The sequence below is a fragment of the Adiantum capillus-veneris genome, chromosome 21 (assembly GCF_014529385.1).
Source record: "Adiantum capillus-veneris isolate H3 chromosome 21, ASM1452938v2, whole genome shotgun sequence".
In the NCBI taxonomy this organism is placed as follows: Eukaryota; Viridiplantae; Streptophyta; class Polypodiopsida; order Polypodiales; family Pteridaceae; genus Adiantum; species Adiantum capillus-veneris.
The window spans coordinates 105,745,036-105,889,214 of NC_140951.1; the positions used below are offsets into that span (position 1 = coordinate 105,745,036).

The following is a 144,179-nucleotide window of genomic DNA, read 5'->3' on the forward strand; positions in this document are numbered from 1 at the left end:
GAGTAAAAGTGTATCTAACAAAGTGTTTCTCATAAATAAGCTTATAAAGCTCAACTTGGATGCTTGAATGAGTTCAACTCCTTGTTTAGTCAGGACATCTCAGGGCTTTAGTGAATTTGATAACAAACTGAAGTCTATTTTCTTGCTATGCTCTATATCTAGTTCATGGGACATAATCTGCACAGTCATTAGCAATTCAGCTACAATGGCAAGTTAGTGTTCAATGACGTCACAAATGCATTGCTTACTGAAGAGATTCGATGAAAATCTGTTGATGATGCTAGTCATGGGGTTGCATATATGGCTGGCAGTTCATAGAAATAAAGATGTCGTGATAATTAAAAGAACAAAAGCAAGAGTAGAGAGTGGAATCCTTGTTGTCCGAGAAAAAACAAGAACCTAGTAGAGAGCGCAGTGCCAAAAATATCGAGTGTTATTGTTTCCATAAGAAGGACCATTACAAAAAGGATTGTTGCAGTTTCTAGGAGACCAAAAAACTATGCAAAAGGACAAGTCTGACAAAGGAAAAAGTATTGTAAAGATTGAGGAGATCAACGTGATTGAGTCTCCCAAACCTTCCACTACAATAGAGGACGCTACTCCTCTAGTGATGCATGTTATGCAAGCAGTGATTCACACAAAGGTGACAGAAAAATCCTTAGATGTCCTCATCTTCACTGTAGATATCACTCCATATGCTTTGGTTGCACAGGATCAGGGTTATGCGTAGAATTGGATTCTAGATTCTAGCGCTAGCTTTCATGTTACACTGCATAGAAATTGTTTTCGTTCTTATGCGTCCATGCAAGGTATAGTCATGATCGGTAACTCCTATGAGCTTGAGGTCATTGGCATAGGTGATGTGCTTCAAGAGCATAGCGGAACTACTTTTGTGTTGCAAAATGTCAGACATGTGCGTAATCTTATGCAGGCTTATTTTCAACGGCCAGTTGGATGAACTTGGTTACATGACAATGTTTGGTAATGGTTATTGGCTGATTTGCAAGAACAACCTTGTCATTATGAAAGGTCATAAAAACGGATCACTATACTCTGTGTTTGTTTTGAGTGTCAACAAACACTTTATCTATGTTGCCGACTTGCTTTCTACTCAGTTGTGGCATAGCTGGCTAGGGCATATTAGCCAGTAAGGAATGACACTTCAGCATTTTGGCTACTTACCTCTTTTAGATTACACAATTTTCCCATTGTGTGAGCAATGTCTACACAACAAACAGACTAGGTTGAAATTTTTGCCATTAAAGAAGAAACTCGGTGAAACCCTAGACTTAGTGCACAGTGGTCTAATGCCACATAAAACTCTGGGGGGGCAAACTACCTTTTCACTTTCATAGATAATTCTACCAAAAAGGTGTGGGCATATCTCCTTAAGCGTAAAAGAGAAGTCTTTTCTACATTCCAAAAATTCCTTGCCATGGTTAAGAACCAGTTAGGGAAAAAGCTTAAAGCTTTTTGCACGGACAATCATGGAGAATATGTCTCCACGGAGTTCAAGGATTTTTGCAACCGAAGAGGCATTCGTAGGCAGTTTAGTGCTCCATACACACCTGCTCAGAATGGGATAGCTAAGAGAATGAATTGCACAATTCAAGAGCGAGTTATATCTATGAAGAAGCTTACTCCAAAGTTTTGGGAGAAAGATGTCTCGTACATGTTATCAATCGTCACCTAGATCTCCTTTGAATTTCAAGATAACTCAATGCCAAGCTATGAGCATTTATCTGTGTTTGGATGTAAGATATATACACATAAGTCCAAACAACTTCGTTGCAAGTAAGATCCCAAGTCACACAAATGCATCTTTATTGGCTATGGTGCAGATGGAGAGATGGGCTATCGTCTCTGGCACCCTAAATCCCACAAAGCCATTCGTAGCTCACATGTCATTTTCAATGAGTAAAAAATGCACAAGCATCCCATTAAGGAAATTGAGTAAAAACGCCTTCGATTTGAGGATGTAGTCTCCGAACAAACTCAATCTAGTAGTGATACACCTATTTCTCAAGTGCAAGATACTACTATTGCTCCAGAGAGAGTGGAGTCCAGAAATCAAGCATTGAGATACTCTATGAGAGTATCATGTGCACCTGAGTGATTTTAGTTGGGTATACACCAAATTTTGTCACTGATTGTGGAGAGACAACCTGCTACAAGGAAGCTATACAGATGGATGATAGCGTTAAGTGGGAGCAGGCTATGCAATCAAAATACAATTCGATTGTGGCTAATGAGACATGGGATTTAATTAAACTACCACAAGGAAAAAATGCTTTACCTTGCAAGTGGGTATACAAGAAGAAGTATAAATCGGAAGATCCTGAGCTTAAGTACAAGGTTTGCCTAATTTCCAAGGATTTTGAAAGAGCAAAAGGGTGTGATTTTTTATGAGATTTTCTTTGCAGTAGTCAAGATGACTACACTTCATGTCGTGCTTGGCTTGCTTGCTATCCAAGACATGGAACTTGTCCAAGGATGTGAAAATTGCATTTCTTCACGGGGATATTGATGAATATGTCTACATGAAACAAACAGAGGGTTTCGTATGTGAACCTCGCAAGACAACGAGGGCAGAACTAGTTTGTAGAATTAGAAAGGCAATCTATGGCCTCAAGCAAAGTTCAAGGCAGTGGTACCAAAAGTTCGACAAATTCATGCAGTCTCAGGCTATACAAGGAGCCAAGAGGATCATTGCTTATACACAAGAAAGTTGAACAATGGATCTTGATCTTGTATGTAGACGAGATGCTTATCAGCAGGGAAGTCAATTGATGAGATTAATTACTTGAAAAAGATACTAAGCACTCAATTTTTCATGAAAGACTTGGGAGATGCAAACCACTTTCTTGACATGCGCATCAAGCGAGACAAGAAACGTGGAGTTCTTGAATTATATCAAGAAAATTATATCCACAAGGTCTTGCAACGTTTTAGTATGCAAGGGGGAAAGTCATTGAGTATCCCAATGCAAGAATACTCAAAACTTGGCAAGGAATTTTCTCCCAAGGCAGATGCTGAGAAAGAGGAAATAGCAAAAGTGCCATATTCTTTCATGGTTGGCAGTTTGATGTACCCTATGGTAGCCACAAGACCCAACATTGCACATGCAATGGAAGTGGTTAGTAGGTACATGTCAAACCCCAGCAAGAAGCATTGGGAAGCAGTAAAGAAAATCCTTAGATACTTGAAGGGTACAACTAGCAAGTGTCTACGCTTCGAGAACAATGATGCATAAATTGTGGGCTACATGGATGTGGATAATGCGAGTTGTGTGGACACTAAAAGATCCACATCTGGCTGGGTGTTTATGTTTGTTGGAGTGGCTATCCCTTGGAGATCATGTCTCCAAGATTGCATGTTTTCATCTAGCACACTGAGGCAGAGTATGTTGCCGCGTTTGATGCCAGCAAGGAAGCCATATGGTTAGTTAGTCTAGTGAGAGATTTGGACATTGACGAGGTTCCAATACTAATTTAGAGTGTCATTGCTTTGGCAAAGAATCCAATGTTTCACTCAACATCAAAACACGTAGAGGTTAGATACCATGTCATACGAGATGTATTGGCTAGCAAGCATATCGAGCTTGTCAAGGTTCACACTGACGACAACCCTACATATGCTCTCACGAAGAGCCTAGCCTCGAAGCGGTTTACACATTGCATAGAGCTTATGGGTGTAGAATGAAGCTTAGATGATGCTTAATTGACTTTGTATAGACTAACTATATTGACACCACTATTGGCCACCCTGACCTTCAAGTGGGAGGTTGTTGGGTTGTAGGCTAGGTGGCCATGGGAACCACCCTTAACCTTGTACATTTTCCCCTAATGATATTTATAGGGAGAGAAAGTGAAAGTTGACTCTCTCTCACTTTTTTCCCCACTAAGCTAAACATGTGTGCTCACCTTCTTCCCCAATCCCCCTCACACACTCCCTACTCTCTTTCTCGTGCACACATACGTGCACCCACATACGCGTATCGCACTGCACTGGGCAACCACACTGCATTGCACTGCCCTTTTATGAGACACATACATGGAATACAAAGTTTTGTGCTTTTGACCTCTAAGGACCACAAGGTTGCCTTTTTGAAGCATCCACGATCCATTTCCAAAGGTAGTAGTAAAATTCAAATCATCGAGCTGACCAGCAGATATCAAACTCTTTGTCAACTTGGATACAAGCCTGGCATTGTTCAGCATAAACTACGCGCCATTTCACATCACTAGCTTAATGTTTCCAACACCATGAATATCTAGTTGATAAGCATAACCAAACTTCATAGTGCAACGAGTTTGTACATACGTAGAGAAACATTCTCTCTGGGGTGTCACATGGAAACTAGCACCAAAATTAATGATCAATTTTGTGCATAATTGGCATCCTTTAGCAACAACAACTGATGCACTAAGATCTACTATGAAAATCAATACACCAAAGGGAGGTGGTAGTTTAGCATCCATAAGAGCCTTAACCATAGAAGCGTTGAGAGACTCAATCACATTGATTTCCTCTATCTTTGCCTTGGTCTTGGTATCACTGTTAGACTTCTCATTAGACTACTACTTACTCTTTTGCCGTGCACTATAGTCCTTCAAATGCCCTTTCTTATGTAATGATAGCACTCTACACTATGCAAAGATTGTTTGGATCTACTGTCAGAATGACCATGATTTTCTTTTGGCACGACTTTCAGTGCAACCTCTTTGTCTTTGGAATCACCAACAACATGTGCATCACCATCTTTGGTAGCATCAAAATCCTTTTTGCATATCTCTTCAGTAAGTAGGCTACCAATCACATCGTTGTACGCTAGACTTGTACTAGGTGTGAAGTTGTTTATTGCAATATAAAAGGTATCCCTAGACATTGCAAGAAAATACATCTAACCTCTTCTTCAAATTTTGAAACCTTGTGTTCATAATTGTGTAAAGATGATGTTGAACTCGTTCAAATAGTTAGACATAGTGTCGCTTTTTGTCAAACCATTTATTCATAAGAAACACTTTGTTGCTGGCACTTATTCTCATAATTTGAACATAACTTCTCCTTTGTCATCTTCTCACCAACAATAGTGAAGTAAAATGATTCTGCCAAGTGTAAACAAATGGTGGATCTAGCCTTCACATCAAGTTATTTCCACTTATCATCTAAATACTCATCTATTTTACGTTCCTCTATGAGATCTAGCTAACCTTTTTGAATCAAGACATCCTATATTTGGTCGTTCCAAATGGAGAAGTCAGTATTGTCAAACTTCTTGATGTTATAAACAGCCTTCTCACGAAAGGAAGCCATCACCATTGCAAATCAAGTCTATGGCAAGAGAAATAAAATATGGCAAAGTCCCTATGAGAATTTTTATAGTCTCCCCTATTTTGTGTGCAGAATCTTAATTGAAAAACTGATAAAAGTATGCTCTCAATGCATAAACATGCGCATAAGACTCACCAAAGAAGTCCGATAGAGTCTCCTCTATACGGAGAGCAAAATCTTAACCCAAATAAAGCATAAAAAGAATAAAATAAAAAATAAAAATTGAAAGGAATACAACTGTGCATAACCAAGTCACCACTTATCATAAACGATTGCCATATATGGTGTCAAGCACCTATCCCTCTCTATACATAGCCTATGGCGAGGACATGATAAGGAGAATTTTTAGCCACTTATATCATCGAAGATACCTCAACATTCAAGAGTATCTGAGCTCAATGAAAACTTCACCAACGACCCTCTAGAGGCTCAACAATTGACATGACTATAGTCAAATCTCAAAAATGTCTATCTTTTGAACAAAGTCTTAGAAATGGCCGGTTAACTATCATAAATGCTAGCAAGTGACTCCACAATGGTGTACAAGAGATAATATCCGTAACATAGCATACATCAAATACATATGCCGTAGCATACATCACTACTAAATAGTAGGACTACGCACAACAGACACCAAGTTTAAGCAAGTAATGAACAAAATCTTTAAGGAGATATTGCTCTCAAAAGAGCACAATAGCACTAAAAGTGCACAATATGCATAAAATACATAATGTCCCATGGAAACTATGAACTGATATAAGAACCCACTACCAAAGTACCTGTAACCTATAGTCAATCGTTATCTCAAACCACTATGGCATACATCAAGCCAAAATGAATATGGCTACCAAGAAACCTCTCTGGTAACAATAAGTGTCTATTGTAAACGTGGGAGTATATTTGTAAGATGAAGACCTAAACACCACCTGATGTTGATGTCGTCATCTACACCTCAGCCAAAATGATGTTTGTTGGCCAGTAAGCACTCCACTTGTATTTTTATCGCCGAGAACTACGTCTTCGATCAGTCGTATGGGCGGGAAGAATGAGACCGTCTCTCAAGAGATTGTAGCTCAAAGTAGTTGTGTGTGTGTATGTGTGTCATAGTCAATGTTGTCAAAGCCAAAAATAAACATGTGTGTGTGTGTGTGTGTGTGTGTGTGTGTGTCATAGTCAATGTTGTCAAGCCAAAAATAAACATGTGTGTGTTTGTGTGTATATCTCAGACCCACTCTCTCTCTCTCTCTCTCTCTCTCTCTCTCTCTCTCTCTCTCTCTCTCTCTCTCTCTCTGTGCTTGCACCTAGTGCACAACAATTTTTGCTTCATTTCGCTTAGCACTTGTGTAGCACTCTATGAAAGGTTATGATGGATACACCAAAGTTGCATTCATAATTAATTAAGCATAATTACAATGATAAATCCACTTGAATCAAGATTAGTACATAATGCAAAAAAATAGAATAGCTTGCAATCATTCAAAGAGAGATGAAAATGTGTACAGTGGGCCCTTGATATAGGAGTAGAAGTGATAGGAATGATCCACACAACTTAGTAGGTGGCATGCAATGTGGCATTCACAGGTGATGAGGGGTGGCAACCCAAGTGGCATGCAAGATGTAAGAGCCTTTTTCCACAAGAATGTGTGAGAATGGCACTAGCCAATCGTTTATGGTGCACACAAGAGCACTGGATGTTCCCCTTCATGCTTGCAGATTATCAAGTTGAGATTTCATGGGCAGCTTTGATCAATGCACACAAGTTTTGCACACTTGCACATCCTTGTGTCGATTGCACAACGCTATAGCAGCTTCATGCTACTATGTTCTAACACACTTGTGGGAACTTGAACTCCCATGTGCTGAATTTTGCATCTATGATATCGAGGGCTAAATGAGGATCCTTAGCAAAATCACAATGGACCTAGTCAATCCCCTCTTTTTGAGTATGCTTGTTGTTAAGCACAATTATGAGTTCAAAAGTAAGGTATTGTTGCCAAATTTTTTTTGTATATTTAATTGGCTTTTTTTCACTAGAATTGGCCATTCTAGAGACAAAAGTTAAACAATAGTAAAAGGGGCTAAGACTTACAAATATGGCAGAGAAGATAAGGCCGAATCATGTCAGAATAACGATGTTACCTTTAAAAGTTCCTGAGGATTTTATTCAAGATTTCACTGTGTTTTTATAGGATCAAAATAGGAAATAAATGGGTCCTAAATGCCTTCAAAAGTGAGTGCAATGGCCTGTAAGCATGGGTGGTGGTGCGGACCAGATGGAGTGCCTTAAGGAGCATAGCAAGGCTTGTGGTTTTGTCACATGTATACATGGTCGAAAGGGGGAGTGCATGGATTTCTTGCACCATTAGAAACAGAAGACATTCATGCTGCCTAGTTTACATGCCTCAATTCAGGCCCATAAACTAGGCAACACGAATGTCTTCTGTTTCTTGTGGTGCAGTAAATCCATGAGATAGAGTTTGCATGTAGAGGTGCTTATTTTTAGACCTTGTCTCATAGAAAAGCTCACCTTAGAACTCTTCACATGCTTTTTCTCTCCCATGCACGTCTCCATAGCTATCAAGCTCCAATATGCTTGTTACACTTATACAAGTTCTTTTGTTCTATCTGGTGCATACTTTTTCTTCTTTGGATGTATGCTCGATCTACATGGGTGGAGAAATCCCAAAATACGAGCAAATATCTCCAAGCAACCTATTATTTGAGCGAGCTCAAACAAAATTCATTTCTAAATAATTTGACATATTAAATGAGGTGACTTAGGCAATGTTGAGCAATTTCACTTCTTTGATCACCCCAAAACATAAAAAACAAGGAACTACTCGAAATCAACAATAATTTGAGCTTCCCCAGACAAAAATGTTGATGGATAATTTTCACTATGTTCTGCTGATATAATATGAAATGAGTTGACTTAGGCAACTCTGAGCACATTGACATATAAAGGTGCCCCTAAACACCAAAAGTATGGAAGCAACATCCTCACATAAACTTAACTACATTATGTTATTATTGTACTAAATGTCTTGAGCCAAGCAATGTTGAGCACCGACCTTTTCACAACTCTTCATCTAAGCATCATGTGATTATATACATATGGAGTGACTTATGATAGCTTTCACTTAGTGTTGTGCCAAAGAGAAGCTCACTCTAGCATGCATAAAGCTTGAGAGCTTTGCATTGAGCATAACTCACAAAGGCTTTGGCACACAAAGGTTAAGCTTGGCACAAGGCAATTGGAGTTAAGCATTTTTGTTTCTAGTAATACCCAATTGTTATAGGTGATTGGAGGTGATTATGATTGCATATTTGAGCTTAATTGCAAGATATGTCTTGAGAAGTAAGGTGAAAGAGGGTGGGAACTAGACTTTGATCTAGTAGGTCAGTAAAATTAGTAACGTATTTTCATAAAAAGGGTATCTAGAGATGATCCATATAGAGATTTATAAATGGTGGATAATGAGGGTGAAAATCTCAACAAGATAGACTTATTTTTTGGTCCATTCTTAAAAAACATGATGATTTGGTTCTTCCATTGTTTGCATGTCAAGACTCCCTTCCCTTTTCCTCATAAATTCAAGTAGACATGCTTTTCCTTTGGATTAGACTCTTCCCAAAGCTATTTGGTGTTCATTTTTCATACTATTTATAATGGCAATTATAGCTAGAAGCGCATTTAAATAAATAGGATAGTAAAACTTGAAAGAACGCAACAAATTTTAGAGAAAATACACATTTAGGCAATGAAAGAACGCATCAAATTTTAGAGAAAATATGCATTCCTCTCATAGTTGAGCCAGAAGTGGTTCCCTTGGCGAACGAAGCACATGGATTGCATGTTTCTAGAGTATCAAGGAGGCATGTTTAGTGTCAAGGTGCTTGGAACACTCAGATGTTGGTCAAAGAAGGACAGATGGAGTGCGTTTTAAAGAGAGTTGAGTGAGGTTGCGTCGGCCTATACAAAGAGCTGGTCTTGAGTGAGTAGCACACAACAATGATCTAGCTACGTTTGGGTCACCTTAGATAAAAGATTTGATGGCGATGAGAAAATGCAACGGATTTAAGAGGAAATGCGAATTCCTCTTATAGTTGATCCAGGAGTGATTCCCTTGGCAAACGAAGCACATGGATTGCATGTTTCCAGAGTATTGAGGAGGCATATTTAGTGTCAAAGTGCTCGGAAGCTCGGAACACTCAGATGTTGGTCAAAGAGGGATAGATGGAGTGTGTTTCAGAGAGAGTTGAATGAGGCTGCGTCGGCCTATACAAAGAACCGGTTTCAAGTGAGTAGCACACAACAATGATCTAGATGCATTTGGGTCAGCTTAGCTACAAGATTTGACGGCGACAAGAAAACGCAGCGGATTTCAGAGGAAATGTGAATTCCTCTCATAGTCAAGCCAGAAGTGATTCCCTTGGCAAACGAAGCACATGGATTGCATGTTTCTAGAGTATTGAGGAGGCATGTTTAGTGTCAAGGTGGTCGGACGCGAGGAACACTCAGATGTTGGTCAAAGAGGGACAGATGGAGTGCGTTTCAAAGGGAGTTGAGTAACGTTGCGTTGGCCTATACAGAGAACCGATCTTGTCAATTGGGTTTGGATCCCGTATACCCATGGAGTGAGTAGCACACAACAAAAATTTGGCTGCGTTTTGGGTCGCCTTTGCTACAAGATTGGCGGCCGCGACGAGAAAACACAGTGGATTTAAGAGAAAATGCACATTCCTCTTATAGTTGAGCCAGGAGTGGTTCTCTTGGCAAGCAAAGCACATGGCTTGCACGTTTCTAGAGTATCAAGGAGGCATGTTTAGTGTCAAGGTGGTCGGACACTCAGATGTTGGTCAAAGAGGGTCAGATGGAGTGCATTTCAGAGATAGTTGAGTGATGTTGCGTCGGCCTATACGGAGAGCCGGTCTTGGCAAGTGGGTTTGGATCCCATATACCCATGGAGTGAGTAGCACACAACAATGATTTAGCTGCATTTGGGTCACCTTAACTACAAGATTTGACAACGGCGATGAGAAAATGCAGGGCTTCATAGGAAATGCGAATTCCTTTCATAGTCAAGCCAGGAGTGATTACCTTGGCAAATGAAGCACATGGATTGCATGTTTCTAGAGTATTGAGGAGGCATGTTTAGTGTCAATGTGGTCAGACGCTCGGAACACTCAGATGTTGGTCAAAGAGGGACAAATGGATTGTGTTTCAGAGGGAGCTGAGTGAGGCTACGTCGGCCTATACAGAGCGCCGGTCTTGGCAAGTGGGTTTGGATCCCGTATACCCATGGAGTGAGTAGCACACAACAATGATCTGGCTACGTTTGGGTCGCCTTCGCTACAAGATTTGGTGGCAATGAAAAAATGAAACGGATTTCAGAGAGAATGTGCATTCCTCTCAGAGTCGAGCAAGTGCGGAGTGGTTTTCTTGGCAAACAAAACACATGCATTACATGTTTCATGAGTGTTCAAGAGGCATGCTTAGTGTCTAGTTGTTTGGACGCTTGAAACACTCATCATATGTTGTTAAAAGAGGGACATATGTAGTGTGTTTCAAAGGGAGTTGAATGAGGCTGCGTTGGCCTATACAGAGAGTCGGTATTGTCAAGTGAGTTTGGATCCCATATACCCATGGCGTGAGCATCACACACCAATGATCTGGTCGCATTTGGGTCGATATGGCTACAAGATTCCACATGTTACTGTTTCAAAGAAATTATGCAATCCTCTCAGAGTCGAGGATGGAGTGGTTTTGATGGCAAACAAAACCCATGGATAGCTTGTTTCCAGAGTATTGAGGAGGCATGTTTAGTGTAAAGGTGGTCAGATTCCTGGAACCCTCAGATGGTTGTCAAAGAGGGACTGATGGAGTGCGTTTCAAAGGGAGTTGAGTGCGGGTACATCGGCCTATAAGGAGAGCCGATCTTGCAAATTGAGTTTGGATCCCGCCTACCCATGGCACGAGCAGCACACATCGATCATCTGGCTGCGTTTGGGTCAGCGTGGCTCCAAGAGTCAGTGGCGACGAAAAAACACAACGGATTCCAGAGAAAATACGCATTCCTCTCGAGGAATAATTCCCTTGGCAAACAAAGATAATGGATTGCATGTTTCAAGAGTGTTGAGGAGACGTGTTTAGTGTCAAGGTTGAGATGCCTAGAACCCTGAGATGTTGGTCAAAGAGGGACAAATGGAGTGCGTTTCAGACGGAGTTAAGCGAGGTTGCGTCAGCCTACAGGGAGAATCGGTCTTGGCAAGTGGATCTAGATCCCGTATACCCATGGTGTGAGCAATACACACCAATGATGTGGCTGCGCTTGGGTCATCATAGCTCTAGGAGGGACATATACAATGTGTTTTAGATAAAGTTGAGCACCGATGCGTCGGGCTATAAGGAGAACCGATCTTGGCAGGTGGGTTTGAATCCTGTCTATCCGATGATGGGAATACGTATCAAATTTTTGAGACAATGCGCATTCCTTTCAGAGACGAGCGAGGAGTGGTTCCCTTGGCGAATGAAGCCCATGGATTGCATGTTTTCAGAGTGTTGGGTTGGTCAAAGAGAGAATACATAGAAAATAACTCGCTCAATGGACAAAGAGCTCAAGAAAAATGCTAGCCAAGCGAGCTATTTTTGTGAAGCCATAGAAAGAAGTTCGCTCCATGGACAAAAAGCTCACTCAAAAATCTCGCTTTGTACCCTTCCCCAGTTGCAAAGAGGGTGTTGGAGATTGTGCATCTCATAGTAATTGTTCACATTATTTATTATATATATCTTTATCTTGTAAGGAAAAACTATTTCACTGCATAACTAATTGTTGAGTAAGAGGAGAATTTTCAAAATTAGATTATTGAGATGCATTGGAGTTTTTTATACAAAGCTAGAAGGGTAAAGTCTTGTTCTATCAAGAAGCGATTAGAAAGTTGCAAAGAGTTTGTTCGCATTTGGGTGAGACATGTGAAAAAAAGTCTATTTGGGATGAGAGTAGCAGTGATGGCATTGGGGAGTGGATTCACCCAATATGAGTGTGGAGATTGAGAAAAGGGGAGTAGAAATGGGTGTGAGCCAAAGAAGGCACTAAAGTCTTGTTCAGACCCTTAAACCGACATCAACTCTGCTATTGCTAGCCCAAAACTGGTATCTCTTCAACCTCGTGACCTTGTTGTAATACATGGTCCATGCAATGCATGTGTCAATATTCACTACATCAAAGCATATTACAAACAAAGATTAAGCTAAATTTTCAAATTGTGCTTTTGATTGCTATGATATCCAAAAATCATTTCTAAATAATTTGACATATTAAATGAGCTGACTTAGGCAATGTTGAGCAAATTCACTTCTTTGATCACCCCAAGACATAAAAAACAAGGAACTACTCGAAATCAACAATAATTTGAGCTTCCCCAGACAAAAATGTTGATGGATAATTTTCCTATGTTCTGCTGATATAATATGAAATGAGTTGACTTAGGCAACTCTGAGCACATTGACATATAAAGGTGCCCCTAAACACCAAAAGTATGGAAGCAACACCCTCAGATAAATTTATTTTACAATCATGAATTCAACTACATTCTGTTATTATTGTACTAAATGTCTTGAGCCAGGCAATGTTGAGAACATTTACATATATGATCACCCCAAAATGTTGAAAGAGAGAACCACCTCAAATTAGCAATAATTTGGTCCATCTCACAAAAAAATATTAATGAAAATTTGACAGAGGTGCCTCAAAACATTGAAAAGAAGATATAACACAAAACCAACCATTTGGTACATAGTATTACCTTGTGATCCCTTGACAAAAATAACAACTATTAAAAGTATCATAAAATAGCTTGCACTGACAAACATCAAAGTTGCATCACCGTTCTTATTTCTTAATTTTGGATATTTACTCGTGCACCCCCCAAAGCCTGAAAGAGTTCCACTTTGCTCAAAGCTGCCTGATGGATAAACTCATGGGCCATTGCATCTAGCCCAGCACCACCTGAAGAAACACATAATATATATGCTTGCACGGTATATATCCAAGCTTCTTACTCTCACACTTCTGAAAATCCTCACATGTGTATCGTGGGAAATCAGACAGTGTGACAGAATAAGACACCCCTTTAGCCAATGACCCATCCGTATTAATGTAGAATATGTTCGACTCATTACAAACAATTATTACTTCTCTGACTAGTTCTACTAACATGGTCCTTCCGAGGTCAATCTTGCATTGGAACTCTTTAGTCAACTTGGAGCTCTACTTAACAACCTTGCCCTCTCTGTATTTTGGGCAAAAAGCACTTGGCATGAGGCCTAGAGCTTGAGCGCACTTGTATTTTTTTATGGCCTCTATAGTGTCATGAAGCACAAATCCACTAGATTGAAGATGCTTCACTTTGTATAAACTCAATGTTGTTCCCTGCGCCACAAGCCATACTCCGGGAGCCGGTCCAGGAGGTCCCACACCCATGTCATGAACATTTCATGTGTGCAGATTACTGGGATTTCAAAACCAAATATATCCTTCTCTAACTCCACCTGCATATGAGTTGGAGCCGGGGTATTGCCACCGTCCCCAAAAGAAAGGGGCTGGTGTTACATTTCTAATATAAAAGAATCCTCATTTATGAATCGACCGCATCGATTACTTTGTCCACCAACCACTCCAAAGCATGTGACCTTGGACCCTGGCTCTGTTTGTCTGATTGCCCACATACTCTTGGCAACTGTCACCTCAGGCCAAGAATTGGTCACATCATGAGCTCCATCTCTTTTTTGACGAGAACCACCAATGTCAATGGTTTCTGTGACAAATTCTGGCCTATGGTTGTTCTCATCAAGTTGCACTTTTGCATCAACAAAGATAGGTCTTTTTTTCCTAATGCTCTTTTCTCTTGTGGGAATTCTATTCATTTCAAGACTATTGAAACCCATTTCCTCCATAGAACCATTAGCATAATCAGCTAGTTTTTTTGCGGTTGATACACCAGAAGTACAATGCATGAAGCACTCCGCCAGGTTTTCCAACCCTGGACCCACAAAGGTACAAACACCTTTAAGATATGGATTATACTTTAAACTTTGCAGCATTGCCATGGCCATGTCTGCACCAGCTGCCTCATACAAGTTTAGATTTTCCTTATATCCAATAAATGCTCGCATGCTTACATGCTTTGTCTCTGAAAGATGTGTATTAGGCACAAACATATCGGACTCATCTTGGGACACAAATCTGCTACCCCAATGAAAAACTCTAACATCCCACCAAGCCAGCCAAGTTTCTAAACAAGGAATCTCATCATGGATTGCATGACCAGTGGTCCAAAATCAACGTAGTTCCCCTTTGCAAATGTCAGCTTGAGTCTTTGAAGGGGTATTTGTCCACTTGAGGCATAAGATTTTGTGCTCTTCTTGAGAAGAAGGATGTATACATTTGGTTGTGTGTCATGTCATGGACTGCTCCCGGTGAAAAGCACAAGATCTTTCTTTACCAGGTGTGACTTTTTTTGCACCTCCAAAATACAATGTACAAACTGCAATCCAGTTAGCATTTGCTTCATCAGCCCCCATAAAGCCTTTGAACTCTGGCTTGTCAAAGCCTGCATCCTCAACAACCTTATTAAGCATTTTCCAGAATTCAATCTGAGAAAACTTAGTAGCAATGGCCATTAATTCACGAACAAATGGGTTGTACACATGTGCATACATTTTTGGCCATCCATTTACACGATGAACGTGATCAAAATGGACCCCACATATTTTCAAGGTTGCCACCTGGTTTCATTCAATTAACCAAGTCAAGCCCACTTCTAGGACCTTTCATTGACATCTTGAAAACATGTGGCTGTTGATCTTTCCCAAGCTGTCTTGGAAATAGTACACTTTGAATGTATACCTACTTTTACTTTTAAGCTGAAGAACAACCTCCAAACCTTTTAGAGTAATGTTCTTTGATTTTTTTGCAATTTCCAATGTTCTTTCAGTCCTTCGTTTATTGGATAATGGAGTAATTGTATCCAAGAAGGAAGCAAACTCATCATCACCCATGGCATCTGAGACAGGGTCACCTTCCACAACTACTTATCCATAATAATGTCTTGTGTTGTCATGCGCTCTAACTGCTTTGCAGTTGTGAATGGTTCAATAGTAGAACATTTCTTCATTAGTGCATCATTTTCAATCACTGAAGCTCTGCATTTCCCTTCTCTACAAGGATGTTTGTGTTCCCCTAAATGAAGAACACACCTTGTGGAATTCAATTTATCTCTTGGCAAGCAGTAGTAGATCACGGCAGGACAAATAGAAACACACTTTGGCACCTGAGAGCAATGCATACAACTCAAAGTGCCATATTCTTGGGATACTAGTCCACATGGTGGAGATTTTAATAATCGGCCTTTCCAATGAACTTCATTACTTATCTTGAATCTCGTGTAGTATGGGTAGTCCACATTAACACATTTGAGATGTCGAGAACATCTGCTGAATCGCACAACACCCATAAATGAATCCGAACTACAAGTGACATACTCTTTCCACATATGGCTATCGTGTAATTGTTCCATCCCTATCATTCCAAAAGAGTCACCTACAGGTGGAAGCTCAAATGCCACATATCCATCATAATAAGTAGGTAGCTCATTTACTTTGACAATCTCTCTGATCTGATTAAGGGAGTGAAACAATTGACTCTGTCTAGATAGTGCTTGGATCATTTCTATTACACTTGTGATAGGTTTTGAGGGTTCATCTAGATTTGAATCTAGAGGGATGGGAGCCTCAGAGCTACTGACACCAAGAAATTTGTAGAACTGACAATATTCATGATCAAGAAAATACCCTTCTTCTCCAGTGCTAGTTGCAATCGCCTCTAACTTCACTTTCTCACCGGATAGGGTCAATGGATGAAGGCTAAACATTAATGTATCCAATGCAAAATGGCTTGTAATATTAGCAGTGGAAAGTTAAATATGTCTTTTATCAGATATAATGACAAGCTTTTGTGATTTAGAAGGGCCAAAAACAGTAATATGCCTAAACATTGTGATGAATACTAACAGTCCTGAGGAAAACGCCTCGCTATATTTCAAAGAAAGACTAACAAATTTACACTATTTCCAAAACCTTTATCCTTTTCGGCTTATTAAATAGCGCATTGAAGACTCGAATTTCTTGAAATGATGAGTAAAGAACGCTTTTTCAATTTCAAGAGTAGATTATCTTCTGAAGAGGATTCTCTTATTATTGAGGTTTTATTATTTATCTTTTTTGATTGCCAAAATAAGATCTTCTAGTATAGCTTGGGATTATGCACATTCTAATATACACAACTATGCAACTTGGGAAACCTTTTTGTTGACCCGGCTTTGGAACCTTTTCACACGCATATAAACTGGCTAACTCTAAATTTGAGAGGGATTATCACATTAGAAATTTCATAATATAACTAAAAACTCCATAATTTTAATCGGTTTGAGAACCTTCTTGTTTAAATTTGAGCCAACGATTTTTATGAAACATTTGCAAGAAAAAACTGGAAGAAAATGAAATTAAAGCTAGGTCTAAGTTAGTTTTGATTTCTAGTTTTTCCTCTCAAAATAAATAACAAGTTAGTTTTGATTTTGAGTGCTGGCATCGGCCACTATGGGAAGATCGAGGTTCCCATGCAAGCAGTTATTTTGTACTCATGCAGATACGTGGAAATACCCACCAGCAAAAGTACCTACTTATATTTTGCTGATGCCCAAATAGTCCTCCTGCATTGCCAGCTGCAGTTGGTGTCAAAAGCGGCCCCCTCAACTTGCATCCACTCGAATGCGTCAAATTCAAGCCAAAAAACGTGGACTTAAAATGCCCTAGCAGTTATCGTTACTGTCTAGACGGCTATGGCATTGAGAGAGAGAGTGAGAGAGTGTTGTAGAGTGGAGAGTAAGAGAGTAGGAGACTGTCGCAGAAGTGAAAAAGCTATGGTAGATCGCTCCCGAGCTCCTCCCTGGTCGCCCGTCTTTCGGCATCGTCCCATCGACCACCTCAGTCCTCGCGCCGCTCACATGGCAGGTACGCCGCTCGCAACCATGCCTTTGTATTATACACATAGTCCAAGGGATCTACGTCGACGCGGATCCCTTTGGATTGCTTCTGTGTAATCGTTGGGGCCTCATTGGGTGCTATTCCATGCAAATTCAAGCATGCGAATGCACGTCAAAAAAGGCCTTGCTTCTGAGATTGGAGCTGCACGCATCTCCCAAACCAAGAGACATAACATCCGCAACAACATGCGTACAGCTCGGGTGTCAGCACATGTGTCCAGCTCCGCTGTTGTCGCACGGGTACTGCTCGGGTGGGGCATCTGAGTCTCCAAGGAATCTGCATTGATGTAGATCCCCTCGCACGGGTACAATATCTCCGATGTTTGCACAGGTGCACACCTTGGGTCTCGGAGCACGGATACAGCTCGGGTGGGGCGCCTTAGTCTCCAAGGGATCTACGCTGTCGCATATCCCCTCGCCTTGCATTAATCCTTGTCACGGCTTAGTGTCTTATTGCATGATTTAACGACATCAATAATTTAAACACAATGTCTTACTGTCTAGCTTAGTGTTCTACTGCCTGATTAAAACACATAGTCTTACTGTCAAACTGCCGTAGTGCCTGATTTAACATCAATGGAACACAATCTACTGCCTAATTTAACAACAAGAATAATTTAAAGGATGTTGAGACCATGCGAAGACCATGCGAGACAATGTCAAGACCATGTGAGAGAATTGCATGTCCTTGGAGATTGGGCAGTAGAAATCTAAAAGGTGCCAAAGAAAGCATGCATTTCGTTATTATGCTGCGAGAAGAAATGGCTTTCAAAATCAATTGGCCCACAAATATATTTGAGAAAATATGCCTCTTATTGATGGTGTCCAAGGATCTGCGTCAACGCAGATCCCTTCGGACTGCATCATAGCTTGATACCCGTATGCTTCTCAAAGCGTGAGAAAAGATATTTAACATGCTTGGCAAATAGAGCACTGTAAAAAGTGTCTTATCATGTGCATTCTTGTTGAGACATTCCCCTTTTTTTGAGTTATTTGGATCAATTAATTGATTGATAAGGAAGTTGTGTGCAACATTGCTCTCCGCTTTAAGAGATTGTAGGTGTTTGCTTGCAGTGTTGGGTCAAGGGCTCCTTTTTGAGTCATTTGAGAGATTTTTGAGTCAGTATAAGAACCTGTCTTACTTTTGAGTTGTGATTCAGTCGAAGCTTTTCTAAATGTTTTCAATCCTCAAGTGAGGTGGATACTGAGGATCCTTATGTACTATTTGAAATTTTGTCCAATATACAAAGGAGACCATGGCCAATTTTCGTATTATTAGAGCTCACTAAAACTCTTTTGTTGGTTTTCTAAACTCTTTTGTGTCCTTGTGGCATTGTTGCAATCCAAGATCTAGAGGTCGTTGGAGCAGGAGGGCACTTGATACCTTGCCAATTGGAACACATGATTCTACAGACAAATCAGCTCTATGTCAGGCACGGAAATGGGAATGAGTCAAGATATGCTTGAGGACGATGTGATGTCACCAAAGATGGAACAAAATTCATTACATAAGGTAGATCCCATCTTAGCGGCGGCTGAAGAAAGCAATTTGTAGATAGTTCCTTGGGAGATCAGAGATGAGGTTACCGCAGCTAGTGAGCCAAAAGATGAATCCAATGCATTTATGCATAAAGGAGCAGATATTTTGGCTTCCACTAGACTCTTTAGTTGCTTTGAGTGCCCCACTATCCCTCTTTGTCGTCTTTATCCATATGCAAGAGTTTGTGGTTTAAGAGACAGTTTAAGTGGTTTGAAGTCAGCTTTTGCTAAAGAAGGCTACATGCAAGAAAAGGGGTCCTTCATTGTTTCCTTGTGGATATGTCAGAAAGAAGAAAAAACGGTCAGAGGTGAGAATTACTTTTCCTATTTTGCTTTGCAATCTACTTGGATTTTATTTTTTGTTATGCATTTGAATAGTGAATCTTACACTACAAGAGGTTGTGTGCTCTTGTGACGCTGTTAGCGACGGAAATACACTGGGTTTTTATAATCCCCGACGTCGCTAAAACCGTCGCTACGAGAGCGTCGTTATATGCGACGCTATAGGCGCTGCTATAAGCGTCGCTATATAGATGCTTATAGCGACGGTTACACAGAAGTCTATAGCGACGCTCCAGAGCCATAAATAGCGACGGTTATAACGACGCCCGAGAGAATTTTTTTTTGGTGACAGAGCATTGAATGCCCTGTCACCCATCAACCATATTGTACTTGATTCACTTTTTAAAAAAAGTGCAAGGGTAGATAATAGACCCAAAATAGTCACCCACAAGACGCATTGTTTGCAAAATTGACAAGCGTAAAATTGACAATTGTACACATCATAGGCAAAATGAATTGATTGGCAAATGTAATAATGGCAATTGTACAACATCATAAGCATAAAGAATTGATTGGCAAAATGAACTGCGGTGACAAATGTAATAATATACATGGTTCAAAAAGACGTATAAAATCCGTCTCATGATACATAAGCTATGAGAAACCTTAAACTAATGCTATCTAGTTACGGCTAAACTGACGTCGTCTAATCAAACGTCTCATCGCGTCCAAGCGGCGTATCTGTCGGTTTCTGCAAAAAAAGACAATAAGACAGCTTTTAGTAAGTATAAACATATAACGACATTTATAAAACAATACAAAAAATAGAAAAGAGTAAAACCTAATACTAAGCATGCCGTCGCGAGAACTGAGAATGTCCATCAGGACGTTTAAGTCCTTCCTGCCTGCGTACTCGTGCTCGTACGGTGTGGGATCACGTCCTGTCATCGACCACTGTCAAAACATACAAAGATTTCATTATGTTAGAATTAAAAAACTCATAAACCCTAAACTATCGAACATAAAGAGCAATGCGAAAACACTTACAAAATCGGCCTCAAATGATGCCCATCCACCGCTCCCCAAGTGGTGCGAGCTCCCTGCCTCTACTCGCGCTCTGGCTGCATTCTTTTGTTGCTTCTACTTGTTGGGATTCTCGCGCGCTGCTTTCTTCGCATTCTTCCAATCTTCTTTGGCCAGCCAATCTGGCCTGTTCCACCCATGCTTGATTGCTTTTTGCACTTCGGAACGCTTGTGTTTGTAGTATTCGCGCATTCGAATCTTCATCAGGTCTTCATTGAAGCGCTGATCCCGTGTTGGAACGGGAAACTCATCATGAAGTATGCTGATGACTCTGGCTTTTGAATCACTTGGTACTTCACTCCATTTGTTTAGTATGTAGTGTCTAAACAGCTGAGAGCAAAGACCACGCATGCGCGAGATCACCTTCTTGCCGTCATCATCCATGATGATGCCGCCGCTGAAGTCGACGGAGTAAGGCAAGTCCTCTGGCCAGTGACGCGTGAACCTGGGTGTCCCGGCAAGGGTCTCTAGCGGCGTGTCGATGGGGGCACGGACGTCAGGTGTCTCCACCGGCGTCTGGGCCCCGAAGCGAGGAGTGTCGAGTGGGGTGGCTCCTGGCGGAGTAGGTAGAGGTGTGTAGCTGCTAGGAACAGTCAGCCGCGCAAAACCTGGCGTAGATGGCGATGCTGTGGCTGGTGTGGGGGCGGGCAAAGTAGGGGAGGGTAAAGAGCCTCGTCGAACACGAGGCGGTGTGGAGGCATCGGCGGCGGAATCCCCACAACAACTGCCACCGCCACCACTAGAGCGCCAGTGTCTAGACGAGTGTGAAGATCGTCTCGTCGACACCGAAGCTTCGGAGCGCGCCGAATGCTCCGAAAGAGAGGGAGATGCGGATGGAGTAGGAACGCGCGATGATGCGCCAGAGCGATGACGTTCCACGTACCACTGTCTCTGCTGCGGTGACAAAGAAGAAAGAAACTCCTCATCATCCATACCTCCATTAAACACACGAATATTTAAACTTAATATTGAATGAATAGAGTAGACAATGACGCAAAGACCATTAAAGTTATTACGTCATTGTATTTAATGGTCTTTGCGTCATTGTCTACTCTATTCATTCAATATTAAGTTTAAATATTCGTGTGTTTAATGCAGGTATGGATGATGAGGAGTTTCTTTCTTCTTTGTCACCGCAGCAGAGACAGTGGTACGTGGAGCGTCTTCGCTCTGGCGCATCATCGCGCGTTCCTACTCCATCTGCATCTCCCTCTCTTTCGGAGCATTCGGCGCGCTTCGAAGCTTCGGTGTCGACGAGACGATCTTCACGCTCGTTTAGACACCGGCGCTCTAGTGGTGGCGGTGGTGGTTGTTGTGGGGATTCCGCCGTCGATGCCTCCACACTGCCTCGTGTTCGACGAGGCTCTTTACCCTCCCCTTCTTTGCCCGCCTCCACACCAGCCACATCATCGCCATCTACGCCAGGTTTTGCGCGGCTGACTGTTCCTAGCAGCTACATACCTCTACCTACTCCGCCAGGAGCCACCCCACTCGACACTCCTCGCTTCGGGGCCCAGACGCCGGTGGAGACACCTGACGTCCGTACCCCCATCGACACGCCGCTAAGACCCCTGCCGGGACACCCAGGTTCACGCGTCACCGGCCAGAGGGCTTGCCTTACTCCGTCGACTTCAGCGGCGGTATCATCATGGATGATGACGGCAAGAAGGTGATCTCGCGCATGCGTGGTCTTTGCTCTCAGCTGTTTAGACACTACATACTAAACAAATGGAGTGAAGTACCAAGTGATTTAAAAGCCAGAGTCATCAGCATACTTCATGATGAGTTTCCCGTTCCAACACGGGATCAGCGCTTCAATGAAGACCTGATGAAGATTCGAATGCGCGAATACTACAAACACAAGCGTTCCGAAGTGCAAAAAGCAATCAAGCATAGGTGGAACAGGTCAGATTGGGTGGCCAAAGAAGATTGGAAGAATGCGAAGAAAGCAGCACGCGAGAATCCTGACAAGTGGAAGCAACAAAAGGATGCAGCCATAGCGTGAGTAGAGGTAGGGAGCTCGCACCACTTGGGGAGCGGTGGATGGGCATCATTTGAAGTCTATTTTGTAAGTGTTTTCGCATTGCTCTTTATGTTCGATAGTTTAGGGTTTATGAGTTTTTTAATTCTAACATAATGAAATCTTTGTATGTTTTGACAGTGGTCGATGACAGGACGTGATCCCACACCGTACGAGCGCGAGTACGCAGGCAGGAAGGGCTTAAACGTCCTGATGGACATTCTCAGTTTTCGCGGCGGCATGGTTAGTATTAGGGTTTACTCTTTTCTATTTTTTTGTATTGTTTTATAAATGTCGTTATATGTTTATACTTACTGAAAGCTGTCTTATTGTCTTTTTTTGCAGAATCCGACAGATACGCCGCTTGGACGCGATGAGACGTCTGACTAGACGACGTCAGTTTAGTCGTAGCTAGATAGCATTAGTTTAGGGTTTCTCATAGCTTATGTATCATGAGACGGATTTTATACGTTTTTTTGAACCATGTATATTATTACATTTGTCACCGCAGTTCATTTTGCCAATCAATTCTTTATGCCTATGATGTTGTACAATTGTCATTATTACATTTGTCAATCAATTCATTTTGCTTATGATGTGTATAATTGTCAATTTTACGCTTGTCAATTTTGCAAACAATGCGTCTTGTGGGTGACTATTTTGGGTCTATTATCTACCCTTGCACTTTTTTTAAAAAGTGAATCAAGTACAATATGGTTGATGGATGGCAGGGCATTCAATGTCCTGTCACCAAAAAAAATTTCTCTCGGACGTCGCTATAACCGTCGCTATTTATGGCTCTGTAGCGTCGCTATGAGCGTCGCTATAGACTTCTGTGTAAACGTCGCTATAACCGTCGCTATGAGCGTCGCTAAAAGCGATGCCTATAGCGACGCATATAGCGACGCTCTCGTAGCGACGCTATTAGCGACGTCGGGGGTTATAAAAACCCAGTGTATTTTCGTCGCTAACAGCGTCACAAGAGCACACAACCTCTTGTAGTGAAAATTGATAGTAGATGTCAAAAATATTACTCTAAGGGTGAGGAATCTTGGTATCCATTGACACGAAAATACCTTGCACGTTTTGTGTATGATGTGAGTAGAATACGTTTTTCTTTAATTTTCAAGACATTCAATTTTGAAACAATTGTTAATTCCTTAAGCTTTTGATAAGTGCAAATGACCAAAGAATATAACATAAGGGTTGATCAGCTCTCTCGTGAAAGCTTGGCTAAAGAGGATTTAAAGAAAGAGGAGGAGAAAATTTTTAACGACCTCACTACAAAGTATAGTGCCAAGATTGGAAAGGTATTCTTTTATGTTGTATGTTTTGTTGTGTTCATAGTATGGTTTTTAGTTACACATATCTGATGAACATTTTCTTTTCTTTTGTAAGCTTCTGTGGGACGCATGTCTAACCTCACCATCCTATTTTATTGCAGTATTAACGAGAACCACAATTAAATTGTCAATCCATGGAAAGAAGCTAATTCGACTAGTGCATAGAGGCTACAAGAGGTTGTCAATCTCTCCAAAAACAACTAACAACTCGCATTTAACTCAAGATATACTCAAGTGAATGAAATCACTAAAAGCCAATCGCTCATCAGCAAACAAATTACATCCGTTACAGCATCAAATGATATCCAAACATAACAAAACTTCTAAAACATGTTTATAAAACCTAAGCACACATGCTTATGGATTCAAACTCCACTTTAAGTCAAGTTCCAAAATCGCGATTATTAACAACAGTGGATTTTCGACCTAGTCGTTTTCGACCCAGAATGCATCTATATGCTTAGCAATGATGCCCCAATATCCCACTTATACTTAGTTTTTGATTGAAAGTGTAAATTACTAGTTATGATGAAATAAGGCCGCGGGTCGACGACACCAAAATCTACGAAATATTGTGATGTGTTTATGTCAATGCGTAGGGCTCTTGTCCGCGGTTGCAATGCAACAAACACGACTGCAATTTGACAACCTGGAAGGGAGTAGAAAGCGCGAGAAGGAGAGGAGTAAGCATCGTTAGCTCGGGTTGTGTATTTTATTATCGAAAACTTTTCAATAACTCACAAAAATTGGCTTTTATACCTTAGCCAAGGTTTTTGGTAGTCAAAACTAATTCTGGGAGTTCTACCAAAGATGGGTAATGACAGGTTGATACAATCTAGAAGCTTGTAGTCCCGGCTCATTAATTACAGAGTTTATCCGAGAAAATAGGAGTTACAGTATTCCCGATTTATCAGAATAATAAGTGTTTTACAATGAGAACTTCGAAAAATGGTATCCGTGTTAACTTGCTGCTAACGTTTCCCCCCTCCTCGCATGTGTCGTCCCTTGACACAACTTTATGGGCTGAAGTAGTCTTCGGGTTGGCGGTTGGGGAGGCGTCTTTAAGCGTACTTAATGCCTTTTGGTATCTGATCTTCCTTTCTTTATCTGGCACTTGCAATAACTGCATAGTTACTCTGTTCTTTAGCTCCACTACCGAGTAGCCTACAAACTTTGATGTGAGGTTGATGATCACTGGTGCAAATATCTTCGTTGGCCAAGTGAATAATCCTGTGTAGAATGCTTCCTCGAACTTTAGCATATTGTGAGAAGGTAGATATATGTATCTGGTGTAAAAGCCATAGAGGACTTCTTTGGAAGGTTGGCCACTAAGATCATGGTACAAACCTTTGTTACCCTCGAGGAATGACATCCAAGGGATGTCTGCTTGCTCTGGCTCATTGAACACTTCGATGCATGTGAGCAGCATTCGACAGATCTTATATAACATAGCACATGACAAATCTGGTAGACTTTTAAAGAATGACATGGCGCCCTTTAGGGTTTTCACCATGTATTCTTCAGTTGTTGGTCCCTTTTCTGGAGCAGGCAATCTAGGGTAATTCAGCCAAGTTGGCCACTTCTTTAGTAGTGCCTCATGTGCTATCTAGGTCCTTACTCTTGGTACAGGATAGAAAGTCGGATCTTTTTGCAGGGTCACAGGTGCTCCCGTGAACAGAATCAAGTATCTTGGGTTTTTGTTCAGCGAGCTCAACCTGCACTTTGGGTGGTCTTTATCTGCGCCCTCGACTTACATGTCTGTGTAAATCCTTTCTTTTATCTGTAGCAACTCAACTTTAATCAGAGGGTAGGGCAGGGACTGTTGGTGCCATTGCACATTTATTTGATTGGGAGTGAGTTGGGTGACATTGACAGAATGAAGTACTCTCAGCTCCCAATCCATTGCTGCCTTCCACTGCTCATCTACCTCTTGTGTAACTTTTTCTTTTAGTGCATCTTCTTTAGCCTTTGAGAGTTGGACCATGGGTACTGTGTCTTCTTCTGTAATGGGTACCTGAAACTCCTCCTTGCCACTCAGCTCTACCGTGGACTGTCTCCATTTTAGCAAATGATACTGAGGGTATTTCTATCTGAGGCTGCTCCAAAGTGCCTGCCTCTTCGTGCGTTTTCAGCCTTCCTTCTCTCCGTAGCTGGTTGACTCTTTTGAGTTCAGCTATCTCCTTCAGTAGTTCATCTTCTCTTTGGACCCGCATCAAGGTCAAGTCTCTGCGCTGAGATTGCTCTAACAAGAATATCGCCTGATCATTGATTCTTTGTTCTGAGTACTGTAGAGAAGCATTGGCTACATCTAATTGTACCTGGATTTTTTGAGCTAATAGGGTGGTAGTGAGAAGTTCATTTGTAACTTCCGTCAGCTGACCATCCTTGGCTTTGCATGCATCTGACAATTTGGTAAGCAACTCACCGAGCTCCTCCATTTCTTTTTGTTGCTTATCCCTAGTGAGTTGATGTTTTTCAGCTTCTGCTCTCAGCTCCTGTGCTTGCCTTTGCAGATCGGTGATGAAATTAAGTCTGTCGTCTAACTCCCCTTGGAGTGCGTCGATCACCATCTCTAACTCTTTGGCCCGTGTGCTATGGCCAAGTGCTGCTGAGCAAAGCCTTTCTGTCATCTCCTGCATTTGCTTAGCATATTTGTTAACCTGCAGGATGACTTCATCATTGGATTGCTAGTCTTCATTGCGTGCCAACAACTGAGTTGATGTTTCTGCAGCATCTTGTGTGTCTTTTGACTGTGTCAGGATGGTTGGTTGTTGTTGTTCTTATAGCCATGGCTGTTTGTTTTCCGTGGAGGTGGAGGGTGGTTCCTCTACCTCTTGTTCTCTTGACTGCTCAAGCCTTGTGGTGTCCTCTTCTGTTGCACGACTTGCTGCCTTTTCTATCTCTAGCTCTTTCTCTATTGGTTGCTCTTGAGTAGATCTAGCTGCTTGTTGTGTAGATTCATCTGCCTTTTGCTGTTTAGGTTCTTGTGTAGGTTCAAATGCCTGAATCTGCTGTTCAGGCTCTTGTATAGCTTCAATTGCTTTCTCGTGTTCAGGCTCTGCTTCTTTTGTTGGCTCATTTGTTGTGTCTTTAACTGCCGGTGATGGTGGTGGGCTCGGCATTCATTGATCTTGGTGTTCAGAGACATGAGAAGAGATGCGGGGAGACATATTACCTTGGGCATGTTGTGCTTCTCCTTGTGCAATGGTCTCCTCTGCATGCTCTTGATGTTCTTCCGCCTCTTTGGCCTTCTTTGCCGCTTCTTCGGCTTCCTTTAGCTTTAAAGCTTCTGCTTCTTGATACATCCGTTCCAGTTCTTCAACGGGTTCTTCAGCCTGCTTCCTGGTGTGATGCTTGGTCCTTGGTCCCTTAAGTCTACTAGGCACCCATTCTTTTGGGTCCTTTTCTTGTGCTTGTCGACTGCGTTGGTATGCGTGTTTCTCTCTTTCAAACTGGGCTTGCTTTTGCACAGACTCTTCTTGGTGTGCTACCACGGCTTTTCTCTTCATTTTATCCCTACGTGCTCTCTTTTCTTCATTATCTGAGCTTTCACTACTCTGCCTTTTCCGCGAGCTTTCAGCTGATTCTTCATCAGATTTGTAGGATCTATTGGCTGATCTTGTAGCTCGAGGAGATGGTTGAGCTGACACTATCCAAGTGTTTTGGTCTAGGGCAGGTGGTAGGTTGTCGGCGATGCCGATGGCATGGTATGCAATTCTTGTCAATACCTTTGGTGCACCGAGGTAAGTAATTTTTCCTTCTTTCTTGGTGCCTTTCAAAGTGGTCAAGACATTGTGCGTGGTCCACTAGTTGCCTAGTTATTGACTTAAGGACTTGCGTGAAGGTGGTGACAACCGCATAATTGGGCGTGGTATACCTTGGTGGCTTTTTAGCAAGGAAATGAAAGGTTGGTGGTATAACCTGGCTGGCTCTTCAACTTGTTTGTGAATAAGGTCAGCAAAGGTGGCTACGGTGGTTTCTTTGGTGAAAGTACTTGCCGTTTTCCTGTTTTTTGTCCTCATTTTCATTCCTTCTATGGGCAATCTGAGTGCTTCTTCCACTATTTCCTTGGTTATCACCACTTCAACTTTATTCCCTCGAGGGTCAGAAATCCATGCAATTTCATCTTCTTTGATCGTGGATAAAAGCTCGTAATTTTTGTGAAAATCCACATTGCACGGCTCCTGTTCATAGAAATCTCTGAGGTCTCAGGCTTCGCGGCAACATCATACACTTCTTTTGGTAGGAGTTGTAACTCTACCTGATGTCCCTCCTCACTCTTGAATCTGCCGGTGAACATTGTGGTGTGATGCTCTTCGAGCTGTTCTTTTGAAAGATAGGCTGCCTTGGCGGCTTTGAATGAATCTAGATCCAATTGGTATGTGGGTAGCTCCTGCAACTTTTTTTTGGTTGAGCTTCTTCTTGGTCCTCTCTACTGCTTGCATGGCTCCTGTTCAGTGAATAGAGTGTCAAAGTTAGTAGATTTGTCGGATTTTTCTCTGAAGTGTCTTTTAGTATAAAATGCTGTCAATTTTAGACCAATTTGCTTCAAATCAATTTTTGAATAAGCATAGATGCATAAAAACATGCAAGGAACAAAATGTCAAGCTCAAACAAAAATTTGCAACCAAAGTAAATAATCGTGATTATTTGCCGCTGAGTAATTTCTCCAACTTTTTGCAAACTTTGCATTTCAGGCTTGAAGTATATACCAAATACATGCTCTGAGTGAAATATGGGCTCAATTGGATGCATAGGGTGAAAATGGTTCCAGCTTTTGGCTCTAGGTCTCTGAAACAGTAGATATAAGGGAAATTTGAGATTTTGAGCTCCAAATTGGTTCAAACTTGGCTACACATCATGTACTTTGGATGTATGATGGCAAAATATCAAAATTCCCCCATTTTGGCTGGAAAGTAAATAATCGCAAAATCAACATTTTTTGGTACAAATTGGTTCTAGGCATTGTATAGACTCTGTGTATGAGATATGAGGTGATTTAAATCAAGAAATGTGGTCCATAACCCAAAAATTGGCTTGTAAAGACTTCTTGCGTTTTCTGGCAATTTTTCAAGTTATAGGTGCTCATTTTGGCTCATATTTGATTTTTGGCATGTAATAGGTGTGTACATATGATAGGTGAGGTGATGATACAATTTCCAAGCAAAAATAGTGTAAAAGCAAATAATCGCGATTATTTACAGCAGTCACAAATTTTTTACAAAACTTAAAAATTTTGACCTAAACACATTCTATACACCTAAAACAAATCCTAAATTGAATTTAGTCAAGTTTGGTCTTGCCGGCGTCACTTTGTGATTTGTCAACTCTGAAATCTTTGATTTTTGTGACTATACTGCCTGTTGAGTTGGTTAGTTAATTTTGAGGCTTTGGACTTGTCCGCAACATAGTCGTGAAGTAACTCATCCAATTCTAGCTCATTTAGAGTCAGTTTGACCCCGTATGTCGAATTTGATGCTTTGTAGCCTTCGAGTCGTTTTCTGCTTTTTAAGGGCTTTGCTTGATTGATTTCACTAAACCAACCATATACATTGTATATGAACCTCGTAGGCAAGCTGTCTGTGGAGTCAGATCCAAATTCTGACATCTGCAAAAAACCAAGCTTTTCTACTGGGGACCTCCTTGACCCCTGTCGGACCCCTGCCGAATGGTCAACTGATGATATAGAAAGGTTCTATTATGTTAGGGCATGCTACAATTCAAATCTCACCCGATTTGGTTGAGCTGACAGGCCGCTATGGTAAGTTTTTGGTCGTAGGTCTTCGTGTACTGCTCGATTTCTAGGGGTTTAGATTAGCTACCGGCCATACAAAATGGATCATTGATGAGTAAAGAACTTACCCCTCATGTCTCGTGTGAGACGGCGTTGGAAACGTGCAACTGTAGACTCCGAAAAAGACGTGCGAAAGAGGTTGAAAAGCTCTCTCTGCAAAGGCCACAAGTGGAAATGAGGTGGTTTTAGCCTACCTTGGATATCTATACCTGGACTTCCCAAACCAGTTTTTGCCAGATTCCCTCGTTAGTCCTACTACGCCGTGAAATCTATGTTAGACTCAAAAATTTCCTTGATCGGATTTCTGTCGCTCATTCTGTAAGAATTTTGTAGAAGTAGGTCTGGCCGCCTAATTTAGGCTTCCCGCTTCCATCTTCTGATTTCATTGAAAATTTTTATGTTTGCCTGCCTTATCTTTCTGATCACCATGATGTCTTCCGTTTTTCCATATGAGCTTCTTGGCTGTTTATTATTAATTTTTGACCTGTTTATTGAAAAAATCAAAGAAATTAATAAAATGCTCCAAAAAAGTAAAGTGAAAATCCAATAATTAAGAAAATCCATTGAAAACACAACTTTATTGTTTTTTGTTGGATTTCTCTATTTTTAATTCTCATTATCAATAAAAATGATGAAAAATAACCAAAAAGGACTATTTTTTGATGATTTTCTGATAGTATATACACTATTTATACTCATCGGGAAGATATTATCAGTGACTTTTTTCTTGATGATAAATTATAAGAAAAATATTAGGTAATTTTGCAAAAATCACACGTTAACATCGAACTTTTTCCTCCCTCTTCAAACATTGCCCTTAATTACTTAGTGCCCTTCCACTCCTCCTAGATGGCATACTCCGGAACGACTGTGTGCATGGGTTGAACAATCCTGTCTATGCATAGCCGTGGTTGGATCTACCATGCTTTGAAGATCAATGCAATTCAAATCACTATGCTGTGCAAGAGCTGGGTCTTGAGTAATTAACTTAAGGGTGTCTGATGTCAAGGCTTTCTAATGTGGTCTTCCAAAGAGCAAACCTTGTAGCTTGTGTGCTCTCTGTTTGATTGTACTATCAGGATGCTTCAGCACGTTGATTGCTTGAGCTGTTGGTAGTACTTTTGACTGTTGTCGAGCTTTTTCTCACCATTGGTAGCTTGGTTTGTTTGGTGCTGTATGGTGTGGTGGAGTCTTTCGAGACTTAACTCGCCATTGCTTGATTGGTTTTACGGTTTGTAGAGAAGATAAGCACTCCTTTTTCTTCCAATCCATTTCAAGTTAGGTTCCTTGCTAGGAGATGCTCGTCTCTGTGTTTTTACCCTTGGAACCTTCTTTTGTTTTGTCCGTGATGGTTTAGGCACCCAGGTTTGAATCGTCTTATCCTTAAGCTGTGCTTTTGGTACCCAAATTTGCATGACTCCTTGCATGCTACTTGTAGCATTTGCTTGTCGAGGGGATGGAGAAGATTGATTACTTCGTGGTTTGGTTTGTTGATTGCTTCCTTTCCATTCCTCCTTGCTTGGGCAATTGGAACAATGAGTTGCCCGCCTTTAGGTAATAGCTTGAGCTGATTTGTATCCCAATCTAGTACTGCTTTGTATGTCCACATCCAGGGAATTCCAAGGATCATCGTCTCATTCATGTGTTCATCTGGTAAGCATACAAACTGATGAGGACGTGAACATCTGTGTACTATCACGTTCAAGTTGACTACTCCCAATGTTGGGGTTGGGTTCTTGTTGCATCCTTTGATTGTCGCTATTCCGACTGTCAATGCTTGACTTGTTGCCTTCTTGTACGTGGAATAACTTACTGCATTTAATTTAGCTCCTGTGTCAACCAAAGCATTGGTGCTATGATTGTCGAGCTGTACTTTGATGCACAGGTCCACTCCGTCTAACCAGTCATTATCTGTCGAAACTGCATCTTTAGGTAATTCTCATTGTCGATCATCTATTTCCAGAGTGTTGATGAGAATTGGTATCTATTGATTCCTGAGAGCAGCTTTCCGTTTGAATATCCGAGGCCGAGATTCCTCTTGGGCTTCATCAATAACCTGTTGTCGTTTAATCCTCCTTTGCGTGGCTGCATACATTCTTTCTAGAAATTCATTACTTAGCGGCAAATTGTATTTCTTTAAACGACATCCACTAATCCAATTAGACATTGGTTTAAAATCTAGGGTAGAAAATTTTACTTCTCCACTTGGAGATACATCTTTAATGATAAACGGTCTGTTTTCCTTTTTCTTAAACTTCGGAATGTGTTGCTTAAGGGAATAGACTAAAACTAAGTCCCCTTTCTTGAAGATTTTTGTGATTAAGTAGGAATCAAAAAACTGTTTTTGTCTTCGCTTTTGTGCATAGATGTGAGCTCTAGCAGTTAGCCTTTGCTCATGTAGCTTTTCCAAACCTTCAAGTCCTTCTGACAATTCATCTTCAGTCCACTCAAGATTCCTTGCTACCCTTAATATCGGCAATAGAAATTCTATTTGGAGTATGGCATCAAGACCTAAACAAGGTTAAAGGGTGTAGCATTTAAAGCTGTTTTGAATGAAACTCGATAAGCCCATAGAGAAGCATGGAGATTTATTTCCCAGTCTGTCCTTCCTGAACTAACCACTTTAGTCAGCACCGAGCTAAGAATTTTGTTCGTATGCTCAGCTTGTCCATTTGCTTGTGGGTGATAGAGAGCTGATTTTTTATGGATGACCATTAACTCATTAAGCAAATACTCGATTACCTCATTGAGGAAATGAGTTCCCCGACCACTAACAATTTCTATTGGCAGTCCATATCGCGTGAATACGTACTCATATAAGAATGCAGTAGTGGTTCTCGCATCATTCTTTTGAGTTGCTTTAGCTTGTGTGCACTTGGTCAAATAGTCCGTAGCTACAATGATAATGATAGCCGTTCCGCTCTCATAAAATCTTTTAACAAGCTACTCTACCCCACAAAAACACCCTAGTACAATGACTAGGCTCGCTTTTTTATTGTAAATAGCGTGTGTGCGATTAGGGTTTTTATCACATTTTTTTATTAAATCATTGAGCGAGTCATTGGGCTAGGAGACAAAAAAATGAATTTATAATATTACGGTTCTCTTTACATGTAGATATTATCCATCAAATAAAGGACCTAAGTATAAAAGGTTTTTTTCAAATTTTTTGTATTTATGTAAATATATATTCCTAGGTGTGCATTATCAGGCCTAAGTATGCTAGCTTCCATTGCATGTCATTCCTTATATATGTTTTACTATCATTCTATCTCTTAGACTCTACCCACACAAGCCTCGAAAAAACATTGTGTTACTTCATCGTAAAAATTCACCAATCACCTTATCAGCTCCGTCATATTTTTTCATTTCTCCCAGATAAATATTCACCAGTACATAGGTTTCATCTTCAAATAAATTCCATAAATCACTTAAACTAGAGAATAATTGAGGGTTCCTTCCCTCATGATTTTCCTCCTTTTATTTTTTCACATATATATTTTTAGTTGCCACCATGCATCCCATGTGTCCATTTCTTCATAAGATCCATGACTAGCTAACCTACTTATTGACCCACAACTATATATCATATTTGATACTTATCCTATATCATACATGTGTGTAAGCTCCATGGAAAAATTAGGTCATGGTTGATGTATGGGGGACTCACTTGGAAGCTACAAAGGAAAAAGAACCAAATAGGGACCCACTTCAAGCCTTATGAGGTGCTGTAGGGACAACTTTTTGCTCGAATTTTGGCGCTCTCTTATGCTCCGAATCTGAGGATATGTCCAAAAGAGAAAATGTAGCTCGTAAGCTAAAGTATTTTTCATAATGTTTTCAAAAATTTTGGTGTCAAGGGAGATTTTACATAAATTTTATGACCGACTTCAAAACTGCCACCTCATACACCTTAAAGTCTTCCTATTTTCTCTCATCTTTTCATACACCTACTCACTCATAAACACTTCTCCCACTCCTTCCCACACCCATACATGCACATTCCATGATTCTTATCACCTTCTTCACCATCCTCATTCCCTCTCTTCACCATAGCTTCCATGATACACACACATACTCTCATATATCTCTACACCTACTCCCATATTCACATTCCCTCTTCACCATCATGAAAATTACAAAAAAACAGCAAATTGGACATGATTTATCTCTGCAAATGAAGGATTTTCAGCAAGAGGACCTTGAAGTCTTCAAATTGACGCAACGTCACCATCAACCGCGACTCTCTCACATTGACGTTTCATCCACCGGTGTCACTAGGTGAACTTCCTCTCCGATTCCATCCATCTCCCTAATTTTCAATACCTTCTTAAGAAATTTTACCATTTTCATACACCTTGTGTGCACCTCATTGTAATCATAATCGCTAACCTACTAACACTAACCTTAATGACAAAAGCACTTCACCTCAAGGAAGTAAGGATAAGTAGTGGTAGAACTCTCTTTCTCCCTTTTTTTTTTCCCTCTCCTTTTTCATTTACCATCATTAATAATGCTCTCTCTCTTGATCCCACACGCATGTCACTCAAGGAGATAAGAAAGATCCACTCCATTTTGAAAATGCAAAAAATGCTTAGCTCAATTTGTTAGCGTGTAATTTCAAATTAACCATAATCCAAATAAGTGATCTCCAACGTATAAATAGACCCCTTCCCTTCATTGTAAACACACATAGATAGCATTCTAGCACTAGAGGCGTGATGATAGACTTGGTTGTAGACACTATAGTGTGAGATTCACACCTTAGGGCACTATAGCATTGATGCTACATTTTTTAAGTGAGAGAGTGTGAGAGTTTCACATCTAAAGCCACCATTGTACCTATTCTTACAGTCATCAATAAATTTGAGGTCTTGGTGCTCCAAAGGCTTGATTTTGTTTCCAATTCATATTCCATCCGGTTGTGCAATGTCAGTCAAAGATTTGAGGTGATGTGCATGCCGCAATTTCTCAGTTGAGCTTGTGAGATTAAGTGTTTTGGGTGCTTTTTATTGCCTAATACTAGTTCATATTAAGAGGTTTGAGTGGTGAGAGGTCTCCCACAATGATGTGTGTGTTGGCAAAGTTTTGAGCACGTGTTGGTGTATTCTCCATGCAGGCTCTTTGACACTGTAGCAAGGTGTTCTTTCACCTCTTGAATTGCAAGACAATTGTTTGAGCAACCTCACTCTCCATCTCTCTTCGTTCTCTCAATGGCTCCTTCTCTCCTCCTTCTATAGAAAATTATTGCTTGTTTGTGTGTGTTTTGCGTGTCTCTCTTAAGTCTGAGAACACTCTTTTGCGTCCTAGTTTTCATCCATAACTAGGTGGTGCCCTTTTTAAGTTGGGTTTGGCTAGGTATTTTGCTTGGTTTTGTTTGTGTTGTGCCCTAGCTTCATTGAGCAACATAGGAGCCGTGAAGGGTGTCTAGAGGCCGCTCTTCTTGTTGCCGGGCTGCCTCAATTTGGTGCCCCCATGGAGGACGAGTGATTGTGTTATCGTATACAAGGTAAGTCTCCAAAACCTAGTTGTTTTTACATCAACAATCCACCACCTCCTAATCCTTCTCATGAAATTCAATTTCATGAATTTCATTGGGTGCAAGGGATTAGGATAAATGTTCGCATTGAAAGGAAAATCTTTTCTCAACAATGTATTGTATTCCTCTTTGGTGCTAAGGCATTAGGAGATATTCTACAATCCCCAAATCCTATTATACTGTAATGGAATTTGCCTATTCAATTTGAGAATAGCGGAATTTAATGAGAGTACTTTTAAGAAATGATTTTGTGAGCATAGCGGGTATACATAATTGAAGATAGCAACATAATCATAGCAATTAGTTAACTTGGCATAGACAATACTTTTTCAAGAGAGAGAGTTTAGAGAACATGACAACAATTGAGGACCGGATTTATGTGGAGCCGGTCCCCCCTCCAATAGGCATTTGTATTATGATTTCTCCCATAAAGAGAGACTTGTTACAATACAGTCTTTGTGTTCCTTGTGACCTAGGTGATGCCATGAAGATGGAAGGCTTCATGCACCACAAACATGACATAAACTTGAAGAAAGCTTTAACTATCCCAAGCCTCAGTCCCAAGACCTCAAACACCTTCGAAGGTGGAGAGAGCTAGCAGGGAATGAGGGTAGGGAAGAGGAAGAAGAAACATTTCGTAAGAGAAAGAATTAGTTCCTCACTTATCATACTCTTGTTGCTAGCATACATAATAGCATAGTAATGAAGAAGAAGGAGATGTCAAGCTTAAGCATTGAAGCATGGCTCTTGCTTGGATTTGCACTCCATAGCCAAGAGTGTTGGTGTAGGCTCTCAACCTCTACTTGCTTGGAGAGGGAGCTCTTGCACTTTGCATATCACACAATGAGAGTGCTTGTGTGTGTGTGTGGGTGAGTATACCCCCTAGGCACCCCCCTAGCTTGCTTGGGTCGACCCCCCCTTGTAGCTCATGCCTGAAGCTCATTGGACCCCTCCAGGCCTAGCCAATCACAAGCAGGAGCCATTACAAGCAACATGGGTAGCCTTGGGACAAGTTTCCCCCTTTCCCCTTTGAGAGAGAGGACTTGATAAATGCTAAAACAATTAGATAATTCATGTAATTTATCATTGGACCCCTTTGAAGCCTAGCCAATAGGCTTCAAGCAACACATGAAGGTAACATGGGTAGGGGCCTGACATGTGTCCTTGCTGCCTCTTCAAGATGGGCTTCCCTTGTGTGTGTGAGTGGGTGTTCTCTCTCTAGGCCCTAGGAAAAGGGCTCGCCCCCCCTCTTGTAGGAATGCTTTTGACTTTTAGGTGATCAAGCACCTTACTCACCAAGCATGACAAAGCACTTGAACTAGGGGGGGTTCCCACAAGCATCTCAGGCAAGCTTCTCAAGGCACCTCAAGTACTTTAATCATGCAGCAAGTCAAGCACCTCAAGCATGGAGCCAGTCAAGCACCTCAAGCATCTTAATCAAGCACCTCAAGCATGAAAAACACCTCAAGCATGTCAAGCACCTCAAGCAGGACAAGCACCTCGAGCTTGGGCCGGGTTCCCACCTCAAGCTCAGCCCTAGCTTACTTAAGGTCAAAAGGACTTTTACACACATTTATTGGAGGTCTTCAATGAAGCTAACCCTAAGGTCTTATGCTCCATTGGTTAGCCTTGCTCTTTGATAGACCATCTCCCTTTTGGGCCCCTTTACATTGGCCCCGTGTTGAGATAGATCTAAAAGCACATACCTATATCTTAACACTTGTTCCCGTTTATTCTCCCACATTAAGTGATCAATTTAATATGAGAAAATCATTTGGGTTAGTTAGATATTAGATTTTATGACATTACCTCTCTCTTGAAATCATAGTCGTCCTCGACTATGAGGTAGAAGAGATAAAGTCTTAGTCATTAGTCAATCGTACTTAGCGGGTAAAGGATCCCTTTTTACCCTACGACATCTTTCCAAGATGGATGACTAATCCATTTGGTGCTTGGGAGACATAGCTGCCGCAAGCATGTCTGCTCTTTAGTCCATTTTATTCTCCCAAAGTAGAGTGACAAATTCTACTTGGTGTTTGAGAGACGTCGTCATCACAAACATGATTCTAAGCATGCATACTAGTTAAATTTGTGCACAATTAAAAAGAGAACTAGTCATATAAGACAAAAACATGAGTTATTTAAAAGAAATTTGTACATTTGCTTACTCTAATGTAGCATTGTAAGCATTGACAAGGTTCATACTATCCTTAAGTTGTACTCCTTGCATCCATTTAGCATCTTCAAAAGGATAATTTTTAAACTTAATAAGATACCGTCGGATAATCTTACCATGTCGTAGTACCTTGTCTTCATGCCGAAGGATAGCTTCGGGTTGTAGCACCTCTTCTTGGTCTTCAACTTCGGGAGGGTCTTCAATAATTGGTTCAATTGGTGGCTCTCCTTTGTAGGGCTTAAGTAAGCTTACATGAAAGGCATTGTGTATAAGCCAATGGTTGGGCAACTTGAGTTGATAAGCCGTCTCATTGATAGGCTTCAAGATTTAGAAAGGACCATAGTATCTTTTTGCTAGTTTAGCATAATACTTTTGATGGCCCGTAGGATTTTTGCCCGTCATTTGCCTTAATCGAGCCTTAGGAAACTTGAGTAAGACCGAATCATTTTCTTTGAACATTAAGGCTCTTTTGTGCTTATCAGCAGCAGTTTTTTGCCTTTGTTGAGAGATGGCTATAGCCTCCCTAATCTTTTGAAAAGATTCTTGTAGGTCACGGCTATACTCATCGGCGGCGAAGATCTTCCCATGTACTTTCAGTAGCAAGGGACTTTTAGGTCTTCCTTCTATGATCTCGAAAGGTGCTTTGCCCGTAGAAGTATGTACAGTATTATTGTAGGCATACTCTACTAGCGGTAAATACTTTTCCCATTGTGAGCGTTGATCTACTTCGGTAACATAAGTCTTGAGTAGATCGAGTATCGTAAGATTGGCTATCTCACTTTGGCCATCCGTTTGTGGGTGATAGGCCGAAGAGAAATTCAATCTTGTTCCTAGATTTTCAAAGAGACCTTTCCAGAAATTACTGGTCATTCTAGGATCTCTATCTGACACGATGGATGTGGGTAATCCATGGTGTTTGAAAATCTGAGATATGAAGAGAGTTGCCATTTGATGTGCCTTAATAGTCTTTTTGACAGGAATAAAATGTGCTTGCTTGCTAAACTTGTCGACTATTGTCCATATTCCTGTATTCCCATGGATAGACTTGGGTAATCCAAAGATGAAATCCATGGATATACTCTCCCATGGTGAATTTGGAATAGGCAATGGCTGGAGTAATCCAGGTTGCTTCCCTCTATCATACTTGGTCTTTTGGCATACTACACATTTTGAAACATACTCTTGTATGTCCACTTTCATGGTAGGCCAATAGAAATACGTCTCTACTCCTCGGAGAGTAGGTTGAATACCTCTATGCCCTGCATATGGAGGAGCATGGGATTCATACATAACCTTCTCACGAAGGGAATGGGTAACACATAGCCTATTGCCGTGGAGAAGATAACCATCCTGCAAGGTGAATGGTTCCTCTTTCTTCCCCAAAGCAAGGGCTGACATTATGTCTCTAAAGTCAGGGTCAGTAGCATACTCATCTATCATAGAGGATAGATCATTGTGAGTAGCTATAGACACCGCATTAACTTTTGGTCGTCGTGAAAGTGCATCGGCAACTTGATTGTGTTTACCAGCTATGTGAGCAATATGGAAAGTAAATTGCGAAAGAAAATTTGCCCACTTGATTTGTTTGTCGGAAAGCTTGGTTTGCGTCATGAAATACTTGAGACTTTGGTGGTCGGTTCGTAGGATAAATGGAGTCCCCAATAGGTAGTGCTTCCATGTGTCTAGGGCATGTAGAACAGCTAAAAGCTCTTTCTCATAAATGCCCAAGACTCGTTCATCACCATTGAGCCTTCGGCTCTCATATGCTATGGCATGCCCTTCTTGAAGCAAAACCGTTCCAAGGCAATCACCACAAGCATCACATTGGACCTCAAATGGCTTTGAGAGATCCGGAAGCACGAGGACTGGTTGGGAAGTAAGCTTCTCTTTGAGTTTTTCAAAAGCATTTTGCTCCTTAGCAGTCCATACAAACTTAACGTTCTTCTTGGTTAAGTCGTGTAGTGGTCCTGCTACTTGAGAGAATTTTGCTATGAAGCGTCTATAGTATGCACACATACCAATAAAGCTTCTTAGCTCATGTAGATTCCTTGGGTTAGGCCATGATTTTATTACCTCTAACTTTGATGGATCCATACGAATACCATCGTGAGAGATAATATGGCCTAGATATTGAATCTCTTGAAGGAAGAATTCACTTTTCTTTTGGTTGAGAACAAGTTTGTTCTCCCTCAAGGCTTGAAAAATCACTTGGAGATGTTGCTTATGTTCCTCCAAAGACTTGGAGTAGATGATGATATCATCGAAGAACACTCCAGTGAATTTTCGATATGGTCTAAAAATTTTCTCCATCAAACGATTGAACGTAGCTGGTGCATTAGTCAAGCCAAAAGGCATGACTAGATATTGATAAAGACCAAATGTTGTGCGAAACGCGGTCTTTAAGATATCCTCATCCACTATCATTATTTGATGATAGCCACTCTTAAGGTCAATCCTACTGAAGTAGGTAGAGCCTTGTATCTTATCAAACAGATCTTCTACCCGAGGTACGGGAAATCTGTTTTTGATAGTGATATGGTTTAGTGCTCGATAGTCCACACACATACGGTATGTACCATCTTTCTTTTTCACTAAAAGGACTGGAGAACAAAAGGGAGAGGAACTAGGCCTCACCATCCCTTTGTCTACCAGCTCTTGTACTTGCCTCATGATCTCCTCTTGTTGAGCTTGTGAGACTCGATAAGGAGGTTTGTTAGGCGGTGAGCTTCCTGGAAGGAGCTTAATACGATGATCATCATCCCTTCGTTTTGGAGGTAGGTCCATAGGGATATCATCGATGAACACATCTTGGAATCCTTTTAGAAAAGTAGACAAGTCTAACTCTTCTTGATTCCTATCATTTTCATTTGATGAAACATTATTAGCTTTTAGAGACTCTTTGACATAAATCATGTACGCAGAAACTGAGCTCTTCATTGATTTATCAAAAGAAAGAGGATTTACAAGTGGAATAGTGCGACCACGCTCACTAGCATCTATATACATGTTCTTTCCCCTGTAGGTGAAGTAAATTCTCCTTTCAGGGAACTTCATGTTGGCAGCCATGCGATCAAACCATGGTGCCCCTAGGATAACATCCTGATGTTGGAGGGGAGAGATGAAGAAGTCTTCTTTGTCGACATAGCTTTGGACATGAAGCCTCAACTTCCCAATCAAGGGAGTAACGGAGGCTTGTTGTCCCTTGAAAGCTGCATCAGCTGTTACTATATCTCCCATCTCAAAAGCTTGAATGCCCAACTTGGTGGCCAACTCTATTGATATGAAGTTGAGAGTAGAGCCAGGGTCAAACAAGATGAAGGCATCATGCTCTCTTACCTTTCCCCAAGCATAGGAGAGTGATGATCCTTTGCAATGAGCATCCTCTTTTGGAGTTTCGATGGTGGAAGCCCTAGGAGTCTCATTGCGAGTATTCTTCTTGGGGCAAGAACGATAGCCATGTCCTTGCTCCCCACACTTGAAACACTTATGGTCCTTGCGAAAAGCTTCAAGCTCTTCAGGAGAGAGTTTGTTTTTACCTTTGTAAACTCCCTTCTCCTTGGACCGATTGTTGTTGTTGTTGTTGGAAGTGCCTTGGGAATTATTTTGAGCATTGGATTTCCCCTTTGCATCATTTTTATCTTTGTTTTCCATGGGCTTGACATTACGTCTAGCCCCTTGATGGAAATTGATGCGTGAAGCAACCATGGTGTGGTGGATTACTTCGGTAATAGTACCGGGCCGTTGAGAGTTGATATATTCGGCCATCTCTTCAGGTAATTCCGCACAGAATTGTTGTCTTTGCTCGGCAAAGTCTATTTTTTGAAAGACAGTAGCTTTGAGATGTAAATCCCAAAACTTATCTACATACTTGTTGATAGACTCATGAGAGAGGAGCTTCAAGCCGCGCCATTCGGTAAGAACTTTATCTTTAGTATCGCTTGGAAGAAATTGCTTCATGATGGAAACTCGTAGAGTTTTCCATGTCTTTGGGGCTTCTCCATTGCCACGAAGGCTAGCCCACCATTGACGAGCTAATTTTTGGAAGTGCATAGCTACATGGCGTAGCTTGGAGGACTCTGTGAAGCCCTCGTCCCCAAAGGCCGCATCAAATTGCTGGATGAAGGCCAACACTTTGTCGGTAGCACCAAAGGTGCCATCGTAGGTGAGAAAAGAGATACTCTTTCCTCCCTCCTTGAACTTCTTTAGCTTTTGTGACCTTCGCCATGCAGGAAATGATTTGCGATGCCCTCCCCTCTTGTATTCTCTAGGAGAATAGCCATAACTTTCATCGGAAGAGAAGGAAGGTGAAGAAGAAGGAGAAGAGGGTGACCTCTTCCTAGCCCTTTTCTTCCTTTGTTTCCTCTCTTGCCTTTGAGAGTGATGAGGAGAAGGACTATGGGTTGCTATTTTCCTCTTGGGAGGAGTAGGCGATCGTCTAGACCGCCTTCTTCGTGGAGCCACATCTTCAGAAGAACTTAGACTTTCATTGCTTTATTTCTCTTTGGATTCCTCCTCTCGAATGGGAGAGAGTCTTCTTTTGGGGGTCTCTTCAAGAGGCCTCCTAAGCTCTCTCTCCTCTTGGAGAGGAAGGGAAATTCCATAGGCACGAAGTTGTTGAGTAACTTCGGCTTGCAAGGTAGGGTTGCCCATAGCTTGTTGCAACCTAGTCACAAGATAATTCACAAACATGGGAGCATCATCATTAGCACCTTCATGTGCAAAATCAAAGCTATCAATGTTCATTCTACTCTCTTGATTATTGTCAGCCATGTTAACAAAATTTTATGTATGTACTTAGTGTATGCTTTGGCAATTCAAAACCTTAGTTGCCACTCCTCTTAGCCTTTGAAAATCGGCTCTTAAGTATCTACACCCACGGCTCAAAGTGGTTAATTATAGAGAGTAGAGGAGTAGGTCTAACATAGCAGAGTTGCCAAGGGCTAGCTCCTTTCGGACTTCTTATGGCTCAATAATGGTAAAGCCGTAGGCAAGTCTAAAAAGACTCCATTATTAAGTCCAAAGCTCCCGAGGTATGCACCATCCCCCACATAGTGGGCTTAACAAAACCGGTATTAGATCCCAGTTCCACTTACTCTATTATAATTAAGAACATCAACCATTTATAGGCTACTTAAGGACCTCTCTTCTTAAGCAAGAAAAGAGAAACCAAATGCTCTGATACCAATGTAATGGAATTTGCCTATTCAATTTGAGAATAGCGGAATTTAATGAGATTACTTTTAAAAAATGATTTTGTGAGCATAGCGGGTATACATAATTGAAGATAGCAACATAATCATAGCAATTAGTTAACTTGGCATAGACAATACTTTTTCAAGAGAGAGAGTTTAGAGAACATGACAACAATTGAGGACCGGATTTATGTGGAGCCGGTCCCCCCTCCAATAGGCATTTGTATTATGATTTCTCCCATAAAGAGAGACTTGTTACAATACAGTCTTTGTGTTCCTTGTGACCTAGGTGATGCCATGAAGATGGAAGGCTTCATGCACCACAAACATGACATAAACTTGAAGAAAGCTTTAACTATCCCAAGCCTTAGTCCCAAGACCTCAAACACCTTCGAAGGTGGAGAGAGCTAGCAGGGAATGAGGGTAGGGAAGAGGAAGAAGAAACATTTCGTAAGAGAAAGAATTAGTTCCTCACTTATCATACTCTTGTTGCTAGCATACATAATAGCATAGTAATGAAGAAGAAGGAGATGTCAAGCTTAAGCATTGAAGCATGGCTCTTGCTTGGATTTGCACTCCATAGCCAAGAGTGTTGGTGTAGGCTCTCAACCTCTACTTGCTTGGAGAGGGAGCTCTTGCACTTTGCATATCACACAATGAGAGTGCTTGTGAGTGTGTGTGGGTGAGTATACCCCCTAGGCACCCCCCTAGCTTGCTTGGGTCGACCCCCCCTTGTAGCTCATGCCTGAAGCTCATTGGATCCCTCCAGGCCTAGCCAATCACAAGCAGGAGCCATTACAAGCAACATGGGTAGCCTTGGGACAAGTTTCCCCCTTTCCCCTTTGAGAGAGAGGACTTGATAAATGCTAAAACAATTAGATAATTCATGTAATTTATCATTGGACCCCTTTGAAGCCTAGCCAATAGGCTTCAAGCAACACATGAAGGTAACATGGGTAGGGGCCTGACATGTGTCCTTGCTGCCTCTTCAAGATGGGCTTCCCTTGTGTGTGTGAGTGGGTGTTCTCTCTCTAGGCCCTAGGAAAAGGGCTCGCCCCCCCTCTTGTAGGAATGCTTTTGACTTTTAGGTGATCAAGCACCTTACTCACCAAGCATGACAAAGAACTTGAACTAGGGGGGGTTCCCACAAGCATCTCAGGCAAGCTTCTCAAGGCACCTCAAGTACTTTAATCATGCAGTAAGTCAAGCACCTCAAGCATGGAGCCAGTCAAGCACCTCAAGCATCTTAATCAAGCACCTCAAGCATGAAAAACACCTCAAGCATGAAAAACACCTCAAGCATGTCAAGCACCTCAAGCAGGACAAGCACCTCGAGCTTGGGCCGGGTTCCCACCTCAAGCTCAGCCCTAGCTTACTTAAGGTCAAAAGGACTTTTACACACATTTATTGGAGGTCTTCAATGAAGCTAACCCTAAGGTCTTATGCTCCATTGGTTAGCCTTGCTCTTTGATAGACCATCTCCCTTTTGGGCCCCTTTACATTGGCCCCGTGTTGAGATAGATCTAAAAGCACATACCTATATCTTAACACTTGTTCCCGTTTATTCTCCCACATTAAGTGATCAATTTAATATGAGAAAATCATTTGGATTAGTTAGATATTAGATTTTATGACAATACTCCCAATTGTAGACTATGATGTCTCTTTTGATGTGCATGTTTTTATCTTGTTTTAGCTAGGTTAATGAATCAAGAGGACTTGTATCGTACATTCATTCCTTTGGCTAGACAAGACGTGCATGTAATAGTTGGCACAAAGCTACAATTTCAAAGTGTTTTTTGTCGTATGTTTGAACGTAGGCAAGTAGCAGCTATTATCAATGCCTTAGTCAATCCGTTCATTTTGCCATCGATTCGCTATGATCTAAGCTTTGATGGTTACATTTTCATTCTACTTTGAAATTTGATCTTGCAAAAAAAAAAAGAAAAAGAAAAAGAAAAAGAAAAAGAAATCTTTGAGTAAAATCAGCAACATGGATACAACTAGGCAAATGAGCGGGTACCCCTTGTTCTTTGGAGAGCCTGGGAAGGATGCATAATTATTCTTAGCAAATTTCAAAATGTCTTGCCGTATCAAGAGGATAGTAACTAATCAAGAACGTGTAGAAATGTTTGAGATAGTCCTTAGGAAAGATGCGAGCACTTGGTTTGACTCTTTGGCTGAGGAAGTTAAGGGAAATTATACGGAAGTTGTGACTCGTGTCAAGGGATGCTTCGTTGATCCACAAAACACTCAAAAACTATGGCAAGACATTGTCTCTCATAAACAAAAAGACTTAGATGACTACTACTTGTATAAGCAAGAGTTTCTACGTCTTTGGGCTTTATGGGTACGAAATGTTGCTAACCCAGGTGATGGTGCAGAGTTTTTAAAGAAGGAAAGATTCATAGTAGCTGGTCTCTTCCCTGATCTTCAGGTAAAGGTGGAGGTGGGTGCACCCGCTACCTATGGTGCAGCTGAAACTAAAGCTTCCAAGAAGTATAGGAAACTCAAGTACCTACGGGGAGAGGTTCCAATAGAGGGCCTTAGACCCAAAGGTAAGTTACAAACATCAATCTCTAGGGATCTTCCTGAGGTAACGGCTGAAGTCATCGAGAAGTTAAATGAATCTTTGTGCAACCTTTCAATTGACCTTGCACAAGCTGTAGGTCCAAAGGGACAAGCAAAGAAGTCAGAAGAGCGCAAGCCACGACCTAGGAGAGTCTTGCAATGTTGGAATTGTGGAGAGTCTGGACATGGGATGTATAATTTTCTTTGGCCCCGGGGGGAGCCAGAGAGACCTAACTTGAATTACCCAATGATGAATACAGGTGAAGGCACTAGTTAACAATCGGTGCTTTTGCACAGACCAAATGCTGCTCAACCTCCACCACGGCAAGTAGAGAGAATACCACCTTTGCCGAACCCAAATGTAAATGCTGTAGAAGTCACACAATCCAAAGAGGGTGACATTGAAGCAAATGGAATCAAACGTGGTTGGGGAAAAGGTAAGGAAAAGGAAGGAGTAACATCACAAAGTGACCATGGATGAGGAAAGAAAGCAAAGGAAACCAAGGAAGCCAAGAGGACCCGATGCCGCATCAACCTTCAAGACTTCCCTCTTGGACATGGTATGGCTCCCTACAACCTTATGGAGGACATGAGAGGTAAGGGTCCAAGCATATCATGACCTCAATTTCTTGCATTATGTCCACAAGTTAGGAGGGAGTTAACAAAGGCAGTTAGCACTAGGAGAAGGACAAAAGAAAATGTTCCTGTTGTTAAAATTGCACATGCACAAATGAATGAGGATATTACACCTGTGCTAGATTGCTATATCAAGGGAAAACTAGCTTGGAAGGGTCTAGTGGATGGGGGCGCACAATTTTGCATCATGACAGAGGACCTTATGCAGAGACTAGGTATGCACATTCATGAGACGCCTGAAATCAAAGTGAAAATGGAAAATAATAGCAAGTCTAGGTGCTTGGGAGTTTGTAAGAATGTTTTTGTGGAAGCTTTTGGCATTAAGAAAGGCTGTTGATTTCTATGTTATGTCTACAAAGGGAAATGACTATCCATTTATCCTAGGTAGACCGTGGCTAATGAGAATGCGAGCTTTGCAGGATTGGGAAAGTGGAAAGTTGATTTGCAGAAATGACAATCACAAGAAGGTTGTCTTTGACATGAAGGAGCAACGTCAAGAGGAGCTCCATGAGGCATCTTCTCAAAATGAAAGCGGGGATGATTGGACTGGTGACACCTCGGAAGAAGAAAGCATTGGTAGCACTACGGAGGAGTAGTCATCCATTGAAGTCATGGGTGTAAATTTTAGGCCAAATAACAAAGAGACTTGTTTAGAAGAGGTAGGCCCCCAAGAGAACCAAAGTTTGCATGATGAAGAAATGCTAGATGGTATGTTGTTAAAGACTCTTACTTGGGAGGAAAGATAGGAGTTCAAAAGTGTGCCAAGAAAGTTTCCTAGGCTTTTTGCTAAAGATTACACAGATGTACGTGGAGTGGATGCCATTCAACACAAGATCGAGATAAAGCCAGAGGCCAAACCTAAAGCACAAAAGCTACAAAGGTTAGGAGTCATCAAAGAGCAAGCACTACTCAAAGAGGTGAGGAATCCAGCAGCAGGGTTCATCTACCCCGTAGAGAATTTTGAGTGGGTCTCTCCAGTTGTGGTCACTCCAAAAAAGAATGGCAAGTGGAGGGTATGTGTTGATTATCGTCCACTCAATGAGGCAACAAAAAGGGATCACTTTCCTCTCCCATTTCAAGATGAGATTCTTAATGAGGTAGCAGGTAAAGAAAAGTACACGGTATGTGATGGCTACTCTGGTTACTTTCAAATAGGTATTGGATTGGAGGATCAATTAAAAACAACCTTCATCACCCCTTGTGGTTGTTATGCTTTTAGAGTCATGCCGTTTGGTTTGACAAATGCTCCAGCAACGTTTCAACGATTTATAAACATGGTGTTTCAAGAATTCTTTGGGAAGTCTATTTAAGTATTCGTAGATGATTTTTGCATCTATAGCTCTAAATCATTGCATCTACAAAAGGTAGAAGAAGGCTTGAAGAAGCTATATGATATGCGAGGTCAACTCAATCCTGACAAGTGCCACATAGGTGAGGATCAAGTGATCTTTCTTGGTCACAAGGTTTCTTCCAAAGGCATTGAGGTGGATCCAGTAAAGGAAAAAGCTCTCATTGAGCTACCATCACCAAAGATTCTTAAGGAGGTAATTTCATTTATTCAAAAGGTGAAGTACATGTCATGCTTCATTCACTTGGCATCATAGTTACTTCACCCCCTCCAAAAGTTGACACAACATGTAGAGTTTGCATGGTCTGATGAGCTTGAAGAGTAGTTTTCTTGTATTAGAATGGTTTTGGTGGAACTACCAATGCTCATGCCTCCACGTTGGGAGTTTACATTCTTTGTTAGCTCAAGTGTGGGTAAGGAGACATTGGGTGCAGTATTGTTGCAACAAGATCCTCATAGCACTAGGATGCGGCCGGTCTACTTTGCTAGCCGGGTCATGAATGCACTTGAAAAGGATTACACAGAAGCAAAATCTATGATGCTTTTTCTTGTCTTTGCAGTGAAGAAGTTTAGATCCTACCTGCTGCCAAAACCCTTTATCATAATCACTGCTAAAAACTTGTTTCCTTGGGTGTCATCTCAAATGACACTAAGTCCCAGGATTTCAAAATGGATCATGGAATTGCAAGAGTTCCAATACTCTTTCAGAGTAGAAGATAGTGTGCGTGCACAATTAGCAGGGATTCTCACCTATAGAGTGCATGAAAGGGATATCAAGGTGCTTGAGGTGAAAACCCTACCCTTACACCACCGAGGCATTTACCTAATGCATTCACCTTGTTCTTTGATGGAGCATTTAAGAAGGCTACAAAAAAGCAGGGGGAGCGCTTGTGTTGCTTGATTCAAATGGCGAGGTTGTTATGAAAGAGCATGTGAATTTTCCCGGTTCCACGAGCAACAAGGAAGAAGAATACGACATACTAATCCATGGTTTGCAGATGTGTGTTACTCAAAAGATACGTCATCTCATGGTAAAAGGGGATGCACTTCTCATTGTGAAGCAAATTCTAGGTATTTGGGCTTGTAAGAATGAAAGGCTAAGGCAAAAGGTTCATGCCATCCGTGGAATCTTCAATCAATTTGGAGAAATACAATTGTATCATATTCCTAGGAAACAAAATGAAGATGTTGATTTGCTTGCCCAAAAAGCAGTTGCATGTGGTGAGAGTGAAGTGCAGGTCATCATGGCAGCAGCAGTGACAAAGCAACCAAGGTACCAGGGGATGGAGTCATTGGCTCCCATTGTGTGCTACATTTAGAGGGCGAGTTTCCAGAGGGCTTCACAAAGGCTCAAAAGAGGAGGCTCATTAAGAAGGCGAGCTCGCATTTGTTTTTGGAGGTGCCCTCTACCAAAGAGGAAAATATCAAGTTTACAAGAGAATACGACAACCAAGGAGATTCCGGCCATTCTTGAAGGTTTGCATGAGGAAACGTTGGAGAGGGGGAATAGGCAACACACCCAACACACAAATATTTTCCTCTCTATAGCCCAGGGATTCCACAACACCCCTAACCTCTCAAGAAACACCTTCAAATTGGCTTATTTGCACTAACAACTCCGCTTCAGCATACAAAACAACTACCTCACACCTTGCAAAAAACACCCACAACACAAATGCACCCACACTTCTCAACTCACCCTTTCCGACTCACAAAACACTCCTAATCTGCCCTCTTGGTAGCACCCTTCGAGCTGCCGGGCAAACCCTCTGCAAGCAATGGCCAATACACGAAGAGCGAGAGAAGAGGAGGGGGATGGGGAGAAGCAACACAAGAGACGGGGGCTAACGAGTGGTATTATTGCATAGGGAGTAGTACAACCAATGTATGCAGCTTCAATGGCAAGCTTAGCAACACACAAGCTCAAAGCTTCCAATCACACACACAGGCAAAAAAGCCGACTGGTCAAAAGACCCTAAAAAATAAACAAAAAACTCCTTTTATAGGGGTGTACCTAGGAGTCCCAAAAAAGAAAAATGTGGTGTGCTTCCATGTCGTGCACTCCATTTGGAGCTTCTTTTAGAATTTTTATGCATTGCCAACACTTGGATTAGTTTATTTTGGAAAGCTTTGCATGGTGTACACATTGGGCTTTGGTCCGCCTAATTTGGTCGGCCGGACTTCCTCCTCTCTTGCCTTGCATTTGGCTTTGTTCACTTGACTGCTCTCGAACTCTCCTTGCAGTGGGACCCCTCCCCCTCGTCGAGCCAATAGCGATGTCGCTATTGGGGTGGGGGGGGGGGGGGGGGCTTCCCCTCAAAAAACATTGCTGCTTACGGGCGCGGGCACTGCCCCCTATCCACTACCACGTCATCACTGAATTCCACCGCCGTGCGGACGCCCATGGGCGCGCCTGCTTCGCCCAAAATCGCCGCCGGACTGGCCACGCAGCGCCACAATAGCGCCGACCCATGGACGCCATAGCTAGGGAGAGGGGAGCTCCCCTCACGCCTCTTGTGTACAACGGGGAGGCCTCCCTCCACTATATATACTGCGACCCTGCTCTCCCGCCTTGCGCATGTGGGTTTTAGTCTAGCCACGTGGCCGCTCCATATAATCCCAGGCCTTAAGGCTTCAAAAACCCCATTATTATTTTTTTTAACAAAATCTTGTTTGGACCTGCCTTTGCTTGGCTCCCATTCTCTGCTCCCGGGCCAGATCACCGAGCAGAAAAAACCCACTGAAACTCCACCTTTCCAGCTCCGCCGACTACCTTTACCGTCTTTGCATTCTGACATCCCGGCATCCTCGAACTAGGGCTCTCAAAAAATGGAAAAATCATCTACAATTTAATCTGGTCAAATGCTCCCAGTTTTCCGACTGCCATATCTTCTCGCTCCAGACTCCGTTTGGCATGCAGTCTCTTCCTGTTAGCTCCGTATAATGTACACTCCGCTCTAGAACTTTGTCGAGGCTCAGAAGATGCCAAATGGCGCATCCTCCAATGCGGCCAAGTTAGCTCAGACCCGGACCCCGAAAAAACTTCAACTGACCATATCTTGCAAACCATGGCTCCAATCCGCAATCCGAAAAGACGGGTAGGCCCCATGAATTGAGCTCTACACATCTATACCTCAAGTTTCACTTGGACCATCTATCCCCAACTGCCCTGTCCGGCAAGAATCTGCAAACCACTAAAGCTTCAACCTTCAGTAACTTGGGCTCCGTAGCTCAGTTTGATGAGCCGTTTGGACCTGCTCCTTCAGCACTTCAAGCTCTTCATTCCTAGACCCAAAGACTGCACTTTGCATCTCCTTCACATGCTACCCAAATTAGCTCATTATGTAGCCTTTCTTGGCCTAGAAGCCGCATCATGCATACACTTCTGCTGCCACCTGCCATCCCATGATTTTCCTAGCTTCTCCAGCCCTTTTCCATGCTTCTGCTTGCCTGTACACACCTATCCATGCCACCTTCTAGCGTCGACACACTTTGGCTGCACCATCATTGCCCACCCCCCTGTTGAGCATTCATGCTCAACCACATAAAAGCTTTATTCCACTAGAAACTGCAAAACCTGTCACACACTATGAGAAAACTAAAACCATATGTACACTGTTTTATTGCACCCTATTATCAAACCTTCAAGTGGGTTGCTGTTGAGCCAACAGAGGAAGTGTTGAGCCAGCAGAGGATCACACCCACATTTTTGCTCACACCCATCATTTTGTAACCATTGATTGTAATAAATGTCTTTCCGACATTAATTTTGATTTGAGCCATTCATTAAGTAACGGGACTCAATTGAGTTTCCAGCTTGTAATCCCGAAGTAATTTCACCTGTTGATGTAAATAATTAGAGATGTTCTCACCTCCAAGGCTAAGGTATATAAGCCAAAGTTTTGTAACCTAAGGGGGATTCAATTATTAATCAAAGTGAGTTTTTGAGCGCCGTGACTGTGTCTGAGAGAGAGAGAGAGAGAGAGAGAGAGAGAGAGAGAGAGAGAGAGAGAGAGAGAGAGAGAGTGTCTTATCTTCTTGCTACGTGAGCTACGGGACCGCCATTGGAGAAGCGACACCGCCATTGTGTTAGCAACGGTGAGAGCTACGCACAGATACCAAGAGTGCGCGCTATCGGCTTCTACGTGTGGTAAGTTCCTACGAGATTCGGTGTGAGTTTTCTTCCAACTCGTGTGTCAAGACCATATTAGGTATTTTGGTAAAAATCTCACATTATGGGAATCTCCAAATCGACCGAATTCATGTAATTTGGGAATTTTCCACTTAAAGTGGGAAAAATTGAGGTGTGTGGCTAGTAAATAAAGTGAAAATCTCATAGGATTGTGGTGTTGATAAACACCAAAAGTCAAGAGGATGTACAACACATGGATTTGAATAATAAGTATAAATTACATAAAACAAAGGAAGATACAAAAAAGATTTTGTTTACAAATTGACTAGTATAGTCACAATAGAAGCTCCACATAATTCTACTCCACATTTGATACCATATCTGAACTTTGATCCAAGTGTGGCTGATGTGCACGAGTGAGGCCTTCTTTGGCTTTTAGAGCATGTCTTTCTAGAATCTTTATTCTAGAAAATGGTCCTTCTTTGTTGGGTCTCCAGGACCAAACAATTGCATCTATAGTTTCCCACACTTGTGGGTCCTTATAGTTGATAGCCCAATAACCCTTCCAACAATTACTGTAAGCTTGAGTATCTGTCATCCCACTTTTTCTCGCGCAAGGTGCCCAATATTGAATCAAGAGTTTTCTGTAGTTTGGTGTTGTAGGCTCATTATCAATGTCAGATAAAGCCATTGCAAGCCACACTGGATAGATTTCTGTGTCACTCGGAACAAGCATAAGAAAGTCACCTTGGTGCACATCAGACATAGGGTCAAACTCTTCCCTTGGCCTATCTCGTTGAGGCCCACAAAAATGATCGTTCAACTCTTCAAGGCCTAGGAATCTTTCTGCTCCTTGTTGCAAATTCATTGTAGTGCTTTGTAGGTGAGAATATTCTTGAGTTTTTGGCCAAAACATTTCATACAAGACTCCCTCTGATATGATTGCTTTTCCAATCTCTTCAATTACCTTACTCCAATAATCTATCACGGGTCTATAATATCGCAGAATACTTGAACCATTCCCTAAATTTTTCCAAAATTTTATATAGTTCTTTAGCCCCAAAATGACTTCTTCGTGGGCCTTGACATACTCCGCCATTTGTACTAGAGGTGGATCTCCATGTGGTAACATTGGCTTGCCTTCTGTGTCTATTTTCCAAAGGCGAATACTTCCACTCCAACTTGATACACCTACATGTGCCTTATATTGCATCATTGGTGTCTCATCCTGCATAAAGAACCTGAACTGAAGCGGTTTGGAATGTCCAACAAGTATGTCTTGTCCATCACAAAGATAGCCATCACAATATTGCTTGAAATCGGGGATCTTTGTGAGAAAAAATGGAGCTGGAGATGAAGATGAGCTGTTTCGTAATGTATCCATCAAATGTGGCAAAGTATAGGTTTGTGTAACTCTCAACTTCTCTGAAAACCTACTAAACATGGCGTCTATGTCCTCATGTGTATGCCCAACCATTAAAAATCCCAGCTGGATGGTTTTGAAAACACCCCTTGCAACAAGCATTGACAAATAGGCAAATAAGTATCGATTTTTGTTTTCCCCTGCACAATTATCCAATTGTAGCAACAAGTTCTCTGGCAATTTGCGAAATGTTGACCCCAATTCCTCTTCTGCAATTTCTGACGACTGCACAATGGGCTCTTTTCCATCACTCAAGTTATGGTAGTCCAAAGCATCCCTTGAGTTCAAAGCATGTAGTAGTGAAATATTGCTCCTTTGAAGTCCATTTGTTACTAGATCACCAAGAGGATGCTTATCTATCCTCTCGAGGTTATGTAAACAATTAGCAATTGAGCCAATTGTAAGATTTGGATCAGCTGGCCACAAACCATTCAAGACAAAGTGTCCGTAATGACCTTCTCCATGTCCATGAGTGATCATGCCAATCAATGCCACCTGCAGATTATATCCTGAATCCACACCCTTGGGAACAATGCGTAATCTAGGAATGGCAGTCTTCTTTTGATCCATCTTATCGTGGATTATGCATACATATTTTTGTGGTTGAGTTTCTGAATACGTGCGCCATGCATAATATAGGCTTCTGCAACTCTTTTGTTGTGCCATGTGAACTTCTCTCTCCCTCAAGAGAAGAGCTCTCTCTTCAAGAGAAGGTTTAGCTTCTAACCTTGCCTTGATTGAGCTACAAATATTGCACTTAGAGAACTCACTCGTCTTTGTTAAAGTGACATGTGGGTACTCTTTGTTCCAAATTCTACCAAAAGAAGATTGGGATAGCTTCTTCTCATAGCCCATTTGGTCAAGTGTCGTGTTGATTTCACATAAAATATCCACTTGTTTGTATGTTGATGGAATCACCAATTGAGTCTCTCTTGAGACATCTAGCAGTGTTCTACTTCTATGTGGCATCTTCTCAGAGTCGTTTTCCACAAACTCATTTAGTAGTGCTCTTGCTAAACTAGTATGTTGAAGTCCCCTTCTCAATGTACATGTGTTCCCATGTACATATTGGCGCACACCATTTTCAAAGTTCTCCTTGTATCGATAAAATGATGTCTTTGGTATTCCATGTAGCTCATACCATGCTCTACAACAAACAATAGAGCCATTTAGCCTGAATTGGTATCGTGACTTCTCATCTTTCTGATAACATATAGAAAGAACATCATAAACATAATTAGTGCGTGATTTTTGAGACTCTCCCCAAAATTGTTGTCGTAACCTTGTCACCATATCACGATCTGTAAATTGGCAGCATTTTTGTGCACAACAATCAATGCATGATACCCTTTGAATTGATTTGTTTGAAAGGTAAAAAGTCGAAGCTGGTGCTGCTTTTGATTTTTGAGTCCTGTTCATGAAAGTGTATCGTCTCTTCCTTGACAACTGGACAACATTACTCCCATCAAGTTTTTTTCCAACATTGCCATCGTTGGATACATCCTCATATGTAGCATGCATGCCATCAACAGGAACAAAGCATTGTAATGGGCTCCCATTCAACATTGTTGTCTGCTTGATGGGCCACTTTAGCAAAGTGATGCTACCCACTTCAACCACATCATCAATGCTTGCATTTTCTCTTTCAATACCCACACCCACACAATCAGGACCAAGTACATGAAAGTTGACATAATCATGTGGAAATACATATAAGATGGTCCCTTCATTCATGGTTTGCATCATTGTGTCATCTTTTAAAAGGACCCTCCGATTTCTCCAAGACTCTCGAATCATTGCTTCAAATTCTGGGCTTGTCATAGGTATTGCATCTGTAACTAGAGGATCAGAATGATCATGTTCTTCATCACCATTGTAGCTTTCGTGTGGATCAATTAAGTTCCCATTTAATACAAAAGATTGCAAAAGAAGCTTTGACCATCGAACAACACTCCATAATGAGCCTTGGAGAGATGAAGTATCCATTGTAGGAAAAGGTAGGACCACATCCTTCAAGCATTCCTCCACTAGTATGGAGACATTTCCCAGCCCTATCTTTGTACCACCACAAGTGGAATCTGGATTTGTTCTACACACACAACCAATACCAACGATTTCATTGTAAGGTATCATATGTACTTTCTCCCCAGATTCGAAGTCCATCCTGTAAGTAAAAAGATTACATTGTTAAATCCATAGTTATAGAAAAATACTCTTCAAACAAAAAATCATGCTACAACATGAAAAAGGTTTGCATAGGTTGGACAAGTGGTGAACCTTGAGACCAAATCCTCCTTGCTATATTAATGGAAGCAAGGTTGGACAAGTGGTGGACCTTGAAACCAAAGCCTCTTTGCTATATGAGAGCATAGGTTGGACAAGTGGTGGACCTAGTTGTAATACCCACTTCCACCTATCAACTACTATAGGACTATGCTTTCCAATGTCCAAGTATCCCTTGAGTCTTTCAAGGTTGAACACGTGGTGGACCTTGAAACAAAAATCCCCTTTCTATATCAGAGCATAGCTTGGACAAGTGGTGGACCTAGTTATAATGCCCAATATCCAAGGTGAAATACCTTAGGACTTTGCTACCTTGCTTGCCAATGTTTACGTAGCCCCTCATTTCTTTAATGGAAGTAAGGTTGGACAAGTGGTGGACCTTGAAACCAAAGCCTCTTTGCTATATAAGAGCATAGGTTGGACCTAGTTTTAATACCCACTGCCACCTATCAACTACTATAGGACTATGCTTTCCAATGTCCAAGTATCCCTTGAGTCTTTCAAGGTTGAACACGTGGTGGACCTTGAAACGAAAATCCCCTTTCTATATTAGAAAGGTTGAACACATGGTGGACCTTGAAACGAAAATCCCCTTTCTTTATCAGAGCATAGCTTGGACAAGTGGTGGACCTAGTTATAATGCCCGATATCCAAGGTGAAACACCTTAGGACCTTGCTACCTTGCTTGCCAATGTTTACGTAGCCCCTCATTTCTTTAATGGAAGCAAGGTTGGACAAGTGGTGGACCTTGAAAGCAAAGCCTCTTTGCTATATGAGAGCATAGGTTGGACCTAGTTGTAATACCCACTGCCACCTATCAACTACTATAGGACTATGCTTTCCAATGTCCAAGTATCCCTTGAGTCTTGCAAGGTTGAACACGTGGTGGACCTTGAAACCAAAATCCCCTTTCTATATCAGAGCATAGCTTGGACAAGTGGTGGACCTAGTTATAAAGCCCCTCCTTTCTTTAATGGAAGAAAGGTTGGAAAAGTGGTGAATCTTGAAACCCAAACCCTTTGGCTATATATAGAGGATATCTTGGACAAGTGGTGGGCTTAGTTGTAGTATCCAATGTCCAAGGTCCAAGGTGAACTATGTAAAGACCTTACTTCCAAAAACAGAGTCGTACAAGTGGTTCTCCTTGAAACCAAAACCTCCTTAGTGTATTAGAACATAGCTTGGAGAAGTGGTGGACTTAGTTGTAATGGTGAATGTCCAAAGCAAACTATTATAGGACCTTGCTTCCCAAATCAAGTTTGGACAAGTGGTGGATCTTGAAACCAAAACCCCCTTACTCTATTAGAGCATAGCTTAGATAAGTGGTGGACCTAGCTGCCATGGAAAATGTTCAATCTGAACTGCTGCAAGACCTTGCTATTAAATGTCTAAGTAGAGCTAGCTTCTTTAATGGAATCAAGGTTGGGAAAGTGGTGCATCTTGAAACCAAAAGCCCTTTATTGTATTAGAGCATAGCTTGGACAAGTGAGGGACCTAGTTTTAATGTGTGATGTCCAAAGAAAAGTATTACAAGACCTTGCTTTCCAATATTTGAATTGGTCAAGTGGTTAAAACTAAGTATAAAACTTTGACCATTTTCTTCTCGAATTGCCAAAAAGCTAGTTTTAGACACCCCTAAATGAAAATGGTTTAGGGTGGCCTTAAACAATGTTTTTTCAAAGACTTCAACAAAAGGGTTGCCGAAGAGTAATGACAATTTATTGTGGCTTGAAGTGCCTGAGTATGTGAAAACAAGCCTAGGTTTTCCACGAGGCAAAAGGTGACATAATAAGAACATTGGAAAGTTAGGATTGACCATGTGGCATAAACTTTGGCAAGTGAAGTGGTGGCCAAGTTTTGTGGCACAGTGTGCACTTGGTCCTATATGTGTTGACCACTTGGCTAAATCTAGGACCATAAGGCCAAACCTTTGGCACCTTAAATATAGTATGGGACATAATCTAGAACTGCTATAGTAAATTAGTAGTATAGCTAATATGTTAATATTTGTATTATATTTAAGTATATGCTAATATAATTTATGTTCAAAATTTCACTAATGAAGAATGTTCCCATTTAGCACTCCAAATGCGGGGTCTTAGGGCAATGCCACAATGGGGTGACAAGACAGCGCTTCCACGTGAGGTTTGGGGGTAGCGCTCTTGATGGGGATGTGGAATATAGCGCTCTCAATGGCGGGGCTTGGGAGGTTGATTTTGGGATATTGTTCTGGGCGAGGTCCTGGGGCATGTTTTTCATATTTTCAACCATGATTTCTTTAATTTTGGCCGTGTGAATTGGTTAATTTTTTATATTGCTTTTGTTTTTTTTAATCCTATGATAAAACATGGACTTGTAGCATACGTGGCATTCTAATAAACCCTATGAAGATTAGGCACACAGAGAGCGCACGAGAAACGCACACAGAGAAAGCAGGCGAGCAGCAAACACACAGAAAGCGCACACGGATCGCACACAGTTGGAGTATACGCGCGCGTAGAGGAGCAAGCTCGGCATCGTACACAGGATTGAAAGTTCGCGCACAAGATAAAGAAACAGCAGCGTACACAACGCTTTCCAGAAGGGCAAGATCGGGCAGTCTTCTCAGGAGACATTGCACACCTCACGAATAGAGAAAAAACAGGTATTTCTCTCTCTCTCACTCTCTGTCTTTCTCCATATAGAGAAGATGGTTCTCTGTAACTCTTCTTGCACACACACTCTCTCGTCAAAAGACAGAGATACATAGTTTAAAAGTATCCCCGCACACATACACATATTCCCACACATCGTCTTCCTCTCTTCCACATACATAACCACAGTGAAATCTGTTATCTTGCTGTCTCTCTCTTGAAAATACATGCACATATTCCCACACATCGTCTTCCTCACTTCCACATATATAACCACAATGAAATCTGTTATCTTGTTGTCTCTCTCTTGAAAATACGTGCACATATTCCCATACATCGTCTTCCTCTCTTCCACATACATAAACACAGTGAAATCTGTTATCTTTCTCTCTCCTCTCTCTAAAAAACAGGTAGTTATCTCTCTCTCTCTATCTATCTATCTCTCTATCTTGCTATCTCTCTCTTGAAAATACATGCTCATGTATGTGTGCGTCTGTGTTATCTATGTGTATGTATGTATATTTGTGTTATTTCATTGTAATACTCATACATAATGCAGATACACAATTACACTTAATTACGATATGCACACATAGTATATATACATACATAAATATCACAAATAACTAACACATTGTAATACTAGTAAAATTGAATGGAAGACTTACTTGCGTGATCTGTTAAAGTCGATTCTTGTAGCGAGTTCTGGATGTATGCTGAGCTGATTTTCCTCTAATCCATTTGTAGATATGATTGTAACTTCTGTTTCTCAAAAATAGTAGTGTTGTTTAGTGATACACCTAATGGACATAAATGGTTTAAACTAGGACATGTAGACCAAAAATACGTGTATTTCTTTGGATGAATATAGACACTTTTTGGTGACCCTTACCACAAGTGGTGGACCTTGAGACCAGTGGACTATAAGGACCTCCAAACAATACCTTGTACACTCAATCCTTCTTGGTATCTAGGTTGGACAACTGGTGGACCTTGTTCAAATTCTCTAACCACTCTCTCTAACATGGTGACATAATTTAGGTGTGATAAATTCATATCTATGCAAACTAATATCAGTTTAGGCTTGTTAATTTGAATTTGTTTGAATTTATGTACAATATAATGATTTTAGGTTTGCATATTTGAATTTAGGTGGTATAATGATATCTTTTTGTGGTAAACTTGAATTTAAAATCAATTTCGCGTGGAATATTTTAAATTTAAGTAGTAAAATTTCAATTTTTACAAAAAAGTTTGAATTTTAAAATTTGGGCGGGATAGTTTAAAATTTAGGTGGGATATTTAAGATTTGGGAGGGATATTTTAAATTTAGGCGGGAAGGTTTTGAATTTATAGCGAGATCTCCCTTACATAAGAGAGTATAGGTTGGACAAGTGATGGACCTTCAAGCTAGAGCATCCATGCTACTGGACATGATAGGTAGGGAATCTAGTTGAATATTGTATGTATAATATATATGTAATAGATCTAGCTTGGACAAGTGGTGGACCTTGGAACAAAACCCCATGTAAAACATATCATGCACATTCCAAGTGGTAAAAAAAAATATCATTTAGAATATAGCCTTATAGGTTGGACAAGTGGTGGACCTTAACACCCAGATATTCTTCATATAATGACATAGAGTGGAAAACTGGTGAATCTTGAGACCAAACCATGCTACTAGCGATAATAGCTTGGACAAGTGGTGGACCTTGAAAGTAAACCCCCCATCTACGAAATATCGTGGGTTTAAGGTATTTCGATGGAGCCTAGCATCTTGGGGACATCGTGCATCTTGCTTCTCTTCATGTTTCAATGGAGCCTATCTTGGACAAATGGTGGAGCATCCTTCTCTCCATGTTTCAATGGACCCTAGCTTGGACAAGTGGTGGACCTTTGCTTCTCTCTATTATTCAATAGAGTTAGCTTGGACAAGTGGTGGACCTTGGAACCAAACCCCCATTAAAAACCTATCATGGTCACTCCAAGGAGTAAGAAAGAATAACCTTTAAGATGTAGCCTTATAGGTTGGACAAGTGGTGGACCTTAACACCCACATATTCTTAATAAAAGTGGTGAATCTTGAGACCAAACCACTCAGGCTACTAGCAATAATAGCTTGGACAAGTGGTGGACCTTGAATGTAAACCCCTCATCTACGATATATCGTGGGTTTAATGTATTTCGATGGAGCCTAGCATCTTGGAGACATGGTGCAGCTTGCTTCTCGTCATGTTTCAATGGATCCTATCTTGGACAAATGGTGGAGCATCCTTCTCTCCATGTTTCAATGGACCCTAGCTTGGACAAGTGGTGGACCTTTGTTTCTCTCTATGTTTCAATAGAGTTAGCTTGGACAAGTGGTGGACCTTGGAACCAAACCCCCATGTAAAACCTATCATGGTCACTCCAAGTGGTAATAAAGAATAACCTTTAAGATGTAGCCTTATAGGTTGGACAAGTGGTGGACCTTAACACGCGCATATTCTTAATATAATGACATAGAGTGGAAAAGTGGTGAATCTTGAGACCAAACCACTCAGGCTACTAGCAATAATAGCTTGGACAAGTGGTGGACCTTGAATGTAAACCCCTCATCTACGACATATCGTGGGTTTAATGTTTTTCGATGGAGCCTAGCATCTTGGAGACATGGTGCACCTTGCTTCTCCTCATGTTTCAATGGAGCCTATCTTGGACAAATGGTGGAGCATCCTTCTCTCCATGTTTCAATGGACCCTAGCTTAGACAAGGGGTGGACCTTTGCTTCTCTCTATGTTTCATTAGAGTTAGCTTGGACAAGTGGTGGACCTTGGAACCAAACCCCCATGTAAAACCTATCATGGTCACTCCAAGTAGTAAGAAAGAATAACCTTTAAGATGTAGCCTTATAGGTTGGACAAGTGGTGGACCTTAACACCCACATATTCTTAGTAAAAGTGGTGAATCTTGAGACCAAACCACTCAGGCTACTAGCAATAATAGCTTGGACAAGTGGTGGACCTTGAATGTAAACCCCTCATCTACGAAATATCGTGGGTTTAATGTATTTCGATGCAGCCTAGCATCTTGGAGACATGGTGCAGCTTGCTTCTCGTCATGTTTCAATGGATCCTATCTTGGACAAAGTGGAGCATCCTTCTCTCCATGTTTCAATGGACCCTAGCTTGGACAAGTGGTGGACCTTTGTTTCTCTCTTTGTTTCAATAGATTTAGCTTGGACAAGTGGTGGACCTTGGAAGCAAACCCCCATGTAAAACCTATCATGGTCACTCCAAGTGGTAATAAAGAATAATCTTTAAGATGTAGGTTGGACAAGTGGTGGACCTTAACACGCGCATATTCTTAATATAATGACATAGAGTGGAAAAGTGGTGAATCTTGAGACCAAACCACTCAGGCTACTAGCAATAATAGCTTGGACAAGTGGTGGACCTTGAATGTACACCCCTCATCTACGACATATCGTGGGTTTAATGTTTTTCGATGGAGCCTAGCATCTTGGAGACATGGTGCACCTTGCTTCTCCTCATGTTTCAATGGAGCCTACCTTGGACAAATGGTGGAGCATCTTTCTCTCCATGTTTCAATGGACCCTAGCTTAGACAAGGGGTGGACCTTTGCTTCTCTCTATGTTTCAATAGAGTTAGCTTGGACAAGTGGTGGACCTTGGAACCAAACCCCCATGTAAAACCTATCATGGTCACTCCAAGTAGTAAGAAAGAATAACCTTTAAGATGTAGCCTTATAGGTTGGACAAGTGGTGGACCTTAACACCCACATATTCTTAATAAAAGTGGTGAATCTTGAGACCAAACCACTCAGGCTACTAGCAATAATAGCTTGGACAAGTGGTGGACCTTGAATGTAAACCCCTCATCTACGAAATATCGTGGGTTTAATGTATTTCGATGGAGCCTAGCATCTTGGAGACATGGTGCAGCTTGCTTCTCGTCATGTTTCAATGGAGCCTATCTTGGACAAATGGTGGAGCATCCTTCTCTCCATGTTTCAATGGACCCTAGCTTGGACACGTGGTGGACCTTTGTTTCTCTCTATGTTTCAATAGAGTTAGCTTGGACAAGTGGTGGACCTTGGAAGCAAACCCCCATGTAAAACCTATCATGGTCACTCCAAGTGGTAATAAAGAATAACCTTTAAGATGTAGCCTTATAGGTTGGACAAGTGGTGGACCTTAACACGCGCATATTGTTAATATAATGACATAGAGTGGAAAAGTGGTGAATCTTGAGACAAAACCACTCATGCTACTAGCACTAATAGCTTGGACAAGTGGTGGACCTTGAATGTAAACCCCCCATGTTTCAATAGAGTTTGCTTCGACAAATGGTGGAGCATCCTTCTCTCCATGTTTAAATGGAGCCTAGCTTAGACAAGTGGTGGACCTTTGCTTCTCTCTATGTTTCAATAGAGTTAGCTTGGACAAGTGGTGGACCTTGGAACCAAAGCCCCATGTAAAACCTATCATGGTCACTCCAAGTGGTAATAAAGAATAACCTTTAAGATGTAGCCTTATAGGTTGGACAAGTGGTGGACCTTAACATGCGCATATTCTTAATATAATGACATAGAGTGGAAAAATGGTGAATCTTGAGACCAAACCACTAAGGCTACTAGCAATAATAGCTTGGACAAGTGGTGGACCTTGAATGTAAACCCCTCATCTACGACATATCGTGGGTTTAATGTTTTTCGATGGAGCCTAGCATCTTGGAGACATGGTGCACCTTGCTTCTCCTCATGTTTCAATGGAGCCTACCTTGGACAAATGGTGGAGCATCCTTCTCTCCATGTTTCAATGGACCCTAGCTTAGACAAGGGGTGGACCTTTGCTTCTCTCTATGTTTCAATAGAGTTAGCTTGGACAAGTGGTGGACCTTGGAACCAAACCCCCATGTAAAACCTATCATGGTCACTCCAAGTAGTAAGAAAGAATAACCTTTAAGATGTAGCCTTATAGGTTGGACAAGTGGTGGACCTTAACACCCACATATTCTTAATAAAAGTGGTGAATCTTGAGACCAAACCACTCAGGCTACTAGCAATAATAGCTTGGACAAGTGGTGGACCTTGAATGTAAACCCCTCATCTACGAAATATCGTGGGTTTAATGTATTTCGATGGAGCCTAGCATCTTGGAGACATGGTGCAGCTTGCTTCTCGTCATGTTTCAATGGAGCCTATCTTGGACAAATGGTGGAGCATCCTTCTCTCCATGTTTCAATGGACCCTAGCTTGGACAAGTGGTGGACCTTTGTTTCTCTCTATGTTTCAATAGAGTTAGCTTGGACAAGTGGTGGACCTTGGAACCAAACCCCCATGTAAAACCTATCATGGTCACTCCAAGTGGTAATAAAGAATAACCTTTAAGATGTAGCCTTATAGGTTGGACAAGTGGTGGACCTTAACACGCGCATATTCTTAATATAATGACATAGAGTGGAAAAGTGGTGAATCTTGAGACCAAACCACTCAGGCTACTAGCAATAATAGCTTGGACAAGTGGTGGACCTTGAATGTAAACCCCTCATCTACGACATATCGTGGGTTTAATGTTTTTCGATGGAGCCTAGCATCTTGGAGACATGGTGCACCTTGCTTCTCCTCATGTTTCAATGGAGCCTATCTTGGACAAATGGTGGAGCATCCTTCTCTCCATGTTTCAATGGACCCTAGCTTAGACAAGGGGTGGACCTTTGCTTCTCTCTATGTTTCAATAGAGTTAGATTGGACAAGTGGTGGACCTTGGAACCAAACCCCCATGTAAAACCTATCATGGTCACTCCAAGTAGTAAGAAAGAATAACCTTTAAGATGTAGCCTTATAGGTTGGACAAGTGGTGGACCTTAACACCCACATATTCTTAATAAAAGTGGTGAATCTTGAGACCAAACCACTCAGGCTACTAGCAATAATAGCTTGGACAAGTGGTGGACCTTGAATGTAAACCCCTCATCTACGAAATATCGTGGGTTTAATGTATTTCGATGGAGCCTAGCATCTTGGAGACATGGTGCAGCTTGCTTCTCATCATGTTTCAATGGAGCCTATCTTGGACAAATGGTGGAGCATCCTTCTCTCCATGTTTCAATGGACCCTAGCTTGGACAAGTGGTGGACCTTTGTTTCTCTCTATGTTTCAATAGAGTTAGCTTGGACAAGTGGTGGACCTTGGAAACAAACCCCCATGTAAAACCTATCATGGTCACTCCAAGTGGTAATAAAGAATAACCTTTAAGATGTAGCCTTATAGGTTGGACAAGTGGTTGACCTTAACACGCGCATATTCTTAATATAATGACATAGAGTGGAAAAGTGGTGAATCTTGAGACCAAACCACTCAGGCTACTAGCAATAATAGCTTGGACAAGTGGTGGACCTTGAATGTAAACCCCTCATCTACGACATATCGTGGGTTTAATGTTTTTCGATGGAGCCTAGCATCTTGGAGACATGGTGCACCTTGCTTCTCCTCATGTTTCAATGGAGCCTACCTTGGACAAATGGTGGAGCATCCTTCTCTCCATGTTTCAATGGACCCTAGCTTAGACAAGGGGTGGACCTTTGCTTCTCTCTATGTTTCAATAGAGTTAGCTTGGACAAGTGGTGGACCTTGGAACCAAACCCCCATGTAAAACCTATCATGGTCACTCCAAGTAGTAAGAAAGAATAACCTTTAAGATGTAGCCTTATAGGTTGGACAAGTGGTGGACCTTAACACCCACATATTCTTAATAAAAGTGGTGAATCTTGAGACCAAACCACTCAGGCTACTAGCAATAATAGCTTGGACAAGTGGTGGACCTTGAATGTAAACCCCTCATCTACGAAATATCGTGGGTTTAATGTATTTCGATGGAGCCTAGCATCTTGGAGACATGGTGCAGCTTGCTTCTCGTCATGTTTCAATGGAGCCTATCTTGGACAAATGGTGGAGCATCCTTCTCTCCATGTTTCAATGGACCCTAGCTTGGACAAGTGGTGGACCTTTGTTTCTCTCTATGTTTCAATAGAGTTAGCTTGGACAAGTGGTGGACCTTGGAACCAAACCCCCATGTAAAACCTATCATGGTCACTCCAAGTGGTAATAAAGAATAACCTTTAAGATGTAGCCTTATAGGTTGGACAAGTGGTGGACCTTAACACGCGCATATTCTTAATATAATGACATAGAGTGGAAAAGTGGTGAATCTTGAGACCAAACCACTCAGGCTACTAGCAATAATAGCTTGGACAAGTGGTGGACCTTGAATGTAAACCCCTCATCTACGACATATCGTGGGTTTAATGTTTTTCGATGGAGCCTAGCATCTTGGAGACATGGTGCACCTTGCTTCTCCTCATGTTTCAATGGAGCCTACCTTGGACAAATGGTGGAGCATCCTTCTCTCCATGTTTCAATGGACCCTAGCTTAGACAAGGGTGGACCTTTGCTTCTCTCTATGTTTCAATAGAGTTAGCTTGGACAAGTGGTGGACCTTGGAACCAAACCCCCATGTAAAACCTATCATGGTCACTCCAAGTAGTAAGAAAGAATAACCTTTAAGATGTAGCCTTATAGGTTGGACAAGTGGTGGACCTTAACACCCACATATTCTTAATAAAAGTGGTGAATCTTGAGACCAAACCACTCAGGCTACTAGCAATAATAGCTTGGACAAGTGGTGGACCTTGAATGTAAACCCCTCATCTACGAAATATCGTGGGTTTAATGTATTTCGATGGAGCCTAGCATCTTGGAGACATGGTGCAGCTTGCTTCTCGTCATGTTTCAATGGAGCCTATCTTGGACAAATGGTGGAGCATCCTTCTCTCCATGTTTCAATGGACCCTAGCTTGGACAAGTGGTGGACCTTTGTTTCTCTCTATGTTTCAATAGAGTTAGCTTGGACAAGTGGTGGACCTTGGAACCAAACCCCCATGTAAAACCTATCATGGTCACTCCAAGTGGTAATAAAGAATAACCTTTAAGATGTAGCCTTATAGGTTGGACAAGTGGTGGACCTTAACACGCGCATATTCTTAATATAATGACATAGAGTGGAAAAGTGGTGAATCTTGAGACCAAACCACTCAGGCTACTAGCAATAATAGCTTGGACAAGTGGTGGACCTTGAATGTAAACCCCTCATCTACGACATATCGTGGGTTTAATGTTTTTCGATGGAGCCTAGCATCTTGGAGACATGGTGCACCTTGCTTCTCCTCATGTTTCAATGGAGCCTACCTTGGACAAATGGTGGAGCATCCTTCTCTCCATGTTTCAATGGACCCTAGCTTAGACAAGGGGTGGACCTTTGCTTCTCTCTATGTTTCAATAGAGTTAGCTTGGACAAGTGGTGGACCTTGGAACCAAACCCCCATGTAAAACCTATCATGGTCACTCCAAGTAGTAAGAAAGAATAACCTTTAAGATGTAGCCTTATAGGTTGGACAAGTGGTGGACCTTAACACCCACATATTCTTAATAAAAGTGGTGAATCTTGAGACCAAACCACTCAGGCTACTAGCAATAATAGCTTGGACAAGTGGTGGACCTTGAATGTAAACCCCTCATCTACGAAATATCGTGGGTTTAATGTATTTCGATGGAGCCTAGCATCTTGGAGACATGGTGCAGCTTGCTTCTCGTCATGTTTCAATGGAGCCTATCTTGGACAAATGGTGGAGCATCCTTCTCTCCATGTTTCAATGGACCCTAGCTTGGACAAGTGGTGGACCTTTGTTTCTCTCTATGTTTCAATAGAGTTAGCTTGGACAAGTGGTGGACCTTGGAACCAAACCCCCATGTAAAACCTATCATGGTCACTCCAAGTGGTAATAAAGAATAACCTTTAAGATGTAGCCTTATAGGTTGGACAAGTGGTGGACCTTAACACGCGCATATTCTTAATATAATGACATAGAGTGGAAAAGTGGTGAATCTTGAGACCAAACCACTCAGGCTACTAGCAATAATAGCTTGGACAAGTGGTGGACCTTGAATGTAAACCCCTCATCTACGACATATCGTGGGTTTAATGTTTTTCGATGGAGCCTAGCATCTTGGAGACATGGTGCACCTTGCTTCTCCTCATGTTTCAATGGAGCCTATCTTGGACAAATGGTGGAGCATCCTTCTCTCCATGTTTCAATGGACCCTAGCTTAGACAAGGGGTGGACCTTTGCTTCTCTCTATGTTTCAATAGAGTTAGCTTGGACAAGTGGTGGACCTTGGAACCAAACCCCCATGTAAAACCTATCATGGTCACTCCAAGTAGTAAGAAAGAATAACCTTTAAGATGTAGCCTTATAGGTTGGACAAGTGGTGGACCTTAACACCCACATATTCTTAATAAAAGTGGTGAATCTTGAGACCAAACCACTCAGGCTACTAGCAATAATAGCTTGGACAAGTGGTGGACCTTGAATGTAAACCCCTCATCTACGAAATATCGTGGGTTTAATGTATTTCGATGGAGCCTAGCATCTTGGAGACATGGTGCAGCTTGCTTCTCGTCATGTTTCAATGGAGCCTATCTTGGACAAATGGTGGAGCATCCTTCTCTCCATGTTTCAATGGACCCTAGCTTGGACAAGTGGTGGACCTTTGTTTCTCTATATGATTCTAAAGAGGTATCTAGGACAAGTGGTGGACCTTGGAACCAAACCCCCATGTAAAACCTATCATGGTCACTCCAAGTGGTAATAAAGAATAACCTTTAAGATGTAGCCTTATAGGTTGGACAAGTGGTGGACCTTAACACGCGCATATTCTTAATATAATGACATAGAGTGAAAAAGTGGTGAATCTTGAGACCAAACCACTCAGGCTACTAGCAATAATAGCTTGGACAAGTGGTGGACCTTGAATGTAAACCCCTCATCTACGACATATCGTGGGTTTAATGTTTTTCGATGGAGCCTAGCATCTTGGAGACATGGTGCACCTTGCTTCTCCTCATGTTTCAATGGAGCCTTCCTTGGACAAATGGTGGAGCATCCTTCTCTCCATGTTTCAATGGACCCTAGCTTAGACAAGGGGTGGACCTTTGCTTCTCTCTATGTTTCAATAGAGTTAGCTTGGACAAGTGGTGGACCTTGGAACCAAACCCCCATGTAAAACCTATCATGGTCACTCCAAGTAGTAAGAAAGAATAACCTTTAAGATGTAGCCTTATAGGTTGGACAAGTGGTGGACCTTAACACCCACATATTCTTAAAAAAGTGGTGAATCTTGAGACCAAACCACTCAGGCTACTAGCAATAATAGCTTGGACAAGTGGTGGACCTTGAATGTAAACCCCTCATCTACGAAATATCGTGGGTTTAATGTATTTCGATGGAGCCTAGCATCTTGGAGACATGGTGCAGCTTGCTTCTCGTCATGTTTCAATGGAGCCTATCTTGGACAAATGGTGGAGCATCCTTCTCTCCATGTTTCAATGGACCCTAGCTTGACAAGTGGTGGACCTTTGCTTCTCTCTATGTTTCAATAGAGTTAGCTTGGACAAGTGGTGGACCTTGGAACCAAACCCCCATGTAAAACCTATCATGGTCACTCCAAGTGGTAATAAAGAATAACCTTTAAGATGTAGCCTTATAGGTTGGACAAGTGGTGGACCTTAACACGCGCATATTCTTAATATAATGACATAGAGTGGAAAAGTGGTGAATCTTGAGACCAAACCACTCAGGCTACTAGCAATAATAGCTTGGACAAGTGGTGGACCTTGAATGTAAACCCCTCATCTACGACATATCGTGGGTTTAATGTTTTTCGATGGAGCCTAGCATCTTGGAGACATGGTGCACCTTGCTTCTTCTCATGTTTCAATGGAGCCTACCTTGGACAAATGGTGGAGCATCCTTCTCTCCATGTTTCAATGGACCCTAGCTTAGACAAGGGTGGACCTTTGCTTCTCTCTATGTTTCAATAGAGTTAGCTTGGACAAGTGGTGGACCTTGGAACCAAACCCCCATGTAAAACCTATCATGGTCACTCCAAGTAGTAAGAAAGAATAACCTTTAAGATGTAGCCTTATAGGTTGGACAAGTGGTGGACCTTAACACCCACATATTCTTAATAAAAGTGGTGAATCTTGAGACCAAACCACTCAGGCTACTAGCAATAATAGCTTGGACAAGTGGTGGACCTTGAATGTAAACCCCTCATCTACGAAATATCGTGGGTTTAATGTATTTCGATGGAGCCTAGCATCTTGGAGACATGGTGCAGCTTGCTTCTCGTCATGTTTCAATGGAGCCTATCTTGGACAAATGGTGGAGCATCCTTCTCTCCATGTTTCAATGGACCCTAGCTTGGACAAGTGGTGGACCTTTGTTTCTCTCTATGTTTCAATAGAGTTAGCTTGGACAAGTGGTGGACCTTGGAACCAAACCCCCATGTAAAACCTATCATGGTCACTCCAAGTGGTAATAAAGAATAACCTTTAAGATGTAGCCTTATAGGTTGGACAAGTGGTGGACCTTAACACGCCATATTCTTAATATAATGACATAGAGTGGAAAAGTGGTGAATCTTGAGACCAAACCACTCAGGCTACTAGCAATAATAGCTTGGACAAGTGTTGGACCTTGAATGTAAACCCCTCATCTACGACATATCGTGGGTTTAATGTTTTTCGATGGAGCCTAGCATCTTGGAGACATGGTGCACCTTGATTCTCCTCATGTTTCAATGGAGCCTACCTTGGACAAATGGTGGAGCATCCTTCTCTCCATGTTTCAATGGACCCTAGCTTAGACAAGGGGTGGACCTTTGCTTCTCTCTATGTTTCAATAGAGTTAGCTTGGACAAGTGGTGGACCTTGGAACCAAACCCCCATGTAAAACCTATCATGGTCACTCCAAGTGGTAAGAAAGAATAACCTTTAAGATGTAGCCTTATAGGTTGGACAAGTGGTGGACCTTAACACCCACATATTCTTAATAAAAGTGGTGAATCTTGAGACCAAACCACTCAGCTACTAGCAATAATAGCTTGGACAAGTGTGGACCTTGAATGTAAACCCCTCATCTACGACATATCGTGGGTTTAATGTTTTTCGATGGAGCCTAGCATCTTGGAGACATGGTGCACCTTGCTTCTCCTCATGTTTCAATGGAGCCTACTTGGACAAATGGTGGAGCATCCTTCTCTCCATGTTTCAATGGACCCTAGCTTGGACAAGTGGTGGACCTTTGCTTCTCTCTATGTTTCAATAGAGTTAGCTTGGACAAGTGGTGGACCTTGGAACCAAACCCCCATGTAAAACCTATCATGGTCACTCCAAGTGGTAAGAAAGAATAACCTTTAAGATGTAGCCTTATAGGTTGGACAAGTGGTGGACCTTAACACCCACATATTCTTAGTAAAAGTGGTGAATCTTGAGACCAAACCACTCAGGCTACTAGCAATAATAGCTTGGACAAGTGGTGGACCTTGAATGTAAACCCCTCATCTACGAAATATCGTGGGTTTAATGTATTTCGATGGAGCCTAGCATCTTGGAGACATGGTGCAGCTTGCTTCTCGTCATGTTTCAATGGAGCCTATCTTGGACAAATGGTGGAGCATCCTTCTCTCCATGTTTCAATGGACCCTAGCTTGGACAAGTGGTGGACCTTTGTTCTCTCTATGTTTCAATAGAGTTAGCTTGGACAAGTGGTGGACCTTGGAACCAAACCCCCATGTAAAACCTATCATGGTCACTCCAAGTGGTAGAAAGAATAACCTTTAAGATGTAGCCTTATAGGTTGGACAAGTGGTGGACCTTAACACCGCATATTCTTAATATAATGACATAGAGTGGAAAAGTGGTGAATCTTGAGACCAAACCACTCAGGCTACTAGCAATAATAGCTTGGACAAGTGGTGGACCTTGAATGTAAACCCCTCATCTACGACATATCGTGGGTTTAATGTTTTTCGATGGAGCCTAGCATCTTGGAGACATGGTGCACTTGCTTCTCCTCATGTTTCAATGGAGCCTACCTTGGACAAATGGTGGAGCATCCTTCTCTCCATGTTTCAATGGACCCTAGCTTAGACAAGTGGTGGACCTTTGCTTCTCTCTATGTTTCAATAGAGTTAGCTTGGACAAGTGGTGGACCTTGGAACCAAACCCCCATGTAAAACCTATCATGGTCACTCCAAGTAGTAAGAAAGAATAACCTTTAAGATGTAGCCTTATAGGTTGGACAAGTGGTGGACCTTAACACCCATATTCTTAGTAAAAGTGGTGAATCTTGAGACCAAACCACTCAGCTACTAGCAATAATAGCTTGGACAAGTGGTGGACCTTGAATGTAAACCCCTCATCTACGAAATATCGTGGGTTTAATGTATTTCGATGGAGCCTAGCATCTTGGAGACATGGTGCAGCTTGCTTCTCGTCATGTTTCAATGGAGCCTATCTTGGACAAATGGTGGAGCATCCTTCTCTCCATGTTTCAATGGACCCTAGCTTGGACAAGTGGTGGACCTTTGTTTCTCTCTATGTTTCAATAGAGTTAGCTTGGACAAGTGGTGGACCTTGGAACCAAACCCCCATGTAAAACCTATCATGGTCACTCCAAGTGGTAATAAAGAATAACCTTTAAGATGTAGCCTTATAGGTTGGACAAGTGGTGGACCTTAACACGCGCATATTCTTAATATAATGACATAGAGTGGAAAAGTGGTGAATCTTGAGACCAAACCACTCAGGCTACTAGCAATAATAGCTTGGACAAGTGGTGGACCTTGAATGTAAACCCCTCATCTACGACATATCGTGGGTTTAATGTTTTTCGATGGAGCCTAGCATCTTGGAGACATGGTGCACCTTGCTTCTCCTCATGTTTCAATGGAGCCTATCTTGGACAAATGGTGGAGCATCCTTCTCTCCATGTTTCAATGGACCCTAGCTTAGACAAAGGGTGGACCTTTGCTTCTCTCTATGTTTCAATAGAGTTAGCTTGGACAAGTGGTGGACCTTGGAACCAAACCCCCATGTAAAACCTATCATGGTCACTCCAAGTGGTAAGAAAGAATAACCTTTAAGATGTAGCCTTATAGGTTGGACAAGTGGTGGACCTTAACACCCACATATTCTTAGTAAAAGTGGTGAATCTTGAGACCAAACCACTCAGGCTACTAGCAATAATAGCTTGGACAAGTGGTGGACCTTGAATGTAAACCCCTCATCTACGAAATATCGTGGGTTTAATGTATTTCGATGGAGCCTAGCATCTTGGAGACATGGTGCAGCTTGCTTCTCGTCATGTTTCAATGGAGCCTATCTTGGACAAATGGTGGAGCATCCTTCTCTCCATGTTTCAATGGACCCTAGCTTGGACAAGTGGTGGACCTTTGTTTCTCTCTATGTTTCAATAGAGTTAGCTTGGACAAGTGGTGGACCTTGGAACCAAACCCCCATGTAAAACCTATCATGGTCACTCCAAGTGGTAATAAAGAATAACCTTTAAGATGTAGCCTTATAGGTTGGACAAGTGGTGGACCTTAACAGCGCATATTCTTAATATAATGACATAGAGTGGAAAAGTGGTGAATCTTGAGACCAAACCACTCAGGCTACTAGCAATAATAGCTTGGACAAGTGGTGGACCTTGAATGTAAACCCCTCATCTACGACATATCGTGGGTTTAATGTTTTTCGATGGAGCCTAGCATCTTGGAGACATGGTGCACCTTGCTTCTCCTCATGTTTCAATGGAGCCTACCTTGGACAAATGGTGGAGCATCCTTCTCTCCATGTTTCAATGGACCCTAGCTTAGACAAAGGGTGGACCTTTGCTTCTCTCTATGTTTCAATAGAGTTAGCTTGGACAAGTGGTGGACCTTGGAACCAAACCCCCATGTAAAACCTATCATGGTCACTCCAAGTAGTAAGAAAGAATAACCTTTAAGATGTAGCCTTATAGGTTGGACAAGTGGTGGACCTTAACACCCACATATTCTTAATAAAAGTGGTGAATCTTGAGACCAAACCACTCAGGCTACTAGCAATAATAGCTTGGACAAGTGGTGGACCTTGAATGTAAACCCCTCATCTACGAAATATCGTGGGTTTAATGTATTTCGATGGAGCCTAGCATCTTGGAGACATGGTGCAGCTTGCTTCTCGTCATGTTTCAATGGAGCCTATCTTGGACAAATGGTGGAGCATCCTTCTCTCCATGTTTCAATGGACCCTAGCTTGGACAAGTGGTGGACCTTTGTTTCTCTCTATGTTTCAATAGAGTTAGCTTGGACAAGTGGTGGACCTTGGAACCAAACCCCCATGTAAAACCTATCATGGTCACTCCAAGTGGTAATAAAGAATAACCTTTAAGATGTAGCCTTATAGGTTGGACAAGTGGTGGACCTTAACACGCGCATATTCTTAATATAATGACATAGAGTGGAAAAGTGGTGAATCTTGAGACCAAACCACTCAGGCTACTACCAATAATAGCTTGGACAAGTGTTGGACCTTGAATGTAAACCCCTCATCTACGACATATCGTGGGTTTAATGTTTTTCGATGGAGCCTAGCATCTTGGAGACATGGTGCACCTTGATTCTCCTCATGTTTCAATGGAGCCTACCTTGGACAAATGGTGGAGCATCCTTCTCTCCATGTTTCAATGGACCCTAGCTTAGACAAGGGGTGGACCTTTGCTTCTCTCTATGTTTCAATAGAGTTAGCTTGGACAAGTGGTGGACCTTGGAACCAAACCCCCATGTAAAACCTATCATGGTCACTCCAAGTATAAGAAAGAATAACCTTTAAGATGTAGCCTTATAGGTGGACAAGTGGTGGACCTTAACACCCACATATTCTTAATAAAAGTGGTGAATCTTGAGACCAAACCACTCAGCTACTAGCAATAATAGCTAGGGATAACCATTAAGAAATAGTCTTTCAAGGGGTGAGAAAGAATAACCATTAACATATAGTCTTATAGGTTGGACAAGTGGTGGACCTTAACACCCAAATATTCTTAATATAATGACAGAGAGTGGAAAAGTGGTGAATCTTGAGAGCAAACCACTCATGCTACTAGCGATAATAGGTTGGACAAATTGTTGATCTTGAATGTAAACTCCCCATGTACAAAATAACGTGGGTTTAAGGTATTTCGATGGAGGCTAGCATCTTGGAGATATGGTGCAGCTTGCTTCTCTTCATGTTTCAATGGAGTCTATCTTGGACAAATGGTGGAGCATCCTTCTCTCCATGTTTCAATAGACCCTAGCTTAGACAAGTGGTGGACCTTTGCTTCTCTCTATGTTTCAATAGAGTTAGCTTGGACAAGTGGTGGACCTTGGAACCAAACCCCCATGTAAAACCTTTCATGGTCACTCCAAGTGGTCAGAAAGAATAACCATTAAGATATAGTCTTATAGGTTGGACAAGTGGTGGACCTTAATACCCAAATATTCTTAATATAATGACACAGAGTGAAAAAGTGGTGAATCTTGAGACCAAACCCCTCATGCTACTAGCGTTAATAGGTTGGACAACTGGTGGACCTTGAATGTAAACCTTCCATGTTTCAATAGAGTTAGCTTCGACAAATGGTGGAGCATCCTTCTCTCCATGTTTCAATGGAGCTTAGCTTGGACAAGTGGTGGACCTTTTGCTTCTCTCTATGAGAAGAATAAAGTTAGCTTGGATAAGGGGTGGACCTTGGAACCAAACCCCTATGTAAAACATATCATGGACATTTCAAGTGGTGAGAAAGAATACCCTTTAAGATATACCCTTATAGGTTGGACAAGTGGTTGACCTTAACACCTAGATATTCTTTATATAATGACATAGAGTGGAAAAGTGGTGAATCTTGAGACAAAACCACTCATGCTACTAGGGATAATAGCTTGGAAAAGTGACTGGCCTTGACGTTAAACCCCACATGTAAACAATATCGTGGGTTTAAGGTATTTCAATGGATCCTAGAATCTTGGAGACATGGTGCAACTTGCTTCTTTTCATGTTTCAATGAAGCCTATCTTCCACCAATGGGGGATCATCCTTCTCTAAATGTCTCAGTGGAGCCTAGCTTGAACAAGTGGTGGACCTTTGCTTCTCTCTATGTTTTCATAGAGTTATCTTGGACAAGTGGTGGACCTTGAAACCAAACCCCCATGTAAAACATATCATGGTCATTCCAAGTGGTAAGAAATGATACCCTTTAAGATCTAGCCTTATAGGTTGGACAAGTGGTCGACCTTAAAACCTAGATCTTCATAATATAACGACATAGAGTGAAAAAGTGGTAAATCTTGAGACCAAACCACTCATGCTACTAAGAATAATAGGTTGGACAAGTGGTGGACCTTGAATGTAAACCCCCATGTAACAAATATCTGGGTTTAAGGTATTTCAATGGAGCCTACATCTTGGAGACATGGTGCAGATTGCTTCCCTTCATGTTTCAATGGAGCCTATCTTGGACAAATGGTGGAGCATCCTTCTCTCCATGTTTCAATGGAGCCTAGCTTGGACAAGTGGTGGACCTTTGCTTCTCTCTATGTTTCAATAGAGTTAGCTTGGACAAGTGGTGGGCCTTGGAACCAAACTCCCATGTAAAACCTATCTTGGTAACTCCAAGTGGTGAGAAAGAATAAAGTTTAAGATATAGCCTTATAGGTTGGACAAGTGGTGGACCTTAGCACCCAGATATTCTTAATAGAATGACATAGAGTGGAAAAATGGTGAATCTTGAGACCAAACCACTCATGCTACTAGAGATAATAGGTTGGACAAGTGGTGGACCTTGAATGTAAACCCCCCATGTTCAAAATATCATGGGTTTGAGGTATTTCAATGGAGCCTAGCATCTTGGAGACATGGTGTAGCTTGCTTCTCTTCATGTTTCAATGGAGCGTATCTTGGACAAATGGTGGAGCATCCTTCTCTCCATGTTTCAATGGACCCTAGCTTGGACAAGTGGTGGACCTTTGATTCTCTCTATGTTTCAATAGAGTTAGCTTGGACAAGTGGTGGACCTTGAAACAAAACCCCATGTAAAACCTATGCTGGTCACTCCAAGTGGTGAGAAAGAATAACCCTTAAGATATAGCCTTATAGGTTGGACAAGTGGTGGACCTTAACACCCAAATATTCTTAATATAATGACATAGAGTGAAAAAGTGGTGAATCTTGAGACCAAACCACTCATGCTACTAGCGTTAATAGGTTGGACAAGTGGTGGACTTGAATGTAAACCCCCCATGTTTCAATAGAGTTAGCTTCGACAAATGGTAGAGGATCCTTCTTCTCCATGTTTCAATGGAGCCTAGCTTGGACAAGTGGTGGACCTTTGTTTCTCTCTATGTTTCAATAGAGTTAGCTTGGACAAGTGGTGGACCTTGGAGCCAAACCCCATGTAAAACATATCATGGACATTTCAAGTGGTGAGAAAGAATACCCTTTAAGATATACCCTTATAGGTTGGACAAGTGGTCGACCTTAACACCCAGATCTTCTTAACGTAATGACATAGAGTGGAAAAGTGGTGAATCTTGAGACCAAACCACTCATGCTACTAGAGATAATAGGTTGGACAAGTGGTGGACCTTGAATGTAAACTCCCCATGTACAAAATATCGTGGGTTTAAGGTATTTCAATGGATCTTAGCATCTTGGAGACATGGTGCAGCTTGCTTCTCTTCATGTTTCAATGGAGCCTATCTTGGAAAAATGGTGGAGCATCCTTCTCTCCATGTTTCAATGGACCCTAGCTTAGACAAGTGGTGGACCTTTGCTTCTCTCTATGTTTCAATAGAGTTAGCTTGGACAAGTGGTGGAACTTGGAACCAAACCCCCATGTAAAACCTATCATGGTCATTCCAAGTGGTGAGAAAGAATACCCTTTAAGATATAGCCTTATAGGTTGGACAAGTGGTGGACCTTAACACCCAGATCTTCTTAATATAATGACATAGAGTGAAAAGTGGTGAATCTTGACATCAAACCACTCATGCTACTAGTGATAATAGGTTGGACAAGTGGTGGACCTTGAATGTAAACCCCCCATGTACGAAATATCATGGGTTTAAGATATTTCAATGGAGCCTAGCATTTTGGAGACATGGTGCAGCTTGCTTCTCTTCATGTTTCAATCAAACCTGGCTTGGACAAATGGTGGAGCATCCTTCTCTCCATGTTTCAATGGAGCCTAGCTTGGACAAGTGGTGGACCTTTGATTCTCTCTATGTTTCAATAGAGTTAGCTTGGACAAGTGGTGGACCTTGGAACCATACCCCTATGTAAAACCCATCATGTGCATTCCAAGTGGTGGTAAATAATACCATTTAAGATATTGCCTTATAGGTTGGACAAGTGGTGGACCTTAACACCCAGATCTTCTTAATATAATGACATAGAGTGGAAAAGTGGTGAATCTTGAGACCAAACCACTCATGCTACTAGGGATAATAGGTTGGACAAGTGGTGGACCTTGAATTTAAACCCCACATATACAAAATATCATGGGTTTAAGGTATTTCAATGGAGCCTAGCATCTCAAAGACATGGTGCATCTTGCTTCTCTTCATGTTTCAATGGAGCCTATTTTGGACAAATGGTGGAGCATCCTTCTCTCCATGTTTCAATGGACCCTAGATTGGACAAGTGGTGGACCTTTGCTTCTCTCTATGTTTCAATATAGTTAGCCTATATTAGACAATTAGTAGACCTCGAATCTCTCCATGTTGTCTAGAGCTGAGCTTGGACAAGTGGTGGACCTTACTTCTCCCTTCCCTTAGTTTACTAGCTTAAATGATCACTATGTATACTTGCTTAGATCTAGCTTGAACAAGTGGTGGAACTTGTATTCACACAAACTTAATCCATTACAAAAAAGTATATGTTAAAATAACATTTGGTTTTTTTTGTTTCAGGAAAGATGGCTCCAAAAAAACAGGTTGCAAGGGTTGCTGTCTCAGTTGACTATACTTGCAATGATCTTAGGAAATGGTATTTGGACATACATGGTATAGAGGGTGCACAATTTCATAAGGTGCATCTATTTATTGCCAAAAAGGAGAATGACAGCTTGTTTGAAGATGTTGGACAAGTTGTGGAAGCATCTGTCTCTGTAGTTGATAGTCATCCAGAGGTGGAATGCATTGACATTCTAGTTCCAATGAATCTAGAATTTCAACTATCTCCAGGAGCATATGCATTGGAGCGCATGTCTAGAAACAAAGAAGAGACAATGTTTTCTCGAGGATGGAAGTTTGCAGAATCAAATCCAAATATCACAGCAGATCAACTTCAAAGCTCCATCATTGCCACACTACAACGAAAAAAGGTGAAAGCTTCACGACCACCATCCACAAAGAAGCAAGCAAAAGTGCAGAAAGTAGAAGCTAAGCGAACTAGTTCCATTTTGGATGTAGACAAGGCATCTTTGGCATCCTCATCAACAGAGGGTTCAATGTCAAAGATGAGAATTGTGGATCCAGATGTTTTAGAAGCTGAGGCCATGAAAGGACAAGAAAAAGATACAGGTGGAATGAATAAGTACATAAATTATTTTCCTTTCCAATATAGGGAATTTGATATCCCTATTCAAAATTGTTGGCTTGCTCCTGATCACTATAATGCACGTATTATGGATAAAAAACACGCTGAAAGTGTGTTATTTGGATTTTCACGGAGTACGACCAAGCCTGCAGCATGTGCATATTTGATGCCTGTTCGAAATGCAAAATCAAAGAAGGGGACTCCTTTGGCAGTAGAAGAGGTAGAGGAGCAAAAAATTAAAGATTATCATTATTGGATTCTTGATGGGCAGCATTCAATCTATGCTGCAAAAGTTTTGCTTCACAATGAACAAAACAACAAAGAGATCTTTGAAAGACTGATTAGCGTGTATAAATTTAGAAAGGCTCGCATTGTTGTGAATGCTCCTCCATTTGTTGCAACTGCTATATCTGCCATTGCAAATGAGGAGGCTCAGGCATTGTATGTCAAGCAACCTTACAGCCAAATATTGAGACATTTACGGAGTCAATGGATCTTCTCAGGACGACCACCAAAGGCAGCAAGTGGAATTGCAGAGGGACATGCATCTCGTGCCGGATGGGATGTAAGTTATTTTCTTTGTCTTTTTGATAGTGTTTAATTAACAAATCTTGCTCAATAGTTTAATTATTTCTCTATTTCTTTTTAGGCTTTTCTTCGATTGGCAAGAATGAGTGCAGCAGCAAGTTGGATTGCTAAACAGGCACACATGGTCACGTACTCTGATTTAGTTTATGATTGCTGGATAGAAATCATTGAAAATCTAGAAGAGGAGAATAAGAAACCCCCAACAACTGTATTTAGATACCTTTGTGGCCTTGAGGAATCAGAGGTAAAGACTATTCAAGAAGAGATTAGAGATGAGAAGATTTTACTGTCAAAGAGTGCAAAGGATGGTGATGCAACTGACATGTATGATCGAATCAAGCAGTTGAAGCAAGACAAATTGATTCAAGATGCACTTCTTGAAGGCTTCAACAATTTGAATGAGTCTTCACCATGTAAAGACTGGAGGAGGTGGTCAAAATGTATAACATCAATGATGTTGTTTATAAAACAATTTTAATGCTATGCGAGGAATGGATCAGATCTAGTTTGACGCGTGGAACAAAGAAAATGGCTTTTCCAGATGGAGCAATAAAATACATGCAATGGGCAATTCACCTTCAAAAGGAGAAAACTGAGCCTAGAGATTTGCCATGGTCAATCTATGTGGTGAGCCTACAAATGGAAGGCAATCTCTACTTGATGCGCCACTTCAATAATAAAGTGCCTATTGGCTTATGTGTTTTAGATATGACAAAAAACGTTGGAGGCAATTTGAAGTGGAGTGAGGAGACATTTAACAATGCTTTGGATGGGATCTTGGCTATTGCTGGAGGGTCAACAGATCCTGGATTTGTCTTTCTTGCATTTGTGATTTCACTAACTTCACAAAATTGCAATGTGCCTTTGACGCCATGGGAGATAATCTGAGCTACCATTGTTGTGTGCATTGCATCACTTTCCATCAGCTCCTTGCAAAGGAGCAATTCAATTCCTAACAGTTATTGCCTTCTTGGGACAAGGCAATGCATTTGAAGACCTGAGAAGAAGATCAGAGGAACATCCCATGCCAATTGATTGTTCACTTCTTCAAGTAGCAGATAACGATATGTCAGATTTGCAATATTTGGAGGCCAAAAAAAGAGCTTTGGTCAAGCACTACATTCGTACATATTGTTTTGAAGACCGCAAGCTTGTTGATGTTTTTGGTGATGGCTCCTTGGTTGCACAAGAAGGAATACAACAGAAAAAGAAGTTATCTGCTTAATTGATAGTGTGGAGGAGGCAAAAAGCGTGGAGACCATGCTGCTAGACTTTGTTAAGTCTCATGAAGATATAGAAAAATGGGCTGGACTTCAACAATCCACTTCGCAATCAGGCGACATTGTGCCTGTTACAGAGGAGTGCTCTCCACAAAGAGAAGAAGAACAACAACAACACCATCCTCTGTCAATGGAGGACTTTTTGGAAAGGAGACACGTATGTTTTGAGTTTCTTGTGCATGTTAGTGTTTCTTGTTACTGATTTGATACTCTTAATGTTAGATTTTGCTTTATATAGTATTGATTGAGTTTGTATTTTTTATCTCAAGCATTCAAGGTTTGAATGTAAATAGTAAATTACTTGAGTTTTTGAATGGTGGATCTGTAGACTAAAACATAACATTTAATACTCACAAAGACTTAATTACTTAAGAGCTTGAACTCAATAAGTTTTGGACCTTTTATCAATACCCCCTTGATATGATACATTAGATCGTAGCATGGTTAAATGGTGATGCTTCATAATTGAACCTAGCTTAGACAGGTGCTGGAGCCTAAATTTAAACTAACCTTGCTAGAAGGGAGCTTATGTTTGGACTTTGAGAGACTAGCATAAGTAATCAATTAGAGCATAGATTAGACATGTGTGTGGTGGCCGGCCTTAGAGACCAAAATCTTAATGAGCTTGGAAAGGTATTTAAGTACTGCAATTTACTTAGTTTTAGTACTCATTAAATGCATAGCTTGACAAAAGGTGGACCTTACATGGATCCTAATTTCAAGAGGTGTGGTAGACCTCAAAACAAGCTCATATAGCTTGGACATGTGGTAGACCTTGCATGAAGACTAGTTTAGTCAAGTGTGTACACCTTGTAACCAACACCCATTTGTTATATTAGCTTGGACAAGTGGTGGACCTTGCTTTTATGTTTCAATGGAGCATAATTTGGACAGGTGGTAGACCTTGTTTCTCTCCATGCTTCAATGGAGAGAAACTTTAGCTTGGACAAGTGGTGGACCTTGTTTTTATGTTATTAAAGGGCATATTTCGGACAAGTGGTAGACATAGTTTCTCTCCATGGTTCAATGGAACCCACCTTAGACAAGTGAAGTACCTTGAAACCAAACCCCCATAATACAACCTACTAAATAGGTTGGAAAATTGGGGGATATGAAACCATCCATGATAGAGCATAGTATAGGTGAAAACGTAGTGGTCCTTATATCAATTACCCATGCATAGCTTGGACAAGTGGTGGACCTTGATTCTCTCTATGTTTCAATGGATCCTATCTTGGACTAGAGATATATCTTACTTAGTTCCATGCTTCAATGGATTGTAGCTTGGATAAGGAGTGGAACTTCAAACAAAACTCCACATCATAGCATATATTAACAATTCATGGGTTTTATAGAGATTGTCTTGCCTATTTTGGAGAGTTGGTACACCTTTATTCTCCATTCTTCAATGGATCTGAGGTTGGACAAGCGGAGCTGGAGAAGTGGTCAACCTTAAAATGAAACCTCCCATGCTACAACCCATCATAGATCGTATATGTAGTGGACCTTGAAACTCTTTTATGTCCCTAGCTTAGAGAAGCATTGCACTCTTGATTATCTCCATACATGAAGGCAAGGTTGGACAAGTGGTGGACCTTCAAACCAGAATCTCTATGCAATAATAGGCAAGTGGTGGAGCTTGTTTTCTCCATGTTCCAATGGAGCCTAGCTTAGACAAACAATGGAGCTTGCTTCTCTCCATGTTTCAATGGATCCTAGCTTAGAAAAGTGGTGGAGCTTTTGCTTCTCTCCATGTTCCAATGGACCATAGCTTAGACAAGTGGTAGACCTTGAAAAACAACCCCCCGTATACAACATATTATGGGGTTTTCATGTTTCAATGGCTCCTAGCTTGGACAAATGGTAGAGCTTGCTTCTCTTTATGTTTCAATGGATCCAATCTTAGCCAAGTGGTGGACCTTGAAACAAGAATCCCCCCCCCCCCCCCATGTACAACGTATTATGGGTTTTGAAAGCACTGGGAGTAATAGCTTTGATAAGTGGTGGACCTTGCTTCTCTCCATGCTTCAATGGAGCCGAGGTTGGACACATGTTGGAGAGAAGATGGTTGCCCATGAAATAAGACCATGCATGCTATAATCAATCATATGTTTGTACACATGGTGACCTTGCAATTGTTTTATATGCCTAACTTGGACAAGTGGAGGACCCTTGATTACCTCCAGATATCAACAACAAGCCAAGTTGGACAAGTGTAGTACCACCAAACCAGAATCTATATGCTACAATAGAGTATAGGTAGGACACGCGATGAACCTTGATATCAAACCATCCATGCTACTAGAGATGATAGGTTTCACATGTGGTGGAACCTTGTATCAATGTTCTATGTGTAGTTTTTGACTAGTGATAGACCTTGAAACTAATCCCTCTAGGCTACAAGAAAAAAAGAGATGGATGAGGAGGCTAGACTACTTTTGTTGCATCAATGCATCCCATGTTACCACATATACTATAGGGTTCATGGATAAGTGTTCGATCTTGTGTCAATGCTCCATGTCTAGCTTGGACAAGTGGTGGACCTTGGTTCTCTCTATGCTTCAAATGGGCAATAGATTGGAGACACAGTGGCCTTTTTTTTCCCAATGATTTTATTTTTTGGAAACCTTGGAGGCACCATTAAGAGGCACTCAAGTCTTCCATACAATGGACCTATTGGACTATAAAATAATGATATCTTTCTTTGATATTGTCATTATTTTATGCATAATATTTTCTTCTTTTTGCAGACACAAAGGAGTTAAGTGATATAAAAACTAGATGTATTTCACACTATGATTGGCATGAAGATCCTTTTGGGACACCAACTTTTCCTATTCCCAAAGATGTAATTTTCCATATTAACGGTGTGGATTTTGAAGTGCGACTTTCATGTATTGAAGGAGCTGGTTATGGGCTATTTGTGCATACTACCCTGGAAAGTGGTTTGACTATTCTAAACTATGGAGGGCATAAGTATAGATTTCAAGACTGGAAAAAGATATGCAAAATATTTCCAAGAGCTTATAAATATTCTCTTCTAGAGGATCCAAACATAGAAGAAGAGGAAGATCAATCATACATTATTGGTTGTGTAGAAGAAGGAAACGTGTCGGGCTATATAAATAGTTCTCACAGTACAAATGTCTGTCCCAACGTACGCTATACATTTGATCCAAATTTGCCACCTTGGCATAAATGCACCTCTTCACACATCAAGTCAGAAGAATATGGCCATGTATGCATTGAGACTATTTGTCAAGTTGAAGCAGGAGAAGAGTTGTTTGCTGACTATAACTTTACTTGACATTGTAAAGTATTGTACATGGATGGAAATCTCAAGTACAATTATAACATTTGATTATTGTTTTTAGTTTATGCTCAACGAGAATCTAGAGTGCTCTTATGCTTTGTGTGTTGTCTAACATTTGACTACCTTGGCCATAGAATCTTGATTCTACTCTAGATTTTGTGATAAATCTTACCAAAATTTAATCAATGTCCTAGGTTGGACAAGTGGTGGGGCTTCAAACATTACTGTCTTAAACAAGTGGAGTTATCTTACTTGAATAGAGTGGTGGCCTTTGAATCCAAATCTAAGCCAAATCTCTAATAATTTTCTTGTAGTCTAGGTTGGACATTTGGTGGACCTTGTATCCATGTTTCCTCAACAAGGGTGGCTTTTTAGTTTTCACTTTAAGTACTCATCTTTAATAAAGTGTAGGATGGAAAATGTTGAGTTAGTAGATTGTATTTTAGACAAGTGGTGTTTGGTGTAGCAATGCTAAAATGGTTGCAAGGATTCTAACAACGACTTTACCTTAAATAAATTTCTTACTAGGAGTTCTACATAATAAATATGGTGAATAAAATTCTAGTGGTTTTGAGATACCATTTGTGTGTGTGTTTTCTTAGATTCACAAACTGAGATGGATAATGCTCCTATGGTTCAGTCAACAACTATAGAATCCATAGATTCTATGGTTTCTAAAGTGCCCAAGATGGATGATATTTCTATACTAGAGTCTAGTGTTGTGCAACTTGAGCAAGCTTCCAATAATGAGAACCAAGAAATCGATGCTTCAAAAATGCAACATACATCAAAAGAGACTGAAAAGTCCACTCACGAGCTATTGCCAATTGGTACTACGTCATGTAGCGTAGATGTTGAGAAATCCATGCTTACAATTATATTGGATTTAAATGGTCTATTGTTGAAACGTTCCCCTCAACCATCCTCACACCACAACTCAGTGCAAATGGATTCAAAAAGATATATTATACTCAGGCCAGGTTGCATCCAATTCTTGAAGACTATTTTACAAAGGTTTAATGTTGCAATTTGGTCGACAGCTACTAGGAATAATGTGTATCAAATCCTTGTAGCACTAAACAACTTAGCTGAGGGTGAAAGCATGTATTGGAGGTATCACTTTTTTACTTTTTAGTGGTATCCTTAATAAAAAGTGGGGACTGGTAAAAATCTTATAAACATGCTCAAAAATTTTTAGAGGTTATAGTTTTAGATTCTATGTTAAAAACTCTATCCAGTGATATATAGCATGGCCACTAGTTTTACATTTGAAACATGCAAATGTGGATTTTAATGTGCTACCAAGGGACTATCTAAGACACCATTTTTGGCCCCACCAATACATGCTTTGGCCCAGTTTGAGGGGAAGTTGTGTGGATATGTCATCCTTAGTAAATATTGGATTCATTATTCATTGTACTCATCTAGTCCAAACCCCAAGGGGAGGGTTGTTGGAAATTGTGCTTTGTACTAGCCTATGTGGGTGGGAGTGATTTCTAGTCTACGAGGATTGCTTAGATGGCCTAGGGCACATGTGAATGAATAGGTGGACGGTGATGTGGAGGGTTGTACTAGTCTTGTACTACACCCTAGCTCTATAAGAGCACTCTTATAAACCATTTTCAAGTTCAATTCAAGTTAGTTTATGTTTGTCTACACTCTAATCTCTAGTGTCATTAAGCGTCTGATTAGTATGCTATTATCATGAATGCCTCTCTCTTTCTCTCTCACACACACATACACCCTAACCTATCAATTAGTATCATAGCCTTAGAGAGATTAGTACCTTCTAATCGCATTAGATTCTTAGTCAAGTATGCCTAAATCAAAATTAGTGGTTCATTAGTTAATATGGGCATGTTCTTGGGTCCTTCCCCTTGAGCTACTCTCTTGACTAGTATAAGGACTAATGTTTAATCAATGGTTGTCATTAGATTCTTATTACTTTACAATTAGTGCAATTTTTGCATATTTTGATCCCTCCATTACTCTCGTCAAACCCACAATTGACTTACCACTTGCGCGTGAAAGAAGTGCGTAGCAAGACCTGTCATTTGAGCTCTTAAGCACTAACTCTGGACCATTTTTGTTTGATCCTATTCATTCTCAAAGTGGGAATGTTTGCTCTCTGGTTTTTGTAGGTACAAAAGGTTTAATAGTGTATGTTTTGGAGTGAGAGACATCAAGGCTCATGGCTTTAGTGGTAGAAAGAAAACACCTTTATTAATGTGTGTGTGTGAGGTTGAGGGGTCAAATCCTTGAATATGCTATTTTTAGTGTAAGAACAAAGCATTTTCAAGTTGAGCTCGTTGGCGGAATCCAAAGCTCATTGGAAAGTGAACTACATTGTTTTATCAGGCCTGGCCAAACTGAAGTGACCAGAAGGAAATTTGCCAATTGCACCTAACAATCATTGGTCATTCAATTTGAGTGTCCACTATGCAACCAAACGCGTTGGCCGAATGAGAAAAGGGCAATATCTTTGAGCAACAGTTTTGATCGGCCATCTCCAACCTTTTGAGCGAACGCGAGTCCAGGTGGGAATGAGTTTGAATTGGACCAGTCGGATCCAACTTAGGACGAATCCCATGTGCAAGCTGCCTTCAAAGGTCAAGTACTCTCAAACCCCTTTGCCTAGGGCCAATTCCCATAGCACATAAAATTTACCAAAGAAGTCCTAAAGCAAGGGCAGTTTCCCATAGGTAGACAAGGAAACCTTTTGGGGTAATTTTTTTGGATTTACAGATTATTAGAGCTTTTGGGAAATGTGAGGGCACCAAGAGAAACTATCTTTTGAGATTGAAGTAGCTTCAAAGTGGTCAAATGTGTCTTTAAGGTAAATTTCTTACTCTCTACCTTGCAATAAGATGAACACATCTAAGCACAATACTTTTTTTGCAATCTATGTGTATATATGTCTATACATTTATCATCAATGGGGTGACATTTTGATTATGCTATTGTACGAGTTCAGACACTGGCTTTAGAGAGTCTCCTAGTGCTAAGACCTCTCCAACGCACAATGAGGAATTTGCCTTCAAGGGAAGGAGTCTTTGCTTCACCAATTATTTTTGCATTAGGTTTCTCATATTTTGCTTTTTTCAGCAGATCTTCTGAAGAGGAGAGGACACCAAACCATGGTGGTAGTAGTACCAAGTTGATGCGGATAATAGAGTCGAAAGACAAAAATGAAGAAGGTGAGAGCTGCATAGTTTACAGGTGTACTCTGAAGACTTAGAGTGGATATTGGATTTAGTCTTCATCTAGTCCAAACCCCAAGGGCAGGGTTATTGGGAATTGTGCTTTATACTAGCCTACGTGGGTGGAAATGATCTCTAGTCTACTAGGATTATGTAGGTGGCCTAGGGCAAATGTGAATGCTTAGGTGGACGGTGAGGTGGAGGGTTGTACTATCTTTGTACTACGACCTAGCTTCTATGTATAAGAGCACTCTTGTAAACCATTTTCAAGTTCAATTCAAGCTAGTTTATGTTTGTCTACACCCTACTCTAATCTCTACTGTAATTAAGCTTCTCATTAGCATGCTATTAGCATGAAAGTCTCTCTCTCTCTCTCTCTCTCTCTCTCATCCACCCGAACCACACGTGGTTGATCTCTATTATTCATCGCAAGAATTCCCTCAAGACTCTGTACACAAGGAGATTTTGCTTTTGTACTATATTTTCAAAGAAGAATTTGCTAATTGAAATGTGTACATTTACACTTTTCCATGAACTCATACGCAAAGCTAGATGTTTTGAGCTTCTTATGGAGATTATTGAAAGCATCATTAAAGATATCACTATTTCAAGCTCGATCACCTTCATAAGATCATACAATTTTGAGAAGCTTGGGTGCCAAAAAGGTGAAGATACAAGATGCCTCTAATTGACAAAACCAAATTGATTGAGGCCTTTGATATTTACACTGAGTTGAACTAGGAGCACGGTGGCATGTTTGCTACTCGAGAGAAGGAATCACAATATATGTACCCTCAATGAAATGACATTTGTAATGGCTGTCATCTAGTAGGAGTGTTACACTTGTCAAAGTTTGATTGTAAGGCCCAAAAAATTTTATGGCACTCTGAAGAACATGGGGGGGTGCCCAAACTGCCACGAGCTTACATGGCTTAACTCTTGTCCTACCCAGCCACTCAAAGCACATTTTTGCCTTTTGGAAAAAGAAGCTCCACCCTTTTCTGCAAGTTATACCTATTGTAGCAACTCCAAATGAAAAACCTTTGCAACCTGGCTTGCTTGTGTGATAAACATCTATGTATCCTTTCTTACATAATGTCACTTCTCCATCCGGCTCCTTCACCTCCTTGAAGTGCTCAAGGGACAAGTCTGGTGTCTCTTTGGTCCTACATTCATTGTGTGTGGCGATAAGCACATTGTTTCCGTCTAGAATTAGGGTAGGGCCGTCAGGGTTAAGATTGTTTTCAGCACAGTAAGGTCTACAATTAAAACATATCTGTAGACTCAAATCATACACTTTACATACACAAGGTTCTGATTTTAGGAACAAGAATCTCCCCCCCCCAACCCACCCACCCACCCACGCACCCTGATTGCTGGCATAGGCAATCCCATGCACCCACCCTCACCCTCCAAGAACTTTTGCACAGACTCCTTACATTGCAAGACACCTCTATTTGGGTGTGTATGTAAGGTTGAGGGGTCAAACCATTGAATACTCTATTTTTGGTGTAAGAACAAAGCCTTTGTATTCACACTTCAAACCATTTAAAACAAAAAATTCAAAAAGTCTTCTACACTGGGCCTCACCCGAAGAGTGTATTCCCATTGACAACAAGGGTGCATTTCTAGCCAAATCTGGCACACCCTCACCATATTGTTCATCAAAAAGCCATTAAGATACAAAATGAGAATCCTATGTTGAATCAATGGGCTTTTTATCGTGTCGCAAGTGAATGGAGGAAAATGGACCGCTTACACATACAAGACCTAGAATGCTAAGTTCCAAATAATTGCTATGTCAACCCTTTCGTTCTTCTTGTCAGTCAAAAATTTAGCTGTGAGACAACATTTTTCCAATGAAAGCATATATGCAGATGCAAACACAAGAATCAAATTTAAATCTACAATTAAAACATATATGTAGACTCAAATCATATTACATACACAAGGTTCTAAATTTTAGAACAAGATGCAAGGCACTTTTTGAACGACAAAAAAAATATTTATATTCATTTCAAAAGCCATCAAAACTATAATCTTTACAAGTGCTAGATTCAGGATCAAAACTTGACATATTCTGCATCTCCTCACTGTCTACGTGCATGTCCTCTAATGGGTTCCTTTGTGCCTCATCAAAGGCTTGATGCAAGTGTGTTAACCCTCACATACACCCTATCACCGTCGATGGGCGCATATTCAAACCACGGGTGTTAGTAGTTCAAGGGTGGAGTCCATTGCATGGGCCAGATGGCCATACCGGATTGTTAGGAGACCATGGACGGCCACATGACTCACAAGTGTGTAGCCCGACACACCGCATGCTTTTGGAAATGGTTTCCCAATTGTATTTAAAGAACCCCCCGTCATGTTTTTGAGGACGAAAACATGACATAGACAGTGGGAAACACTTGGGTTTGGTCGTGTGGACGGGAAGGAATAAAACATATCACGAGGGGGCAGGAACGTGACATAAATAATAGGAAACACCTGTGTCAACAGGCAAGCTCATTGTCAACGAGTGCTAGCTCAGTTGATAGAGCAAGAGCCTCTTGTGTCCAAGGTCTTGGGTTCAAACCTCCTTGACAACTCCTGTGACATGAAGCCCTTAGGAGCTGTTCCCATAGTCCATATGATGGGTTGGCCACCCTTAACCAGCTGGGATGCTCCACCTCACGGAGTCGGGTGTGTGAGTTGTAATTTCAAGTTCCTACTCTCTCAAACAAAAAGAAAAAAAGAGGCAAGCTCATAAATACGATCGTAAGTTAGTCATAGTGCTCCTGAGTCATGTATCTTCTTCTCCATGCTTCTTCACGGAGCGCTCAACTCAAGGGTTTCTTTACCACGCCCCACATATCACTGGTATCAGAGCAGGCGTTACAATTTGGGAGCAGGAGAATGAAGGGCAAGGAGGCAATGAACACGCTATCGGATCTGCTGCTTGCATGGTGTTCTCCACGGCGCACTGTTGAAGAGAAACCATTTTGAATGCAAAGATTCGAGCGCTTGAAGCAGGTCATCCACAAAGCTCAAGCTGCTCGTGAGGGGAAAACGGTTGAAGTAGGCACCCTCTGCTCGCAAATCCAAAACAGTATCACTCAGAAGGGTTTTTGTAATGCATTCGCATTGCCATGCCCATCGTTTTGCTGGTCACCATGGCCATTGGGTCTCATTGTCTCTACCAATAGGGAGTAATCAGCAAAAGGATGACAGACATAGAAGAGATGGCTAGCATGGACGTGCTTTGCAGTAACAAAACAGACACTTTGACCGTGTTTCCATTAATATACAGGGACTACAATATGGCTCAAACCATCTGCAGCAGTATATTCAAGGGTATGTTCACAAAAAATTCCCTTCAAAGACACCTCTGTCCTTGTGGGCAGCACCCTCACATAATTCATGGAGGCTCTCTGCACTCTCGAAGACCCTTTAAAGCAGGCCTCCAACCAGGACCAAGACCTTGGGCTACAAAAAGCAACTTGTGCCACAAAAACGTTGCGTCTCCCAATCCGGTCTGAAATCATATCAGTTGCCCCATCCAAAGGCTTGCATATAGGTCCGATTACAACATCATGAGAGTGTATCGGTGTCTTTGCTCTCAGCTTTGGAACTTGTGCCATGTTCCCCATGAGAAACTCCTTCCACTCTTGAGATGGCCTAGAGAGCCACCATACATCAAAATCCCTGGAGTCTCCAGCGGGAAGCTTCCTCCCATGCAAAACCTCCAAATCCACTTCGAACTCCAAAACAGAGATGACATCTTGGACACACCGTCCGAGTTTGTAATGTAGCGGCCACTCATATGCATGGTGGATCGAGTTACATGCATAAAAGGGAATGGATAAGTAGAGTTTAGCATAAATGGGAGTCAAAAAGGGAAGGACTCGAGTCAAGATCAAGACTCAAGAGGTCTAGACTCTAGACTCTACATGTTGGCCCATGGTGCCAATTGAATGTCAACCGGCTCTGCATAGTCCATTTGATCCAAAAAATCATCTTCGAGTGCTAGTGTCTCAATCTCTCCCTCTGCATCTATCTGTGTCTCTGGGATAGGATCATCCTCTGCAAGTACCCACTCCACAAAATCATCACTTTGGTCTGACTTGGAAAGCATCTTCAAATTTGATGAGATATATATGAGATCATTGGCTCTCTGCACATCAAGACGATTCCTCTTCTTTGAGGCTACATGAGCATATACACTCCAAAGTTGCTTGGAGCAACTCGTCGTACATGCTTGGCTAAGAATGCGAATAGCCAAATCCTATAAATCGCCCAATCTCGCTCCAAACTCCTCCCACCAAAGAGCACTCCCCATTCCAAAGGGAGATGCTTGTGCATCAGGCATGTGACGAATTTCTCCCTTTCCATTCTTGTAGACATTGATTTACCTCCGAATCTCGGTCCTTTTCTTTGGGTCGGGCACAAGGTGCGCAAGGATGGTTTGCCAATCATTCATCACCTCTTTCACTATGAGAGATCGTGGTGTTTATCGCAGGCCATTACCGCAAAACAAGAGAGAGGAATTGAAAATGAGGAGAGAGAAATCCTTTTGTTGTTCAAGCGGCATTTTATCGCCTGTATTACCACGTGCATTTTTGCGAATATTGCAGTGCCCATTACCGCTAAAGCCATAGAACTCCTTTCCCCTCCCTCTCCCCCCGCGGGTTACCATTTAAATCCAATACAACTCAAAAATGTATTTACACACTACAGCTCCTACACTCTCCAGAATGCTTGCTCACTTCACTTAATCTCTCTTTCACTCTAAAAATTCTATACATAAATCATTGAACTCACAACAAAACCATTACAAATACTATTCATAAGCACATAACGAAACATTTGCAAATTAATCATATACTACACCAAGTGAAAGAATGGAGAGTTTTATTAATTCTCATCTTGTATAAGATCTCTACAAGCACTAGGATCCATATTTAGACCCATAGTATTCAAATCAATAAACAAGTTTAGAGATTCTTCCTCCTCTTCATCACCTCCTGTAGAATCATCATCGCTTTCTCCCTCTTCCTCCTCCTCAAGATGACTATTTGCAAGGCTTGGCTGACCTTCTTCAACTTCTACTACATTTTTCTTTGCATCTTGTGGTGATGGTATGATGGGATCAATTGCTGGCTCAATGTCCATCTCTGCAAAGATGATCTACCCCGCGGTGTGATTGGAATGACATACCAAAGTCTTCTTTGATATATACATGGCACATAAAAGACCTGTACGTCACACACAAACAATAAGCTGATATACATATATTAAATTTTTAATTTAAGTTAATTGCACATAGCCTAAATTACCTGCTCGCAACTACTAGGATACACCAAGTTGTCAGTTTCTCCCCAATGGAATTGGGTGGAATCCACCATAATGAGCCCATTTTTATGTCTTTTGACCTCACCCACAAACCATCGGCACTCAAAGAGGAATTTGTGAAAAGATCTGAAATCCACTTTGATTATTCTCTCTATAGTACCACAATATCTGACCTCATCTGTTGTTGTGTCAAAGTTTCCCATCACGCCACAATCATTAGTGGTCCGATGCTCATCTATCCTACGGGTGCGAAAATGTCGGCCTTCGGACCAAATGGAGTTGAAAATGAGACCCTACAATCACAATGCATAAGAGGTCACATCGCATTTCATTAAGTGATTTGCATACATGCATACATAACATATACACACTCACCTTGCGCAAGCATCCTCGCGCATACTCCCATTCCTTAGGGCTTATTTGTTCTCCTTGTTCTTTGGCATTGGTCATGGCATTATGGATCCACTCTACTTGAATCAAATCAGGATATTTTGTAAGCTCTTTAGGAAAAGGAGGTGCACGTCTACCTCCATGGGACCTCTTCCATGCATCTCTATCCCTTTCTCTAGCTGCGCGGGCTTCCAAGTACATATTGACCCATTTGGTCATGATAGTGGCATTGAGTAAACAGTAGTTGTTGACTATGGCATGAAACTCTCTATCCATGACCAAGAGTGAGCCTTTTCCACTGGGAATGGTTGAGTGCTTCCTCGGATCCTCTTCTTCACTCCACAGACGAGGCAATGATGGATCCACTGTGATGAGATACTGTGAGACATACACAAATGCCTCTTGCACCACCCAACCTTCTGCCATGCTCGCCTGAAAACATTAAAACCACATATTTTTTATTAGTAACTCCATAGCGTATAAATTCTATCTATATTGTATTGATTTTGCATACCTCCGGTTGTGACCTCAATCTAACAAAATCCTTGAAAGTCTTCAAGAATCTCTCCAAGAAGAACATCTATCTAGAGTGAACCACCTCACAAATGGCAATCTCCTCAACAATGTGAAGCAATAGGTGTATTTGGCTAACAAGGATTGTACGTGGGAATACATCCTCAATAGCACACACTGCCTCTACTGCTAGCTGATGGGCTACTGGTATGGCTTCTACTTCTATCTCCTTCAAGCTCACAAATCTACAGGGCACAAATAATATAGTAGATGGAAAAAAATTCCATTGCTCATGCATGCACAACATGATACAGTACTTGAAAAAAGCCCATTACCTCACAATCTCACTCACTTTGAGTATTGCAGCCTTCACCTTAGTGTCCCCATAACCACTAATAGTTATGGGAAGTACAAACTACAAACAATAAAACATCTTAGTGAATGTCAACCTATATATAAGGACACATAGACACCACAAACTGTTCTACTCTTACCTGAAGGATTTTATGTCAATCATGGGATTTCAATCCATACAATTGAGTGGAGCCACCCTTTTTGGTTTTTGTGAAAGCACCTTTGAGTGACCGCATATATCCCGTTGGAGTTCTGATGGATGTAATAACTTGCTTTGTCCGCTTTTGGTTTGCCTTTGACAGTATCCACGGTGCTTTTGGGAGAATCATCTTTTCCCGCTCCCCCATGCGGGGCGTGGCTGAAGGGGGGAGATGTCTCATGGCTCTTAAATCTTCCTAGCACCCAATGAATCCTTCTTGCCAATTATGTGATCCCATATAGCTTGCCCAACATTTTTGAATACATGCATAGGGTCCAATAAGTGCTGAATTTTCAACGAAGCCCAATAGGGGAGCGACAAGAAGATTGAGTACCTCGACATACCCTTTCGCAACCCATTGGGAGGCGGTGAGGTACCATGATGCTCCTCCCAATGCTTTGCCCAATCAGCCATGTTCCAATGGAACGGCTGCACTCCATTGATAGGGGGAGCATATCTACGATGTGAAGGAGGCAGGAATCGATGGTTGTTGAGATAGATCACCTTCCCAAGAAGAGGAGGTCTCTCTGTCACAAGGGAAGGGCCACAAGTGGGACACGCACTATGTCCAGATGTTGCCAATCCTGCCAAGAGGTAAACAAACGTTACACATGGGATGATAAACCTAAAGCAAAGAGTACAATTAACATGTGCATACTTACCAGATACCTCTCCAAATCCTGGGTAATCATGCATGGTCCACATGAGGATGCACTTGATGACGGCTTTGCGGTCTCGTGGTGGCCGTGAAATGTCAATGACATCTATGCCTCTCCATAGTTCTTGAAGCTCATCAATAAGAGGCTGTAGATATACATCCATGTTTTTTACCTCGTGCTTTCCTAGAATGAGAAGTGATAGTAAAATGTTTCCCTTTTTTGTTGCCTCCCAAGGAGGAATATTGTAGTTTACAACCACCACCGGCCAAGTGCTCCATGAAGTAGAGCGGTGCCCAAATGGATTCACTCCATCACTAGCTAACCCAATCCTCAAGTGACGAGGCTCATCCCTAAACTCTGTCCATGTGTCCTCTATGTGCTTCCATGCTGGTGAGTCAGCTGGCACTCTCATACTACCATCTGTGGAGAGATTTTTTTCATGCCAACTCAAAAGCTCGCTTGTACCCTTCGATCTAAACATGTGTTGGATGCGAGGGATGAGTGGAAAATGCATCAAAACTTTATGTGGAATTCTATTGCTCTGCATTCCTTCTTTGAACCTAAGCTCCCCGCACGATGGACATGTGTCATAATCGGCATGCTCATTACTAAAGAGCACACAATCGTTCACGCAAGCATGAATGCGATCATAATCCATCCCTAATGCAGTCACCACTTCACGTGCTTTTCGTCTATTCTCTGGCATGTGATTGCCAGCTGGCAGCATCTTTCCTAGCAACCTATCATAAGAAGAAAGTACATTAGAAGCTAATTTATGCAATTTTGAAAGCATCCTTCACAATCTGTATACATACCTCAAAAGTGCGTCGACACTAGCATTGCTCCATCCAAACATTGCCTGAAGGTTAAGGACTTTGAGAGATGCCCTTAAAATGGAGTAAGAGAATCTATCATATAGTGCGGCGTGTGCCGAATCGAGTAGCTCACTCCTCGTTCTTTCGGAAGCTTCTTCGCATGCACACTTTGGTTCATGCTCCTTCTCTCGTGCAAGGAGATCCTCAACCATTCTATGCAAATGGTCGTCTTCTGCATCCACGTAAGGAGATGGGATGTGGTCACTCGTAGAGGGAGCAGCAGTCGGCTGATTTGATGTGCTTCCTCCCTCTCTAACGGATTCCTGGCGCATGTGCTCTTCCACCCTCCTTTCCCCTCCTCCACCAACCACACGCCAATGAGGTGTGACGTCAATAGACGCTACAATTCGCGGATCGTTTGTTTCCATCCGTGCACGCTTGCGAGGATCATCCCATAGTCCATAATCTTCTACATGGCTCAAGCATATCCGTCGAAGTCGAGCAATGGCGCATTTGCACCGCACGCATGGGCATGGTAATCGCTCGGCCAACCACAGTGATCTATCCGGTTCAGTGGACGGGCCAAAATCATCCCAAGCAACCTACATTAATAAATTACATACACTAATTAAAATCAAATTACCAAAAAATGTTAATAAAATATCAGTAAAAAGTAAAAATAAATAAATTTAACATGCATGGTAATCAAAACTTTTAGGTAAAAATGTCATTTTCAAAGTACTAGGAATACTTTTATTTTATATACATTTTATAAAAAACATAGTACCAATAGATTTTGGAAATCAATAGTAATAATGTCAGAACGTGGCCATCTGTGTGGATGGGCCGAAATTACGCCGCGGTAATAGTCGCGGTAAATATCGCGGTAACAATGGCGGTAAAGCACGCGGTAATAGGTGCGGAAATTCAATTTTCAAAATTTTTTATAAATAGGGGCACCCGCGTGTCCCGCGAAATTCAAAACCCTAAAATTCGAATTGCATCGTCTTCTCCACAGAAGCCGAAAGCGTGAACCTCACAACCTTGAGCTCTTCCTCCATCTCTACTCTTCTACTCTCCACCATCTCTACTCTTCCACTCTCCTACCCTCTCCCAACAAGCTCTTTAATTCCATGTAAGTTTTGTTGTTATGTTTTTTGATTTTTTCACACGCATACACACATGCATACACTCATACACACGTATGCACACACATGCATACACATGCATACACACACATGCATACACACACACACACACACACACTAATTAGTGCATGTGTTCTTTACACACACTAATTAGTGTAAGTAAAGACACACCAAAACCTAAATTTGTTAATTATTAGTTACTTGCAAAATCTAAACTTGTTAAATTTGTCAAATTTGTTAAATTTATTACTTGCAAAATCTAATATGTTAAATTTGGGATTGGCCATGCACTCACTAATTAGTGTGTGTTAACACACACTAATTAATGTGTGATTAGTGTGTGGATCTCGAGCTAGCGCAGGGCAGGAGATTCCGCACACACGTCAATCAATTAATCCACTCCACATATATCAATTGTTTTCTCAAATTTGATCAGCAAGATCCCTACAACCTCACATATATAAAGACAACCATGCACATGCGTTTCCCCAACCCTGAGGGGCAACAGTGTGAGGAGAGCTGCAAAGAAGACAATGGAGTCTCCAGAGCATTGCTATCGGCCAGGAAATGTCCATGATGTGGAGTGGGAGACAGCTATGGAAGAGAAAGAGGACGAAAGGGCAACAGGTGCGAGGATGTATACGCGTCAAGTTGAGGCCAGATCCCATCAAACTCCTACGCATTATGGTTCGGGAGGAAAAACGGCTTGGAAAGACAAATATGTAAGTAAAAATATTAGTATTATTGTAAAAAACCTAATGTTTTTCATTTAATTAATCGGTTGCTATTTTTTGTCAGTATAACATTACCATGAGTCGCCCGACCAGAGATATGCAGAGATATAGAGAGAACCATACCGAGTATCAAACTTGGTGTTGGTTGTTTGAAAATGAAATGATCTCTCGAGAGGAGTTCGAAAATGTGTGCAGAAGTCTGCAACATGTAAGTTTAATCTTATTTAAATTATCAAATTGTTGATTTTATATCAAATATTAAATAACAAAGTGTTAATTGTTTCTTTTTCTGGTTTTGCAGAGTCAAGGAGTTCCACGCGAAATGCCTCCATCTCCCCCATGAGCATCTCTATTTTGTATACGCGGGCCCCGCTTGCCCTATCCCACATGACCATACTCTATTTTGTACACGCGGGCTTTTTTTGCCCTTTATGTAAATGCAATACCTATCATTTTTTGGCTCAATACCTTCCCCAATTGTTATTCCACTTATGTAAATGAAATTATCAATCTTTTTTTGGCTCAATGTATTGTCCAATTGTGATATTTTGTTGTAATTAATAATAATTTTGTAAAATATCTTAAATAAATAAAAAATAGATGACCTTTTGGATGGTCCTGCAAAGGACAATCCAAATGGTCATCTGTTTTTTTATAATAAACCCGTCTGCGGTAATGCTAGCGATAAAGTCTGCGCGGTAACTGTCGCGGGTATTTCTGCAGTAAATAACGCGTTAATAGGCGCGGAAATATAGCTGCAGGCATTACCGCACATGTTACCGTGAGACCATTACCGCAAGTGTTGCCGCAGTATTTTCCGCATATGGGAAATTTCATATTACAAATTTCTTTGTTTTTGTGCGGTAATGTGAGCGATAATACTGCGCATATGTTATAGTGTTTGTCCTTCCATTGGTTCCCTTGTTGGAATTGTGGATCCACGACATAAGCGGCCGCATGAAGAGGAGAATGGTAGGCATTCCACCTTGACACACACAATTCTTGGATCTCCTCGTACCTACGTTATCAAGATTCAAAAGAAAGTTACAAACTCAAGAGAGAAAACTTGTAAAGCATAGAGAAAACTTAAAAGTGGCTCGTGCGACATGAATACCTATCGAGGTCGGTCACAAGTTTTGCAAGAGAGTCAATCATAATGTCCATGGCCTCATATATCGTGCCGATGCAAGGTTTCATGGAATGCAACACCCGCAGGAGGTGGATGATAGGCTTCACCATTTTGTACATTGTCTTTACTTCCTCCTACCATTCCGCCATGTCGGCCCGTGCTCGACATGCTACTCCATTGACACTTTTTGACTCGCGCATTGCCAAGAACTCATCACTAATGAAGAGTCCCTTCAATGCCCCACTACATGAATTCAAGCGATGGAGCATAATGAAGTTGAAGGCGAAGCGAGTCTTCGAGTATTTGAGAAGAGCTAGCTTTGACCTCTTTGAAAATTCAGCCCTCACCTATTAAGAAAAATCAAGTTTCAACATTCAAAACGAGAATTTGCCTTCCATATTGAAATTAGATTCGAATTGAAATTAGATTCGAATTGAAATGAGATTGGTTAACACTTAATGGTTACCTTTTGATGATTATTGACAAAAGTCACCATTCAATTCATATGCTCAATGACGGGGGAGATCCATTCCAAGGCGCCTATATCTTTGAGAAGATTGTTGAGGCAATGAACCATGCAATATGTGACCGTGGTTTTTGGATAAAAGGATTCAATGATGGCTCCGTGGCACGATTGCTATTTTCTCCATCGGTGACGATGGCAATGACATCATGCTTTCCCACCTTCTCAATGGTAAGCACCCACTCCGATGCAAGTACTTGTGCACTCTTCCCAGTCCCCGATGCATCATGGGAGTGGATGAAATACATCTCCCCTCGAGAATATCCCACCACCCCATGAATGGAGCAGCGACGGGTATCACTCTACCCATCCGTAATGAGAGATATCCCATTCTTCTTCCGTGAATCCCTTGTGGATGCATATGCCGCCTCCACCATGATTTTCTCCCTATCAAGAAGAGTGATGCACAAGCTCTCCGAAAAGGAAGGGACATACGTGGGTCCAAACTCTCATATCTTCCGTGCCATTTCTTTAAAATGTGGCCTTTTGTGTCAAAAAAAAAGTGTACATGAGTGATATACATTGTACAAACTAAAGATTAAAGCTTAAGCCTTATAAGTTAAAGTCTATAGAGCTTACCGTGCTACATTGAAAACAATATGGTTGCGGTAGAAAAATCTTGCACGACGACATCTACCTCCTCTTTCAAGGCCGGTTTCCAACTATCTCCAAGAGTTGCTTGCCGCTTGGGTGGACGAGAATGAGGGAAAGATGATGATGAAGGGTTGGTAGAGAGTGGAGGTGGGTGGTCGCCGTCGGTGTCGGTTGATGCACAAAATGATGCCGAAGAAGGGGATGCCGATGCTCGGCTAAAAGCCGCCGTATCCATCTCCCTGGGATTCACCGTGCAACGCTTGGTACGATTCTTCTTGGCTTCTTTGATATCCTCAAGAGTCTTCTCAAGGTTTAGGAGCTTTTGCTTCTTCTCTTCCAAGCCGGTTTGCAGCCAAAATTGAACTTGATGTCCTTTTTTGTGAAGGAAGTGGGCGCACACCTTCCTCACAGAACCATTGCGTTTGTAGCCACAACGGCGGAACTTCCATGGCTTGCTTCCATCTCCAACACCGGACTGGGGAGCAATCACCTCATTCCACCATGTCCATGTGAAGTCGGCGGAGAAAGGGGTTGAGAAGCTTTGGTGGGGCCGGAGGAAGGAGAAGGAGGAGGGCTTAGAGAAGCTTCAGATCCATCTTGATATACCATTGATGATAGATATTAGAGAAAGCTCGAAGAGAAGGAAAGAGGGGTAGGCTTCAAGGCTAAAGCCTTCAAGGAATCAAGCCTTCGACTTGGAGAGGAGAGGAGATGGAAGAGAGATAGAGAGAGGAGAAGGAGACTCAACAGACTCAAGGGGGGAGGGCAACTTGGCTCTTGCAAAGTTGCAAGGCTTGGACAATGGGAAGTTTCCTTGAGGCTTGGGTATGAGCCTTGAGGTGGGTATGAGCCATTGAGCCTTGGGTGCTCTTAAACAGAAAGCCCCCCCCCCCCCCCCCCCCCCCCCCCCCCCCCCAAAAGAAAATGAAACGCCATTTGAGCGTTTGAAATTTGAATTTCCAATTTTAAAACTCCCGTCGCTGCCCATATGCCCCCCTGCCCACGTCCCATCCGGATGTGTCACCGCGGAGGTGCATCCCGAGACACGTCCCCCCCCCCCCCCCCCCCCCCTCCCCCCTCCTTGTGATGGATGTCCCCTTGTCCCAAAACTGCGTCCCATCCCCGTTCCCGATGTCCCCCGCGTCATCCCCGTAGATAAGGGCCGTGTTCCCTCGTCCCCTGTTTCTATGAGTTGGAGTCCCCCACCACTCGTGCCTAGTGGTGGCGTATCAAACGGGGGCAATCGTACTTTCAAAGTACTATCTTTCATTGAAAGAAATGTGTTGGGCCATCAGCCTCACCTTCAAGTGGTCCACCTCCAGAGCCACCCTCAGTTGCACCACCTGTGCTAGAACCATCCGCCTCAGCATCAGTAAAGTCATCTACCACCAGAACCACCCCCACCACCTGCACTAGAACCTGCTAGTGCCACCTTTTCCCCTTTCGCACGGCGTGGAGTCATAATTTGCCATCTGGTCTGCCTGTTCCTCTGCATGCATCTGGTGGCCTACCTCTTCCTCTTCGTGTAGCTCATACTACCCCAAAAAGTAAGCCAGAGGAGTTTTTGCTTCAGCAACATCCTCTCAAATGCCATCAACTATACACTTTCCTATGCTTGGCATTGCTCGCCTAAATGCAAAATTGAGGCCTAGGTAAGAGTGAGAGAGCTCTGCCAGATTCTCTGCAATTTTCTCCAACCAGCAACTGCTGCAAAAAGAATGGCTGAGAAAATGCTAACAGCTTGGTGCTATCTTCCGTAAAAGCTTCACTGTACAAAGCCCGGGAGAACATATCATCCACCACAATAGTCCAGATGGTATTTGACTCTGGCGGAAGTGAGAATGCGAAGGAGACATAATGAGGAACCAACACTTTTGAAAGCTCTCTAAGATAGCATTGGCTATCATACTTGGGCACTGGCGGTGCTTGTATCTGCAAAAAGATACATGCATTACAGTTACAAAAGGCATGCACCCATGACTAATACATATCGCAAGGGAAAGAAGCAATACCCGAGGTGAAGCAAGCCAAAAGGTGTCAAGCTCTATCTTTGCCACTGGTGTTTGCACAAAGTACATATTGCTCATTTATCATATAATCCTTAGTCGAATGGATTAGCAAGTATAAAGATAAGCTTGTCTACTCATTTTTTAAATAATTCTTCAAGAAATAAAAGCATTGTGCAGTCAGCCAGTTGATTAAAGTACCCAGGTTATGCATAGAAACCTTAACAAAGCATCTGCATCTATAAATACGCATTATGTCCAAATTCCACTGATCCACCATAGTTTGTGTAACCACATCACCTGATCCGCCAAAAGCAGTATCATGAGAACATATAGTAGGACCAAATGAAGAGCCAACATGTATGCCAACAAAAGAAGTGGTAGCACCAGATACAGGAGAAAGGCCGGGAAACACGGTATTGGCAGGATTGTTGAGCCAACCCCAAAGGTCAAACTGCATAAGCATCACCATAATCTTTATCTTCCAAGCAACAAAGTTGAAGTCGTCAAGCTTTTCGCTATGAAGAAAGATGGGCATGGTTGGGTAAGTGGCCTTAGCTACAGACAAGAATCAATAAAAAAATCCAAAGTGTAGAATCAGAAGCAGAGGTAAGTGTAAGATATAAATAACTACGTCGGATAGAAACGCTAAATGACTCCGAAGAAGAGGATAAATGACGGGAGAGGCAAGGGAAACCCGAAGGGATGGCAATAAATCAAAGTTGAGGTGCTATCCAAACCTGAAAACGTAGCTAAAGGGAGCTAGAAACTCCATGGGAAGCAAAGTTTGAGCAAACCGCCAAGTGAAGGAATCATCGGATGCTCAGAGTAGTAGGTAGGGGCTATTGTGGCACCAAAACATGCTGCAAATGAGTAATGTGTAATTCAGAGAATCGCCGGCCAAGTCACGGGGCTCGTTCAGCTCCCAAGCGGGAAGGCCAAGGGGCAAGGAACGGGGCTCCGGCTATCCAAGGGCTGCTGCAAGTAGGGGTTAAGTAGAGGGTAAAACGCAAGTCTTAGGCTGTCTTCTGCACAATAAAACGTGTCATAATAATCAATATCTAATTCTCCTAAATGATTTTCTCATATTAAACTGATCATTTAATGTGGGGAAGTGCCAAGGGAGAAAAATCTAGAATATTGGTTAAGCTAGCAGACCGGCCACAGTATGGATCCAAAGGGGGGCCATCTGCAAAAGAGCCATGTGCAACAATGGGCTAAAAAGACCCTAAGGTTCAGCCCATTAAGACTTCCAAAATGCTAAGGTTCCAAAATTCAAAGGTTGTGTCCAAAGGTCAACCCTAGGGAAAATTGGATGCTTTGTGTGTGCCCTAAAAGTCTTTGCACATCCCTACATGGGAGGGGGTGAGCCCCAAAGGTAGGGGATGAGAGAGAAAGCCACACACACACACACACACAGGCTCCCTTTACACAAAGGGAATGAGGGACACATGTCAGCTCCCTAGGCCAGATGCCCACAAGGTGTGCCCAATTCCTATTGGAAGACCCTTGAAGTGGACCAATGAGAATTAAGCTAGAGTAAATGTAGTTTAATTAATTTAAAAACATTTAGTAAAAGAAACCAATGAGAATTAAGTCTCCTAGAAGACTATTGGGCAGTCTCCCAAAGGGTCCAATGAGCATTCAGAAGCCCCATGGCTTGCCTGATTTCTATTGGCCAGGAGACAAAGGGGTCCAATGAGAGTTTAGTTTAATTATTTAATTACCTAAAGCTTTCTCAAAAGGGGAAAGGGGGACACATGTCAGAAGGCTATCATTTATGCTGCTTAATACCTATTGGCTTGACTTGGGGAGGTCCAATGAGGCAAAAGCCAGACCAAATTAGCAGCTAGGGCTCGCCCAAGAGAGAGAGGGGGCTGATTTTTGCTTGGCATTGACACACACACACTCACACTTGACCATGTGTGAAGGAAGAATACTCTATCTCCTCCCAAGCTTTAATGGAGAGCTCATCACCTACTCCAAGCTTGTGAGATAGAAGCCTACATCAACACTCTCTTGGCATGTGGATGCAAATCCAACCAAGAGCCAAGCTCCAATGCATGCTCATCTCCTCTACCAAGCTAATTACTAAGCTAAGCTATGCTAATATGAGTGATTATGTGAGGAGATGTACATCTTTCTCGTAAGATACTCCTTCTTCCTCTCAATCTACTCTCATACCGTGCTGGCTCTCACCATCTTCGAAGGTGTGTGAGGTCTTGGGTCTGAGAACGGGGATAATTCAAGTTGTGTTTGATTAAGTGTTTTGCTTGGTGTATGAAGCTTCCATCTTCATTGCACTAGCTAGTCTTGAAGGAACACAAAGAATTGTATTGTACAATGTCTCTCTTGATGGGAGAAACCATAATACAAAGCCTTTTGGAGGGGGGACCGGCTCCATGAAAATCCGGTCCTCAACTGTTGTCAATAGCTTAATTTCTCTCTCTTTTGAAAGTATTGTCGATGCTATCTAACTAGGTGTTATGCTTTTTGTTGCTCTCTCCACCCAAGCACTCTTGTAATTCTCATTAGGAATCTATTCTAATGAAATGCCCACTATGTTCATGTTAATTTCCGCTACACATAAGTTATTAGGCCATTAAATGTTACATTGGTATCAGAGCCCAAGGTTTCTCTTTTCTTGCTCAAGAAGGGAGGTCCTCAAGCTAGCTACAAATGGTTGGTATTATTAATTGCCTGTGAGTAAGTAGAATAGGGATTTTTCAGCCTTGCAGTGCGCCTACCTTTGTGCAGTTAACGGGGCATCACCATCGAGAGCTATGGTCTTAATAGTGGAGTCCTACGGGACTTGCCTACGGCTTAACCACTATTGAGCTATTAGAAGCTTGACAGGAGCTGGTGCTGTTTTGGTGTTGAAAGACCCTCTCTTCTATTCCTTGCAATTAATGGTATTCGAGCCGCGGGTACAGTAGCTTGAGTGCTTTTTCTAAAGGGGTAAAGAGGAGTAGCAACTAGGGCTTGAAGTGCCAAAGTATACCTAAAAAGTTTACACCTAAAAGTTGTTAGAATGGCTGACAATAGTAAAGAGAGTGAAATTAATGTTGATAACTTTGATTTTGCTCATGAGCAAGCTACTAATGATGCTTCAATGCTTGTTAACTATCTTGTTTCTAGGCTTCAGCAAGCCATGGGCAATCCATCTCTCCAAAGTGAAGTGCAACGGCAGCTCCGTGCTCACGGGATTCTCCAAGCTCATCACCATGACGAGAGGACACCTAGGAAGCCTCCTTGTGAGACTACCAAAAGAGGTCTCTCTCCGATTCGGGAAGAAGAAGAGAATCCATATGAAGGGCTCAACAATTTACTTCTTGATGATGCATCTCCTTCCCAAAGGAGAACTCAAGAGCCTCCACCGAAGGAATGAGAAAGAAGCGAGTCTCCCGCCACCTCGGCGGAGATGGCTCCACGAAGACGGCGGGCTAAACGCTCTCCATCACCACCAAAGCGGAGAAGACCATCGTATTCTTCTCCTCACCACAATTCAAAGAGGGATGATAAAAAGCAAGAGAAGAAAAAGGCGAGAAAGAGGACACCCTCTTCTCCATCTTCTTCATCCTCTTCCTCTTATGAGAGCTATGGTGAAGACGACAAAGATCAAGACAAGAAAAAGGCGAGAAAGAGGTCACCCTCTTCTCCACCTTCTTCAAATTCTTCACCTTCTGAAGAATGTGATGGTGCAACTTTTGAACCATCAAAAAGAAGAGGCCATAGGAAATCCTATGCCGCATGGAAGAGGTCGTCCAAGCTGAAGAAATTCAAAGAGGGAGGGAAGAGCATCTCTTTCCTTACCTATGATGGCACCTTCGGTGCTACGGACAAAGTCTTGGCCTTTATCCAACAATTCGATGCGGCGTTTGGAGATGAGGGCTTCACGGAGTCCTCTAAGCTACGCCATGTAGCTATGCACTTTCAAAAGTCCGCCAGACAATGGTGGTCTAGCCTACGAGCCAACGGTGAAGCTCCACGAACATGGAAGGCTTTAAGAGCTTCCATTATGAAGCAGTTTTTGGCCACCGATGCCAAAGACAAAGTACTCACCGAATGGAGAAGCTTAAAGCTCTCTCCCAATGAATCCATCCACAAATATGTAGACACGTTTTGGGACCTACAACTCAAAGCCACTGTCTTCAAAAAGTTGGATTTTGGAGAGCAAAAGCAACAATTTTGTGCGGGCTTAACCAAAGAAATGGCGGAGTATGTCAACTCCCAAAGGCCACGTACCATATCGGCGGTAATACACCATACTATGGTGGCCTCTCGAATCAATTTCCAAACGGGGGGTAAAAGAAATAATAAGCCCCCGGAAAACAAGGGTTCCAATGAGCCTAAGGGGAAGGACAATGTCCAAAAGTCTCCTAAGGGCAATTCCAACAAAGCTAAAGAGAAGGGAGTTTACAAAGGAAAGAATAAACTCTCTCCTGAAGATCTTGAGCGTTATCGTAAGGATAACTAGTGTTTCAAGTGCGGCGAACAAGGGCATGTGTACCGCGCTTGTCCCCAAAAGAACAACCGCCAAGATCCTCCTAGAGCTTCTTTGGTTGAAATCCAAGAGGAGGAGATTCACCAAACTCACCACAAAGGATCTCCTCTATGCCATGCTTGGGGAAAGGTAAGAGAACATGATGCTTTTATTCTCTTTGACCCTGGTTCTACTCACAATTTCATATCTATGGAGTTAGCCACCAAGCTAGGCATACAATCCTACGAGATGGGAGATATCCTACCCGCAGACAGTGCCTTCAAGGGGCAAGAAGCTTCAGTCACTCCCTTAATCGGGAAATTGAGGCTTCATGTCCAAGGCTATGTGGACAAAGAGGACTTCTTTATCTCTCCTCTCAAGCATGAGGATGTAATCCTAGGGGCACCATGGTTTGACCGCCTGGCTGCCGATGTTAAATTTCCTGAAAGGAGAATCTCCTTTAAGTTCAGGGAAAAAGACATGTATATAGATGCTAAGGAGATGGGTAACACCATCCCCATTGTACATACACCAGCTTTCAACAAGTCAATAAAGAGCTCTATTTCCGTGTACATGATTTTTGTTAAAGATTCTCAAAATGAACTGTTGAGCCAGCAGAGGATCACACCCACATTTTTGCTCACACTCATCATTTTGTAACCATTGATTGTAATAAATGTCTTTTCGACATTGATTTTGATTTGAGCCATTCATTAAGTAACGGGACTCAATTGAGTTTCCAGCTTGTAATCCCGAAGGAATTTCACTTGCTGATGTAATTAGTTAGAGATGTTCTCACCTCCAAGGCTGAGGTATATAAGCCAAAGTTTTTGTAACCTAAGGGGGATTCAGATTATTAATCAAAGTGAGTTTTTGAGCGCCGTGACTGTGTCTGAGAGAGAGTGAGAGAGAGAGAGTTTTATCTACTTGCTACGCGAGCTACGGAGCCGCCATTGGAGAAGCGACACCGCCATTGTGTTAGCAACGGCGAGAGCTACGCACAGATACCAAGAGTGCGCGCTATCGGCTTCTATGTGTGGTAAGTTCCTACGAGCTTCGGTGTGAGTTTTCTTCCAACTCGTGTGTCGGAATGGAGCGTGCAGCATATGTATAGAACCACAACGAGTAGAGCTACACATTAGTACCATCGGGGTCAAGTTTCGATCACCGGTATTTTTCGGCCTGTCTTCATACGCGTTTACCGCACGGAGTGATTATAGGTTGATTTTGCAGTTCAAGTCCTTAGGGTGTTGTTCTTACCTAGTGAATAGACTTTCCCTTGAGTTTGAGATCGATTCAATGATTCTAGATCCTGTTTCGTATAGCATTCGTTCGTAGTACGGATTTCAGTCACTTGCGTATTTTAGAACTTAGATTTGATTTCCTTAGTAGTGATTGTCATTAGAAGGTCGAGTAGGTGATTTGACACCCACCTAGTTGTTTCCATGCGCCTGCGGGTCAAGCTCCGTCCTCGTTTGACAAATTCTGTTGTTGGTTGAGTTCTCGCTATTTAGCTTCCACTAGCGGCGTAACCGCCTTAACATGGACCTAATGCTTTAGCAAAAGAAAATAAAAGCAACCAAAAGGAATTAGAGTTATCCAATTTTCTCAAGGGGTTTCAAGATGTTTTTATTGACGACATCCCTTGTGAGCTACCTCCTAAACGAGGTAATGATGACCATGCAATTGAACTTCTTCCAGGAAGTTCACCGCCTAACAAACCTCCTTATAGAGTTTCTCAAGCTCAACAAGAGGAGATTATGCGGCAAGTGCATGAGTTAGTTGAGAAGGGCATGGTTAGGCCTAGCTCATCTCCATTTTGCTCACCTGTGCTATTAGTGCAAAAGAAAGACGGCACATATCGTATGTGTGTCGACTATAGAGCACTAAATAGGATCACTATCAAGAATAGGTTTCCCGTTCCACGGGTAGAAGACCTATTTGATAAGCTACAAGGATCGACCTACTTCAGTAGGATTGACCTAAAAAGTGGCTATCATCAAATAAGGATAGTTGATCAAGACATTGTAAAGACCGCATTTCGTACTACATTTGGTCTTTACGAATACATTGTCATGCCTTTTGGCTTGACCAATGCACCAGCCACATTCAACCGCTTGATGGAGAAGCTGTTCAGGCCTCATCGAACCTTCACTGGAGTGTTCTTTGATGATATTATCATCTACTCTAATTCATTGGAGGAACACAAGCAACACCTCCAGGTAATATTTCAAGTTTTAAGAGAGAATAAACTTTATGTTAATCGAAAGAAAAGTGAATTTTTCTTGCAAGAGATTCAGTATTTAGGTCACATTATCTCTCAAGATGGCATCCAAATGGATCCATCCAAGTTAGAGGTAATAAAAGGATGACCTAAACCAAGGAATCTTCATAAACTAAGAAGCTTTATAGGTATGTGTGCATACTATAGACGCTTCATAGAAAAGTTCTCACACATTGCGGGACCATTATATGACCTAACAAAGAAAAGTGTTAGGTATACATGGTCTGCTAAGGAGAACAATGCTTTCGAAAAGCTTAAAGAAAATCTTATCTCTCAACCTGTGCTTACACTACCGGATATAGAATTAGAAGGATATATATACTTTGGGGGACCACTACATCAGTATTATGTTACTTCTAGCTCACAAAGACCAGCACCAACAAATGGAGTGCAAAACCCAATGACAGCAGGAGGACAAAGAACTCAGGTTGCTGACTCTTTCAGTCAACCTCAGTACTCGAAGCCCGGACCAATGGGATCATTACATTCCAGAGAGTCAATGGATACGAATCGAGGTAGTGCAGTTCCAATCCCCACATATACCACTCCAGGCCCAAGGTTCGAAGCGGAACCATCACATTTACCTCCTAGTAGTAGATTCAGGGCAGGGGAACCGACAAGGGTAACCCATGAAGTCTATGATGCTAGAGAAAGCTTTAGCCGGGACACAGGAGCAATGAGATTGGTAGCAGACCATAGACGTATGAGACCATCTCAAGTAGCCAAATGTATGCCAAAGAAGTATGGTGGTTCAGGAGATCCGTATGCACATGTGTCACTCTTTAAGCAAGTCTTAAGAGCTGAGCAGATAATAGATTTCCATACACAATACGAGGGATTTGTTCTTACTCTAGAAGGTACGGCATTGACATGGTTTCAACCACTTAACATAGGGGGATTCCATGACATTGACGATTTGCTAAGAGAGTTTGCTGAGGAATTCTCAAAACGAGGGATTAAGCACAATACGGTCTCACAAATATATGCTTTTAAACAGAGAGAACACGAAAAAGTGAAGGAAGCTTCACTTCGCTTCAAACGATACATTGAGAGATGTCCAGTACGTGAACGACCACAAGATGACAGACTATCTGTTCTCTTTATTGAAGGATTGAGAAACGACACTCTCAAGAAGGACTTGCACTTGAAAGCTTGTACAAGTTTCGAGCAAGTAACGAGAGAAGCATTGTACTTAGTGGATAACTGTACGGTTTATGGAGAGGTGTCAGCGGATACAGATTTTGCATCCAGTAGCTCTTCCTCCGTAGCGAGCGAGACTACCACTAAAAAGAATGTTCAAACAACAACCATGCCAAATGTAGAGCAAATGATAGAAGATGCTCTAAAAAGGATGGCACCATACCAAAAACCATTGCCAAAACCACTGAAATGGTGTGCTATTGAACAAAAATGGACAAACCATCCAACAGAGGAGTGATATTACAACAAAGGGTATGTAAGGGAGCGTCAGTATGCACCTCCTGCTCAATAAGCACCACCTCAGGTACATCCAGTACCTCGATACCCAACGAGAAATGTACCAGGACCTATGGGGATAGAAAGACCGCAACCGGTATTGGGACAACAACCACCTTTACCAGGAGCAAGACCAGTGGGCATTAGATATGCACCAACCTTAGAGAATCAGGAAGAATAAGCCTTAGTGCATGTTCAAGCCTATTATGAAGAATCTGGTGCACACATGTCTCCAACTGTGTATTACCCACCAGAAGAACCCAAACAACCAGAACCATGGGGCATGATTGGGAATGTTGGAACACCAACAGTTACAAGTGCTTCTGATGAAGAGAGATACAATTTGGACGCAAGAACATTGATGTTCATAGCTCATGGAGGGTTAACAGGACAAAGACCATCCTATCCACAAAGGACGAATCAAGTGGGACCAAGACCAACACTAGGACCCTGTTACAAGTGTGGAGGTGACCATCTGATGAATGTTTGTCCACATACGGAAATCATTAGAATTAACGCTTATTGCACTGAGTGTGGGGTTACTCACTTCATTGAGGATTGTTCAAAGAATCTAAGCAAAGTGCAAAAGACGACATTGAATATGCTAGAAACTATTTCTACCAGTAGTCGGTCCGAAAATGAAACTCTGATACCAACGCAAGTTGTTACTAGAGCTCAAGCTAAGAAAACCACTAGAGAACCTGAGAATGGAAAGTTAGCGACTGAAGTGGTTAGTCAAGGACCGCGGAGTCAGAGAAACACATGGAAAGCTAGAAAAGCACGCATGAAGTTGAGAAAAGAACGTGAAGACGCTATTCTAGCTGAGGAACTAAAGCAAACTAAAGATAGATTAGAAAAACTTGAGAGTCAAAACGGGAAACGAGAGATGATCCCGGAAAGAACGAAACAAAAGAGTATCAAAGAAACAATGAGCTTAAGCTCAGGGGGATCAGTGCTAGTCGACAAAGTACACGAACCATTGGACGCAATGATGACAGCTTACGAAGCTAGGTTAAAGAACAACCAAACACAAGAACAGAGGTGGATGACATACCCAAACGCGGAATTAGAAAAGCAGAGACTTGAAATGTGCAAGAGAATGATCGAGACTGCACAAGCCTTATTAGAACCACCGAAAGAAACAATGAATTGTGGAACGGAAAACCCAATTCAGCAAGAGACTATCATTTCACGGGTAGCTGAAAAGACTCCCAGTGCACAAAAGCCTGAAAATACACACAAGGATGACCGCATAGTATTGAACACAACCGATCAGGAGATAGAGAGTTTTCATCCAGTCATACAGAGGTCTTACAGAAGAGATGAGGATTACAATGAATTTTGGAAACAAGTGAGAGAGGCAAACTTTGCAAACGAGCTAAGTTGCCAAGCTAATCAGACAATTTGGGAAAAGGACATCAGGAATCCTCCCATAGTGGAATTTGAGGCAGGATCTCAAGTGGACTTGGATCTGCAATCTTACTGGGGAGATGGGGGCTCTGTTAGAACAATGGAGAGCAAACCTCATTCACTGAATACCTTACCTTCATACTTAGGAGAGTATGAAGCAAAATCCGAGATTAGAGCACTTCCCTCACGAAGAATCTCATTAGAAAAAGTCATGGACTCGCAAGGATTGATAGAGATCTTGTCAACACCAGTGACATGCACTATCACTCTAGCTGAGCTTTTGAGGCTAAGACCACATATGTGGACCACTGTAGGAAAATGCTTGGAGAAATTTGGGATAAAAGACCCAACATCGAGACTGCAAGAGGGTATACAAGAGCTGAGCAAACCACAAAAGAACGCTAAGCCTGTACCCTTAAACAAGGTCGGAGAGTATTGCGAAGGTGAAGAGGGGAATACAACCTTACCAGTTGAATTCCAAGGCGTGAACACGATGGCAATACTAGACAGCGGAGCTGGGGTAGCCATTGCTACAAAAGAAATCTGGAAAAAATGGGGGAAACCAGCAATAAGAAAGACTAGGTTGAAACTCCAATTAGCAGATGGACACATGGAGAAACCTATGGGGTTATTAGAGAAAGTCGTAGTGACTTCTTGCGGCATTGAAAACGAACATACTTTTGCTATTGTCGATTTTGGCAAGGAAAATAACTATGATATCATACTGGGAAGACCATTCATTAGACAATTGAAAATGGTCCAGGATTGGGGCTACGATCACATATACCTAAGAAATATGGAAACCACTACACGTGTGAACCTGAAAGACCATAGCTACAAAGATGTGAACCGAACACCGGTAGAGGAGTTTGATTCAGCTACTTTGGCGGGATCCGAATTTCCAGCTTGGTTAGGTAAGCCCAAGGAGTTATGGATGTGTGGGGATTCGAAATGTGGAAGTCTGAGATGAGAAGAATATGTTTTAGAAAGGGCTATCGAAGACGAAACTTATATAGGAGAACCCTTTCCAGAGGACACGCTTGAACCATTAGAATGGACACACATTCTAGCAACCCTAGATGTTTGTGCAATCCCGGATGGTCCCACAATGAAATTTTGCGACAAGGACGGGTACGACGTGGTTCCGTACTTCATGCTGAGAACTCTACTCGAAAAAGAAACCGAAAAGAACGATACACTGGAAAAGGAAAATGAATAAGAGGTGTTTCGCGACATTCCCGATCATCCAGAGTGGGGAAATGAAGCAGACAACGAGATAACGGACAATTCAAGCGGAAACGAAGAAACTATAACGGATGCCGATTTTATGATTTTCCGAACCAAACTAAACCACGCCAGAAACGCTATAGAGCAAAGAGAAAAACAAAGGGGGTTAGAACCAATCCGATGCCTAGAATAAGAGGAAAAAATCAATTCCTAATGATAGTAAAGGCAGAAGATTGTGTTAAGGACAAGATTTCTGGAAGAATGAGAGGCAATGATCAAAAGAGCTTACGAAAAGACAAAAGAGGCTCAAGAAATCAAGTTCAAAGGAATGGAACGAAAACTAAAACAGAAAAATCAGAAAAGAACAAGCGCAGCAGAGAACACACGGAGTCCAAGTTAGAACGTAGAAACAAGTACAGAGAGCTCAAGAAAACTCTGAAAGAAGTTTGGACGACAGAAATTGAGAGTGGAGAGGACGAAAACGCCAAAATCAAGGAAAACATGGATGTTCCCTCCCACTACAGGAAATTCACAATAGAGGATAGGAAGGTGGTATTAACCCAACCTATTCGAGAGAGAAAGGAGAACGAATCTTATGACGGACCGGAGGATGCAAAAAAAGTTGATTTAGCAGCTCCAGGTGAGACACCTAGACCGGTGTACATAGCCACAGATTTGTCTCCAGGCGAGGAAGAGAGACTTTTGAGTCTTCTCAGAGAGTACAGGGATGTGTTTGCATGGTCTTATAAGGACTTAAAGGGAGTTGACCCATCGATATGCCAACACACAATCCCACTAAAACAAGACGCAAAGCCTAGCAGACAGAGACCATACACATATAATGATACGTTTGCTAAGCGAATCAAAGAAGAGATAGATAAGCTAATGGAAGCTGAATTCATATACGAGATTGAACACACCGATTGGGTATCTCCGATTGTGGTGGTACCCAAGAAGAACGGAAAACTCCGAGTGTGTGTCAACTTAAAGAAAGTGAATGCTGCAACAATCAGGGACAATTATCCCCTGCCATAACTGATCATGTTCTAGAGCGTGTATCAGGGAAAACAGCATACTCCTTTCTTGATGGTTTTTCAGGATATAACCAGCTAGCCATAGCACCGGAAGATCAACATAAAACAGCTTTTGCAACGGAGTGGGGAATTTATGCTTATCGGGTTATGCCTTTTGGTCTAACCAATGCTCCCGCAACCTTCCAGAGGCTGATGACGCATGCTTTCAAAGAATACTTAAGGTTGTTTCTAGAAATATACATGGATGACTTATGTGTACATTCTCTTCTGAGAGATGAGCATCTAGAACACCTAAGAAAAGTATTTGAGAAATGTAGGACATATCGCATTTGTCTCAATCCTGAGAAATGTGTGTTTATGGTCCGACAGGGCAGAATTCTGGGACATATTGTCTCACAAAACGGAATATCCACGGATTTAGAGAAGATAAAAGTTATAGTGGATATGCCTAGACCAACCAATGCGAAACAAGTACAGAGCTTTATGGGACATTGCGGATATTATAGACGATTCATTTACATGTACGCTATAATAGGCCAACCACTTTACAGGCTAATAGTGAACTTTGAATGGACAGAGGAGTGTGAGGAATCATTCAAGAAATTTAAAGAGGCACTCATTAATGCTCCAGCCTTGAAATCACCAGATTGGGAGAAGCTATTCCATGTGCATATAGATGCTTCTGCATATGCAATAGGATGCATTCTTGCTCAGCCAGAAGAAGGAAACATGGATTTTCCTATCTGTTACGCCAGTCGACAGCTCAACAAGACAGAGAAGAATTACACCACAACAGAGCGGGAGGGATTAGGAATGATATATGCTGTGAAGAAATTTCGGCATTATCTTCTAGCCAACAAGTTTGTGTTTTTTACGGATCACCAAGCCTTGCTCTACCTAGTGAATAAACCATGCAATACCGGGAGAATAGTGAGATGGTTCATTATCTTACTGGAATTCGACTTCACGGTAGTAGTAAAGAAAGGAAAAACACATCTTAGAGCTGATCATCTTTCGCGATTGACGAATGGAGAAGACCCTATAGGAGTAGATGACGACATGCCAGACGCGTACTTGTTCAACATAGAAATGATACCGAAGTGGTCTCAAAATGTCGTTGGCCTATTAACCTATGGAGGAGAGTTTGATAAAGAGAATACAACCAGAAACATATTGCTATTCAGCAATCCAAGAATCTTCAATTGGTTGCAGGAAGGTTGTATCAATTGGGAAATGATCATGTTTTACGACTATGCATCAATCCTGAGGAATATAATATATATCTGCGCGAAGCACATGTTCAGGAATGTGTATTTCATTGTTCAAGAAGGAACACATATAGGAATTTGTTACAATTGGGAGTCTATTGGCCAGGAATGAAAGAAAGCGTACATGAATATGTCACTGTATGTATTGTATGTTCATCAAAACCGCCAGCAGAGTATTCGACATTATATCAGATAATGATCGCTCCGGAATGGAGTCAGTATATTGTTGAATATCTCACAAATAGAACTTTCTCAGAAGGAACGTCAAAAGCTCGTCAGAAATCTGTAGAGACAGAAGCTAGAGATTACGCTTTAATAGGAGATCGACTCTATAAGAGAGGTAAAGACAACCAGCTTAGGATTTGCGCATCAGAGTCGGAGTATGTGATAATCCTGGAGCAAGCTCATGGAGGAGTAGGTGGAGGCCATTTCTCGGGTGATAAGACAGCAAAACTTGTCTTAGCCGCAGGAATATGGTGGCCAACATTACATATGGACGCTGAGGAATACGTTAAACGGTGTGATGACTGTCAGCGGACCAAAGTACCACTTAAAAGAGATGATATGCCGCTGAGACCAATGATGGGGACAAGAGCTTTTGCAAAATGGGGGATTGATTATGTCGGACCCATTTCACCTCCTGCATATAAGACTCATGCACAATACATCGTTGTGGCTACAGACTATCTAACAAAGTGGGTCGAAGCAAAGGCAACTCAAAAAGCAGATGCCAGGACCAAGGCACAATTTCTATATGAATACGTCTTTGTACGATATGGATTGCCAATAGAAATTGTGAGTGATCGAGGCACACATTTTATAAATGAAGTGATAAAGATCCTTCTAGATGAATTTTATAAATGAAGTGATAAAGATCCTTCTAGATGAATTCATGGTAATCCATAGGAAATCAGCCCCGTATCATCCACAAGCAAACGGACAAGCTGAAGCAACAAACAAAACCATATGCACGGTCCTTACGAAGATTGTATCTGAGTCGAGAACTGACTGGGACCAGAAGTTGCATTCAACATTATGGGCATATAGGGTAGCATATAAAACATCAATAGGAACGACCCCATATAACATGGTTTTTGGGCTAAATGCTATCTTACCAATAGAATTCTTGATTTCAACCTTAAGGGTGGCTAAGGATCTAGAGTGGACAGGGCACGAGCTTTCTGATAGAATAGATGACCTGGAAAAGCTAGACGAGCTTCGCCTAAAAGCAATAGCTTCTATCTACGCTCAAAAAAGGCGACAAAAGGAATTTTTTGATAAGCATGTGCGGACTAAAGAGTTTAAGGTTGGGGACTATGTCCTAGTTTACACTTTGAAACAGCATGCTAAGAAGCTTAAAAAGCGAGGGATGGGACCTCTGGTGATTAAAGATCTATCACCAAGTGGAGCCGTCAAGCTTGCTACATTAGACGGAGAAGAAATGCCCAATTGGATTATTGGATGCAGAGTGAAAAAGTATCTTTTGCCGCTAACCCAAGACATGCTTCTCAAAATACATCAAGAAAAGCTGCGTGTCCAAAAAAAGAAAAAGATTGTGGAGGAAGCGCAAGCCGAGGCGAAGGAAAGAATGGAGAAAAGAAGACTACTGCGTCAGAAACAGCGCAATGGAGGAGCAATACGAATAAACGTAGTCAGTATAACAGAAAAGGATAATGACAAAGAAGAACCCATCATTGAATGCAAAGTAGGAACCAACCAAATCAAAGCCAGAGCACTATTGGATTCAGGAGCTCAAACTAACCTACTTTCAATCAGTTTGTATAGACAATTGACAAATGACACTAAATTACAAATTGCCAAGCAAGAGTTAAAGAGTTACTCTGAGAATTCAATCAAAACTGTCGGATGCACAGTTTTACATATACAGATTAACCAGTATGTGTATCCTCATATGTTTTACGTGGTTGAAGACCAAGCTACACAACATCCATTATTGCTAGGACAACCATGGCAGAAGCAATACAATGCAATGATTGACTGGAGTTCTAAATCAGTGTTTATCAAATACGAAGGTGAAAGTCAATCAGTTAAGTTCACCAAAGAAGCAGAGCCAACTCCAAAGGAAGAATCCAGGAACAAAGGTAAACAACAACCAGAGAAAAAGAAGAAGCAATGGCAACCAAAAGTTTCTATACAACTGGATTGCTCTTCGACGAGGAACTCTCAACAGTGGATAAGGAAGACAAGCAATAATATAACAGCTCAAACTTTGGAAAAAATGGAGTCAACGTTGGTATGGAGACCAAAAAAGGTTGTGACAGAGGAAACAAAGGTGGAAAACAGAGTCTTCAATACCAGACAACAGAGTGATTCCAGACAATCAAGGACAGCGAAACAGATCTGGATTCCAAAGAAGTTCATGACGGCACAAAGCTATAGCAAGCAAATTTGGATCCCAAAGATTTGTAAACAGGAACTCCCTTCAGTACAATCAACGGAAACTCCTAGGTATTTCAAGGCGAGGAAATCAACACAAAGAACAAAGCAGGTTTGGGTCGCAAAGAGTTTGTGGCAAGCACAAGCAAAGCGGAAGCAGATTTGGATTGTGAAAAAGAACAAGGTAAAGAAGAATCCGTCTACTGATTCTACTACCGAAGTGCCAAAACCAACCCAAAACCCGACCAGCAATTCTTCAATCAAACAAAGAGCAGCTTTATTGGAAAGACTGTTGTATCATCGCTCTACAATTGCATTGGGAACTTATGACCAAAACAACTACAATGCTTCGCCCACAGACAATTCATAGTCATCCAGGAGGACTCAGACTAGGAGGGGGGGAGGTATATAGGTATACAGGAGCTACAAAGCAGCTACAAGCGAAAAAAAAACAAAAAACAAAAAAGAAAGAAAAACCAAAAATTATATTACAAGGGCAGTGTTTTACATGATTTTGCAATTTTTATGTTTGATTGCGGATATTGATAATATTTATGCCCTTATATACCTTGCTTTGCAACAAGAAGAGATCAAATGATGAATTTGGGTCTCTAGACGTGTAAATATCACTAAATAAGAGTGTTTTTTGAGCTAAAAAGTGGAAAAAAGTGGTAATCCAAGTCCAGAAATCACAAATAAGTGTATATTCATATACACAGGGTTACTAGCTATTTATTGTGTATGTTTGGAATTTTTTGGCTTCAATTTGCTATTTTCCTTTATTTTTTATGATTTTCTTGATAAAAGTAAAAGAAAAATAAAAAAGCAGGTGAAACGAGATCAGAAAAAAGAAAAGAATAGATGGTGATGATCCTAATGACAAGGGCAACCCATGGTAAAAATTGAGTACAATTCGGGAAAAGTTGCGGAAAGCCCGAAATGACAGAATTTTGGCAAAGTGGACTGATTTCTCAGAAACAGGTCAAACGGAGTCCAAATTGAGAAATTTCAAATCCTAAAGTGCATTTCACGACGAGATAGGAGCACATGTCAAATTTGGTAACAAGTGATCCGGGAAGTCCGAAGTTAAGTATTTCTCACATCACTTTCAAGCTCATTTCCACTATTACCTTCTTGGAGAGAGCAAAGAGCACACAGGAGCATCCAACCTTCTACAGCCTTCTACGACTGCTACGAGAGCTCGGAGGACACCAGACATGAGAGGTAGACTCGTTGCCATAAGCTTTTGATGCTTATCATTAACTTTTGTCGCGAAAACTGACCAAAACCAAGAAACAAGAGCAGACGGGGAATGGGGAAGAACGCTAGGTAGTGGCACAACCGCCTAACCAAACCTTGCAAGAACTTATAGGTGGGTTACCCTAGTATAGAAGATGGGTTTCTAACACTCAAAGCTCAAGAAAGAACGACTGGAAAAACCCTAGGTCAACAGAGCTTGCAAGAGGCAAACAGGAAAAAGTTATCGAAACGACACAAAACTTCTCATGAAGCTTAACAACATCAAGGGCAATGCAACCATGGAGTATCTCCAGGTTTGGACCACCAAAAGTAGGTCGGAACAACCGATTCGGCTGCGGACACACAAAGCGTCATTTTGGCATAACGGCTGAAATTGACGACCGAATGAAATGAAACTTCACAAGCAGCTTTAAATATACATGGATGACTTATGTTTGCAAGCAAAACCCAAAAGAAAGCTGATTCACTTACCGATGGTGAAAAAGACGCTTTCGGGAAACCAAGAGGAGAAAGATGGAGAACGGGGAGCCAAAGTCAAGTTCAACCAAATAGATGGCTTCACAACATATCCAATGAGCTGGAAATGCAACTCTCGAGAAGAAAAGTTGAAGAAATTCAACTCCAAGGCAAAAAGACGACTTCGGAGACTGAAATGCTTATAAGGGGGCTTTTTAGCTAAACTGATGACTTTTTAAGTTGAAAACTAGTTAGCAGGGCTTAGGGCACTAGCACAAAGCATTCTTTGCACAAAAAGACCAACATTTCAAGAAAATACATCATACGCGTATGATGTCTCACAACATGAATTTCACATCGATTTCAACATTTGAGTGCATAGCCTCATTCCACATGTTAATCACATCCTATGAACCAAGTATCATGAGAATTGGAGTTAGAAAACCCAAGGAAAACCAAAAAGACGCAAAGTAGGCCATAAAATTGATTTTTGGTCATAATTTTGTCAAAGTAACTCCAAAATCATTGAAACTTTGTAGGATTGTTGATTAACACATCTACAAGCTATCTGGAACCAAAAAGCACCATTTTGACACTAAAAGACATCATACGCGTATGATGTCTATTTGCACTTACAGAGCCAAAACTGCTCATTTGTCATCATACATCCATTATATATATCTAATACATGCTACATATGAAATTTGGAACCATTTGGTCAAGAGAATCACCCGATTAGCCCAATTGAGGAAAATCCTGTACCTAAAGCCTATTTTTGACCCAAATCCAACATACTCAAGTCCAAACCAAAATTTGAGTAGAGACAGCCTTCACTAGTACATGGGGAGTCCACAGAACCAATCCCATGCAAAATTGATGAAAAAGATATCATACGCGTATGATGTCTCCAGAGCCATTTTTGCCCAAAATCTATCCAAACTTCATAAATCCACTGAATAAGCCTATCTAAAGCCAAATCCAAGCTTATAGAGAAATTTGGTCTAAAAATACACTAAAAGACATCATACGCGTATGATGTCTCACTATGTGATTTGAAAGTGAACCACCAAGTTTTATCCAATTTGGATCATAAAATCCAAATTCCTTTCAAAATTTTTACAAGAGCCAGAACTGGACTAAACTGGCCAAAACTTGACCAAATGGGATCCAAACTCAAATCCAAGCATATGATACTCATGTATACACTATCAGCTACAAGCACAACCAATATGAAGTCATTTTGACACAAAAGACAGCATACGCGTATGATGTCTCCAGCATGATTTTGAACCCATTTTGCATATTTTTTCACCTACCTTGCATCCTTAGGCCCTGAATAGCTCATGTTTCAATTTTCAAGTCATTTGAATAGTTAAAAGCTTCATTTCGGCTTTCAGTACTAAAAAGACGCTAACTTATGAAATTGGAGTTACAGGATCCATGGATTCTGCCAAGTCATCGGCAACGAAGAGAAAAAGACCGACAATCAAAGATGCTCTTGCAGAAGCGGAAACCTTTGACATTCCAGCAGAAACCCTCAAGCCAACCAAAACTTGGGTGGAGGAAGCAGTATTGGAGAAAGAGGGAATAAAGATCTACCAGGGGACTTTCAGAGATCCTCAAGGGCAAGCGGTGGATGTACCGATGATCCCACAGGAATTGGTAGATTATAGCAGGTCAAAAGACATCAGCAGGTACCTGGAAAGGGCAGACTTGCACAATTTCTTCACCTCGAGACCATCAGTGTGGATACAAGAAGAGTGTACGAGTTGGCAACATCCATTCAGAAGGATGGAAAAGCCACATTGACAGCCATGGATGGAGAAAAAGTAGAAGTACAGATCACTCCACAACTCATTGCAGACGCATTGAAGCTGCACAATAAAGGGAGCTTGGTCAGGGAAAGAAGGGAGGCCATAGAGGTCTATGGGCCCAAGAAGCAAAATGCAACCTATGGAGATATGGCGGACCCAAGAGCGGCAACCCTTTGCCGACTGTACAACCAATTTCTTCATGTTTGTAGTAAAAGACCGCAAAAGTATACGACACCACCCCATGCCATTGCGACCACCATCACATGGGCATTAAAGAGCAATATGCCAAAAGAGGTGAATTACGCTCAACACATCCACGAGCAAGTAATTGCCATGCACAACGAGAAGCCAAAGTACATAGGAGGAGCGGAAATTCTGACAAGAATAGCTTATGAAGCTATTGGAGCTAGAGATAAGTGGCCAAAGGTTCCCTCCCAGAATGAGTGGCTTAGAGAAGCCGACAAGGAGGAAGAACAGCCCGAAGTATCCAAGAGGGCATCCACAAGAGCACGCTGGAAACTAGAAGCAGTTTCAGAACCTGCAGAGGATGTGGACGAGCCGCTTAAGAAGAAAGTAAAGAAGAAGGTTGCTCCCAAGCAAACCAAAAGTCAGAAAGCGGCAAGAATGGAAAGACTAGTGGAGCAGTTTAGAGCGGAAAGAGCTTCAAAGGGTGACTTTGAAGAAAAGTGGGTGCCAGACCCCACTAAAGTCGGAACTAGCTCAGCCAGGCCACATATTGATCAATACGATCAATATATTAAAGCTTATGAGGAGTCATAGGCTATTCTGGAGCAGCAACCTGTCGAGCCATACACTGAAGAGGAGGTACAACAATTAAAAGCTGAGCTGAAAAAAGACGACAAGGGGAAAAGGAAAGTAGATGAGTCTACTAAGCCTCAAGAGATAGACGGGCAAGCCGACAAAGGGAAAGCCAAGGAAGCTGAGGACAAACATCCCTCTTTTACTAATGTACCAAGCCCGAAGAAGACGGAAAAAATTGTGGAAGAGATCACAGTAGAGGTAGACACAGATGTTATGGAAAAGCCAGAAGCCGAGACCAAAGAAAAGAAGATAGATCCAGTTCAGCAAAAGAGAAATGATTATGAGGATCTGGTAACGATAGGATACACTGAAGAAGAGGCCCTTGAGGCAGTTTATGGGATCACCCTACAAAAACAAGATGAACGGAGAGGGACGGAGGAAAAAACAAAGAGTACAAAAGAAAGTGAAGAGAAACTGGATGAACCGAAAGCACTAGAGGAGCCAAAGCCAGTGGAGGTGGTGGCAGAAAGAGCTTTAGAGTTGATAGATGATGATGAAAAAGACATGCACATGGTGCATGAACTGCTCAGCAAGATAAAAGAAAGGTCCAAGGCAAAGGAAGTAGAGATTGAGACAGCCAAACAAAGGGAAGCAGAGTTGCAGAGAAAATTAGAGAATGCTATGACTGAATCTGAAAGTCATAAAGCATCACTCTATGACGCGGAAAACGAGAGAGACGGCTTGATACTCCAGCTAGCCGAGGCTTCAAGAGAAGTGACAAGTGCACAGGAAGCAAGGGAGCGGCTAGAGGATGAGTTGGAGGCGGCCAAGGATGAGCTCATTGAGCTAAGGGAGAGAGTCGAGCTCCAAGAAAGAACAATCACTAGACTCAGGACTACCCCTAGAGCTAGCAGAGCAGGAACCGAACAAGAGGGAGTTATCATACCAGCTTTGGAAGACCAGGTCCGAAGCTTACAAAGAGAGCTGAGATTAGAGCAAGTGCAAAGGTTGCACATTGCGGAGGGATCATTGGCCGCAGAAGAGAGGCTCACATTAGAAAATCAAACACTACGGACAGAGAATGAGGCCCTTCGCAAACAGCTCCAAGATCTACAAGAGCAACAAAGAAGAGAGACAGAGACACCACACGAAGAATCAGGTGGAGTAGCCATAGAGCTACCAGAAACTGGAGAGGCAACCACAATTGAAGATCCAGCCCCAGCTCAAGAGGTGGCCTCGACTTCAAGAATCTCTGAAGAAGAAGAACAAAGGCTCCATGACCAAATAGAAAAGTCAACAGAGGAGAGTGCCAAGGCGGAAATGGAATGGGAGAGGAGACTCCTAATCTCCATTAGACTTCAGGGACTTGACACAAAAGTGCTCCATGAACAGTGGATGCAACCCAGCCTGCCTTTCCCTTTGATGAAATTTGAAGTGCTAAAGACAATAAAGAGAATAGAGGAGGAGCAGTATGTCGCTCTTTACGAAGGCGACATCACAAAGGAGGAACAATCAAAGAAGATAGTAGATTCACAACCTAAATGGAGGAAAGGTTGGTTGAACAAATACCCAACCTACCTCATCTACTTGGTGGAGGCACTAAAGGAGATTCGGGAGGATGCAACCTTCTGCCCGGTGCCAAGAGTCAGAAACTGGAAAGAGCATGGCAAGATTGCAGAAAAGAAGCCAAATTGGCTTAATTATCCCAGGATGCCAGGACCAAAGGCAAGAGAGAGAATAGGTAAAGCCTACATGGTGAAAACCCTAACGGGCACCATCAAGCTCTTTACTGGCTCTCCTGACCTTTCGTGTCAGATGCTCAAGAAAATCTGCAGGACTCTCTTAGCTTGCATTGAAGTGTTCGCGCCAGATAAAGCCACGACCTTGAGTCTACTATCGACGGCCGACACAGTGACTGATATGATGTATGATCTTTCATTGCAGCCTTCTCCAAAAGTGTTACACCTCCTATACCAAAGGATTATGTTTTTGCCTAGCTTCCACATGCAAACATTCGAAGAAGCTTTCTACACCGGCTTTTTCACCCACGAAAGCAAAATCTTTGGCCCAACCTTGACCATCGGCAACCTACGATACGAATCACATTTGCAGATGCTCAAGACGACAGGACTTTATTGACCAAGCATAAAAGTCATGTCAGGGACGACATGAACGCGGAGGGGGGGAGTGTTGAGCCAACAGAGGATCACACCCACATTTTTGCTCACACTCATCATTTTGTAACCATTGATTGTAATAAATGTCTTTTCGACATTGATTTTGATTTGAGCCATTCATTAAGTAACGGTACTCAATTGAGTTTCCAGCTTGTAATCCCGAAGTAATTTCACTTGCTGATGTAATTAGTTAGAGATGTTCTCACCTCCAAGGCTGAGGTATATAAGCCAAAGTTTTTGTAACCTAAGGGGGATTCAGATTATTAATCAAAGTGAGTTTTTGAGCGCCGTGACTGTGTCTGAGAGAGAGTGAGAGAGAGAGAGAGTCTTATCTACTTGCTACGCGAGCTACGGAGCCGCCATTGGAGAAGCGACACCGCCATTGTGTTAGCAACGGCGAGAGCTACGCACAGATACCAAGAGTGCGCGCTATCGGCTTCTATGTGTGGTAAGTTCCTACGAGCTTCGGTGTGAGTTTTCTTCCAACTCGTGTGTCGGAATGGAGCGTGCAGCATATGTATAGAACCACAACGAGTAGAGCTACACATTAGTACCATCGGGGTCAAGTTTCGATCACCTGTATTTTTCGGCCTGTCTTCATACGCGTTTACCGCACGGAGTGATTATAGGTTGATTTTGCAGTTCAAGTCCTTAGGGTGTTGTTCTTACCTAGTGAATAGACTTCCCCTTGAGTTTGAGATCGATTCAATGATTCTAGATCCTGTTTCGTATAGCATTCGTTCGTAGTACGGATTTCAGTCACTTGCGTGTTTTAGAACTTAGATTTGATTTCCTTAGTAGTGATTGTCATTAGAAGGTCGAGTAGGTGATTTGACACCCACCTAGTTGTTTCCATGCGCCTGCGGGTCAAGCTCCGTCCTCGTCTGACAAATTCTGTTGTTGGTTGAGTTCTCGCTATTTAGCTTCCACTAGCGGCGTAACCGCCTTAACATGAACCTAATGCTTTAGCAAAAGAAAATAAAAGCAACCAAAAGGAATTAGAGTTATCCAATTTTCTCAAGGGGTTTCAAGATGTTTTTATTGATGACATCCCTTGTGAGCTACCTCCTAAACGAGGTAATGATGACCATGCAATTGAACTTCTTCCAGGAAGTTCACCGCCTAACAAACCTCCTTATAGAGTTTCTCAAGCTCAACAAGAGGAGATTATGCGGCAAGTGCATGAGTTAGTTGAGAAGGGCATGGTTAGGCCTAGCTCATCTCCATTTTGCTCACCTGTGCTATTAGTGCAAAAGAAAGACGGCACATATCGTATGTGTGTCGACTATAGAGCACTAAATAGGATCACTATCAAGAATAGGTTTCCCGTTCCACGGGTAGAAGACCTATTTGATAAGCTACAAGGATCGACCTACTTCAGTAGGATTGACCTAAAAAGTGGCTATCATCAAATAAGGATAGTTGATCAAGACATTGTAAAGACCGCATTTCGTACTACATTTGGTCTTTACGAATACATTGTCATGCCTTTTGGCTTGACCAATGCACCAGCCACATTCAACCGATTGATGGAGAAGCTGTTCAGGCCTCATCGAACCTTCACTGGAGTGTTCTTTGATGATATTATCATCTACTCTAATTCATTGGAGGAACACAAGCAACACCTCCAGGTAATATTTCAAGTTTTAAGAGAGAATAAACTTTATGTTAATCGAAAGAAAAGTGAATTTTTCTTGCAAGAGATTCAGTATTTAGGTCACATTATCTCTCAAGATGGCATCCAAATGGATCCATCCAAGTTAGAGGTAATAAAAGGATGGCCTAAACCAAGGAATCTTCATGAACTAAGAAGCTTTATAGGTATGTGTGCATATTATAGACGCTTCATAGAAAAGTTCTCACAAATTGCGGGACCATTACATGACCTAACAAAGAAAAGTGTTAGGTATACATGGTCTGCTAAGGAGAACAATGCTTTCGAAAAGCTTAAAGAAAAGCTTATCTCTCAACCTGTGCTTACACTACCGGATCTCTCAAAACCATTTGAGGTCCAATGTGATGCTTGTGGTGATTGCCTTGGGGTTGTTTTGCTCCAAGAAGGGCACGCCATTGGCTATGAGAGTCAAAGGCTCGATCCTGTTGAGCAAGCTCTAGGCATATACGAAAAATAACACCTTGCAGTTCTACATGCCTTAGACTCATGGAAGCACTATTTATTGGGGACTCCTTTCATTCTGCGAACGGATCACATTGCTGGTAAGCATAATCAAGTAGCCGATGCACTCTCAAGACGACCGAGAGTGAATGCGGTTTCCATAGCAACTCACAATGATCTATCTTCAATGATAGATGAGTATGCTATTGATCCCGATTTTAGAGATGTGATTTCAGCCTTTGCATTAGGGAAGAAAGAAGAACCATTTACTTTACAAGATGGTTATCTTCTCTATGGCAATAGACTATGCGTTACTAACTCACTACGTGAGAAAGTAATGTATGAATCTCATGCTCCCCCATATGCGGGGCATAGAGGGATTCAGTCTACCTTAAAGGGAATTGAAACATATTTCTATTGGCCTACCATGAAAGTGAACATACAAGAGTATGTTTCCAAATGTGTGTTATGTCAAAAGACAAAATTTGATAGAGGGAAGCAACCTGGATTGCTTCAACCCTTGCCAATCCCTAATTCACCTTGGGAGAGCATATCCATGGATTTTATCTTTGGATTGCCTAAGTCTATCCATGGGAATACGGGGATATGGACGATAGTAGACAGGTTCAGTAAACAAGCTCATTTTATACCTGTCAAAAAGACTATCAAAGCCCATCAAATGGCAACCCTCTTCATTTTACAAATTTTCAAGTACCATGGCTTGCCAATGTCCATAGTGTCGGATAGAGATCCTAGAATGACAAGTAATTTCTGGAAGGGTCTCTTTGAGAATTTAGGAACAAGGCTAAACTTCTCTTCGGCCTATCATCCACAAACTGATGGCCAAAGTGAAATAGCTAACCTAACCATTCTCGATCTACTAAAAGCCTATGTAACGGAAGTAGATCAAAGATCCCAATGGGAGAAGTACTTACCCTTAGTAGAGTATGCTTACAATAACACTGTACATACTTCCACAGGAAAAGCACCTTTCGAGGTAATTGAGGGAAGATCAAAAAGTCCCTTGCTACTTAAAGTACATGGGAAGATCTTCGCTGCAGATGAGTATAGCCCAGACCTACAAGAATCTTTCCAAAAGATTAAGGATGCTATCTCTATCTCACAGCAAAGGCAAAAGGCTGCTGCTGACAAGCACAGAAGAGCCAAAGCCTTTAAAGAAAACGATTGGGTCTTGTTAAAGTTTCCCAAGGCTCGATTAAGGCACACGACGGGCAAGAATCCTACGGGCCACCAAAAGTACTATGCTAAACTAGCAAAAAGGTACTATGGTCCCTTCCAGATTCTTAGGCCAATCAATGAGATGGCCTATCAACTTAAGTTGCCCAATCATTGGCTCATACACAATGCTTTTCATGTGAGCCTATTAAAGCCTTACAAAGGAGAGCCACCTCAAGAACCAACTATTGAAGACCCACCGGAGATCGAGGACCAAGAGGAGGTGCTGCAGCCCGAGTCCATTCTCCGACATGAAGACAAGGTATTAAGAGGCGGTAAGACTATCTGACGATATCTTATTAAGTTTAAGAATTATCCTTTCGAAGATGCTAGATGGATGCAAGGCATACAATTAAAGGATAACCTAAACCTTGTCAATGCTTACAATGCTTCCCAAGAGTAAGCAAATGTACAAAATGTTAAAAATGAACAAAATTTTTGTCTTATAAGGCTCTCTTTTTCTTTATTTGTGCACAAAAATGAAGTAGTATGCATGCTTAGATCAAGTTTGCGGAGACGACGTCTCCCAAACACCAAGTAGAGCTTGTCACTCTACTATGGAAGACTGATAGGACTAATGTGCAGACATGGTTGCGGCAGCCTCAGGCTCTCAAGCGCCAAATGGACTAGTCATCCATTATGGAATGATGTCGTAGGGTAACATAGGGATCCTCTACCCACTAAGAAAAGGACTCATGAATATGCTTTATCTTCTCTACACCATAGTCGAGGACGACTATGATTTCAAGAGAGAGGTAATGTCATAATAATCAATATCTAATTCTCCTAAATGATTTTCTCATATTAAACTGATCATTTAATGTGGGGAACTGCCAAGGGAGAAAAAGCTAGAATATTGGTTAAGCTAGCAGACCGGCCATAGTAGGGATCCAAAGGAGGGAAAATAGGGATCCAAAGGGGGGGCCATCTGCAAAAGAGCCATGTGCAACAATGGGCTAAAAAGACCCTAAGGTTCAGCCCATTAAGACTTCCAAAATGCTAAGGTTCCAAAATTCAAAGGTTGTGTCCAAAGGTCAACCCTAGGGAAAATTGGATGCTTTGTGTGTGCCCTAAAAGTCTTTGCACATCCCTACATGGGAGGGGGCGATCCCCAAAGGTCGGGGATGAGAGAGAAAGCCACACACACACACACAGGCTCCCTTTACACAAAGGGAATGAGGGACACATGTCAGCTCCCTAGGCCAGATGCCCACAAGGTGTGCCCAATTCCTATTGGAAGACCCTTGAAGTGGACCAATGAGAATTAAGCTAGAGTAAATGTAGTTTAATTAATTTAAAAACATTTAATAAAAGAAACCAATGAGAATTAAGTCTCCTAGAAGACTATTGGGCAGTCTCCCGAAGGGTCCAATGAGCATTCAGAAGCCCCATGGATTGCCTGATTTCTATTGGCCAGGAGACAAAGGGGTCCAATGAGAGTTTAGTTTAATTATTTAATTACCTAAAGCTTTCTCAAAAGGGGAAAGGGGGACACATGTCAGAAGGCTATCACTTATGCTGCTTAATACCTATTGGCTTGACTTGGGGAGGTGCAATGAGGCAAAAGACAGACCAAATTAGCAGCTAGGGCTCGCCCAAGAGAGAGAGGGGGCTGATTTTTGCTTGGCATTGACACACACACACACTCACAATTGACCATGTGTGAAGAAAGAATACTCTATCTCCTCCCAAGCTTTAATGGAGAGCTCATCACCTACTCCAAGCTTGTGAGATAGAAGCCTACATCAACACTCTCTTGGCATGTGGATGCAAATCCAACCAAGAGCTAAGCTCCAATGCATGCTCATCTCCTCTACCAAGCTAATTACTAAGCTAAGCTATGCTAATATGAGTGATTATGTGAGGAGATGTACATCTTTCTTGTAAGATACTCCTTCTTCCTCTCAATCTACTCTCATACCCTGCTAGCTCTCACCATCTTCGAAGGTGTGTGAGGTCTTGGGTCTGAGAACAGGGATAATTCAAGTTGTGTTTGATTAAGTGTTTTGCTTGGTGTATGAAGCTTCCATCTTCATTGCACTAGCTAGTCTTGAAGGAACACAAAGAATTGTATTGTACAATGTCTCTCTTGATGGGAGAAACCATAATACAAAGCCTTTTGGAGGGGGGACCGGCTCCATGAAAATCCGGTCCTCAACTGTTGTCAATAGCTTAATTTCTCTCTCTTTTGAAAGTATTGTCGATGCTATCTAACTAGGTGTTATGCTTTTTGTTGCTCTCTCCACCCAAGCACTCTTGTAATTCTCATTAGGAATCTATTCTAATGAAATGCCCACTATGTTCATGCTAATTTCCGCTACACATAAGTTATTAGGCCATTAAATGTTACAAAACGCAAGGCCTTCAAGGCTGAAAACACAAGTGCATAGAGGAGTCAGCAAATGGCGATGAGGGGTGGAAGGAGAGCGATGGCAGAGGAGAAGTCCAAGTGATGAACCCAATCCACAAAACATTGATCTGCAAGCAAAAACGCAGGTCCCCAATGAGAAAATGCTAGTGCCAGAAAATGCAGGTGGAGATTGAGGCAGGTCTTCACGATGGAAACTTATGTAAAGGCCTCCCAGATAAGGCCATGGCTGATCCTCAGTCTATAAGCTCTGATATCATGTCAGTGTGAACAGCGGAAGAAAGAGACAATGGCAGTATGACACAAGGGACGAGGGAAAGGCTCGCAAGCCCAATAACTCTAGATGGAATACTGTAATGGTACAAGACATGTGAGTGGCAAAGTGCACCCCGCCTGTCAGAGTGGGCAGCGGAAGATGAGAGGAAAGAGACAACACATGGTAAAAGGCTGGCAAGCCTGTAACTCAAGATGGGACCTCTGTAAATGACACTACAAGTGGGAGAGTCAGCCGCCCCACCCTATATACATGGGTATAGGGGGGTGGTCGGGCAGCCCAATAAGTACCCACGACCACCCCCTTTACCCATGTATATAGGGTGGGGCGATTGACTCTCCCACTTGTAGTGTCATTTACAAAGTTGCCATCTCGAGTTACAGGCTTGCCAACCTTTTACCATGTGTTGTCCCCTCTCTTTTCTCTCTGTGTCTCATGCTCCTTGTCAATTTCCTCTCATCTTCCGCTGCCCACTCTGACAGGGGGGCTGCACGTTGCCACTCACATGTCTTGTACCATTGCAGTCTTCCATCTGGAGTTATTGGGCTTGCGAGCCTTACCCTCGTCCCTTCTGTCATACTGCCATTGTCTCTTTCTTCCGCTTCTCACTCTGACATGATATCAGAGCTTCTGGACTGAGGATCATCCATCGCCATATCTGGGAGCACTTTACATTGTAAAGTTTCCATCGCGAAGACCTGCCTCAATCTCCACTTTCATTTTCTGGCACTAGCGTTGTAATGGAAATGGCCTATGAACTTACAGAATAGCGGAATTAAGAGAATTAGAGTGAGCAACTTTGAGAGCATAGATGGTGGACTTAATTGGTAGTAGCAACTTAATCATAACACTTAATTAACTAGGCATGAGCAATACCTTTGCAAGAGAGAGAGAGAGAGAGAGAGAGAGAGAGAGAGAGATTTTAGAGAATATGACAACAGTTGAGGACCGGATTTATGTGGAGCCGGTCCCCCCTCCAAAAGGCATTTGTATTATAGATTCTCTCATTAAGAGAAACTTGGTACAATACAATCTTTGTGTTCCTTGAGACCTCTTTGGCATTATGGAGATGGAAGCTTCATATACCAAGCTTTTGCATAATATCAACAATCAATCTTAGCTTGAAAACAATCAAGAACTCGTGAACATCATTAGTCCTTGTGTTCCCTAAATCATTTGAGTGCATGAATATGTATACTTTTATGCATCAACTTGTGCCTAAAGCAGCAATAAATCTACCTTGCAATACAATTAATCTACTTGCATTAAGTGTTAACCCTCACGGCTCACGGACACCCATCACCTACGATGGACGTGTATTATGTATTTGGTAGAGTCAGGCACCGGGCTTGTCGGTCCAATAGGAAAAGGGTAAGAGTGATCGCCGATGAGAGGCGCACTTTAACTTGGACATTCAAGGGATTAGTTGGCTAAGCATGGGCGCCCAAGTGTGAATGGGGTGAGCTCCTATAAAAGCCAACTAAACCTAATTTTTACTCATTCTCTCATTTGTGCAATTGAAGAGTGCTCTTGCTCCATCTCCATCTTCTTCTTCTTCACCTCCTTGTGTGTGTGTGTGTGAGAGAGAGAGAGAGAGGGAGAGTGTGTGTGCGATCGAGCATTACGAAGGCACGACGGCGGCGAAGCGGTTGAGCGCGGCACGACTGCAGCTTCTTCTTCATCGCGGCGAGGAATCCACCACGAAGGCGAGCGTAGAGCGGTGAGTGACACACCCTTTGTTTTCTTGAGCTTGCTAGTTTAGGCTTGTTGTGTGCTTGGAGCCGTTTGTGGCTCGCACACGGTGTATTGGCAAGTCCCTTGCTTCGACAGTGCGGCAAGGAGCGCACATTTTTGGCGCCGCTGCCGGGGATATGCCCTACATTAAGCTCGGTTAGCACTTTACGCTTCCTTGTGGTGCAATTTCTATCATAGGAAAAGCAGGGAAGGAGTGTGTGGAGATTTCTGTTTTTTGCGTTTTCTGCATTTGCTGTCAAGTTTCAATTTCTGCTATTGTCTGCGTTTTTTCAATTTCTGCAATTTCTGCATTTTCAAGTTCGGTGTTTTCAATTTCTGCATTTTCTGCAATTTCTGCAATTTCTGCATTTCTCAATTTTCTGCATATCTGCGTTTTTTCAATTTCTGCATATCTGTGTTGCGTTTTCAATTTCCGGAAATCAAAAACGCGAGCGAGCGGGCGGCTAAATTTTTTGAAAATAAAAAACGTGACTCTTAAAACGGATGGGTTGGTTTGTATAAAAGATAGATCGGGATCGGGATCATTTTCCCAAGCCCAAGCCCAAGCCCAAGCCCAAGCCCAGGCCCAGGCCTCAGTCCTATGATATATACTAAACTCACTCTTATATATATACCCTACTCCCTCAAGAGAGAATGAGAGTATGTGGGACAAGTCCTCCACTCTCCTCCTTTCTCTTCCCACTTGCACCCTTAGACTTTCTAGTTTGGGCCTAGTTCCCTACTGGAAATTGACAGTTTTAGGGATTCCGAGGGCATAGAGTGACCAAACGGAGGGCTGTAAAGCACGGCACGACCCTCTGACCGATACGCTCATTTCGAGCTATCACACGGCCCATTCCACGACACGCTCTAAAAAATCTAGCAAAAAAACAAACAAAAAACACGCTAAAAACTAGTCACAAGGCCTCCTAGAGCAGCTTTTTGACACCTTAGGGTATCAAAAGCACATGCACTTACGCTCTGGGCGGGTGCTAGAACACGAGCATATTGAGGGTGCCTGTGTTCATACGGACACCCATTACCCATCCACGATAGGATCTAGACCCTCAACGGGGACACAAGGTAGCACCACCCAAGACCCTAAAATAGCCGCTAGTGATTCCTCCTCCGACTCAGAGATCATGGAAGCATACCCTACCCAAAACACTGAGAGAGAGGGCCATGCACCTCCCGAAGCTCCACAGCCTAGCACTAGTATGTTTAGCCGTTTCATGGAAACATTAGGTAGAGCTACTCGCTCGAAACCTGATGCAAATGAAGCACACGAAGGGGGTGGGGAAGTGGACTCTCCTTTCACATCGCACGTGGACCCCACACCCCCAAAGAGTGTCCATGTGGATATCCTGCCAACTTCTTACCAAGAAGGCCCTGTTGAGCTGCCTCCTTCAGAAGTTCCCTCTAGAGTACCGTTGGTGGCAAGTAAAACCACGGGGAGCAACATTGCTTCTACCTCACAAGAAACCGTTAACACGTCGACTCTAGAAGGATTGTTCATTAATGATCATTGGACATACGACCTCCACACTGAGGTGTTGACGGATCTACACTCTGGCCACGCCTACCATGTAGGATGGATAGAGATTGTACAATCCACCTCTAGTGCCACGAGCATCGAAGATCAACAGAAAATGATCTGTAATGTTATCCATGGCATTATTCAATCAGAAAGGCAAAACCGAGGGGTAAATATACTCTCAACTGGCCCCATGAGATTTCTGGATATGAGCAAGGCTCAATAGCCTACTCTATCACAAATGGAGACTCCTCTAATGAGCCCCATGGACCCATCTTACGTCATTTCACCTGGGGTCTCTATGCAATCTGAGCCTCCGAGCGAAAACTTTAGCTTCCCTAACTTGGCTCAACCCTCTATTAAGGAAAACACAGTGCTCACTCCAGGGATAAGCCTAACAGAGAATGTACCGATGACATCTACGGTTAGCGCAGTGCCACTGCCTAGTGTCGTAGTACCTAATATGGGGCCTCGACCGTATGTGCCTCTAGCCCCTTATGCACACATGGCCCCCACACCTCCAATTGTACCACTTGCTTATGCTCCTCGAGTGCCGCTCCCTAGCTCTTATCCGAGTGGACCTATGCCCGGTTATGTTCCATATCCTGCATCATCCACACATATGCCAAGACCGGTACCCGTTCCTCTCCCACATATGATTCCAAGAGTACCTCCACCGGCCCTACCTCCTCACATAGGTGACTTGGCAGCGTTTGCTCAAACCATAGGTCGATCTATCGCGGAAAATATGCGTCATGCATCTGATAGAGAGCCTAGAAGTAAGGCAGTACAAATTGCCAAACTCACGCAAAAATTCAATGGGGACGAAGATGCTAGGAAACACATTGAAGTGTTTGAACAAGTATGTGATTCCTTAGGGGAACGCAACGAACTACATAAGTGCAATGCCTTAAGCTTGACATTAAGTGGGAAGGCTGGAGATTGGTATAGGACCCTAAGGGTGGACGAGAAAACAATCTACCCTACCCTTCGAAGGTTGTTTCTAAAGGAGTACATACGAGAAGGTGTGCTTTGGGGTGTAGCATCTCAGCTACAGAAGGCCGAACGTAAGGAAGGAGAGTCAGTAAGGGACTTCATTAGTCGTCTAAAGCACTTAAACTCTCGTTGCCCTGTAAATGAGCGCTTCAACAATAACCAACTGCTTGATCGATTCATTTCAGGGTTGAGGAATGAAGGAATCTATAATGGACTAGTGATTAGAGGTATCACAACCTGGGAAGATGTCACTGTCAATGCAATCCAATTAGAGGACAACTTGATGATAGCAGGCATGAGGGTGTCTACTGACACGAGATCCACTAGCTCACAAGCCATTGAGTATGAACCCATGACTGCAAAGCCCATTGCCAATGAGCCAAAGGTATTTGAGACATTCTTGACAGACCTCACCAAGGCAATCCAAGAGTCTCTTAAGGATAATCGACCCCCTCAAAATAGTCACATGTATCCAAGAAGGGAGCAACAATGGTGTTCCATTTGCTTAGGTCCACATAGCACTAGTGAGTGCCCTACGTTTAGAGTAAACTTTAATGGAACTTGCAACGCATGTGGTAGGTATGGTCACCAAGCTAAGGATTGTTTAATGATCAAACGTATGATGGCAAATAGACCACCTGTAGCCTGGACGGATGCGCCTCGAGCTCCTGTATTGATGCCTGCTCCACCTGTTGAGCAACTACCGCAACACATGGTCCCTAGATCTCAAAATGTTGTACAAGCTACACCGCTACCACCTCCTGTGCTAGGACCGCAGCCCCCGCATCCAAGAGTCGCCCCTATGAACCAAGTGGGTTGCGAGCCATCAAATGCTTATCCAGATGGCTGTGAGGAGGAAATAGACACTAGTATTGCCTACGGACTTGATACATTGGAAGAGTGTCCTATATACTACATGGAAGATTGTTGGGGACAAGTCAAGCCGGTTTATCAAGCTGCTGCTCTCGCATCCAGAGGTCAAAATATCAACACCCAGGCTAGGAGGCCACCTCTTCAATGCTACGAGTGTGGTGGACCACATCGAGTAGCGGAGTGCCCTATTAGGCTGCAAAAGAATGCTGCACAGATGCAAGTGAATCAAGGGAGCACGTCTGCAATGCCAATACTCACATGTAATCGTTGTGGCATAGATCACTTGATTGCCCAATGCCCCTATAACCCAAATGCGCCTAAAATCACACCCCTGAATTTGGTCGAAATTGCTAGTGTGACATCGCCAATACCACCCGTCGCACCCGCTTATGCGATTACACGGTCCATGCTTCAAGGGCCAGGACATATCCTCGAAGAGAGAGATACCGCGTCAATTATCCAAGCAAAGAAAAAGAAGACACGAAGGAAGAAGTCGCAGAATACGGAAAATTCAAAGCCAAGTTCCAAAACAAACATAGGAACAGGAGATGACCCCGTGTATATGAATGACCTCGAGGATGATTCAGATTCAGTCGAGACAATGGAGACTAGAACCAATACCACAAAGGGAAAGACCGACAAAGAAAACCGTAACATGGAACCAAATGAAAACCGAATAAGAGAAAATCATAAAGAGCCTTTGAAAACACCACAAGTGTTTCCAAATCCAATCCAAGACCCCCAAGATAAACCGCAGGGGCAAAAAGGGAAGAATCGTAAAAAGAAGATTGGGACGTACCCAAACCCAGTAGACGAGATCAAGCAGGTGAAACATCTAAGAGGTTTAGTGGAGGAGACTCAAAGGAAACTAGAACCAGAACCCATGCATATCAAAATTCATGACACAGTGTTTCCCACGCAAGTTCATCCACCCCACATGAACCATAGACCGTTAGCCATATCTAGTATCATCCAAGAAGGGAGTGAGGACAGGACATCAGAAAGTGAGCATACACCCTTCTTGTTGGGAAGGATGTTTAACGAAGGAATACCTGATCCCATTGAGGAATATGAGATTCCATCCTCACCAGTTCCTAGTCAAGGACCTCCACCCTGCAAAACGCCAATGAATGTTGCCAAACTAGTGGACTTCATGTCTTCTGAGGTCCGAACCACGATCATAGCAAAGCTGTATGGAGATCCTGAGTTATTCCTTGCACTTCGAGCATTCCTTAACGGAGAGCTACGAACGGGATTACCGCAGTTTGCGCAACCAAATAGGCCTGACTCGATTATGATTGATGAGGAAAATCATGTGCAATCACTTGACTTAGATGGACACGAGTCTGTGATCGAGGTACCCATTAACGAATTAGGGCAGTATTTTGAAGGCGACGAGTCTAATGCGACCCTACCCATCACTACCAAGGGATTAACTATAAAGGGAATTCTTGATGGTGGTGCGGGAGTTAGCATCATTACAAAAGATTGTTGGGTATCCATGGGAAAACCCCGACTCAGTGTTACTAACATTGTGGTAAAGATGGAAAATGGTACCATAGCCAAACCTATGGGGATGCTCAAGGATCTTAAGATCAAAGTTCTAGGACACAAGGTATGACATACGTTCATTGTAATGGATTTCTCTAAACACCTTATGTCATATGAAATGATTTTAGGACGACCATTCATGAGGGAAGCACAAATGGTTCACGATTGGTCTAAAAATCATGTCTATTTGCAATTCCAAGACTCTGTCCTTAGAGTGGATTTGGTGACTGGTAAGGTACACCCCTTAGGGAGTAAAACCATTATTGATCATCGCTCTGACACCACAGTTCACTCGGCCCCACTACAATATTGTTACACTTGTAAGAAGGATACAGACATTGGCCAAGATTCTCCTTACATGGATGTGTTACCGGGTATGACGGAATCAGACAATTTGGATTGGGTCCACCTAGCATCAACCATAGACACTTGGGGAAATAGGGGGACGACCTGGGTAACACCTAAGGGGGATGAAATGCCTATACCCTTAAATATGCTACAAGCAATGCGTATCGCTTCCGACAAGACTCATCCTAAGGTAACAAAGAAAACATACAAGTGGGTCCCTAAAGCTTCTTTAGTGACCATAGCTAGTGCTAAAAAACAGAAGCCTTGTAAGAAACGTATCACTCGCTCCAAGAAAATTAAGAAAATGTTGCGATGGATCCCTAAACGACTATTGGAAGCCCAAGGCTACTATCAAGGAAATGATCAAATCTGGGTGCCGAAACGTAGATTGTGCTCTTACCTATCACCTGACCCAAGTGAGCCCAATCCCGTAGCTCCAAAACGAATCAATGATCGTGAAAAGAAAAAAATCACAGAATGCTACACACCTGCTCCCGAGCTAGTTTGGGTACCAAAGAAAGAACGATTTGTTCCACCTAGCTCAGGAAGGGGAGAGTCCCATGAAGATTCTAGCTCATCATGTAATACATCCATAGAGGTAAAAGCTTCTACACCGCCTCCATCTATAGTAATGGACCTCCATGAAGCTACAAAAGAATCCGCACCTCCCAGTGTTCAAGAATCACCTAATGAACCACTTCAAGTTCAATCCTGGGAGAGTACCTTACCACCCTTGCAGCTTGACAAGGCACCTAGGGTAATAGAAAACTACTGGCAAAAATCCTCACCTATTACCAACTGGAACAATTGGTTTCAAAGGGTGACAAGCTCATTTCAAACGGTATGATCTACCCAAGGAAGGGGGGAGTGTTTGTGGACATCCATCATTCACTTGTTTCCCTCTCAACCTTTTTCCCTGACCTCTCAATCACCAATCTTAGGGAATGTACATATAAAGCTTTATACTCACAAAAAAAAAACAAAAAAAAAAAGAGCAAGAGCAATTAGCAAACGAGTATGCATAATAAAAGTCAAAACATTGACTCAGACCTACACATGTCACATCTGGTACAGTGAAGCAGAAACCTATGCCATAAAACACCTTTGATCCTCATCACTTGAGTGATGGAGGGTAGGTAAGATTAGTACGATAGGAGTGTTTCTGTTTTAGAGTTGAGTGATTAGAAAAGTTCTCTTTTCCCACTGATGTGCCTCCTAGATGTATTGTTTGTGTTTCATAGTGTGTACAGGAGCGTGTTGCTATTGATAGGATTTGGACCTTCATGGAACCTTCAAATCAAGCGCGACCATCAACACAAACAGGTGTTTCTTGTCCATTAGAATTGCCCTTATCTTTTTTGCATCCATGTTTGTCTGCTTTGATTGTGATTGGTAGCATACTATTCAGCGCATTTGCTTAGTATCAAACATTTAATTCAATGTAATGTTTTGTCATAATCACTTGTTAGGTTTAAAAATCAAGCAGTCCGACTAAGCTAGTTTGACCAAGTTAGGTGTTAGAAATCTTCTCTTAATACCATGGGGAATGCCTTCCTAATAAGCAATGGTTACTTAGGTTCTTAATCCGATTTAGGCAGCATTGTATGAAATGTACTAGGGCTTTCTAGTGGGCTTGACCCTATTGACCTTTAGCTTAAGTATTATAAAGGGAGTTTACTAATGTGATGAGCCTGGGGGATGTAACAGTGTTATATGACCTCCCAAAGTTACAAAATTAAAATGTTGAAAATGAACAAACAAAAAATCAAAGTGCCACAATGTAAAATTTTAAGCTGGAAGAGGAATCCCTGCTTAAATTGGTACTTCACTCACATGTATCGCCTATGGTACTAGAGCCCTAGAGGTTCCCAGTGTGGGCGCTTTTCCTTGAGAAGCAAAAAACCCAAGGCATACAAAATAAGCACACACATCAAAATTGAATCAGTGTGAAAAGACTTTGGGGGGTCAAAGAAAAAGTAATCAGTCAGGCGATGATTTCATGAGAAATTCCTTTTATGGTAGCTTAACTACAAAGTCTTCTAGATATAGCCTCTAGTCAGCCCTCGAACATGAATACTTGGCTCTCGCGATTAAACAACTTAATTGACCATAGAAAATTAAGAAGCTTACCCATGGTATTAATATTCGATCTCTAGTGCCTTTCGACCGTCAAATTAGCGACCCCAGACTTGTTTAATTTTCTACCTTTACATCTGTTTATGCATTTGATTACATTGCAATTTAATGTTCATTGCTAACAAATTGTTTGAAATTCTTTTACCAATCAATTTGTCTACCTAAAACTACATATGCTTTTTAAGAGAATGCAATTACTGTGCCAATGTTGTTTGATTTTGCAGTGACTGACGAAGGCTAAGGACATTCATCTCAAATGCTCTTCCACCTCGACAAACCAGCTTCAACTCAATAGCTTCTGAGGACGGAATCTACATCAGGAAGGGGGGCATGTTAACCCTCACGGCTCACGGACACCCATCACCTACGATGGACGTGTATTATGTATTTGGTAGAGTCAGGCACCGGGCTTGTCGGTCCAATAGGAAAAGGGTAAGAGTGATCGCCGATGAGAGGCGCACTTTAACTTGGACATTCAAGGGATTAGTTGGCTAAGCATGGGCGCCCAAGTGTGAATGGGGTGAGCTCCTATAAAAGCCAACTAAACCTAATTTTTACTCATTCTCTCATTTGTGCAATTGAAGAGTGCTCTTGCTCCATCTCCATCTTCTTCTTCTTCACCTCCTTGTGTGTGTGTGTGTGTGTGAGAGAGAGAGGGAGAGTGTGTGTGCGATCGAGCATTACGAAGGCACGACGGCGGCGAAGCAGTTGAGCGCGGCACTACTGCAGCTTCTTCTTCATCGCGGCGAGGAATCCACCACGAAGGCGAGCGTAGAGCGGTGAGTGACACACCCTTTGTTTTCTTGAGCTTGCTAGTTTAGGCTTGTTGTGTGCTTGGAGCCGTTTGTGGCTCGCACACGGTGTATTGGCAAGTCCCTTGCTTCGACAGTGCGGCAAGGAGCGCACATTAAGTAACTAATCTACTTGCAATAAACCATTAGCCTTCTTGCAATAAGCATAACATGCACTTTGTAGAAAGCATTAACTATCCCAAGCCTCAGTCCCAAGACCTCAAACACCTTCGAAGGTGGAGAGAGCTAGCAGGGAATGAGGGTAGGGAAGAGGAAGAAGAAGTATTCCATAGGAGAAAGAAATAATTCCTCACTTATCATCACTCTTCTTGCTTAGCATACATAATAGCATTAGTAATGAAGATGGAGAAGATGGAAAGCTTAAGCATTGAAGCATAGCTCTTGGTTGGATTTTCATTCCATAGCCAAGAGTGTTGGTGTAGGCTCTCAACTTCTCAAGGAGCTTGGAGAAGGAGATGGAGCTCTTGCACCTTGCCTAGCACACAATGAGAGTGTTTGTGAGTGTGTGTGGGTGAGTATACCCCCTAAGCAATCCCCTAGCTTGCTTGGGTCGACCCCCCCCTTGTAGCTCATGCTTGAAGCTCATTGGACCCCTCCAAGCCTAGCCAATCATAAGCAGGAGGCATTACAAGCAGCAAGGGTAGCCTTGAGACAAGTGTCCCCCTTTCCCCTTTGAGAGAGAGGACTTGATAAATGCAAAATAAATGAATTAAATCCCCTAAATTATCATCAGACCCCTTGGGTGGCCAACCAATAGGCTTCAGGCACACAATGAGGGCAACATGAGGAGGAACTTGACAAGTGTCCCTTTTGCTTTCTTTGTACCATGCATGCCTTGTGTGAGTGTGTGGGTGTTCTCTCTCATCCCCCCTCATGTAGGGCTCGCCCCCTCCTTGTAGGGATTGAATCTTTGACTTTTTTACAGCTCAAGCCCTCATGCATAGGCCCAGTTCCCACCACAAGCTTGGCCCTTAAGCACTTTAAGCTTGGGCTGGGTTCTCCCCTCAAGTGCAACCCTAACATCTCAAGCATGTCAATCACCTCAAGCATCTCAATCATTAAGCACCTCAAGCATCTCAAGCACCTCAATAATCAAGCACCTCAAGCACCTTAGTCATCAAGCATGACAAGCAGGACAAGCACCTCGATCTGGGTCGGGTTTCCGCGCCTCAAGCTCAGCCCTAGATTATCTAAGGTCAAAGGACTTTTACACATATTATTGGAGGTCTTCAATGAAGCTAACCCTAAGGTCTTCATTGGTTAGCCTTGCTCTTTGATAGACCATCTCTCATTTGGGCCCCTTTACCAATGGCCCCGTGTTGATATAGATCTAAAAGCACATCTCTATATCTTAACCCTTGTTCCCGTTTATTCTCCCACATTAAGTGATCAGTTTAATATGAGAAAATCATTTGGGTTGGTTAGATATTAGTTTTTATGACATTACCTCTCTCTTGAAATCATGGTCGTCCTCGACTATGAGGTAGATATGGTAAAGTCTCACCCATTAGTCCATTGGTCTTAGCGGGTAGAGGATCCATTTTTACCCTACGACATCATTCCAGAGTGGATGACTAATCCAGTTGGTGCTTGAGAGACATTGTCTGCCGCAAGCATGTCTACTCTTTTTAGTCCATATCATACTTCAAAAGTAGAGTGACAAGTTCTACCTGGTGTTTGGGAGACGTAGTCACCACAAACATGATCCTAAGTATGCATACTTCTTAAAATTTGTGCACGAAACATAAAAAGAGAGTCTTATAAGACAAAAACATGGATCATTTAAAATGCATTTCTTTTACATTTGCTTACTCTTTTGTGTCATTGTAAGCATCATTAACAAGGTTCATATTATCCTTAAGCTATGTTCTTTGCATGCATTTAGCATCTTTGAAAAGATAATTCTTAACTTAAATAAGATACTGTCAGTAGTCTTACCATTTATTTATACCTTGTGCTCGTGTCGAAGGATGAAATTGGGTTGGAGCTCGTTTGCTTCATCCTCGTTCTCTAGTGGGTCTTCATTTATAACCTCTATTGGTGGCTCTTCCTTAATAAGGCTCAAATAGGCTCTCATGAAAAATGATATATATGAGCCAGTAGTTGGGCAACTTTAATTGATAAGCCATCTAATGAATGGGCTTGAAATTTTAGAAGGGGCCATAGTGTCTTTGTGCTGACCTAGCAGAATACCTTTAATGGCCCGGAGGATTCTTGTGTATAATTTGCCTTAGATGAGCCTTGGGGAAGTTTAGTAAGACCCAACTTTTTTTTCTTTTTCTTTAAAGGATAAGGCTCTTTTGTGCCTAATGGCAGGAGCCTTTTTTGCCTAGCTAATAGATGGATATAGCATGTTTAATCTTCTAAAAAGATTCGTTTTGATCTCGGCTATACTCCTTTGCAATGAAGATCTTCCCAAGTACCTTAAGCTACAAGGGGCTTTTGGATCTTCCGTCTTTAGCCCCGAAAGGTACTTTCCCCTTAGAAGTATGTTCATGTTATTAGCGACATACTGTTGTTAGGGTATGTACTTCTCTCATTTGGAGCATTGATCTACTTCGAATCACAAGATTTTAGTAGATCAAGGATCATTAGTTTTGTGATTTTCCTTTTGGCCATCCGTTGGAATAGTAGGCCAACATAAGAGATTACTCTAGTTGTGATAGAGACTCTATCAGAAATTAGTGGTCACGGTAAGATTTCTATCCGACACAATTAGATGTCGGCAAGCCATGGTCCTTCTATCATACTTCATCTTTTGGTATACCATACATTTTGAAACATACTCTTGTATGTTCTTGTTTCTTGGTAAGCCAATACAAGTATGCTTTTATTCCTAAAAGAATAAATTCAAATTCCTCTTTGCCCCACATATGGGAGGAGCATGGGAAGTGAGGAAGATATAGCCTATTGAGGTATGGAAGATAACCATCCTCCAACGTGAGTGGTTCTTTTTCTTCCATTTGTAAAGTCTAGTATCATATCCCTAAAGTCGGGGTTAGAAGCATATTTAACTATCATAAAACATAGTTCATTGTAAGTTGCTATTGATATCCTATCTACCCTTGGCCATCAGGAAAGTGCATCGGCTACATGTTGTGCTTGCCAGCAATGTGAGCAATGTAAAATTTAAATTGCAAAAAGAAATTTGCCCACCTCATTTGATTGTCGAAGAGCTTGGTTCGTATCATGGATGGAGTCAGCAAGAAGTACTTCCATGTGTCAATGGCATGTAAAACAGCTCATAGTTTCTTTTGTATATGTCCAACATTCGCTCATTGGATTTGAGTCTTTGAATCTTATATTCTATGGTATTCCCTTCTTGAAGCAATTTTTTTCTTGAAGGTATGCACCCAGGCATTACATTGGACCTCAAATAGCTTTGAGAGATCCCGTAGTGTAAGCATAAGTTGAGAGATAAGTTTCTCTTTGAACTTTCAAAAGTATTTTTCTCTCTTTGTAGTCCATATACACTTAACGTTCTTTTTTGTTAAGTCATGTATTGGACCTGCTATAAGCATGAATTTTTCCTATGAAGCATCTCTAGTATGCACTCATACCTTTAGAGCTTCGCAACTCATGTAGACTCCTTGGATTAGGCCATCTTTTTATTACCTCTACCTTTTGTGGATCCATACAAATACCACCTTTAGAGATAATGTGACCTAATTATTGAATCTCTTTTTAAAAAATCCACTTTTCTTTTGGTTAGAGGAAAGCCTAACCTCTCTCAAAACTTACCAGTTCATGCTATTGCCTTTTGAACTCCTCTTGTGGAGCTTATAAAGCTCAATAAGGAGGCTTATTAGGCAGTGAGCTTCATGGTAAAAGCTCCATTGCATGGTCATTGTCCCCTCATTGTGGAGATAGCTCACGGGGGTATCATCAATAAAAAAAATTTGGAATCCATTTAGGAATGTAGAAAATTCTAATTCCTCTTGATTACCGTTTTTTTAAAATTGTTATTGGTTGAAACATTGAATTCATTTACAGACTTTCTAACAAAAATCATGTATATGAATATATAGATTTTCATTAACTTGCGAAAAGCATGCATATTTACATGGGATAGGATCCTACCCGACTCATAAACATGTATGTACATATCTCCTAGCTTAGGAAAAACAAAAGCCTTTTGCTATGAGCATCCTCTTTTGGAGTTTCCAGCATAGAAACTCAAGGCGGCTTGTTGCATGCATTTCTTAGGGGACAAGCACGATAGACATGCCCTTGTTGTCCACACTTGTAGCATTTGTTATCCTTACGATAACACTCTAGCTCTGTTGGAGAGAGTCTATTCTTACCTTTGTAGACGCCTTTCTTCTTAGCTTTGTTATCGGTGTTGCTAGAGTTCCCTTTGGAGGAAGTTTGAGCATTATTCCTTCCTCTAGGCTCATTTTGATCCTTCACTTCCATGGGCTTAGAGTTTCTCTTAACCCCTTGTTGGAAATTGATTTGAGAGGCGACCATAGTATGGTGTACAACCGCCGATATGGCATTAGGCCTTTGTGAGTTAATATACTCGGCCATCTCATCAAAAAGACCCACACAAAATTGTTGCTTTTGCTCCTCATGAAAGACTATCTTTTTGTAGACACTGGCTTTGAGAAGTAAATCCCAAAACTTATCTACATACTTCTGGATAGACTTGTAGGGAGAGAGTTTCAAGCTTTGCCATTCTGTGAGGACATTGTCTTTAGTGTTGCTTGCCAGAAATTGTTTCATGATGGAGGCTCTTAAAGCCTTCCATGTCCTTAGAGATTTCCTTTGGGCTCATAGGCTAGCCCACCATTGACGAGCGGAGCTCTGAAAATGCATAGATACCTGACACAGTTTAGAGGACTCCATGAAGTCCTCCTCACCAAAGGCCACATCAAACTGTTGGATGAAGGCCAAGATCTTGTCCGTAGCACCAAAGGTGCCATCATAGGTAAGAAAAGTGGTGTCCTTTCCTCCCTCCTTGAACTTCTTCAGCTTCTTGGACCTTCTCCATACCGGATAGGACTTGCAATGGCCTTTCCTTTTGTACTCTTTGAGAGAAGAGCCACTACGTTCATTGGAATATGAGGAAGGTGATGAAGATGGAGAAGAGGGTGACCTCTTTCTCTCCTTTTCCTTCTTTTGGTACCTCTTTTCCTTTTTGTGATAACGAGGAGGAGGAATTTCTGGAAATCTTTCTCTCTTGGGGGGAGTTGGAGATCGTTGAGGTTGCTGTCTTCTTGGGGCCACATCTTCAGAAGTATTGGGAGACTCACTTATTTCTCCTTCTCTTGGGAAAGGCTCTATAGTAGAGACTTCACCATTCTTCTTGGATGGAGGTAAGCCCGCTAGTAATCGTTTAAGCACTTCATATGGGTTCTCCTCTTCTCTCACCGTAGAGAGCCCTCTCTTGGAAATCTCTTGAAGAGGACTTCTCA

General features: G+C 42.0%; 1 protein-coding gene across 6 annotated transcripts; it reads left to right on the plus strand.

The window, feature by feature from the left end:
* Positions 1-17,136: 17,136 nt before the first annotated feature.
* On the plus strand, positions 17,137-86,614 carry LOC147431474 (uncharacterized). Of its 6 annotated transcripts, XR_015185699.1 has the most exons (3): positions 17,143-17,404; positions 22,502-22,603; positions 22,706-22,951. XR_015185699.1 is itself a non-coding variant. In XM_086494073.1 (2 exons), the coding sequence occupies exons 1-2, from the start codon at positions 17,233-17,235 to the stop codon at positions 22,011-22,013; spliced, it is 747 nt and encodes a 248-aa protein (XP_086350199.1). In that variant the 5' UTR covers positions 17,137-17,232; the 3' UTR covers positions 22,014-22,402. The 6 variants fall into 6 exon arrangements, 1 of the variants encoding a protein (XP_086350199.1); XR_015185702.1 differs by lacking the exons at positions 22,502-22,603; positions 22,706-22,951 and adding an exon at positions 86,247-86,614 and having other exon boundaries at positions 17,137-17,404; XR_015185701.1 differs by lacking the exons at positions 22,502-22,603; positions 22,706-22,951 and adding an exon at positions 28,401-28,816 and having other exon boundaries at positions 17,137-17,404.
* The last annotated feature ends 57,565 nt before the right edge of the window (positions 86,615-144,179 follow it).

Bases quoted from the DNA above. Each gene is read 5' to 3' on its own strand.
- LOC147431474 (XM_086494073.1), top strand. From the start codon at position 17,233: ATGGCATTGAGAGAGAGAGTGAGAGAGTGTTGTAGAGTGGAGAGTAAG. The intron at 17,405-21,438 runs GTACGCCGCTCG...TGTTTAATGCAG, and splicing joins TCGCGCCGCTCACATGGCAG to GTATGGATGATGAGGAGTTT.